Below are 124,781 nucleotides of genomic sequence, written 5' to 3' on the forward strand. Positions count from 1 at the left end.
TAATTAAAAAGCGTTAATTATATGTACTACAATAATTTAATCTAAAGTTATTAATAATAGGACTTTAATTATAGTATATTTATTATTTACCTACTACTAGTTTATAATCACATAATTAGTAAAGGTATAGAAATTATACATCATATTATTTCTATACTTAGGTTTTCCAAATAAAACATAATAATTATTAAAAGAATTCAATAATAGTTATAGCATGAAATATTGAAAATATATCTGTCCAAATAACTTTGTTTTTAATTGAATTATTTAAAATAAGTAAACATAAGTAATTTTTTAAAAGTCAAATAAAAATGATCATTGATATCACTGTATTTGTATTAACCCTATAAATAGGTTACTAATTTATATACAGTGAAAACTTCGTACATATATATTACTAGTGAAAATATTAAAATTATCACTTAAATTTATGTGTCGCAAATTTTCTCTCTTTGTGTATTGTTTTATTAAAACATTAGTTCACTTGACAAATTTGTAAAAATTATCATGATATTTCAACAATGTCCAGCTCTACTGTGATATTTCATGAACTCTTTGCCTATTAATACATTGAGATACAAGATTCAGCTTTTCCCTGTCCAGACTTTGATACCAACACACAGGTTATATATAGATACCATAGCTTGGTTTGTTGCCAAGATGCCAAACTCCATAAATCTACAAATATAATTCCATTTAGTCAGGTTTTTATTTATTGAGATGCAGTAACTTTGTTGAAGTTGAGGAGCAGAAGAGGTTCACTAGCCTCCCATATCGATCATTGATCAATTCCGACTTAGATTATTAAATTGTCACGTTCGCCTCAACTAGTATGCTGTATATAATACTTCTTATATTAGCTTCGGAATTGGTATATTCATCGTCTTCCACATAGAAAAGATGTGGAATGCGCGTAAAATTGAGAACACGTGTTAGGACCGGCATAGAAATCGATACTGTTGGTCGAAGACTTTCTTGATTCATGTCCTTCCATGCTTTTGTGACTTGTTCTTGGAGTTCAGCAAAAGCTTCCTCCTTTGAGGCACCATTTTCATTCATGTAACATTCAACTGCGGTGGGTTTCTTTTCAAACTATACGTGGAAATTAATAGAACCAAAATTTTGTAAGAAAGATATTAATTGTCATAATATGTCCAAGAAATCAAGTGTCAATTGATCGTGGAATTTGTGTTAGTTAATTTCTTACCCCATATCCTACCAAGTCGTTGGTTAATCTGCAAATTGTTGAGAATGCAAGAAGAAGCAGTGGCTCACTTGTAATCCAGTCAAAATCTTTTTTAGTTACTAGGTTTCCCATACCGACCAAGGATGTTGTTAACAACATCATATAAGCAGAAGTTACGCTGGCCACCTTCATATATTCCTCCATCCTCGGCATATCCTTATTGTAAGACCATTTTGCCTCTTCTAAGTATGCCCTCACCAATTTTTTCATCTGCAAAATCAAAATAGAAATGGACAAAGAAATAAATGTAAATTAAAATGATTTATTCATTCAATTCGCTAATATATATATATATACCTCTTCTTTTGCATATTGGATACGATATGATCCGTCTGTTTTTTTCAATTCATTTTCCATTTCAATATACACATCTGAAAGGGCTTCATAACATATTCTCATGTATGACGGCAACTGCTCCAAGGCATGGACATCCCATCTACATAGCGGCGGTAAAAGAAGGAAAATTTTATTGTCATATCAAGATATTCACAAGTTCTATTAGCTAAGTAAAATAGTATAGTTTTGAAGAAAGACTCAGAATGTGACCTTTGAATGAGATCTGTAAAAAGCTGAAGATCATCTAATGTTCCATAAACATCATAAATGTCGTCAAGAATGGAAGTCATGTTGATGATTTTGGTTAGCATTTTTCTTGCAATATGGTAATGAGGCTCAAAGTAGACTTCCACTGCCCAAAAGTAGCATTCCACCACCCTATCTCTTGCAAAAGGCAATTTATTTGCAAAATCTAAATCCTTCCACCACCTACAATATTTACACATTTCATTGTTGTATAGTATCGTATCTATGAATTTGCTTATGTTAAGACAAGTATAGCAGTACCTTGTAATATCGCTGAGCTCTTTCTGATGCGTCTTTTGTATAATGTTAAAGTCCAATTTTGCAAAATTCAATAGTATCTCAGAATGTGATACATTTTGTTGGTATATGGAAATGAATTTCTTAGCTCCCACTCTGTTAGAACTCTTGAGAATTGGGATCTTGAGGGCTTCTTTAACTTGTGTCGAAAGAGAACTGTTCATGTTTGAGAGTGAAGACTCAAGATTGGAGGAGGAGAACTCCAATGCTTTCTCAAGAATTTTCTCCCCAGCTATTCTGAATTGTGCTGCCTCAAATAACTCTAACATCCCTTCGACATTTTTTATCAGTGATACCTTGAAATTCCCTTCACCGTCTATGAATTTGTTGAAAATGTCTGATATAAAAAGTCAAAACACCAATTTAGAATAGAGAATCCATACTAGAAAATTCCAGTTTCAAAAAATCATTATACTCGTGAATGTCCTAGAGTTAATGCTTACCACATGAGACAGGATAGCCATGTTGTCTGAGTAAACGAAATCGAAGAGCAACAATACGAAGATCATTGGCTTTGCTACTATACTCTAAGTAAGTGTCGTGTGTGAACTGTAAGAATTTGTCGATTTCTTCTTCAAAATGATAACCAACGCCAAGGCGTTGAATTGCATCAATGAGTTCTAATTTGTGATACAAATGATCTGGCGTCCGGGCCAACACCTTCCGCACCATTTCCTTTTGTCTTCGAAGTTCTTCCTCTTCGGTAGCAGAAATTTCCTGTACAGAACATAGTTTCTGTTTATAACAATCTATTTAATTCGTGCTTCTCAAATTAACGTAGAAACAAAAGCTAATTTTGTACCATAGAAACATAAGCCAAGAAATAATCTCCCCAAACGCTAGGATGATATTTGACTGATCGACGAACATCGTCTTGATCAACTTTCTTAATCAAAATTGAAGAATGTGTAGAATCAAATTCCATTTTACTTATGTTTTTGTTAATTTTCTTTTGTGTTGTGCTCTTGTGTCAAGTTAAAATAGTGTATATATAAGGAGTTGCGGTGACCGACTTGGACAAGATTGATAACTAGTGAAGAAACTTTTGTCACGTGTTTGAACTTTAGATGGGCGGGTAACAACATTCTTTATGATGTGAGTACATAAATTGATGTGAATAAAGATCACATCAATTTATTGTAAATTACAACTATTATTATTGTATAATTTATTTTTATTATCAACATGAAATACTAGATTTATCTTTGAACGCACACGAAATTCCGAATTGAGATTTAACAACAATATTCTATATTGTGTAATTTATTTTTTTGTGTACGATAAAAAATATACAAAGAAAAAAATTATTATATATAATGATTTTACTGGATTCCCTATCGTAACTCTTACAAGAATTTTCTGTTCATGTTCGTTTTCATATTCTTGTTTTTCTTTCTCCTGAATTATTATCAAATAAAATTACTGAATTATAACAATAGATAGACAAAACTTCTTACGATGATTTATCGAATTTAAATTTAAAATGGCAGAATCAAGACTAAACCAAAAAAATACCTTTTAATTTTAGCCCATCATGTGAAGAAAATTGTTGTACCTTAAATAAAGCTAAAAAATAAGAAAAATTGTGCTAAAAAACGAAAAGAAAAAGGCAAGAGGTATTTTCATTATTTTATATTTTCTCATAGTATTTTTGGTCAATCCTCACAATAAATTGATGTGAAAAAAAATTACACCAATTTATTGTAAATTACTACTACCAAATAGTAGTGTTAGTTCACAATTGCATTCTCTACTATTATTCATTTATTTATATTATGAATATAAAATAATGATGTTTTATCTTTCAACACATAATGGATTTCGAATTGGGAGGCAACGCAAGTTTTGTATATTGTATTATTTATTATTATGTGTACAATTAAAAATACATAATCAAAAAAAATTATTATATATAGTGATTTTACTGGATTGCCTATCGTGATTCTTACAAGAATTAGGAAAATTGGGAACTTATCAAGTTAATTTACGAATGATAGTTATTCCAAGAAACATGACATATTCTCTAATTTTAAAAATAAAATTACTGAATTATAATTATAGATAGATAAAACTTCTTAGTATAAATGTCTTCATATACATAACATCGAAGGAAAAAAGCGCAACAACCAACAATACAAAACTTTAAACACTAACTCGGCAAAGACTAATATATTTAATAGCTACTCTTCCAAAAGTCCCGATTTTAAATGTTACGGCTGACCCACCAAATAAGAGCAACTGCACGACTCAAAGTCCAGGTGACTAGTCAGTGTAACTTATCTCCTGAAAAGTACGTAGCATTGAATGAGCTGCGTACTCGGTAAGTATAGCTAACCAGACTATATATATGTGCACACAGGCAACAAGTCACGTGCAATTCAATCACATCATCTAACTAATATTCATCATATAGCAAAAACAGATGTAATGAATAATACATCTCCACAACAGTAAATCAATCCGCGACATAGTATTTGACGTTATTATTTATATTAAAGCCCACATGAGGAATTTCATAATGTCGCAATAGCCGTCAAAATTCATTATTTTCCTCAGAAACTTCCATTAGGACGGCTGATCACATTGATAAATGTAGCCCCCCCAATTTACCACATTTAATTTTATCTTGTCAATGTAATATATAAATATCACAAGAGATAATAAATATGATCAAAAATTAAAATTCATTTAATGTTCCACAGACATCGTAATTGTCGTCAAGAATGGAAGTAATTTTTGAGAATTTTGGTTAGCATTCTTCTTGCAATATGGGTAATGGGGCTTAAAGTAGACTTCAACTACCCAAAAGTAGCATTCCCCACTTTATCTCTTGCGAAAGGCAATTTATTTGCAAGTCTAAATCCTTCCGACACCTACAATATTTATACATTTCATTGCTGCTTAGTATAGTATGTATGAATTTGCTTATGTTAAGACTAGTATAGCAGTACCTCGTAATATGGCTGAGCTCTTTCTGATGCATTATAATGCTAAAGTTCAATTTTGTAAAATTCAGTAATATCTCGTTATGTGATTCATCTTATTTGTATATGGAAATGAATTTCTTAGCTCCCACTCTGTTGGAACTCTTGAGAATTCGAATTTTCAGGACTTCTTTTTAACTTGTCGAAATAGAACTGTTCATGTTTGGGAGTAAAGAATCCAGATTAGAGGAGGAGAAATGCTTTCTCAAGAATTTCCTCCCCAACTATTCTGAACTGTGTTACCTCAAATAAATCTAACATCCCTTCGGCATTTTTGATCAATGATAAGTTGAATTTCTTCACTGTCTATGAATTTGTTGAAAATATTTGATATGAATTTATTTGCGAAGTCAATTTCTTCTTCAAAATGATATCCAATGCCAAGGCGTTGAACTACATCAATGGATTCTAATTTCTGAGGTGAATCATCAACCGTCTGAGCTAGCATAGTCCTCACCATATTTTTTTGTCTTTGCAGTTCTTCCTCTTGGACAAAAGAGATTTCCTACACACAGACATGAAACAACGTGGCACATAACATGTTTTGTTCCCATGTAACAAAATTAAAGTTTTCATACAATATTAATGCATGATGTGAAGCTATTTATGTACAAAAACGCAGTTTTGTACCCTAGAAGCATATGTTAGGAAATACTCTCCCCAGACGCTTGGATGATACTTGATTGCTCGACGGACCTCATCTACATCAACGTCCTTAGTGAAAATTGGAACATTTGATGACTCAAATTCCATTCTAATTGTCTTTTATTTTATTTTCTTTTGTAGCAAGAACTTGTCCTCCTCATGCGAAGTTCATTAAAACATAAAAAGTAGTCGTGAAGAATCGCCACAAAGAAATTGTGTACCTTCACTCTTAGTAGCCACAAAAATGTAATCCATGAGCATTACACTCGACAACGATGTGGTCTTTTTCTACTACCAAGAAAATTATGTGCTTCACCCTTCAGCAAACACATACACAGCTAGTGCATGTGAAGTAATTTTGTCAACAATGACAAAATTTAATTGATGAAGCTGACAATTACCTATAGACGGAGAAAGCAAAGTTAATAAGGGAACAAAAATAATGTTGCCGATGGAAAAATAACAATAACATAAAAATAATTATTGAGAGAATATTGTTGAATTTTTATAGTAGCTAGCTAGCATTATCTCATATATACAAATACTCAGACAAATAAACAAAAAAGCGATTGGATTATGATTTCAATTTTTGGTTTATTGAATTGATATCATAGTCCTGGATTGGCAGAATTCTGCTATCGCAACCTGAAATAGCTCACATGTCATTTGGTTTTGTCTAGCGATTAAGGTCAAGTCATTATCTTTACTGCGGGAACCAATAAAATGTATGGTATATTACATTAGCGTGCTGCCATATAATATCTTATTTCATCAAATGTTTTTCTATTTATTTTAAAAAATATTTAAATTGTCGAGAAAATTATTTCATATTAATTTTAATCATAGATCGTGTAATGAATAATTTAATACTTTATAAGATCTAAACAATATATATATTGATAATATATATAAAAATATAATATTAAATTTTAGAGAAATTTGACTACTTGTTGCAATATTTTTTCAATTTTTTAATATTTTTCATGATAAAAAAAATTCCAAATGGTTTTTGTCAACCTCATATGACTTACCTTTTGTACTTAAATAATGTCACGTTCTTTTTAGCCGATGATAATAGCGTTTTCTCACACAAAGTTTCTTTTTCCTCACAAATTTCTGCTATTTCTCTCTAACATTCTCACACAAATAAATAAATACACAATAATTTCTACAGATATATGTATCTTGTAACTTTAGAAGTAACATATATGTTGTTTTTTTATTTATTTTAAATTTTTTGAATGATATTGATGTATTGTATACAGTATTTTGAATAATAGTATGTTGATTAATTTAAAATTGTCGATTATAAAAAAAAAATAAAATAAAATATTTACGTACATAATTTATGAAAATTATTAGTTGTAATTGATAAGCCAATATCTAGAGAAATGTATACACGTAATTGTCCTTTTCTATGAATTTAGTTTGATGTTACTAATATAGATTAAAACCAAAATTCACTTCCTTTTTCACCGAGCTTCCTTCAGTTTATTTTCTCTATAATCTCTTTGATTATGGGATGTCAGAAGATTTAAGGAAATATCGTGTGATTTGTGGACCATGATACACATATATAATAATAAGTATTTTAATTTCAGCCCATTACTAAAACTGAAATTACCATTAGTTTCTACATTTTAAAAAGGCCCACATCCTATCAGATACATTAAGACACAAATTTACTAAAATCGTATTTGATTATTTTATTGGGCCTAAAACTTTGACAGTCCATAATACATAATTATTTTACATAAAAGCCCAATATTGGATTAAGAATCCAACATTATTAAATTAATAAATCCAACAATCGAGGCATAAAAGCAGTTGAACAGTAGTAGGTCCATGGCCAAGATGCCAAGCTTGAAATAATCTTTAAGTATATAGTTCCATTTCATGAATTCTTTGTTTATTAATATGCTGAAATTTTATTAAATTCAGATACAAGATTCAGAACAGTCCCGACTTTGATACCTACACACAGTTTATATATAGATAACATAGTGATGTCAAACTCCATCAATCTTTAACTACACTTCCATTTGGTCAGGTCTTTATTTATTGAGACGCAGTAACTTTAATATATATGATTGGTGAAGTTGACGAGCAGGAGAGGTTCACCAGCCTCCAGCCTCCCACATCATTCAATTCCGACTTGGATCTTTAAACTGACATGATCGGTTCAACTAGCACGCCGTGTATGATGTCTTTTATATTAGCTTCGGACTTGGTATACTCATCGTCTTCCACATAGAAAAGATGTGCAATGCGAGGAAAATTGAGAGCTCGTGTTACGACCGGCATAGAGACTGGTATTGTTGGTCGAAGACTTTCCTGATTCATGTCCTTCCATGCTTTCGTGACTTGTTCTTGGAGTTCAGCAAAAGCTTCCTCCTTTGAGGCACCGTTTTCATTCATGTAACATTCCACTGCTGTGGGTTTCTTTTCAAACTATAAATGAAAATTAATAGAACCAAAAAATCTTGTAAGAAAGATAATAATTGGCATAATATGTCCAAGAAATTAAGTATAAATTGAGTGTGAAATTTGTGTTAATTAATTTCTTACCCCGTATCCTACCAAGTCGTTGGTTAACCTACAAATTGTTGCGGATGCAAGAAGAAGCAGTGGCTCACTTGTAATCCAGTCAAAGTCTTTCTTAGTTACTAGGTTTCCCATACCGACCAAGGATGTTGTTAACAACATCATATAAGCAGAAGTTACGATGGCTACCTTCATATATTCCTCCATCCTCGGCATATCCTTATTGTAAGACCATTTTGCCTCTTCTAAGTATGCCCTCACCAATTTTTTCATCTGCAAAATCGAAATAGAAATGATCGTACGAATATAAATGTAAATGAAAACGATTCATTTGTTTGCTAGATAAATTATATATATACCTCTTCTTTTGCATATTTGATATGATACGATCCACCTGTCTTTTCAAGTTCATTTTCCATTTCAATATACACATCAGAAAGGGCTTCATAACATATTTTCATGTATGATGGCAACTGTTCCAAAGCATTAACATCCCATCTACATAGCGGCCGTAAAAGAAGGAAGATATAATAGTCATATCAAAATATTCACAAGGTATATTTTACCAAGTAAAATAGTATAGTTTTGAAAAAGATTCAGAATGTGACCTTTGAATGAGGTCTGTAAAAAGCTGAAGATCATCTAATGTTCCATAAACATCGTAAATGTCATCAAGAATGGAAGTAATGTTGATGATTTTAGTTAGCATTCTTCTTGCAATATGGTAATGGGGCTCAAAGTAGACTCCCACTATCCAAAAGTAGCATTCCACCACTCTATCTCTTGCAAAAGGCAATCTATTTGCAAAGTCTAAATCCTTCCACCACCTACAGTATTTACACATTTCATTGTCGTATAGTATAGTATGTATGAATTTGCTTATGTTAAGACAAGTATAGCAGTACCTTGTAATATGGCTGAGCTCTTTTTGATGCATCTTCTGTATAATGCTAAAGTCCAATTTTGCAAAATTCAGTAATATCTCATTATGTGATTCATCTTGTTTGTATATGGAAATGAACTTTTTAGCTCCCGCTCTGTTAGAACTCTTTAGAATTGGGATCTTTAGGGCGTCTTTAACTTGTGTTGAAATAGAACTGTTCATGTTTGGGAGTAAAGATTCAAGATTAGAGGTGGAGAACTCCAATGCTTTCTCAAGAATTTCCTCCCCAGCTATTCTAAATTGTGCTGCCTCAAATAACTCTAACATCCCTTCCACATTTTTTATCAGTGATACCTTGAAATTCTCTTCATCATCTATGAATTTGTTGAAAATATCTGATATGAAAAGGGCGAAACACCACTTCAGAATAGAGAATCCATACTAGAGAAAGTCCAGTTTTCAAAAAATCATTATACTCATTAATACTTACCACACGAGACAGGATAATCATGTTGTCTGAGTAAACGAAACCGAAGAGCAACAGTACGAAGATCATTGTCTTTGCTATTGTACTCTAAATAAGTGTCGTCTATGAATTATAAGAATTTGTCGATTTCTTCTTCAAAATGATAACCAACGCCAAGACATTGAATTGCATCAATGAGTTCTAATTTGTGATAGGAATGATCTGGTGTCTGGGCCAACACCTTCCGCACCATTTCCTTTTGTCTTCGAAGTTCTTCCTCTTCGGAAGCAGAAATTTCCTATACATAACATAGTTTTGTTTATAACAATCTGTTTAATTCGTGCATCTCAAATTAACATTTGCATACAATACTAAAGTTAGAGTAACAAAAGCTAATTTTGTACCGTAGAAACATAAGCCAGGAAATAATCTCCCCAAACGCTTGAATGATATTTGACTGATCGACGAACATCATCTTGATCAACTTTCTTAATCAAAATTGAAGAATGTGAGGAATCGAATTCCATTTTGCTTAAGTTTTTGTTAATTTTCTTTTGCGTTGTGCTCTTGTATGAAGTTAAAATAGTATATATATATAGGGAGTTGCGGTGATCGGCTTCGACAAAATTGATAACTAGTGAAAAAGTTTCTGTGCCACATGTTTGAACTAATTTAGACAGTCCGTAACCACCTCTTTTATGATGTGAGTGCATACAAAATGCGAAATGTATAGTAATTATTATTCATCATTCTACATACATAGGGAAAATTATACTTATAATCTTGTAATTTAGGGTTTGATATTTTTTACATGTACAAATTGATTTTTGTAATTTAATAATATATCTTTAAAATTTGATAATTTTAGTCATTTTTTCGACAACTTTCGCTAGAAAATTGCATGTGACTTGCTAATGAACAAATTACATTGTAATTTTAATTAGTCCTATAACTTCATAAGGATTGGTATTTTTTGTCCTGTATAAATTAATTTATTTAAAAAATATCAGTTAACAAAAAAACTAAATATATAAAATTTTGCATGGAAAAATCTAATTGATTGGTTTAATTTTATAACAAATTCTGATTTTCTTTTTAAAAGTTCAACTCTCAAATTAAAAATTAAAGCCCACGTGAGGAATTTCAAAATGTTGCAATAGCCGTCAAAATTCATTATTTTCCTTAGCAACTTTCATTTGGACGGCTGATCACATTGCTAAATGTAGCACCCTCTAGTTCACTACATTTAATTATCACTATTTCACCCTCTTCTTAATTACAACTCATTCTATAAGCAATTTCTTTTTAATCCATAGATATCTCAAGATATAATAAATATGGCCAAAAGTTGATATTTACTCTTTCTCCAGATGTCGTCATATACATAAACTCGAAGGAAAATAGCGGAACGACCAACAATACAAAATGTTAAACACAAACTCAGCAAAAGATTAATATATTTAGTAACTACATAATCAAAAGTCCAAGCATCAGATGTTACAGCTCACCCACCTAATAAGAATCACAGCACGACTCAAAGTCTAGTATGTCAAGTTAGTATAACCTATCTCCTAAAAAGTACGTGGCAAGGAAAGAGCTGCCTACTAAGTAAGTATAGCTAACCAGTGTTTATATATATATACACACACACACATGCTGTAAGTCACGTTCAATGCAATCACATCAACTAACAAATATTCGTCATATCGCAACAACCGATGTAAGGAATAACACATGCTCACAACAGTAAATTAATCGACATAGTATTTGATGTTATCGTTTATATTAAAGCCAAGTGAGGAATTTCATAATGTAGCAATAGCCGTCAAAATTGATTATTTTCCTCAGCAACTTCCATTTGGACGGCTGATCACACTGCTAAATGTAATATTCCCTACTTCATTGCATTTAATTATCACTATTTCACCCACTCCTTAATTATAATTCATTCTATAAGCAATTTCTTTTTAATCCATAAAATAAATTTTATTTTATCAATAAAATATAAAAATATCACAAGGGATAATAAATATATCAAAAGTTAAATTTCATCTAATGTTCCATAGACATTGTAAATATCGTCAAGAATGGATCGAAGTCATGTTGAGAATTTTGGTTAGCATTCTTTTTGCAATATGGTAAAGTTAACGGAAATTTCTTTTAAAAAGTAAATTACTGAAAAAAATATTACAGAATTTATAAATATTTATGGATAGCACAGTTTCATGCTAGTAAATATATATGTTAAAATTTCTACGTATGTATATTTATGTGTGTACGTTCGAAATTGCATATGGCGGCGCACCAAACACAAGTACACATATATACGCAGAAAGAGAGAATGAGAGTTCATCTTTAGGTTTCCTAACATCAATTTCTTTCTAGTAGTTGGACCAGTCAAAAAGAGCCGGTGGAGTATTTCATACGGATACGGTTGAATAATTTCCGGCTCAAACTCAGCTTCGAATTAGGCTATTTTAAGCTTGAGCCCGACCAGCTTGCCACAAATGGACTCATACTTGCACTTGAGGAGAGCCTTGAGCATTGTATAAGGACGTGTTGTAGGAGTAATCCATTACCTTTTGGGTGTAATTACCATAATATGGGCGTTTTTCTTAACAAGAATTATTACAGTGGGATAATGGCTAGGAGGATTTTATCACCACCTCGAGTCTCATTGCTCAATTATTATTACTATTTTCAACATTTTACTATATAATTGTAAATTAAAATGTAAAAATTATAATTTTAGTTATGTAATTTACAAATGAGGGTGGTAATTTTTTGTATTGTATGAATTGAGTTTTGTAATTTAGTTCTATAACTTTAAAAAAATGGCAATTTTCATCCTATTCCGACCAATTTAGAGTGGAATTTTATGTGACTTGCACTTAATTCAATTAAATTTTTAGTTTTAATCTTATAACTTAGGGATGTTGACATTTTTGGTCCTATAATTTAGGAGAGTTGATATTTTTGGTCCTGCAAGAATTTATTTGTAGGACAAAATTGCAAGTAATTGCAATTTGACCGGAAACTAATTAGAATAGAAAATTATAAAATTATATGACTAAATTGTGAAAGTCAATTATAATGGGTCTAAAAATGCCACACCCCTTAAATTACAGGACTAAAATTATAATTTTTAAAAAATATATTTTATAAATATATAATATTAAATATTAATTACAAAAGCGTTAATTATATGTACTACAATAATATAATCTGAAGTTATGAATAATATGACTTTAGTTATAGTATATTTATTATATACCTACTACTAGTTTATAGTCACATAATTAGTAAAGGTATAGAAATTATACATCAAAATATTTCTATACTTACACATAATTTTATATAGTTATAGGTTTTCCAAATAAAACATAATCATTATTAAAAGAATTCAATAATAGTTATAGCATGAAATTTCGAAAATATATTTATCCAAATAACTTTTTCTTAATTGAATTATATAAAATAAATAAACATAAGTAATTTTTTAAAAGTCAAACAAAAATGATCATTGATATCACTGTATTTGTATTGACCCTATAAATAGGTTACTGATTTATATACAGTGAAAACTTCGTACATATATATTACTAGAGAAAATATTAAAATTATCACTTAAAATTTATCTGCCGCAAATTTTCTGTCTTTGTGTATTGTTTTATTAAAACACTAGTTCACTTGACAAATTTGTAAAAATTATCATGATATTTCAACAATGTCCAGCTCTACTGTGATATTTCATGAACTCTTTGCCTATTAATACATTGAGATACAAGATTCATCTTCTCCCTGTCCAGACTTTGATATCAACACATAGCTAGATTTGCTGCCAAGATGCCAAACTCCATAAATCTATATCCATTTGGCCAGGTCTTTATTTATTGAGATGCAGTAACTTTGGTGAAGTTGAGGAGCAGAAGAGGTTCACCAGCTTACCATATCGATCATTGATCAATTCCGACTTGGAATTTTAAATTGTCAAGTTCGGCTCAACTAGCACGCCGTGTATAATACTTCTTATATTAGCTTCGGAATTGCTATACTCATCGTCTTTCAGATAGAAAAGATGTGTACCGCAAGCTAAATTGAGAGCACGCATAAGGACAGGCATAGGGATTGGTACCATTGGTCGAAGGCATTCTTGATTTATATTCATCCATGCTTTGGTGACTTGGTTTCCGAGTTCAGCAAAAGCTTCCTCCTTTGAGGCACCATTTTCATTCATATAACATTCCACTGCCGTGGGTTTCTTTTCAAACTGCATATTAGAGGTTGATAAAATTAGGATTTAAATATAGGGGTGATAAATACATAGTACTCAAGAATTAAATTTTTTTTTGGCAATTGCAATCACTAAATTTTTAAAAATGGCCAAAATTTGTTGATGTGTACAAATCTAGAATATCTTTTTGAAAATCAAGAAAAAACTCATGGAGCAAGTTTTAAAAACAACCTACTGCATAAGAACTAACATTGAAAAAAAATTGTCTAAAATAAAATTTGAATTTATATTATGTAAATTGAAAAAAAAATTATATAATTTAAATTAAAAAAAATAGTTAACCCCCCCCCCCCCCCGATGGGGGCGACACTGCTCAGCCCCTTCTGCTGGTCGTCGTCGCCATCACCCCTTTCTGGTGGGTCAATTTTTTGGCTAAGTTATATTACATAAAATAATAATTTATTTTTCATAATTATAATCATATATAAAACACTAAATTTATGTACTTATATTTTTATGTATCGATAATACATTTAAATTGATATTCTTTTCTTTTATTTCTTGCTTTTTTTTAAACTCATGTATACATTATATATTTTATTTTAATTTATAATACATTTTAAAATGTGTAAGATTATTTATTATAATAATGCATGGACGTCATGTCACGACAGGTAGTATAAAATATAAACTCAAAATTTATTTTTGTGGCAGAGGAGAGACAAAAAATGTCTAGTAAGTAAAAAGAATCCCACATGAAAATATTTTTTCCCTTTTTTCCCCATATCATTACTTGGCAGGAATTTTTTCATATAAGCTCTTGTGGCAGAATAGAAAAAGAAAATATCTTAGTGGGCAGTTGATTTTTCATTAAATTTTCATGCCAAAAAAAAAAAAAAAAACTCTTATATTTGTCCATATAATCAATTTTTGTTCACATTTAAAAATTCGCAGGCTAGTGTCATGCATTTGAAAGAAAAAAATTAATTTTGAAATACTATTTACCACCCCTATATTTTAGGATCCTTATTTTGACAACCCCAAATATGGGGCGTATATATAATTAACCCTTAATTGGCATAATATGTCCAAGAAATTAAGTGTAAATTGAGTGTGGAATTTGTGTTAATTAATCTCTTACCCCGTGTCCTGCCAAGTCATTGGCTAATCTACCAATTATTGAAGATGCACGTACAAGCACTGGCTCACTTGTAATCCAATCAAAGTCTTTCTTTGTTACTAGATTTCCCATACCAACCAAGGATGTTGTTAACAACATCATATAAGTAGAACTTACGATGGCCACCTTCATATATTCCTCCATCCTCGGCATATACCTATTGTAAGACCATTTTGCCTCTTCTATGTATGTCTTCACCAATTTTTTCATCTGCAAAATTGAAATAGAAATCGACAACGAATATAAATGTAAATGGTTCAATTAGTTAGATATTATATATATATATGTATATATACCTCTTCTTTTGCATATTGGATACGATAAGATTCGTCTGTCTTTTTCAGTTCATTTTCCATTTCAATATACACATCTGAAAGGGCTTCATAACATATTCTCATGTATGACGGCAACTGCTCCAAGGCATGAACATCCCATCTACATAGCGGCGGTAAAAGAAGGAAAATTTAATTGTCATATCAAAATATTCACAGTTCTATTATGCCAAGTAAAATAGTATAGTTTTTAAGAAAGACTCAGAATGTGACCTTTGAATGAGATCTGTAAAAAGCTGAAGATCATCTAATGTTCCATAAACATCATAAATATCGTCAAGAATGGAAGTCATGTTGAGGATTTTGGTTAGCATTCTTCTGGCAATATGGTAATGAGGCTCAAAGTAGACTTCCATTGCCCAAAAGTAGCATTCCACCACCCTATCTCTTGCAAAAGGCAATTTATTTGCAAAATCTAAATCCTTCCACCACCTACAATATTTACACATTTCATTGTTGTATAGTATAGTATCTATGAATTTGCTTATGTTAAGACAAGTATAGCAGTACCTTGTAATATCGCTGAGCTCTTTCTGATGCGTCTTTTGTATAATGTTAAAGTCCAATTTTGCAAAATTCAGTAGTATCTCAGAATGTGATACATTTTGTTGGTATATGGAAATGAATTTCTTAGCTCCCACTCTGTTAGAACTCTTGAGAATTGGGATCTTGAGGGATTCTTTAACTTGTGTAGAAAGAGAACTGTTCATGTTTGAGAGTGAAGACTCAAGATTGGAGGAGGAGAACTCCAATGCTTTCTCAAGAATTTTCTCCCCAGCTATTCTGAACTGTGCTGCCTCAAATAACTCTAACATCCCTTCGACATTTTTTATCAGTGATACCTTGAAATTTCCTTCACCGTCTATGAATTTGTTGAAAATGTCTGATATAAAAAGGCAAAACACAATTTTAGAATAGAGAATCCATACTAGAAAATTCCAGTTTCAAAAAATCATTATACTCGTGAATGTCTTAGAGTTAATGCTTACCACATGAGACAGGATAACCATGTTGTCTGAGTAAACGAAATCGAAGAGCAACAATACGAAGATCATTGTCTTTGCTACTATACTCTAAGTAAGTGTCGTGTGTGAACTGTAAGAATTTGTCGATTTCTTCTTCAAAATGATAACCAACGCCAAGGCGTTGAATTGCATCAATGAGTTCTAATTTGTGATACAAATGATCTGGCGTCCAGGCCAACACCTTCCGCACCATTTCCTTTTGTCTTCGAAGTTCTTCCTCTTCGGTAGCAGAAATTTCCTGTACAAAACATAGTTTTGTTTATAACAATCTATTTAATTCGTGCTTCTCAAATTAACGTAGAAACAAAAGCTAATTTTGTACCATAGAAACATAAGCCAAGAAATAATCTCCCCAAACGCTAGGATGATATTTGACTGATCGACGAACATCGTCTTGATCAACTTTCTCAATCAAAATTGAAGAATGTGAAGAATCAAATTCCATTTTACTTATGTTTTTGTTAATTTTCTTTTGTGTTGTGCTCTTGTGTCAATTTAAAATAGTGTATATATAAGGAGTTGCGGTGACCGACTTGGACAAAATTTATAACTAGTGAAAAAACTTTTGTCACGTGTTTGAACTTTAGACGGGCGGGTAACAACATTCTTTATGATGTGCATACATAAATTGATGTGAATAAAGATCACATCAATTTATTGTAAATTACAACTATTATTATTGTATAATTTATTTTTATTATCAACATAAAATACTAGGTTTATCTTTGAACGCACACGAAATTCCGAATTGAGATTTAACAACAATATTCTATATTGTATAATTTATTTTTTTGTGTACGATAAAAAATATACAAAGAAAAAAATTATTATATATAGTGATTTTACTGGATTCCCTATCATAACTCTTACAAGAATTTTCTGTTCATGTTCGTTTTCATATTCTTGTTTTTCTTTCTCCTGAATTATTATCAAATAAAATTACTGAATTATAATAATAGATAGACAAAACTTCTTAATATGATTTATCGAATTTATATTAAAAATGACAGAATCAAGACTAAACAAAAAAAATACCTTTTAATTTTAGCCCATCATGTGAAGAAAATTGTTGTACCTTAAATAAAGCTAAAAAATAAGAAAAATTGTGCTGAAAAACGAAAAGAAAATGGCAAGAGGTATTTTCATTTTTTATAATTTCTCATAATATTTTTGGTCAATCCTCACAATAAATTGATGTGAAAAAAACTTACACTAATTTATTGTAAATTACTACCACCAAATAGTGTTAGTTCACAATTGCGTTCTCTACTATTATTCATTTATTTATATTATGAATATAAAATAATGATGTTTTATCTTTCAACACATAATGGATTTCGAATTGGGAGACAACGAGCAAGTTTAGTATATTGTATTATTTATTCTTATGTGTACAAGTAAAAATACATAACGAAAACAATTTATTATATGTAGTGATTTTACTGGATTGCCTATCGTGATTCTTACAAGAATTAGGAAAATTGGGAACTTATCAAGTTAATTTATGAATGATAGTTATTCCAAGAAACATGACATATTCTCTAAATTTAAAAATAAAATTACTGAATTATAATTATAGATAGATAAAACTTCTTAGTACAAATGTCTTCATATACATAACATCGAAGGAAAAAAGCGCAACAACCAACAATACAAAATTTTAAACACTAACTCGACAAAGACTAATATATTTAATAGCTACTCTTCCGAAAGTCTCGATTTTAAATGTTACGGCTGACCCACCTAATAAGAACAACGGTACGACTCAAAGTCCAGTGTGGCTAGTCAGTGTAACCTATCTCCTGAAAAGTACGTGGCATTGAATGAGCTATGTACTCAGTAAGTATATCTAACCGACTATATATATGTGCACACAGGCAACAAGTCACGTGCAATTCAATCACATCATCTAACTAATATTCATCATATAGCAAAAACAGATGTAATGAATAATACATGTCCACAACAGTAAATCAATCCGCGATATAGTATTTGACGTTATTATTTATATTAAAGCCCACGTGAGGAATTTCATAATGTCGCAATAGCCGTCAAAATTCATTATTTTCCTCAGAAACTTCCAATAGGACGGCTGATCACATTGATAAATGTAGCCCCCCCAATTTACCACATTTAATTTTATCTTGTCAATATAATATATAAATATCACAAGAGATAATAAATATGATCAAAAATTAAAATTCATTTAATGTTCCATAGACATCGTAATTGTCGTCAAGAATGGAAGTAATTTTGAGAATTTTGGTTAGCATTCTTCTTGCAATATGGGTAATGGGGCTCAAAATAGACTTCAACTACCCAAAAGTAGCATTCCCCGCTTTATCTCTTGCAAAAGGCAATCTATTTGCAAGTCTAAATCCTTCCGACACCTACAATATTTATACATTTCATTGCTGTATAGTATAGTATGTATGAATTTGCTTATGTTAAGACTAATATAGCAGTACCTCGTAATATGGCTGAGCTCTTTCTGATGCATCTTTTATATAATGCTAAAGTCCAATTTTGTAAAATTCAGTAATATCTCGTTATGTGATTCATCTTATTTGTATATGGAAATGAATTTCTTAGCTCCCACTCTGTTGGAACTCTTAAGAATTCGGATTTTCAGGACTTTCTTTAACTTGTCGAAATAGAACTGTTCATGTTTGGGAATAAAGAATCCAGATTAGAGGAGGAGAAATGCTTTCTCAAGAATTTCTTCCCCAGCTATTCTGAACTGTGTTGCCTCAAATAAATCTAACATCCCTTCGGCATTTTTGATCAATGATAAGTTGAATTCCTTCACTGTCTATGAATTTGTTGAAAATATCTGATATGAATTTATTTGCGAAGTCAATTTCTTCTTCAAAATGATAACCAATGCCAAGGCGTTGAACTACGTCAACGAATTCTAATTTCTGAGGTGAATCATCAACTGTCTGAGCCAGCATAGTTCTCACCATGTTTTTTTGTCTTTGTAGTTCTTCCTCTTGGACAAAAGAGTTTTCCTACACACAGACATGAAACAACGTGGCACATAACATGTTTTGTTCCCATGTAACAAAATTAAAGTTTTCATACAATATTAATGCATGATTTGAAGCTAATTATGTACAAAAATGCAAAAGCATATGTTAGGAAATACTCTCCCCAGATGCTTCGATGATACTTGATTGCTCGATGGACCTCATCTACATCAACGTCCTTAGTGAAAATTGGAACATTTAATGACTCAAATTCCATTCTAATTGTCTTTTATTTTATTTTCTTTTGTAGCAAGAACTTGTCCTCCTCATGCGAAGTTCATTAAAACATAAAAAGTAGTCGTGAAGAATCGCCACAAAGAAATTGTGTACCTTCACTCTTAGTTGCCACAAAAATGTAATCCATGAGCATTACACTCGACAACGATGTGGTCTTTTTCTACTACCAAGAAAATTATGTGCTTCACCCTTCAACAAACACATACACAGCTAGTGCATGTGAAGTAATTTTGTCAACAATGACAAAATTTAATTGATGAAGCTGACAATTACCTATAGACGGAGAAAGCAAAGTTAATAAGGGAACAAAAATAATGTTGCCGATGGAAAAATAACAATAACATAAAAATAATTATTGAGAGAATATTGTTGAATTTTTATAGTAGATAGCTAGCATTATCTCATATATACAAATACTTAGACAAATAAACAAAAAAGCGATTGGATTATGATTTCAATTTTTGGTTAAAATATTGAATCGATATCATAGTCCTGGATTGGCAGAATTCTGCTACCACAACCTGAAATAGCTCACGTGTCATTTGGTTTTGTCTAGCGATTAAGGTCAAGTCATTATCTTTACTGCGGGGACCAATAAAATGTGTGGTATATTACATTTGCTTGCTGCCATATCATATCTTATTTCATCAAATGTTTTTCTATTTATTTTAAAAAATATTTAAATTGTCGAGAAAATTATTTCATATTAATTTTAATCATAGATCGTGTAATGAATAATTTAATACTTTATAAGATCTAAACAATATATATATTGCTACTATATACAAAAATATAATATTAAATTTTAGAGAAATTTGACTACTTGTTGCAATATTTTTTCAATTTTTTAATATTTTTCATGATAAAAAAAATTCCAAATGGTTTTTGTCAACCTCATATGTCTTACCTTTTGTACTTAAATAATGTCACGTTCTTTTTAGCTGATGATAACAGCGTTTTCTCACACAAAGTTTCTTTTTCCTCACAAATTTCTGCTATTTCTCTCTAACATTCTCACACAAATAAATAAATACACAATAATTTCTACAGATATATGTATCTTGTAACTTTAGAAGTAACATATATGTTGTTTTTTTATTTATTTTAAATTTTTTGAATGATATTGATGTATTGTATACAGTATTTTGAATAATAGTATGTTGATTAATTTAAAATTGTCGATTATAAAAAAAAAATAAAATAAAATATTTACGTACATAATTTATGAAAATTATTAGTTGTAATTGATAAGCCAATATCTAGAGAAATGTATACACGTAATTGTCCTTTTCTATGAATTTAGTTTGATGTTACTAATATAGATTAAAACCAAAATTCACTTCCTTTTTCACCGAGCTTCCTTCAGTTTATTTTCTCTATAATCTCTATGATTATGGGATGTCAGAAGATTTAAGGAAATATCGTGTGATTTGTGGACCATGATACACATATATAATAATAAGTATTTTAATTTCAGCCCATTACTAAAACTGAAATTACCATTAGTTTCTACATTTTAAAAAGGCCCACATCCTATCAGATACATTAAGACACAAATTTACTAAAATCGTATTTGATTATTTTATTGGGCCTAAAACTTTGACAGTCCATAATACATAATTATTTTACATAAAAGCCCAATATTGGATTAAGAATCCAACATTATTAAATTAATAAATCCAACAATCGAGGCATAAAAGCAGTTGAACAGTAGTAGGTCCATGGCCAAGATGCCAAGCTTGAAATAATCTTTAAGTATATAGTTCCATTTCATGAATTCTTTGTTTATTAATATGCTGAAATTTTATTAAATTCAGATACAAGATTCAGAACAGTCCCGACTTTGATACCTACACACAGTTTATATATAGATAACATAGTGATGTCAAACTCCATCAATCTTTAACTACACTTCCATTTGGTCAGGTCTTTATTTATTGAGACGCAGTAACTTTAATATATATGATTGGTGAAGTTGACGAGCAGGAGAGGTTCACCAGCCTCCAGCCTCCCACATCATTCAATTCCGACTTGGATCTTTAAACTGACATGATCGGTTCAACTAGCACGCCGTGTATGATGTCTTTTATATTAGCTTCGGACTTGGTATACTCATCGTCTTCCACATAGAAAAGATGTGCAATGCGAGGAAAATTGAGAGCTCGTGTTACGACCGGCATAGAGACTGGTATTGTTGGTCGAAGACTTTCCTGATTCATGTCCTTCCATGCTTTCGTGACTTGTTCTTGGAGTTCAGCAAAAGCTTCCTCCTTTGAGGCACCGTTTTCATTCATGTAACATTCCACTGCTGTGGGTTTCTTTTCAAACTATAAATGAAAATTAATAGAACCAAAAAATCTTGTAAGAAAGATAATAATTGGCATAATATGTCCAAGAAATTAAGTATAAATTGAGTGTGAAATTTGTGTTAATTAATTTCTTACCCCGTATCCTACCAAGTCGTTGGTTAACCTACAAATTGTTGCGGATGCAAGAAGAAGCAGTGGCTCACTTGTAATCCAGTCAAAGTCTTTCTTAGTTACTAGGTTTCCCATACCGACCAAGGATGTTGTTAACAACATCATATAAGCAGAAGTTACGATGGCTACCTTCATATATTCCTCCATCCTCGGCATATCCTTATTGTAAGACCATTTTGCCTCTTCTAAGTATGCCGTCACCAATTTTTTCATCTGCAAAATCGAAATAGAAATGGACGTACGAATATAAGTATAAATGAAAATGATTCATTCGTTTGCTAGATAAATTATATATATACCTCTTCTTTTGCATATTTGATACGATACGATCCGCTTGTCTTTTCAAGTTCATTTTCCATTTCCATTTACACATCACAAAGGGTTTCATAACATATTTTCATGTATGATGGCAACTGCTCCAAAGCATTAACATCCCATCTACATAGCGGCCGTAAAAGAAGGAAGATATAATAGTCATATCAAAATATTCACAAGTTATATTGTACCAAGTAAAATAGTATTGTTTTGAAAAAAGACTCAAAATGTGACCTTTGAATGAGGTCTGTAAAAAGCTGAAGATCATCTAATGTTCCATAAACATCGTAAATGTCGTCAAGAATGGAAGTAATGTTGATGATTTTGGTTAGCATTCTTCTTGCAATATGGTAATGGGGCTCAAAGTAGACTCCCACTATCCAAAAATAGCATTCCACCACTCTATCTTTTGCAAAAGGCAATCTATTTGCAAAGTCTAAATCCTTCCACCACCTACAATATTCACACATTTCGTTGTTGTAAGATTTAAGTTAGCATCTATGGATTTGCTTATGTTAAGACAAGTATAGCAGTACCCCGTAATATAGCTGAGCTCTTTCTGATGCATCTTTTGTATAATGTTAAAGTCCAATTTTGCAAAATTCAGTAGTATCTCATAATGTGATACATTTTGTTGGTATATGGAAATGAATTTCTTAGCTCCCACTCTGTTAGAACTCTTGAGAATTGGGATCTTCAGGGCTTCTTTAACTTGTGTCGAAAGAGAATTGTTCATGTTTGAGAGTGAAGACTCAAGATTGGAGGAGGAGAACTCCAATGCTTTCTCAAGAATTTCCTCCCCAACTATTCTGAACTGTGCTGCCTCAAATAACTCTAACATCTCTTCGAAGTTTTTTATCAGTGATGCCTTGAAATTCCCTTCACCATCTATGAATTTGTTGAAAATGTCTGATATAAAAAGGCGAAACACCAAATCAGAATAGAGAATCCATACTAGAGAAAGTCCAACTTCAAGAATTCATTATACTTGTTAATACTTACCACACGAGACAGGATAACCATGTTGTCTGAGCAAATGAAATCGAAGAGCAACAAGTCACGTGCAATTCACGTGCAATTCAATCACATCATCTAACTAATATTCATCATATAGCAAAAACAGATGTAATGAATAATACATGTCCACAACAGTAAATCAATCCGCGATATAGTATTTGACGTTATTATTTATATTAAAGCCCACGTGAGGAATTTCATAATGTCGCAATAGCCGTCAAAATTCATTATTTTCCTCAGAAACTTCCAATAGGACGGCTGATCACATTGATAAATGTAGCACCCCCTATTTTACCACATTTAATTTTATCTTGTCAATATAATATATAAATATCACAAGAGATAATAAATATGCCATAAGTTGAAATTCATTTAATGTTCCATAGACATCGTAATTGTCATCGAGAATTGAAGTAACTTTGAGAATTTTGGTTAGCATTCTTCTTGCAATATGGGTAATGGAGCTCAAAGTAGACTTCAACTACCCAAAGTAGCAATCTATTTGCAAAGTCTAAATCCTTCCACCACCTACAATATTTACACATTTCATTGTTGTATAGTATAGTATCTATGAATTTGCTTATGTTAAGACAAGTATAGCAGTACCTCGTAATATGACTAAGCTCTTTCTGATGCATCTTTTGTATAATGCTAAAGTCCAATTTGGCAAAATTCAGTAATATCTCATTATGTGATTCATCTTGTTTGTATATGGAAATGAATTTCTTAGCTCCCACTCTGTTGGAACTCTGGAGAATTGGGATTTTCAGGACTTCTTTAAGTTGTCGAAATAGAATTGTTCATGTTTGGGAGTAAAGACTCAAGATTAGAGGAGGAGAACTCTAATGCTTTCTCAAGAATTTCCTCCCTAGCTATTTTGAACTGTGCTGAATAAATCTAACATCCCTTCGACGTTTTTTATCAATGATAAGTTGAATTCCTTCACTGTCTATGAATTTGTTGAACAACTCTGGTGAACCACAAATTCAGAATAGAGAATCCATACTAGAGAAAGTGCAATTTCAAAGAATCATTATGCTCGCGAATGAGTAAAAGTTATTACTTACAATACGAGGCAGGATATCATTGTTGTCTGAGTAAACGAAAACAAAGAGCAATCGTGCAAATATCATTGTCTTCGCTACTGTACTTCAAGTAACTGTCATCTATGTATTGTAAGGATTTGTCGATTTCTTCTTCAAAATGATAACCAAAACCAAGACGTTGAATTGCATCAATGAGTTCTAATTTGTGATATGAATGATCTGGCGTTTGGACGAATGCCTTCCTCACCATTTCCTTTTGTCTTTGATGTTCTTCCTCTTCCGCAGCAAAATTTCCTGTACATAACATAGTTTTGCTCATAACAATCTGTTTATTTCATTCAATATCTCAAATTAACGTTTGCATACAATATTAAAGATGTGGAGTAACAAAAGGGAGAAATTATTTTAATAATGTAAAAAGAAATTACAGAATTGGGGTCATTTTGGCAGAACTATCAAGATTATATTGAACCGATTTGGCAAAACTATCAATATATTATCCCATAAAATAATAGAATCAAGACACGAAAGACTTAGAGAAATCAAATAAATGCAAGACCTTTTAAATATTTTTCGTAAATTAAAAGAGAGAATTAGTTACCGGTCATGAGGTATATAAAAACCTTAAATTCTACAGAAAAAAATAAATTATGGGGGGGGAAAAAAGGAAGATGATAGAAGCTAAGAGAATGACGGAAATCATGATAAACTCATGCTTTCTGCCTCAAGAACCCTCTTTTACAGACAAAAATATGGGGCAAAATAATTTTTAATCCCATAAAATAAGAGTAGAATTTTTTTTGGTACTACAATTATGGCATGTGATGCTTTTAGTCCCATAAAACTTAAAATCACGTCTTTTTAGTTCTAAAAAATGTTATGGGCTTTTTTAGTCCAAACAACGTCTTTTTGGTCTCAAAATCACAGCGCACGTGATTTTTGAGATAAAAAATATGTGATTATGAGTTTTATGGGACTAAAAGCAACACTTGCCACAGTTGTGGTACCAAAATAAATTCTATCTTTATTTTATGGAACTAAAAAACTATTTTGCCCCAAAAACATCCAATCCCTTTCCTTCTAGTAATAAAAGGAAGTTAATCTCTGCCACAATCCTGCAAAATATTCTTTAGCTCACAGACAAACCCGATCACTGAAGAGGGCAAGTAATACGTCCTTATGGAGAATTTAGTTTTGCTCTATTATTTATCCCCTTTTACTATCATTTGAGTCAAATTAGACCCTTTTAAGGTTATTTTAATTGAAACTTGACACAACCACTCTTATATAAATAATTAAACCAATTTATGCAGTAAAATCATTTTGAAATACGCAAGATAAATGCGAATAAAAGTGAAATATCGTATCTTGTCATATAAATGTATAAATAGAAACTTCAATGTATGTATACATGTGTATTCATTTATGTGTTTAGGTGCGTGTTTGCATCTGCGGCGCACCAAACACAAGTACACAAAACCTCAATTTCTTTCCAGTAGTTGGAATAGTTCAAAAAGAGCTACTGGAGTAGGTGTGTAAATGAATCGAACTTGACCATATTTTATGAGTTTGAGCTTGAGCTTGATTTTGTGTATTATGGCTCGAGCTCGAGCCCGAATCTTACATAATAAGCTTGAACTCGAGCTCGTAATACCCTGCTTTAAATTATAATTCTAAACACAATTATGTACAATTTATTATTAATCAACTAACTATTTGCAAAAACAAACAACTCTTACCAAATCCATAAAATCAAATTGATTAAGCCTTTTGATCTCATTATATATATATAATAAAATAACAATAAAATACAAAAAATAGTTCAACCATTATTATTATTATCACCAGTTTTAGATTAATTCATAAGATTCACTAAATTTTGACATAAATTTATAAGTAATATAATTCATACTATGTATCTTGATATAAATATAAAATTAAGAAATGAATATAAAATCATTAGTGAATCACTTGTTAATTTAAAAAAGTATAAGATAATACAATTATATACTAAAATATAACATAAATTTATATGTATCATATTAAATAATTATTTCATAAAAGAATATTATAATTTACTAAGTTGTTGATTAAGCTTATTTTTATATAAAAATTAAATGTATAAATAAAAGTATCATAATTTATTATTATCCAAGATAAAATATATAATATTGATTAATAATTATAATGTATGGTCAATTTTTTAGTATAAAATTGATAAAGTATTGAATATGTAATTAAATATATAAAAATTTGAAAAATAAAGATATATATAAAAAAATTAAAAATATTAAAAAAACTTGCAAACTAATGAACAAAGAAAAATGAGCTCGAACTCGAGTCGAGCTCAAAATCGTGTCGTCTGCCGCCCCTGTGCTGGTTTGTATTTCATATGGTTGGATGAGTATATATTTGACACACCTGAACCGAAACAAGCAGAGCTCAAGCGCAGCTCCTTCACAGTTAAAGGCTCAAACTCAACTTCGAATAGGCTATTTTAAGCTTTTCTACAAATGGACTCACACTCGAGCTTCAGCTCACCACCTCGAGTCTTGTTGCTCAATTATTATTTATTTATTTATTTATTTTTTAACATTTTACTATTTAATTTTTAAATAAAAATATACAGAAAAATACAATTTTAATCCTATAACTTAAGGTGGGTGGTATATTTAGTCCTACACGAATTGATTTTCACAATTTATTCCTATAATTTTATAAATTTTGGCAATTTTCATCCTTTCCCTGCTTCTTAAATTTTTATAAACTTGCTATGGGAATTCGGGTATATATAGATAGATATAGGTATACATTTGTGAGAGATCCTTAAATTTTGTGTTATTGTCAATTATAAATTAAAATGTCGGGCAAAAGTATTTTTTTTAGTCCCATAAAATAACTGGCAAAATTTTTTTAGTACCATAACTATGGCAAGTGTCGTTTTTAGCCCTGTAAAACATAAAATCACATCTTTTAGATCCCAAACTCACAACGCCTTTCAATTAGTCCCAAACAATGCATTTTTAGTTCCAAAAAACCAAATCACAAAGTCTTTTTAGTTCTAAACAATGCATTTTTAGTTCCAAAACCACAACGCACATGATCTTTTGGAACTAAAAAAACGTAATTTTAAATTTTATGTACGAGACACTAGTGTCACCTGCTATAGTTGAAGATCTTGTGGTACCAAAATATTTTTGCCTTTGTTTTATGAGACTGAAAAAATTAAAATGTTACATAATAAATATATTATTATTATTATTATTAATAACAACAATTATAATAGTAAAAATGATTGATGGCAACGCAACAGGTACAACCACCAGACCGTGATTCCCATGCAAGGAGGAAACCCTTGAGTCACCCTTTTAGCTCTCTCACTGAATTGCGTTCCCATAACATTTCGATGATTGCTTGCAAGAAAAATCTCATTTCATCTCATCTTTCAAAATAATTTTTTGGATATGCAATTATTAGTGAGAGATCTTTTAAAATATATTTCAAACACATTTGTTGTTTTTTAAGGAAAAAAAGAGACATAAAATTAACCATAATCATTAACATTCATATTAAAAGAAGTATAATTTTTCGTCATGTTTAATTACTACATTGGAAAGGAAAAAAAAAAGTAAAGAATACAAATTAACCGTGACTGAGCAACAATTAATAGACTTTATTTCTAAAAGTGGGGCCAAACACTAGCTTTAGCAAAACATTGCGCGTGGCAAATATTTTAGTATGTCTAAAATCCTGACAAATTTAGAATAACTATGGCCACAATTAAACTTTTGAATTAATTTTCTTTTACCGTGGAAGATTAAGTTTTTTAAATTATAGTCATTTATAGTGTCAGGAAAAACTAATTTCTTTGCTAGAGATATTTCGTTCTTACATATTATTTTTTACACAATATGACATCACGTATGCATTATTTATTTTCTCTCTCTCTTTTTTTTTTAATCTTATATCCAATCACACAACCAGAAAGAAAATTTATCTCAATCAAACACATTTAATCGCGTTTTTTATGATTGAATGAATAAAAATAATCTATCTGAGTGTCGCACCCTTGAATTTTTGCCAAGTCGTGCACACATTTGGTCACTTCGAGGTGTATTACTCAACAGACAGACGTTATAGACACAACTGAGAGCAGCAAACTTTTAGATATGCAATATAATTTACAGACAACAATTCCGTTAAATCATGAGTACACAGACAACGTCGCCAAGATGCCAAACTCGACCAATATTCTTTAAGTACATATGATATAGTTCAATTTCATCAAGTCCTTACATTTATTGATGATCATATGTATATGCTGTAATATTGTACATCAGATGAGTAACACAAGAACTTCACCAGCCTCCCACACCATCCCGACTTGGATCTTCAAACTGTCACAAGGGCTCAACGAGCACGTCGTATATCACGTCTTTTATATTAATTTTGGAATTGCTATACTCATCGGCATAGTCATAGAAAAGATGTACGATGCGAGCAAGATTGACAACACGCGTCAGGACTGGCACAGAGACTGGTGTCGGTTGAAGACATTCCTGATTCATATCCTTCCACGCTTTCTTGGTCAGTTTCCTAATTTCGACAACAGCTTCTTCCTTTGAAACACCGTATTGGTTCATGTAACAATGCACTGCTGCGCGTTTTTGTTCAAACTGTGCGGAAATTAGAACCAAAATCTTGTAAGAAACTGACATGATATATATATGTCCAAAAATATAAGTGCAAATTGAGTATAGTGGAATTTGTGTTAATTTAATTTCTTACCCCATATCCAACCACGTCGTTGGTTAATCTACAAACAGCTGAGGATGCTATTACAAGCAGTGGCTCGCTTGTTACCCAGTCAAAGTCTTTTTTGGTTACTAGGTTTCCCATACCAACCAAGGAAGTTGTTGACAACATCATATAAGTAGCAGTTACGATGGCCACCTTCATGTATTCCTCCATCGTCGGTGTATCCTTACTGTAAGACCATTTTGTCTCTTCTAAATATGCTCGCACCAACTTTTTCATCTGTAGAAAAGAAATTGAAAATGGACCAATCATCGATAGAGGTAATAAATTTGATGTACACTACTAAAACCCGTTTCGGTATAAATTAAAATGATCTACTCGCTCTGCAAGAATAAATATGGAAAATTATAATTTTCATCCAAGATGTAACAATTTTGGTTCTATACGAATTTTCATAATTTAATTCTATAATTTTGATTTCATTTTGCTGGAAAACCCCAATTCTAAGGGTCGTGTGCTTAACACGATACAATTTGATTAAAATTATTAATTTTTTTTTTTGTAAAAATTAATTCGTACAAAATTACAATTACCATCTTGTACAATGGAAATTGCAATTTTCAAAAATAAATATATACCTCTTCTTTCGCATATTGAACACGGTACAATTCGCCTATTTCTTTGACTTCATTTTCCATTTCAATATACACATCTGAAAGGGCTTCATAACATATTTTCAAGTACGCTGGCACCTGCTCTAAAGCATTAGCATCCCATCTGCAGGCAGTAAAATCAAACCAAAATGTATTTAAAAATTATACATATCTTACTTGCAAAAATATATTTTATACTAAGTAATATAGTGTTCTTGAAAAAGACTTGAATAATGCAACCTTTGAACGAGATCTGTAAAAACTTGAAGATCATCTAATGTTCCATAGACATCATAAATGTCGTCAAGAATGGAAGTCATGTTGAGAATTTTGGTTAGCATTATTCTTGCTTTATGGTAACGGGGCTCAAAATAAACTTCCACTATCCAAAAGTAGCACTCCGCCACTCTATCCCTTGCAAAAGACAATTTATTTGCGAAGTCTAAAGCCCTCCACCACCTACAACATACATCAACACTTTAATCAATCCTGTACAAGATTTCAATTAATTAAACATTTATTAGACAAATTATATTTTTAGTCTCATACAATAGAGGTTCAACTTTATTAGTCGTCTATTTAGCAGAAATTTTAAAATAGTTTCAAAATTGAAAAAGCTCAATATGTTTAGTCTCATAAATACCGTAAAGCAAAAAATTAAATGTATCGAATTTTTACAATTTTATGACTACTTTGAAAATCTCCTAAAACAGAGCACTAAATGTGTTGAGCTTTTTCAATTTAAAATCATTTTAAAAATCCCAATAAAAAGAATTAAAAATATAATTTTTTCTATTAAAATAGCGCACTTATATATATATATATATATATATATATATATATAGTATCGGTAAAGTTGTATGTTAGAACAAGTACAATACCTTGTAATCTCACTTAGCTCTTTTTGATGAAGTTTTTGGACAATGTTGTAGTCCAATTTCGCAAAATTCAGCAGTATCTCATTACATGATTTGTCGTGCTGGTACATAGGAATGAATTTCTTGGGTCCCAACCTACTCAAACTCTTGCGAATTGAGGTCTCCAGGGCAGCTTTAACTCGTGTGGAGAGAGAACAGTTCATGTTTGGAAGTAAATACTTAAGTTTAGAGGAGGAAAACTCCATTGCTTTGTCAAGTATTTCCTCCCCATGTACTCCAAAATGTGCTGCTTCGTATAACTCTAACAGTCCTTCAACATTTTCGACCAATGACTCCTCAAAATTTCCTTCACCGTCTAGAAATTTGTCAAACACGTCTGGTCGGACAAAATCAATCGATCAAAACAAACACCAAGTCAGAACAAACGATCCATGCCAGACAATAGTTCAATTTCAAAACATCCAAATGTCCTTACCACATGAGAGGGGATAACCTTGTTGTCTGAGTAAACGGAAACGAAGAGCAGTAGTACGAAGATCATTGTCTTTACTAGTGTACTCTAAGTAAGTGTCATGTATGTACCGTAACGATTTGTCAATTTCTTCTTCAAAATGATAACCAGAGCCAAGGCGTTGAACTACGTCAATAAGTTCTAATTTCTGAAGCGAATCATCAGGCGTCTGAGCCAGCATTGTCCTCACCATGTTTTTTTGTCTTTGCAGTTCTTCCTCTTCTGCAGAAGAGATTTCCTACACACATACATGAAAGAACATACCACATAACATGTTTTGTTCCCATGTAACGAAATTAAAGTTTTCATACAATATTAATGAATGAAGTGAAGCTAATTATGTACAAAAACGCAATTTTGTACCGTAGAAGCATATGTCAAGAAATATTTTCCCCAGACGCTTGGATGATACTTGATTGCTCGACGGATCTCATCTATATCAACTTCCTTAGTGAAAATTGGAACATTTAATGACTCAAATTCCATTCTAATTGTCTTTTATTTTTTTTCTTTGGTAGCAAGAACTTGTCCTCCTCTAGCGGAAATGGTGTATATATAGGGAACAGTGAGAGAAGGAGAGGATAAAATTGACAATTGGAAATTGATGGTTAAATGCACTTTGTCTCTCTGAATTGTAATTTATGCTGCATTCAAATCCCTAAATTACTAAATAGGTTTACTTGTATTTTTTGTTTTGGAATTTAGGTAATTTAACATTTTCGTCCGCTAATTTTTTAGAATATCATTTTGTTTTACATCTTTTTAATTTTTTAAATTTTACTCATTTTTTTTCATTAGAGTTGACCTTTTTTCTCTGCAAAAGTGCATGTTCATCTAACGTGACCTTTTAAAATAGAGGTTATTATTTATATTGGCTCATTTTTTTTAATATTTTTATTCTTTAACTTTTCAAAGTTGTAACTTTTTCCAACACTTTTATATTATTATTTATTTATTTATTTATTTTTTTAAATTATTTCAGTACTCGTCATGCACGTCTCTTACCCGTGCGATACATATATAGTAGTAAAAACAATAAATTACCTATGTTACAGAACGCAAAATGCATTTAACTCCTAACAAATATATACTAATATATATGTAATCATATTTGGACACTTCTAAAAGAAATAAATAAATATACTTTTGATCAATTTTTCAAAACTAGTTATCTAAAAACAAAAATATTATTCATCTTTATTAGAAAAACTCAATTCTTTAAAGTTAAATAGTTAACAACTTAATTTTAAAATTTGAAAAAATTATACATTGAATACTTTTGTGTATGTATTTAATTTTAATCCATATTTTACTTAGTCGACTTTAGTCTTTTAAGGGTATGTTCTATGCAAACAATATTGTATTTAATTATTGTTGCTGTCTTATTTTTTTGGGGTAAATAACTAAGAATTTTCTTGTAATTTTTCATAATTATTAATATTTTCTCATTATTTAATAAATTAAGAATACCCTTTAAAATTAACATTCATCTAACAAATACTCACTTATAACAGATTATTGCAGAAGGATACTTAGATGATCATTAATTTTAAGAAAATATTTATAATTTTTTTATATTTATAATTATAATAATTTTAAATAAGTCTATTATAATTTATTTATTTATTTATTTAAAATTGATTTACTTAACGGGGTTGAGGATGGGATGTTTCTTGTTTGGACATATAATACCCATCACGAGTCAGTCTTATCCTGATAAGATTATATTTATTGATTGATCTCTTGTTGGCTTTTTGTATATAGGTAGATTTTCTTCCTAAATTACATAATTCTTGATTGAAGAAAAGTATTATTGTGCCGAATGATAATTAAAAATGGTATAATGCAATTTACGCCTTATAATATTACAAATAAGTAAATTATCTTTTTATAAAAAATTAATAGCAATTTATCCACTTATATTTTTTTAAAATGAAGCGATTTATAAGGAGGTAAGTTGCTTAATTTTAAAAAATACAAGTGGGTAAATTCCTGAAATTTAAAAAATACAGAGGGATAAATGCTAAATTTTTTTTCTATGGGGATAATTTGTATATTTGCGATATCATAAGGGGGCTAAATTGCATTTTTCCCAAACTAAAAAATGAGAAATTTACTTTAGTGCACTTTAATATTTTTTAAGAAAATTTTCTGTAATAGTTTATGACAAAACAAAAAAAAAAAAAACAAAATTAGGGCGTTCTCATTTATTATCAAATTAGTAAACTCGATTATTGCTTTTCAACAACAGTAACAAAATAAATAAATATGTATATTGTTGCTTGTGATGAGCAAGGGGAATTGTTTAAATGGTGATTAGCTATCGTACAAGTATAATTATATTGACGAAATAAAAATTGAACATAAAAAAGTCAACTAGAGAGTTTATGACATATCAAAGAATCGACACAAAACTATTCTAATCGACTTATTTTTTACCAAGAAGCACGAAACAAATAACAAAACAAGAATCCTACTTACTTCGTAATTTCCTTACCAAACATATCAAAGTGGATGTTGGACAATATTTTGCTTCAATTATTAAAAACATCTTTGATCGATCCTATATTGACTACACAACTGAATAAAATATCTTTATTATTTATATATTCTTAATTAGTTTGCGTGAATCATGTGATCGCCCACAATATCTTCCTGTCTTTTTTTTTTGCAATAGCTTCTACGGATATATTATATTTATTAACTTTTAATAGTAACATATATGTTGTTTTTTTATTTATTTTAAATTTGTTGAATGGTATTGTATGTTCAAATAATTGAATGTTTATTAATTTAAAATTATCGATGTAACTTTTTTTTTTAAAAAAAAGGTATATAGGTAATTGACCATTTTTATGAATTAATATAGATTAAAACAAATATTCATGTCCTTTTCTAATTAGAGTACAGACAAATCCTATACGTAAGTTTTCTTGCAGTTTATACAACTGTTGATTAGAGGAAATGACATTGATCTTGATCAAGAGTATTAATAACTCAACCATACAAAATATATAAATTATTATTCTTCCTTAAAAATATAAAAGTATGATCAGACAAGTGTTAGTGGGTTCAATTATTATTTGTGCCGAAAGATGAAAAGAATATCAAGTGTTAGTGATTAAAATTATTTTGTATTTGTGCCTAAAGATGAAAAGAATATCAGATAAGTATCAGTGGATTAAATTATTATTTGTGCATAAAGATATAAAATTATCAGATAAATATCAGTGTATATGGAAGGGAAAAATATTATTTTAGTCCGCTAGTATGCCTAATTTTAATTTTAGTTCGATAACTATGTTCATTTTTGTTTAGGTCTAGTAACTTACGAAATTGCTTACTTTTAGTCCTCTGGCAGATTTCCGGACAATTTTACCCCTATGCAATTTTTGAAAGGCAGTTTTCGTCCATATGCACTCATAGGGGTAAAATTATCCGAAAATCTGCCAGAGGACTAAAAATAAGCAATTTCGTAAGTTATTGGACCTAAAAAAAAATGAATATAGTTATCAGACTAAAATAAAAATTAGGCATACTTAGCAGACTAAAATAATATTTTTCCCGTATATGGAATGATTTTGAATTCAACTTATTTTTCACCAAAAGAAAAAACAAGAAAGACTTTCAACTTTCATAAGCGATCAAACAAGAACTTAATTTCTGAAAAAAATTGAGAAAGTGATTACTAAAATGTACATGGTTAAAATGAATTGTGGAGATATTGGGATATATGTCTAAGGCCAAAAATTCAAAATTTATTATTTCTTTTTTATTAGATGTTAGTTAAATTTATTATTTCTTATATTTTTACTTGATTAAATATATTTTGGAAAGATTGCAATTTCAATCCTATAATTATAGGATGGTCACTATTTTTGTCCTGTTAAAAATCAAATTTAGCAATTTAATCCTATAATTTAAAAACTGGCAACATTAGGACAATTCCAACCAATTTTGCCGAAAAATTGCACACGACCTAATTAAATTGGGGATTCTGGCGAAATTGGTCGGAGATCTCCTAAAAATGCACCCAAAAAAAAATGCATGAAATGTGAATTCAGTGGAACCAAAATTACCATCCCCCATAATTATAGGACTAAAGCTGCATTTTTTGGGATAAATTACCATTTTCTAAAACAACAAAAATTCCCATCAAAACATCACAATGAACCTTTTGGAAAAAAAACATCAGCAACTCATACAATAAAAAGAAAAAGAAAATGAAAAGAAGAAAGTGGAAATGGAAGGAGACCATTGTCGAAAACAACAAAATCCCAAACAAAACATTAGAATGAACTCTTTGGGGAACAATATCATCAACTCATACAACAAAAAGAATAAGAAAGTGAAAAGAAAAGTTACCATAATCTGGGACACCCACAGCCACCAGCCAAGCGGGTCGAAGAAGAGGCGTTAACGCCTTTCTTCCAATCTACCTCCAAACGAACTTTGGATAAGTAGGATTTAGTAACTATGCAAGAGAAAACAAAAATTTAGGGTTGAATTGTTCAATTTTTGCCTAGGGATTCCGATTTTAAAAGGGAAAAAATGTGGAAGGATATTTGATTTGCTTTGCCCGTTCTTTTTTTCAAAGTCTGAAGTGAAAATGAGAACCCCCCTCGTGACTCAAACAAACCTTAACACCCATACCGGCCATGTATATGGCACATGTCATTTGCCGTTATCTTGGGACTAAGAAGCATGGTTTTGTGTCTTATAGTACTAAAAATGACACCTGCCAAAGTTATGGTATCAACAGATTCAGCTCTAGTTTTATGGGACTAAAAAAATATTTTTCCTGATTTAGTAACTTTAAAAATCACATCTTGAGATAAAGGACATAGGAAAAAATACAAACAACCCCCTTGTGATATTTGCAAATGATCAAATTACTATTCTATGAAAGAAAAAATAACAATTTACTTCCCTATATTTTTAAAAATACAGCTATTTATCTCAACATATTTTTCAAAGTGAAGTAATTTATCTCTTTAGATAGGGAGGTAAATTGCTTCATTTTAAGAAATACAAGGGATGAATTGTTATTATTTTCTTAAACCGAATAATTTCTTCATTTACAATATTATAGGGAGTTAATTACTTCATTTATTATATACAGGGAGTTAAATTGCACAAACCCCAAAGGACATATTTGGTAGCTTTTACTTTTTTCTGAAAATTTTACAACTCTATCGTTGACATCAAAATTTTTGAAAAGAAAAATAGTCTTATAACTATAGAAGGGTAGTAATTTTGGTCTTGTTGAAAAAAAAAATTTCAATTTGGTCTTATAATTAAAAAAAAAATACAATTATTGGAACTGAGACCAATTTTGATAGAAAATCGCATGTGACTGATACATGAGCCAATAAAATTGGAGATTCCAGCAAAAACTATTCTTGAGATAGCATTTATCCTCTTGAAGTAGTAAATACAACACGTACCCCTTTTAAATTGCAGAATTAGACAAATTACCCTCTATCATGAATATATAATTAACTATATAGTTTTAAGAGAAAAGTATTATTTGTCCGCTAAGTATGTCTAATTTTAATTTTAGTTCGATAACTATGTCCATTTTGATTTAGGTCCAGTAACTTACAAAATTGCTTACTTTTAGTCCTCTGGCAGATTTTCGGACAATTTTATCCCTATGAGTGCATATGGACTAAAACTGCCTTTCAAAAGTTGCATAGGAGTAAAATTGTCCGAAAATCTGCCAGAGGACTAAAAGTAAGCAATTTCGTAAGTTATTCGACCTAAAAAAAATGGACATAGTTATCGTACTAAAATTAAAATTAGGCATACTTAGCGGACTAAAATAATACTTTTTCCTAGTTTTAAATATATTTAGTATAGTAACTTTGCACATTAATTAAATCATCATCAATTTTTCTAACTAAAATAAATATTTTTAAAGCAAGATATAAAAGTATTTAATAAATAAATATTTTATATTAAAAGTAAAAATAATAAATTAATATAATTGATGCACAATAAACATAATATTCCTAATTAGGGGTGTAGATGATTCAAGTCGAGCTGAACACATTATTGTTCAAGTTTGTTTGAATTATTATCGAGCTTCAAAAATTGTGTTTGAATTTAGTTTGGTTATTATTCTAGACGAGCTCAAACGAGCTTTAATTGAATCAAACTCGAGTCGAGTTTGAGTAATTTGATATTTTGAAGTATATTTTACTATTTTTTCACTAATCGAATCAAGTTCGAGCAGAGCTCAAAAGTTATCGAATAAAATTTTTTGTTCAAGTTTGATTTGTTAAATTTGATAAATCAAATTCAAACGAGTTTTTATTGATCGATTTCAATTGAGTATTGAATAATTTAATTATTTTTTGAGTACTTTTGCTAATGGCTCATATGTAGCGAAGCAGTTGAACAAAATCACAGCCAAGATGTGCCAAACTTGATTAATCCTTAACTATCTATATATATACATATATATATAGCTGCACTTCTTTGGTCATCTTTATTTATTACTATGCTATAATTTTACTGGCAAATTAGTTGAGGATCACATGAGTTCAGCCTCCGACACTGTCCTGACTTCAAACTGCAATGGGCTCAACGAGGACAAATACTTACCACATGAGACACGATAACCTTATTGTTTGAGTAAACGAAGACGAAGAGCAACAATAAAAAGATCATTGTCTTTGTTATTGCACTCTTAAGTGTCGTGCATGCATCGTAAGGATTTGTCAATTTTCTTGCAAGTTTATACAACTGTTGATTAGAGGAAATGACATTGATCTTGACCAAAAGTATTAATAACTCAACCATATAAAATATATAAATTATTATTCGTCCTTAAAAATATAAAAGTATGATCAGACAAGTGTTAGTGGGTTCAATTATTATTTGTGTCGAAAGATGAAAAGAATATCAAGTGTTAGTGATTAAAATTATTTTGTATTTGTGCCTAAAGATGAAAAGAATATCAGATAAGGGGTGAATAGCAATTTATCCCCCTGTGATATTAAAAATGAGCACATTACCCCCCTATAAAAAAAATATAGCAATTTATCTCCCTATACTTTTTAAAATGAAGCAATTTACCTCCTTATATAGGGAGGTAGACTGCTTCATTTTAAAAATCATAGGGGGGTAAATTGTTGTATTTTAAAAAATATAGGGAGGTAAATCGCTATTTATTTTTTCACAAGGGGGTAATTTGCTCATTTGCGATATCACAAGGGGGTTGCTTGCATTTTTCCCATCAGATAAGTATCAGTGGATTAAATTATTATTTGTGCATAAAGATATAAAATTATCAGATAAATATCAGTGTATATGGAATGCTTTTGAAATCAACTTATTTTTCACCAAAAGAAAAAACAAGAAAGACTTTCAACTTTCATAAACGATCAAACAAGAACTTAATTTCTGACAACGGTTGATTAGAAATGAATAACATTGATCTTGACAAAAAGTATTAATAATTACTCAACCATATAAAATATATAAAAAATATATAAATGCAAAAGCGTACTTGAATCCATATCCATAGAAAACTCAATGGAATCATGTCAACATCCTACAGATCAACATGTTTTCGCTAGCTTCCTTTAGTTTCTTTTCTCTCTAATCTCTCTAATTATGGGATATTAGAAGATATAATGAAATATCGTGTGATATGGGGACCATGAGACACATATATATAGTAATAAATATTTTAATTTCAGCCCATCACTAAAATTGAAATTATAATTAGTTTCTACACATTAAAGACCCACATTCTATATATCAGATACATTAAGATCCAAATTACTGAAATTGTATTTGATCACTTTATTAAGCTTAAAACTTTGACAATCTATAATACATAATTAAGGATCTAACATTATTGAATTAATAAACCCAACAATCGGGGCAACATAAAATATAAAAAATACAGTAACGCCCACAGTCTCAATAGTCAGTATAGAAGAAGATTTACTATTATCTAAAGTTTTATTAGTTGTGAACTAAAATTATGATAAATAATTATATTAATCATGGCTAATTAAATCAAATTTGATGTTAAAATTTAGTTTATTCATCATGACAAATGCTTTAGCTATAATTGTAAAAATAATTGTTAATAAACGTCGTATCGTCGTGGTCAATAACTAATTGCAATGACTATTTATTTTTAATTATATTAATTAGCAATAATTAAATATTATAATTTTTTTTCTAGATGGGGGAATTTGTATTCTTTTCCACGTTAGTGGGTTTGAGGAAAAATTACAATTTTAGTTTTGTAAAGGATATGGAGTGAAAAGTTTAGTCCAGTACGAATTTATTTTGGTATTATTATCCAATAATTTTAAAAAGTTAGCATACTAAGACCAAAAATTCCCAGAATTTGCTACGATAGTTGAAAAAATGTGTACAATAAGCTGGTCATATGTGTGTACTTTTCCTGCTTTAATAACAAAGTTCGATCATTTTATTCTTAATGTGCAAAATTTTTTAAATTACAACATATAATTATCAAAAATAATTTATACAGAATTAAAATTATCACAAGGCTAAAATTATAATTTTCTAGAGGGTTTTATGCATTAGCGTATTCAGTCTGTGTGAAGTTACTATAATTTTGTTTAAAATATTTTCCATAAAGGAATATTCTTTTCCAAATATATTAACGAAAAGATTATGCAATATTAATTTGTCCATGCCAAACTATGCTAAGTTTCGTATGAAAATTTATGCGCAAGAAACTAAATTGCAAATGATATTTTAGATGATGGAATAAAATGATTTATGCTAATAGGTAAAACTTTTGAAAGAATAAATTTAGAAAAATCACATAATTTAATTGAAAATTAATATCGCAAATTCATTGAAGGAACTAGTTCCTATGTCTCTATTTAGTGAAATAGCAATTGTAGTCCCATAAGTTATCATTTATTATGAAATTAGCATTTTTAGTTCATAACTTATAAAATTAACACTTTTAGTGCTCATACACTTCTCCATCTACAATTTAAGGATGCAGATCACGTGCCTTGCACATTGCCATTAAGTATTTTTTATTAGAGAAAAAATTGACCCTTTTTCAAATAGTAGCATATGAATGTTTCATTTGACCTACTTGATTCACTTGTGGAAGACATGATTTTTTGTGTTGCTTCTACTTGCTTCAACTTATAAAAATATAGGAAGGATATGATTCAATTTTTGTGAGAGAAGAGGAGGAAATTGCTATATTTCTTGCCCTAATTTTCTTTAAAATTTATTTTTTTCCACTCAAATGCAATTATATTTTCCCCCAAAATTGGTCCCAAACTAGAAAACAAATCAATTTTCCCTCCAACCAAAAATGCTTAACGATCACATGTTAGGCACGTGTGTTACACCGTTAATTGTAGACAAAAAAGTGAATGAGGACAAAAAGTGCTAATTATTAAGTTACGGGACTAAAAATATTAATCCCCGACTGAATAGAATAAAAAATAAAACGGGCTACCATATAAGATTAAAATTGTTATTTTCCCTCTCTATTTGTATGAATATGTGTGTGTGTATGTGTGTTTATGGGTTTTTTTTTATAAAAATATAATTTTACCGAATTTATGGAAAAAATATTTTGAGATATATTTTTATATATTGCGTGATTTACTTAATTTTCATGTTCCATATTAAATTTTATTATTTTTCATTAAAATATAATCAAATATATACAAATAAAAAAGTATACGGATAAAAGATTATCTAAATGTTTAATATATGTCATTTGTATATATCAAATTCCTGCTAATATTTGAAATCGTCTTTATTCCTAAAGTTTATCCCTCTCAGTTTTCAAAACTTTCTAATATTTTTTAGTATTTTTTATTTAATTAATTGATATATACTTTTCAAAATTATAATATTGTTGTAAAATCCATACTTTATTAAGCACACATATTCGAGTGTGCCATATATACTTAGTACTAGTTATAATTGAAGAACACTTCTTTTTGGTATGTCAATTTTTTTGGTCCGTCGTTATTTCATTTTTTAAATTATTTCAAGGGTTTCTTTTGTTCTTTTCTGAACCTCCAATTCTCTCTCTCATCTCCCGCTCTTTTCTCAATAACTTCCCACAACTTTTATCTTTTTACTAATTTTTTATTTATTTAACTAAAAAATATATTTTTAAAGAGCAAATAATATATTATTTAAATTTTAAATTAATTGCAAACACATTCGAATTTGTCACACACACTAGTACGATATAATTGACGGGGGGAACGGGGGGAAAATTATATCATAACCCCTTTACAGATTTCTTGGATAAATCAGTGACATGCAGAGGAGAGGGAGAAGCAAACATGCTCTTATTTCATTCAACAATACGTAGGAAATTTGTCTTGTACGAGAAGCAGACATCAAGTCTTTATTTTTATCGATTAATTTGCTTTAACTTTATCTGCAAATTAAGTCCGAGGAGCAAAGGAATGAGCTCCAGCCTCGCGACATGCATTGTCCGATCTTCAGGTCGTCAGAGGCTCGACCAGCACGCAGCTTATATAGTCTCTCGTATTAGTTTGGGAATTGGTGTAGTCATCATTATCCGCGTACAAGAGATGTATGACACGAGCAAGATCGACAACAGGTTTAAGGATCGACATGGAGACTGGTGTCGGTTCAAGGCATTCTTGATTCATATCTTTCCATGCTTTCTTCACTTGTTCCCTAAGTTGAGCAAAAGTGTCCATCTTTGAAGCACCATTTTGGTTCATGTAACAATGCACTGCTGTGTATTTTTTCTCAATCTGTGTCAACCAAAATCTTGTAAGGATCACTTTAGGATAATTCATATATTCAAGAATTTAGTACCAATTTCCTGTTTAATATTTTCTTAATTACCCCAAATCCCACGATGTCGTCCATGAATCGACAAACGATTGCCGATGCTTGTACTATTAGGGGTTTACTTGTAATCCATTCAAGGTCTTTCTTCGTCACTGTGTTTCTCACACCAATCAGGGAAAGTGTTGCCATCATCGCATGACCAGTAGTTACAAGAGCCACCTCTGTATATTCCTCCATCGTTGGCATATACTTACTGTAAACCCATTCTGCCTCTTGTAAAAATGCCCTCGTCAATTTTTTCATCTGTACAGAAAAAATTTGAAATGGACGAATCATCAAAAGCAATTGGAAACAATTGATATATTATGTAGTACTAGGAAACAATATACATAAAGATTGATCATTAAAATGATTATGTTTGTGTTAGATTGGAGTGAAAGGGCGTCTCATTGGAAGACGGGCCCTTCAGACTTATCAAACTCCTCTTCAATCAATATGGGCTGGACGCTTTCAGCCCCCAAACAAGGAGCTAGGATGGGCACATGCTCTGGTCCTTAGGGATGAGGGCGCAAAATGATGCAACTTGATTAATATTTTCTTACGCAACGTATAAACATCTTTTTTAAGAGCCTCACGAGGTGGTGCAGAAAAAGCACCTCAATAGAAATATGAGATGTAAAAGTTTATAAGTTGCTCAATTTTTTTATTTGCAATCAATGTAGGATGATTGTTAAATATATGTATATATATATATTACATATATATACCTCTTCTTTTGTATATTGAACAAGATATGATTCCCCTCCATTCTCCACTTCAGCTTCCATCTCAAGGTACACATCTAAAAAGGCTTTGTAACATATTCCCATGTACGGTGGCAATTGGTCCAGGTCATTAACATCCCACCTACCCATCATGTTAAAGAAAAGAAATTAAACTTATAATTGTCAAATGAAATATATATATACTCAAAAATTATATATATTAATTAAATTAAGTGATCATATGCTGACTAAAATAGCTAGTGAACTGTCTCGAACAAAAACTTGGTGCAACCTCTGAACAATTCTCGTAAAGAGTTGGAGATCCTCTAACGTGCCATAGATGTCGTAAATGTCATCCATAATGGAAATCAGAGCAAGGACTTTGGTGAGTATTCTTCTTTCAAATTGGTATTGGGGCTCGAAGTACACTCCCAATATCCAAAAGTAGCATTCTGCCACTCTATCTCTTGCAAAAGATAATTTATTTGTAAAATTTAAATCCTTCCACCACCTGCAATATCATTTCACTTAGCGCTAAAGATTTAAATTCAACAAACACATATGCAGAAAATTCTTATCCAAATTAGGTTCGATTGAACCAAATCAGTCATGGAGTAAGTGTGAGACACTTGTTAAGTGATTGGTAACTTTTTTCTGAATTATACATCAATCACATGATAAGTGCATCGCACTTGCCATATAATTGGTTCAGATCCGAACAAACCTTATCCGGATTAGAATTTTCTTGCCACATAGTATGTATAATTAAATTTGTACGTTAAGTACCTTGTAATAAGACTGAGCTCTTTCTGATGCATCTTTTGTACAATATTGAAATCCAACTTTGCGAAATTCAATAGTATCTCATTATGTGATTTATGTTGTTGGTAGGCAGCAATGAATTTCCAGGCTCCCAACCTCGTCAAACTCTTGAGTATTGGGATCTTCAAGGCTTCTTTTACTTGTTTGGAAAGAGAAGTGGTCATGATTGGGAGTAAAAACTGAAGTTTAGAGGAGGAAAACTCTAATGCTTTATCAAGAATTTCATCCCCATCTACTCCAAAATGTGCCGCCTCATATAAATCTAATAAGTCTTCAACATTTTCGAACATCATCTCATTAAAATTTCCTTCCTTGTCCGTGAATTTGCTGAACACATCTGATATGGGAAATTAACAATCATGTTATTGGTGAGCAATATCTCTAACTAATCACATTAATTATGAGAGAAATTCACTGCCTTTATTTAGTCTAAGAAGATAAACACCACATGATTTTTAATCCAAATCGTGTACTCTTTTTGCAATTTAGTCTTATAAATTTAAAATTTTGTCAAATTTAGATCTTTTTCATCCAACTCTTTCAGAATTGTGATTTTTCAGCCAGCATATGACACGGCAGTCCAATTAGGTTTGAATATTTATGATGATGTGGCGGCCGACTGGACTGCCCTGTAATCATAACTGTCCAAAAGCCCCAATTTTAAAGGCCGTGCAAATCACATGCAATTTTACAATCATATGCAAGTCACATGTTGATGAAAAATGATTAAACTTATCAAAATTTTAAAGTTACAGAACTAAATTGCAAAAAATAATTCGTGCAGGACAAAAAAAGCCACTACCTAATTACATGACTAAAATTACATTTCCCCCCATATATTTATGCACATTTATAAAATATTTTTATAAAAGTATATACATCGTATGTATGTATAAAAAGAAACGAAAGATAAAATATCAAATATACACGTAAGTATCTAGATTGGAGAGTAGTCCAACTTTGAAGAATAAAAAATTTACAAATACTAATCATGTAGAAGATCCATTTAGAAAAGGCACTATCATCTACTCGAAAGTCGAAAATAACTAAGGCTCAATACGTACCAGGCGAGATAGCATAACCTTGTTGTCTGAGTAAACGAAAACGCAGAGCAACACTACGGACATTGTTGTCTTTGTTACTGCACTCCGAGTAAATGTCATAAATGCATTTTAAGGATTTTCCAATTTCTTCTTCAAAATGATAGCTTACTCCAAGGCGTTGGATTGCGTCAATAAGTTCTAATTTGTGAGATGAATCATCTGGCGTTTGGTTCAGTACCTTCCTCATCATTTTTTTTTGCTTTTGGAGTTCGTCCTTTTCAACACTAGATATTTCCTACACATATATATGAAATAATATTGTGCATAATATGTTTTTATTCTTTTTCATTAACTAAAAGCAACCAACTATTATTTTTTTAATAAATCGATTATAATTAGCATGATCGAATATATATATCTAACAACTACCGACAACTATAGGAATCACATACTAATATCAATATTAGATAATTATATCTAATCAATAACTACTATTTAATGTAGAATGACACACACATTACCAAAAATGCAACTGTTAACCATGGCTAATTGCCATGATTAAAAATAAAATAACTATAGCAAATATCATTGACCACAACCATGCAATTGTGGTCATAGCCATGGTATCTGCGAGGGTGACTAAAACATTTGTCTGGCTTTTAGCCATGAAAAATATTTTTATTGGTAGAAAATTTATATGTTTGGATTGGTTTTATTTAACCATAGTCAATAAAAACTATTACTACAATTTTTAATCCATAACTATTAAATTGTAACTGATAGTTATTTTTTTTCTATTCACATTATTGAAATAAAATAACTTCTCCAACAATATTGATGGAGTTCTCAATAATAATATGCACGATTCAACGTATGTGAAATTATGACTTTCATAAAATAATAATTATACAAAAAACATATAAGCATAGAATTAATTTCGTACCGTAGAGGCATACGCCAAGAAATATTCTCCCCAAATGGTGGGATGAAATTTGACTGAGCGACGAACATCATCTAAATCGTCATTTTTAGTGAAAATAGGAAAATTTGATGAACCAAATTCCATTTTTGATTTATCTCCCGTGTTTGTTTTCTTTTGCTAGCAAGCACTTCTACTTGTTCCTCTTGCGTCCACCCAAAATGGTGTACGTATATATAGGGAGTCGAGGGGTGGAAAAGAAGTCTAATTATTTATTTATTTGGTAAATTATATTTTATCATTAGAATTATATTTTTTTTTATTTTGTTATAAAAACTTTTTTTTGTGTCAACTTACCATTTCAACTTTGCGTAATTGCACTTTGTCATATATAACAAATTTTCTTATTAATTTTTCTACCTAAAAAATATCACATGTGCACTTCATGTGATTTTTCTTATTGATTTTTCTACCTAAATAATGTCACATTCTTTTTAGCCGACGATGACAAAGTTAAGTCATTATCGTTGCTCTATATTATTGGTGATAAGATTCGCCTGCTTCATCATATTTATTATTCTCATCACATCTTATTTTGCAAAAGAATTGTCAGTATTGTATATTTATGAGATACTTTTTAAGATTTTTACTTTACAATAAAAATGCACCACGCTCATCATCATGCATGTATTCTTTCCTAAATTAAGATGGTAATCGACACAAAAAAAAAAAAAAGTTTAGATGTCAAAGTGTAAAATTATCATAGTTCGGATGGCAAAATATAATTCACCCTTATTTGCCACAAAGTGAGAAATTTGTGAACCTTAACTCTTAGTTGCCACAAAAATATAATTCATGAGCGTTACGCTCGACAACGATGTGGCCTTTTTCTGCTACCAAGAAAATTGTGTGCTTCACCCTTCAGCAAAGACATACACAGCTAGTGCATGTGAAGCAATTTTATCAACAAGACATAGTTTAATTGACGAAGCTGACAATTACCAATGAATGGAGAAATCGAAGTTAATAAGGGATACAAAAAATAATTTTGCAGATGGAAAAATAACAATAACATAAGAATAATTATTGAGAGAATATTGTTGAATTTTTATAATAGCTAACCAGTACTATCTCATATATACAAATACTCAGACACATAAATGTAAAAGCGACTGAATTATGATTTCAACTTTTTGTTAAAACATTCTATCAGTATCATAGTCCTCCTGGATTGGCATAACTTTGGTACCACAAACTGAAATAGCTCACATGTCATTTGGTTTTATCTAACCAGGGTCAAGTCATTATCTACTGCAGGGACCAATAGAATGTGTGATTACATTAGCTTTCTTCTATATCATGAATCTTATTTTGCAATATGTTTTTCATATATTTTAAAAATATATCATAGTAGTCGAGAAAAATATTTCATATTAATTTTAATCATTACACATCTATACTAAGTATATAATTGTAACAATATTTTTGTAAAGGATCTAGTATATCAAATTTCGAATCAAATGGTATATTTATTTAATTTAATCAAACAACAATATAATTATAGAATAAATTGAAAATTTTAAAGATATATATGTATATATATATATATATGAATTTAACATCCAACTGTTATCTATATCTTTATATGAATAATCAAATGAGGCTGGAAAAAACAGCAAAAGTTTTTGTGAGAAAATGTGTCATGATTGGTCGTGCGGGTTTGTATAAAGAATGTGGTTTTCAAGAAATGTTTTGCAAAATTATAATCTCGTCCACTCGTAATTCATGGTATTGTTCAATAACAGTTTCATATTCACAATATATTATTATGCATTGTATTTTTAATTTTTTTCTATTTATATTAGTAAAAGGTGAATCTCTCGCAAGGCAAGTACAACTATAAATTGAATCAATTTGCAAAACTAAAGATTTAATTTATGAAATTTTTTTACTTTAATTAGTTCTTAGAACTCTACTGTCTTTCATCTCATAAGCACTATTTTCGTAAGAACTACTATTTTATAGAAATATTTTTGCTCCCGATTGTTATTGATGTGTATTAAAATTTCTTATCATTTTAAAAAATATGAATAATTCTAAAAATTATATATGGGAGCCACGTGGAACCAGTCGCTAGTACAATTGAAAAGCAATCTATTGGTGTTTTTAATTTTATAATTTTTTAAGTATAACAATAACACGAAAAGGATTATTGAGAGAATAAAATTGAAATTTTATACTGGGTAGCACTATCTCTTATGTCCAAGTACTAGCTGTTGCTCCAAAAGATAAGATGTTCCCAAAAAAATAAGACAACGTGCAATAAGGTATTTTTAAGTGATGGGTTTAATTGTGTATGTGCTACTACAAAATACACAACGCATTAGAAACATATGGAGATGTTTCTGGCGATAGTCTTTGAACGCTCAAATTAGTGATAGGAATAAGATTCTCAAATGAGTATATAGAGAATGGGTAGCAAAAATTATACTTGATTGGAGGAGGGTTGATATTTATAAGAGAAAGACTAATTGTAATATGCACTCTTAATATGAGATATGATCTAAGAGTTGCAGTGGTTTGCACATATTCGAGTTTTGTAGACCTTAAAGGTTAATTATTTGGAATGTAACTGTGCGCTAGACTTTTCGAACTTTGATCTTGATTTATACCGAGAAGGTCTGCTTATGAAGCTATTTATTTTATTCTGGACCTCCAAAATTTATTCGATGATGTGAGTGCTGACGGAAGAACATCTTAGAAGACCACAATAAAATATTCCCACATTACTCTTAATATAAATATAAAAGCGACTGAATTATTAATTCAAAATTTTTAGAAATGTGTCGAATATTGTGTCATTATCATACTCCTAAATTGGCAGAATTCTGCTACCGCAACTTGAAATAGCTCACATGTCATTTGATTTTGTCTAGCGATTAAGGTCAAGTCATTATCTTTACTGCGGGGACCAATAAAATGTGTGGTCTATTACATTAGCTTGCTGCCATAGCATATCTTATTTCGTCAAATGTTTTTTTATATATTTTAAAAAATATTTAAATTGTCGAGAAAAAATATTTTAGAATAATTTTAATTATAGATCGTGTAACGAATAATTTAATATTTTATAGATCTAAGCAATATAAATATTGATACTATATATAAAAATATAATATTAAATTTTAGAGAAAAATTTGACAACTTGTTACAATATTTTAAATTTTTAAGATTTTTCATGATAAAAGAAATTCCAAATGATTTTTGTCAACCTCATGCAATCGACTTACCTTTTGTACCTAAATAATGTCATGTTCTTTTTAGCTGACGATGACAAAGTTAAGTCATTATCGTTGCTCTAGGACCAATAATATTGTGTGATAAGATTCGCTTGCTTCATCATATTTCTTATTTTCATCACATCTTATTTTTAAAAAAATTGTATGTACTTTATATTTATGAAATACTTTTTAAAATTTTATTTTACAATAAAAATGCACCACATTAATTTTAATTGTGTCATTTATCATATATATATAAATATATATTATCATCACAATAAGTATTAGTATTACACTTTTATCTCGAATACAAATCTATAGTCCCAAAAAATTAATAATATCTTACTTTTTTTATTGAAATGAAATATAAAAAATAAATATATTAAATAGTCACAGTTTAATTGTACACTTGGCACACGCTCATCATCATGCATGTATTCTTTCCTAAATATTGCCGCTCCAGCTATTAGGTACAATTTTTTCAATTTATATACTTTATACTATTTTCAGTAACCTCATTTCGATTACTGAATTAAAGATCGGAGGGCCATTCCCTAAACCACCCCTCAAATAATTCTAATCGTGTGCACGTTTACAGTCATACAGTTAGATTCTGGAGATCATCCATTGCTTTTGGAGTAGCAATCATCTTTAAACTCACTAAAAACAAGTACAATTATAAGATAAAATAACAAAATACGATTCTCGTTATTCTATTAATATTTCAAGCAATTCTACTGTAATAAGAGTGATCTAATTATTATAATAATTGATTATTTTTTAACTCCTCCATTTGTTATACTTTTCATAATTATTTTTGGTAGTTTTTTTATGTATTTTTTTATTTCTGTAATATTATTAATTTTCTTTGTTTGTCAATATATTTATATAAATCAAAATATTTTATTAGCTTTATTATCTTAATATATATTTTTAGGCACTTTTTTCTATACAAAAAAATTAAGAGTTTAGTACAATTTATCTCTATGATATTAATGAGCAAATTCCCTTCCTCTTGTTAAAAAAATAGCAATTTATCAATCTCTATTTTTTTTAAAAAAGCAATTACCTCCCTATCTAAGGGGATAAATTGCTTCTTTAAAAAAAAAAAAACAAATAGAGAGGTAGTTTGTTATTTTTTTTTTTTTCATAAGAGGTGTTTTGCACATACTACACATCACAGGGTTGCTTGCATTTTTTGTTTCAAAGATTGATGATACAATTAATTGTGGTATAATCAAAATATAACAATACCAAAAACATAATCATTGAGAGAACAAAATTGAATTTTTATACTAGCTAGCACTATCTTTGATTATGTATAAAAGTGATTGAAGTATAATTTTACTATAATTACAAATACCTCAATTTTTTTAAAAAATTAAAAATACCCCTTAAAATTAAAAAATCCAAATAAACATCCCTTTGTAATGGACTGTCACAAGAGGATATTTATCAGGGTTGATGCGGACAAAAACCGCAGAGGTCCAAAGTCTTGGACTGGTGTATAGGGCTTGGACCGGAACGTAAGAGGATCTTGAAAAGGAAGCATGCAAAAAAAAATATTAGCAGTCCGCGCCCAAATTAATATTGGATTCGAAATGCAATAAGCGAGAAAAGTAAATAATTTCGAAGAGAAATTATAGTATGGCGAAAAAGTAAAAACAAAAGCAAGAAAATATGATAATATCCTTGTGGAGTGCGTAAAGAAGCTTTTGGGAGCAAGAGAGTCGTCCCCCACCCAAGAGGATCAAACCTGTATTTATATAGAGGTATCCTCTTCAAGCGAGGGTCTATCCTTCCTCCTGGAACCTCGACAGAATTGGTTAGGATGTTGGGATAAGATTTCGGTAATCTTTATTCGCTGGCTAGTAGTGTTTCAGTAGGAGCCATCTAATCCTAGGAATCCCTTAGTTAGCAAGAAGTCCTACTAACTTAGGAGTCTCATCTGTTAGGAATTCCTTGAACTAGATGCCACGTGGGTGAACCTTTTGGAACCAAACACCTCATCGGGCTTCAATTATGGACCAAATCCATTGGGCTCCTCCTTATTGGGATAATGATTCACTTGGTCTGTTTGGGCCTAGCAAGTCCATCAGGAGGCTGCGCTACCAAGCCCCCTATGTTGCATTAGATTGAGCCGTGGTGAGTCTAAGCCCACAAGCCTCCTCCCTGGGTCACCTAGGCTATTGGGTTGAGCAAAAGCCTGGGCCATTTCAGCCGCATACATTAAGGATATTCGTAATTATATCAAATTTTAAAATAGTTGGTTATAATTTATATTTTAAAAATTTATAACTGGTGTTCAATATTGTATAGTATCATACTTCTCCACTGACATAATTTTGCTACCACAAGATGAAATAGCCGGCATGTCATTTGGTTTTATCTAATAATTAAGGTCCAAGTCATTATCTTTGCTGCGGGGACCAATAAAATGTAGATTACATTAGCTTGTTTCAATATCAAATCTTATTTTGTACTATTTTAAGAAGTATTTTACGAGTCGAGAAAAATATTTCATATTAATTTTAATCGCAGAGTAATATGTACTTACTAATTTAATACTTTATAGATCTAAAAAATATAATTATTTATACTATATATATAAATATAAATAGGGTTTAATGTAATTTACACCATGTGATATTGTAAACGAACAAATTACCCCCATATGAAAAAAACTAGCAATTTATCCTCTTATATTTTTTAAAATGAAGTAATTTACTTCCTATTTAGGAAGGTAAAATACTTAATTTTAAAAAACACAAGAAGATAAATTGCTAAAAATATTTTCATAAAGGAATAATTTATACATTTAAAATATCACTAGGATTAAATTGTATTTTTTCTAATATAAATACAAAGTTTTATAGAAACTTTACTACGTGTTACAATATTTTCTCATTTTTTTGATATTTTTCTCTATACAGAAAATTCCAAATGATTGTTGTCAACCTCGTACGCCTTACCTGTGCCTAAATAATGTCACATTTTTTTCCTGTGACAATGACAATGTAAGTCTTATCATCTTTGCTCTAGGACCAATAAAATTATGTGTGATAAGATTCACTTGCTTCATCATATTCATTGTTTTCATCATATCTTATTTTGTAAAATAATTTTCGTTACTATATATTTATGAGATACTTTTAAGGTATATTTTAATTTTTGAGAAAAATATGCCACACTTATTTTAATTAATTGTTACATTTATTATATATATATTATAATAGTAATAATTATTATTAGTATTACACTTTTATATCGAGCATAAATTTTTAATCGGCATCTCAAAATTAATAATATCTTACTCTCTCTATTTAATCCGTCATCCCAAAATTAAATAGTATTGCACTATATAACATATTAAATGTCACAACTTGAGGATCGTTTATTTTGTCAATTAAAGCGTGAATTATAGTGCACGGACACTTTAATAATTACTTGATGCAGTGTTGGACACGGTTCGAACACACTTCGAATGCGTGTTAGATACGGCATCGGCATGTCTGAAAATAAGAGAGAGAGAGAGAGAGAGAGAGAGAGAGACGGCGTCAGACAAGCCAACACACGTTTTGGAGGCGTGTTCGATACATTTTGGACATATTTTAATTTTTTTTAATAATTTCAAAAAAATTGGGGTTTTTTTTTTCAAAACAAAATTATAAGCTTAATTAAACGAAAAAAGAATCAAGCACTCCTCTCAAACTAAAAGTATTAGAATGAAATCACTAAAAAATTTAGAGATATTCATGATAATTTAACTAATTTAAATTAGTAAAAAGTCATTGCATTCTTTTTAAAATAACTAATATTTTTATTATTTTTTGTATTAACTAATATAAGTCTTGACTAACATATAAAATTTGTAAGATTTTTCTATAAATGGTCAAATTTTAAAATTCATCCAAGTAAATTTTGCCAGTCTGTCTCATAGTTATTCTTCATCTTGATTTTAAAAAGTCTTACATCTATTTATTCAACTAAATTTTGTTTAATATATTTTTATATATGTTAATCAACACCTTTAGCACTCTATATAAAATACTCAAATTCATGTAGTAAATATAATCTTACAAAATTCATAGAATAAGATTGTGAGTTGGTATCACCCTATTAATCGTCTAGTCTAATTTCTTTATTTGATTTTGAACGATTAAGGAATAATCGAGTGATTAGGATTCATATTGATCTAAGTATTATTTATTTACTCTGGGTATTAATTTTTATAAGGCGAACTTTGTATCGAATTAGGAATTTGAATTCGTAAGGACATTAGGTTTGAATTAAGTTAAAAGTTTCTCATAGTTTATTCTCTAGGATTAAATAGGTTGAAGATGTATTTTTATGGGATGATGTGACTTAATTAGGTACTGATTTAAAGGATGATAATCAATTTACTCATAGGATTCTACTCGGAACAAGTAACCAGATAAATGGAGTCGAGTTCAGAGTATTTGGTATGTAGCACTTTTTAACGGCACTATGACTATATCTCGCCTAAGTATCATACTTAAAGACCCGGTTCATACGTGTTATTCCACACAATCCAATCCTTGCTAAATATGCATAACAAGCTCCATAAAGTAAATTATTATAATTAATTTATAGTTCATCCATAATCTTAACTCGTATTTAGAAGTTTTCAAAATGTAACTTCTGTTGTACTAACGGGTGAAGAGAAAAATTGCATACTGACACGACCTGCCTGAAATATAAGATTTTGACCTAGGCTTCCATAGGTAGGGATCGATACCTAAAAAAATATTAGCAGATGAGTGAGCCTGCAACTCAATAAACAAATAACTAGTGTTACCTATACATGTACATCAAAATAGTCCAAATTTTTACATTATCTAATATGTTTTTGACATCTTTAAACATTGAGACACATATGACAAATGTTATGTTAAAGTTTTTAGTATAAATAAAGCATGTTCAAGTTTATCGATTGATAGACAGAGCCTGCTCAACCGTTAACTAAACCACTGTTAACTCGACAAAAATTAGAGTTTTGAACCCTTTTAGTGGGGTTAAAAACTGAGTATTCATTACTCATCCTCTCAGTTGGTGTATAAACTGAGAACTTATGTATGATCCTCACAGTTGGGATTATAAGCTGAGAAGTTATTTATAACCCTCTCAATCGGGGTTAAAAATTGAGGTCCGGACTATAGGTTGTAATAATAGCCACAAATAAATACGATGTCTGTTATGTTGCTAGTGAACGAGAGCATGCGCATTTATTTAACATGGCTGATTTACGAAACTTCTTGTACTATTTAACCAAAATTGTGACTGTCATACGTAGATATTTTATACGCCTCTGTTTTGATTCAAAAGTTTAGAAATACCATTCTGCTAGCAAATGTTGTGTAGTGATAGGATGCATTTTATCACTCAATTACATGTTTAATTCAAGTATTTTAGAACTAGTTCATAGCATTGGTAATTGAATTATGCATCTTTTGAGTGAATGACTGACATCAACCCCTTTTGAAGGAAAGAAAGCCAACACGCCCCAAATTGAGCTAAAAAAATCGATCAAGAAAAGTAGGAGCAGAAACAGACTTCAACATCCGTTAGGAAGTGAGGCGTTATCACGCCCTATTCTGACTTCAAAGTTGTTTGATGGGAGAAACCATTTTGAAAAGTTGTTAGAGGAGATTTCTTTTCTTATAAAACCGTGTAGGGAAAGAAATTACCCCAAAATTGCTGCAGATATAAAAGACTAAAAGAGAAAGGAAGGAGAAAGAGGCGACTCATTGTTTTGAAGCGTGGGAGAAAGGAATCAAAGGATGCCAGCCTCATCAATCAGTTTTTCTATCTCTCTAGCTTATGTTTTCTTTTAGGATTTTTGATTTTGCTAAGAACGTGTTGTGTAGCTAAATTCCTTTTTTTGATTCAAGAGAAATGTTAAACCCAATTGTTATGTTTTGAGATCTTGAGTTTTATCTGATTTCATCGAGTATTTCTTATTTTGATTTTCATCTTCTCGAATGATAATCATGGATAGATCTAACAATTCGATTCGATATTAATTGTTCTAACGCTATCCAAGAGTTTAGTGATCCGTAATTGTCATTAATGAGTGGTACAAGTAGCAAGCAAATTAATTATGTGCTTCGCATAATTTATTTGTAGGGACAAGAAAACTGGGTTAGATAATTGCCGCTATTTCAATTGTTTAATCTATGTTCAACTGTTATCACTGATGCAAATGCTATTGTTGAATTGATATGGAACAGTATCGTGCCCAGTCATGTGATAATATAAGTTTCGATTTAGATGCTTGAGTCAAATCAATTACAATAGGAAAACAGGAATTTATTATGACTATCCTAATAAATTTAAAAGTTGAATGTTTGATTATAAAATTAATCTTACATGATCAATAATTAACATAACGATTGAGTAATACATTCCTTCGGGTTAAAATTCTTACCTCTTGATTTATTCCAATAATTTATCTTTGCTTTCTATTACTTTTTATTAATTCGTAGTTATAAAGAAAAAGAAAAGGTTCCAACTATACCTTAAATTAGGGTACAGTTGCAAAAATGGTGTCAGTTGTTACCCCACGCTAATTGATTGTAGCTAAACCTGCTGATGTATAAACTTTTGGGGTGCCAATATTAATAGATTGTACTAAGTCAAATAAGTCACTTTTATACGAAATCAGGTTATATTTAGATGGGTAGATTTGAGTCAAGTTTATAAAGAATTTATTATTAGGAACTCAAATTTCTACCATCAATTTCATTAATTCAAACACAATATCATAGAAAGCACGAACAATGAAGAGTATGTATCTTTATTGTCACAAGTTTGGAGTTTCACAATACAAATTAAAGTAAATACGAAAAATGACTCATAGGATTACATTTATTCTCACAAGCTCATAGTATCCCGATACAAATTTAAATATACGAACGGCGAACTCTAGAAGTACATTTATTTTCATAAGCTTGGAATTTTTCAACATAAATTCAAGTAAAGGATGGATAAAACAAGATCATTAATATTAATTATCTTATATGAAACTTTAAATTGCCACTGGTTGGATGAGCACTGATTTTATAAGATTTTTTATCATAGTATTTGTATTTGTATATCCATCTCCATCTCGATAGAGAAGATGTATGACACGAGCTAGGTTCAAGATACGAACGAGAATCGGCTCTGAAACTGCGGTTGGACGAAGGCATTCTTCATTTATATCCTTCCATGCTTTCGAAACTTGTTTCTGAAATTCCTCGAACGCCTCCTCTCTCGATGCACCATTTTCGTTCATGTAGCATCCCACCGCTGAGATTTTTGTTTCAAGCTGTGATCAAAACATAAGTCGGATACTCATTAATTCAAAAGTATTAAATTAAATATAAAATACACACACACACACACTAGATAACGTAGCGATGAATTGGTATAGTTTTGGTACCCCATGTCCGGCCATATCGTCCATTAGTCTAGCAATTATTGAGGACGCCTCAACTATTCTCGGTTTACCAGAAACCCAATTGAAATCTTCCTTCGTTACTGAATTCCCCATGCCAATTAAGGAAGTCGACGCCACCATTATATAACCGGAGGACACAATTGCGACTTTCATATATTCTTCCAAGGTTGGAATATGCGTGTTGTACAACCATTTCGCCTCCTCAAAGTAAGCCCCGATCATTTTTTGAATCTTCAATAATTTGTGTATAAAATTCACATCGTTATATATTATTCAAATGAATATTTTATACATGCATGTAAAGTATATATATATATATATATATATATATATGTTAACTGTAATTATGCTATGTACCTCTTGTTTTGCATATTTTGTTTTGTCTGGCATTTCAATTCCTTCCAGCTCTTCCATTTCGATATAAGCATCTAAAAGCGCTTTGTAACAAATTCTCATGTATTGAGGTAGTTCTGCCAAGGCGTCAATATTCCACCTAGACAAGATAATCACAATTTTCTATATAATTATGCATATACATATATATATGAATGTATATATAGAAGGTACCTTTGGATGGCATGTGTGAAAATTTTGAGTTCATGTAAGGTTCCGTAAACATCATAAATATCATCAACTGTGGAGGCCAAGACAATTACTTTTGCCAGTATTTTCCTAGCAACTTGGTACTGCGGTTCGAAATATACGCCCAATGCCCAGAAGTAACATTCCACCATCCTATCTCTTACAAACGGTAATTCGTTCTTGAAGTCTAAATCCTTCCACCACCTGCACTAATTTATTAGATTTTTTTGAGTAGAGATTCAAGGAAGAAAAAAATTATAGTTTATATAATTCATATCGAAACATAAAACCTGACCTTGTTAGATCACTTAGCTCCTTCTGATGTATTTTCTGTACTATATTGAAGTCCATTTTCGCAAAATTCAATAGTATTTCGTTGTGTGATTCATCTTCTTGATACGCAGAAATGAATTTTCTGGCTCCCAGTCTGGTCAAATTCTTGCGAACTGGGAACTTGAGGGCTTCGTCAACTAGTGCAGAATGAGAGCTGGTCATGTGGGGCGCCAATGACTCGAGATGAGAGGAAGAGAAGTGCAGTGCTTTGTCAAGAATGTCCTCCTCGTGTACTCCAAGATGTGCTGCTTCATATAACTCTAACATTCCTTCAACATCTTCCATTATCGACTCTTTAAAATTTCCTTGATCATCTATGAATTTGTTGAACACGTCTGGTATCATAAAAACAGTCAATCAAGCATGTCAGAACAGTGTAATTTGTTTCAATTAATGAACACTGATCCCAAATGATTAGGACATAATACTTACCACAAGACACACGGTAACCTTGTTGTCTAAGTAAACGAAAACGAAGAGCAACAGTACGAAGATCATTGTCCTTGTTACAGCACTCTAAGTAAGTGTCATGCATGTACTGTAAGGATTTGCCGATTTCTTCTTCAAAATGATAGCTCACACCAAGGCGTTGAATTGAGTCAATTAGTTCTAATTTGTGAGATGAATGATGAGGCACTCGGACCAGCACTCTCTTCACCAGTTCTTTTTGTCTTTGAAGTTCTTTCTCTTCATCAACACAGATTTCCTACACATTACATATACATTAAAACTAATTAATGACACATAAAGCACACGCATATATATATATATATATATAATGGAAATAAAAACAAATTTTGTACCGTAGATGCATATGTCAAGAAATGGTCTCCCCAAATGCTCGGATGATATTTTACTGATCGACGAACATCATCTAAATTGAGTTTTTCAGGAGAATTCGATGAACCAAACTCCATTTTACTTCTGATGGTCTTTTGTGTTTGTGCTAATATTCTTTTGCTATTGAGCACTTGTAGTCCTCTTGTGTAGCGGAAATGGGGTATATATAGCACTTAGCCAGGGTGGAAAATGTGCCAAGTAAAGAATATTCTATATGCATGGTTCCGACCAAATTGTCGTACGATGAGGAAATTTTAGTTTGAATTTGACTTGAACAAACTTAAATCAATCATATTACAAGTACAATACACTTGACGTGTAATTGATATACAGTTCAAAAAAAGTGACCAAACAAGTATATTACACTTGCTGTATAATAAATTTAATTCACTCAAACTTAATCCAAACTAATTTTTTTCCTTACCATCCCATTATTTCCAAATTCCTCTTTAAATTATATGTAAGTTTTTTTTAAAATTAAAAAATACTTTATACACGTAATACATATATTAAGTGCAATGTAATGTATAATAAGAATTTGTAATAAAAAAAGAATTTGGGTGACATGGTGGTCGAAGTACAGCTGTTGTCGATTTGTAATTGGGCACATGTTTGGAATTTAAAAGGTGGCTGTAAAAGAATCAATTCATCTGAGCCCACTAAGACCTCCCGAATCGATAAAATTGGAACCATACAAAGAAGATTGGCATGGCTGTTGCACAAAATTAACACGCATAAATCGAGAAATGTCCCACAAAAAAAGATAAATAAAATGTCTGATCGTGGGGTATAGGAGACTGTATTGACACACGTCTGAAATTTGAAAATTTGCAGTGGAAGTAACGTATATAGAGAGAATAGTGAGGGACGAAAAGGGAACAAATTCACAATTGTAGATAAATTTACGTATTATGAGTTCTTTTTTTTAATTTTATACTTCATTATATTATTCAATATATGTAAATTTAAAAATTAATTTATCTCAATAATTAAAATTAATAAATATATTCAAGCCACACCAGAAATAAAGTCGGTTCTCTTAACTATAACCCTATGAACAATTGAATTAATTTTCTCAGGTGTCTAGATTTTTTATCCCTCAAAATATAAAAGTATTACAAGATAATTTCGTCAGGAAAAAATTATTAAAACATATAAAATAGTCATGAAGCAGTTCAGACTATAATGACAGGCATGGCCACTTAATCGCCAAGAAAATTATGAACCTTTGCTCTTTTCTTTTTGAGATAACTATACAATTTTCTCTTGAAATTTAATGTAATTATACATAAATTCTTTATAATTTAAAAAATTACATCAAACACTTTTAAGGTTTGCTTTCGTCTAATAAATAAATCCCTCCATTAATCGAAATTCGCCGAAATTTATTAATTGAAAACAAACTTCAAATATACTAAATATAATTTCTCAATTTATAAAGAATTTACGTATAATTACAATAAATTCTTAAAAAAGAGAATGTAATTTTCCCTTCCTTTTTTAGACCATGTGAATCTTCACTGTAAATAGGCCGTCGGTTTTGTTTCTATTAATGGGATAAAAACAATTTATTAATTTTTATGTAAGAAATAAAAATATATTTAAATTATATATTTTCAAATCTAAATTTATAAATGTGATAAATACCTATATAAACGTGATAAACTGAAAATATCTAGTTTGGCAATAAATATATAATCCAAACATAGCTGGGTTTTGAGCTCATAAGAGTAGGGCATGGGATGCAGCACTGCAGTCTGCTTGGTCCAATTTTTTACCCAGCCTAATGATTTAAGTTTTTGTTTGGTTTGAAACTCCTAACATCTTATTTTTATTGTCATAAAATATTAAATTTTTCGTAATAAAATTAAATTTACAAGAGCATATACACCATGCTACATTACTATTCGGCTACATTTGATGGATGTAATAAAAATTAACAAATAGAATAATAATATTTGAAGTGCTTAATTGTAACCACAAAAACTGTCTGCCCCACACACGTAACTATAAGTGCATATGTAACATGTGAAGCAACTTTAAAGCTTCTACAGTAGTTTCTCTTGTATTTGTGCTAATTTTCTTTTGCTAATGAGCACTTGTAGACCTCTTGGCTCTTGTGTAGCGGAAATGGGGTATATATAGCAATTAGCCAAGGTGGAAAATGAGGTAATAAAGAAAAATCTATGTGCATAGATGCTACCAAACTGTCGTACGATGACATTACTTCCAAACTCCTTTTTACTAGTGCAACAGCCAGGTTCATTAAGGACTTTTCCTTACCAATTACACTTTTTGAGAAATTTTGAAAAAAGAGTAAATTTTGTTGGTAATTATTATTTTTTTTAAGTTGAAATGATGAATTTTTTTTTTAATAAGTCGATCATAGTTATCAATATCAAATATTTGTATCTATAACAGTCTTAATTATACTAATATTAATTGTAGTTCCTCTACTCCTATTCCAATAAATAATTTTCAATTCAGGTTGTTCATAGTTTTTATCTAAAGAATCTGCAGCAAAAGTCAAAAACTGCTGCTACACAGTATCTAAATAGTACATATGCAGTGCAGTGTATGCTAAATTTAGTCATCTAATTATTGCACAATTTAATTTAAATTTACGATTGGTTCAATTTTTGAATTTTCGGCCAAACATAATGACATGGACTTTTGAAAATCCAAGTTGGGACGTCTCATGCGCACCCAAAAATCCATCTTGACAAAACATAAAAAATATTATTTATTATTGTATTTGGATTTAAATTTGAATTTAAGAGAATAGTTTTGGAGAAATAATTTTCAATAACTATATATCAAATAATTTAAAATCTACCAATATTCTCACAAAAATATAGTTTGGAAATGAGAGCGGAAGGATTTGGATTCTTTGTACTATTCAAATAATTTCAAAATATTTGTTACTAGGTATTTGAAATTTTTAATTTCAAATCAGCCAATTCAAATGTAACATATGGGAATTTGAATTTTTTTTTTTTTTTGAATATATGGAAGTTGAAATTATATAATTATATCAATATTCATAAATTGAGCAAAATATTGAGTCGATCAATAAAAATCAGTCGAATACCCACATATCAACGGAATTTGTTTTATTCTTTACTTATATGTAATATATAATTATTTTGAGAAAAATACAAACAACCCCCTTCTGATATCGCAAATGAGCGAATTACCCCCTTTAAGAAAAAATAAAGTGATTTATCTCCCTATATTTTTTAAAATACAATAATTTACCCCCTATATTTTTTAAAATGGAGCAATTTACCTCCATATGTAAGGAGGCATTTTAAAAAGTAAAAGGAGGTAAATTGCTATATTTTTTTCATACGAAAGTAATGTACTTATTTTCAATATCACAGGAGGGTAAATTACTATTCACCCTAATTATTTTACTCTGATACCAATGTTACTTTGGTGTACTAAAGTAACAAATTATTAAAATAAAACATATATATATATATATGTATATGTGTGTGTGTTTATGATGTTTGTTGAATCTTATATAAAAGTATCTTTTACAAGTACCAAAATTATATAGAATTATGTATTTATGATATTCATAAAAAAAGTTAGATGTTTGTATATTTTAGAATATAAAATTTAATTATATGGATTACTTATACCTGATACATCGATATTTTTCTGCAATGTCAATGTTATTTCAGTGCACTTAGATAAAAAATATTTCTTTCTTTGAAGTAAAAGCGATAAAATATTATTAATTGAAATAAATTTATTACAATTATTTCGAATATCAATATCTAACAAACTATTACAATATTTACATTTTAACCAATACCACATACATTAAATTTAATCATCACCTACTATTATAATAAAAATACCACCTACTATTCAACAAAAATAAATACACCCATAAAAAATACTTTTTAAAAAAGCAGCTCGAGTGAAATGTATAACTACCTTTTCTTCACCAGATTTATCAATTGTGTGGGCTTTTACCCTACCCGATCTATCCACCATATGGGCTTTTACCCAACCCTGCATTGGAAGTCCGTATTTGGGATCCAAATGGGCTTCCACTATCCAATCTCATTTAAACAATATTAGAACTGCAGATTTCAAAGGTAAATTACAACAGACCCTTTCAAAATTTCTTACAATTATAACTTTCCCTAGTTGGTTGAAAAAGATAAATACTTCCTGAAATCATTGACAGTCGAATAAATATACCCTCATGACAACTTATTATTGAGGGTTATTTGTTGGACGGTCATTAATTGCAGATGAGTATTTATAATTTTTTAAATAATTGAGACATATTTGTAATTATGGCAAATTTTAGAAGAAGTCTTTGTGATTGAACCTAATAATAAACTGAAATCCCAATATGTACTTCTCCGTTACTTGAAATCGACAGTGAAAGATCTTTTATCACACATTGATGTCACACAAACAAACATAATGTGAAACAAAACACATGTCAAATAGTTATTTGTACGACTCAAAAGTGTGGCAGAACACGTGCTGCCTTAGTATTTCTTGTTTTATTTCATCTCTCCCTATCTCTCTCTTCATTGAACCATACATCATTAACTAGAGAAATTTTTTACCTAAATTAGGTTCAAGCTAATTAAATTAATCACATTTGTCGAATAATTGATCTCTCTTTGAACTATATACCAATCACACAACAAATGTATTACACTTATCAAATAATTAATTTAATCCGACCAAATTCGATCTGAATTAAAATTTTGCCAACAATGAGTCAGCTTTGTGCGTCATTGTACCATACCATTGTGAAACATTCACTCTGAGGACACAAATGTGAAACTGTATTTTCTTTTTCCAGTATCAAAATTGAAACTACATTATTCTTCTAAGTTCTATATATAGAAAAACTATTAGATCATGGGATTATAACATCATGCAAGCCTAGAAAAGAAACTAGGTTTTCTACAACATCATCTACATGTGTCCTCAATACTCCCGTCTCTTCAGTGCCAAGCAGATGCCGACACAAGATTCCTGTCCTTCCATCCCAACAGCATAGCTCCATCCTTCTCCACCAAGGTGTAATGCTCAGAGTAGCATCTCAACAATCCTCGGATAACTGAATTCACATAAGAACTTAAAGGGAATTGTCGAAAACCTGCCATCATGAATCTCAATCTCCACTTCCCAAACAGCTCGTGACGTTCCACTCTCTCCTTCCCTTCACAGGCTATGATGTTCACGATGTCCCTGGCCAAACAGTGTTGCTCCACGTTGATCCGTTCCTTCCTGTCCCTTGGCATGGTAACATCTATCGACTCGAACATAGCTGAGTAGTAATCGAGAGCTTCTATGAATCTTGGGAGAAATGGTGCTGTATTCGTGTTTGATTCTTGCTCGACCAGAGTGACCACCTTGGGAGAAAGTGATTTTACCATCCTCAGAAGTCCATCCCTTGGATTGGACACATCGACGCTCTCATCTGGGGTATGGTGGAGCTGCAATGGAAAATTCACCGCCAGGGCCTCACCAGGCCTAACATCTAGCATCTCCCTTGTAATTTCTGGAGCGAAAACTGGAACAGCATGAAACTCAACAGGGATGCTAAATTTCTCTGAAATTGCAGCTAACCGTCTTGCCACTGCTGCTAGACCATCTCCTCGAGCATATTTTGAGACTGGATCATCAATCCCAGTAATACGCACATGAGGAGCGCCACTAGGTCTAGCAGCAAGGGCTTGTAACAGAGTCATCCACTGGGTTCCTTGTGCAATCTGGAAATCTATTATATGGATGCGATCCTCATTTTTGCATGCTTCCGCAATTGCCCCATTTGCAGCCATATAACCGAATTTTAAATAAGGGCAAATCTCATACAGAATGTGCATGTAGGATAGCAAGTCCTTGCTATCTGGCTCGTTGCACCTCAGGGCTCGGTAAATGTTGGTACCAGAGAACTCTTTCCTTGCTATTAGTCCTTCCACCATGTAGGCACCTAGACGTTGAATCGGCTCTCCACTGATAGACACAGCAGCACGACCATGTTCTACCAGTTTCTCAAATTCGTCTAGTTTATTCTCAGAAAGAGCTCTAGCACATGCAATCAGCAGCTGCTTGAGATTATTAGGAGGAACACCGTGTAAAGCAAAGTCCTCCATTCCTTTGCGGCGTTTCTCAATATGAACTTGATTGCTTGAGCTTCCAAATGGGGAATCGCGAGGCGACTCAGATTGACGTGAATGAGATGCCTGAGCTTCCTGGTTCCAAGACCTTGACCTCTGGCCAGGTGTTTGAGACCGCGTATTTTCCCCTAAGGCAGGCTCTGATGTTGTGACTTCCTCATCATCATCTGGAGCCATAAGAGCACTCTCTAGTTCCAGCAATGCGTGCCTTATGTTATGATTGTTATTTGCATTCGGAAGAAAAGAAGGTAGACCAGAACGAATCAACAGACTATCCTGACGGCAGAAGGGAGAGGGCCTTGATTGCTGAAGGTAGCTGTTGTAATCCAGTGAAGAATTAGAAGAAGGGGTGGCTTCAGAAAGATTATCACTCGAACTATGCTGCTCTTGACTTTCACTGAATACGGTGAGGCTCTCCGTCTCAAAAGGTGTAGAGAAAGGCGAATTAGGTGAGTTTCTTGAATCAAACCTCAAGGACTCAAACAGTCTCTTTGGAATAGAGGAAACAGTAGGATAAGAAGAGTAGGGTAAATCTGCACCAGTGACACTATATCCAAGATAATGAGAGTCCATTCTATATAACTAACATCAGCTCTTCTGTCAGGAACCTTCAGCAAAGATCTTGTGGTTCCAAGAAGCGTCCCTCAGGTCCGTAAGCAGAGAAAGTTGGACAATCTTATTCACAAACCAATTTTGCGACTCTCTTGCAGAAAAATACCAAACCTGCAAAACCAGAAAAACGTCGAAGATAAATAACTTCACTCTTTCCACAGTAAGAAGGAACCAGACATTCTGGGACTCAACTTAAGACAACATAATGAAAAAGCAATGAGAATTACTAGTTATTTCATCACAAAATCAATTACCATTTGTAAGATATCCAATACCAAGACACATCACCAGCTCGCAATAACTATGCACAGTCTATGCCAGATTTCAATTCTCAATTCAGACAAGAAACAAATTCTGAAGAATTCGGACCAACTACTACTAAAGAATTTGAGTTGTTGAAATACTTAAAGTGGATAGATAATTGTAGTATCTCAACCTGTTTATGTAATGAGAAAATCTCAACAAAATCATTTCTTAAGTGCATGTTTAAATCAAGTAACACATCAGAACAAGGCCCATAAGAGAAGAAGAAAAAGCAGAGTTCCAATCACATCCATCAGAGAGAAACAATGTTCTTGATTCCTACCTCTTTGAATAAAGAAAACAAGGAAACTGATCTCATACCAAGAAATCAAAAGCTAATACAAGAAATATCATTTATTTCTATCACCATGATTTCTATCGTGGAGCAGTTTCTAAACAGCAAAAGCGGAAAGTAAAGCACAAAGAAAACATACTTATACAGATTCGATTCACGGACAAGCATTTATAATCCCTATTGCTAATGCAAAGTCAAACCTCAAAAGAAAGAAGAAGATATATCTTGGACATTTTCCATTCCCTTGTAAAACTCGAGGAAAGTTACAAGGAGCCCTCCTCGTCATATAAATCTATTGAACTATTATAACCTAAGAAAGTACAAATTCTCACCAACTTTAGAAAAGAAGATCAACCCCTTGACCACCTTAAAGTCTCCTAATTTTTTATTAGGAAAAATCACTGCAGATTGATAACAATAGTCAATGAACATGAAATCAAGCACCCTTCTTTTCTTGTTTCCAACGAAACATAAACGCCCACAAAAATCAAACAGCACAAAAAGATCAAACCTTTTGAGCAAAACACAGAAACCAAGAAATGCGGATGCGAAAGAAATTGAAGTACCTCCTGATGTTGATTGCAGATGGTAATGAAAATTCCCGAAGTCTCAGGTTATGGGAGAAGACAGAACTGATTGTTTAAGTAAAAGGGTTTGAGTAGTGAATGAAGACGAGAATAAATTTTGAACGCTGGGTCGAAAAATTAAGCGAATGGAAGCTGGAGATTATGTATATAGGAAGGCGGAAGGTGGAGCAAGAGGATGGTGAGTGGAAACTCTGATGCAGTTAACGGTGACGGTAACAGTTGTGATGTACGGATCGTGTCGAGTGGGTTGACAGCGTTGCTGACGATTTATGGAACTGTGAGCATCCTCGCCGACCACACGCTCGACGCACCAAGGAACTTTCTCGGCTCTGTCAAGCTTATAATTGTTTACGAACGCGCTGATGTTTTGTGTGGTGGGCACGTGACAGAACGTGGTCTCAGTGTGAATAAAGCGCACACATGTAAAATTTATGAATTCCTCGTTAAATTAATTACTACACAGTATCAAAGGGGTAATTCATTTTGTAAATAATTACTAAATTGATGAATTTAAATATGAATTAGCATGCAGAGCAGTAGATTCTTAATTCAATTTTGCTTAATAATTTTGATACATTTTATAATTTATAGACCCGTATTAATTATGATCTAAATTAAATATTTTATAGACTCTTATCCCAACATAAATAATACATTAATTGTCCTTCTTTTCCTCTATTTACTAAAAAATGAGAACAGTTAAATTTGAGGTAGTAATATTTGAATTTTTTATGTGGATATAAACATGTGGTAGTTTTTGAAGAATCAAAGTAAAATCGAATTTAGGACAAGAGCACGCGCTTGGGGTGGGGAAGTACTTACGAATGGGATGATGTAATGTAAGAGATTAGCCAGCTTGGCGGCTGAAGCCGAGCCCGGGGGGGGAGTGACGACGCACGTGACTCCAACGTGACGTAGGGAGTTGGCATACGCAGTGGTTGACGGGTGTAACAGTCTGACCAATTATATAAATGTCATCCCATTGAAATTTGACCAGTTTGACCTGGCGTGGCAACGCGGTATGGCTGACTGTCCCTCACAACAGTCACAGGCACACGCTCGAAATCCATTAATTTGTAACAATATAATATTATTTTAATTCGGAAGAAATTAGTTATCATATGGGAAAAAGCGTTCACATTCATTATTATTTTAATACTTAATAAAAGAATTGAAAGGAATGAGCGTTCACATTACAACCATGGAGCATGTGTATACTATTATTTATATTTAACTATATATGAAATTTATTATTAATTAGAATGATTAATATAAAAAATTGATATTTAGGACAAAGACATATAATTGTTGGCTATAAATATTTAATTATTATAGCTACACCATATGATTTATGAATTAAGATATGATTATCTATTGATTAATTCAATTAGATTATGAATGTAAGTTGTAGTCAAAGTTAATTTGGTTACGAATTAACAAAGATTAGATCGTGGTTGCAACTTTTTCTAAAAGTATATTTGAAGAATCTAATAAAGAAAGTATAATTATTTCAAATAAATCAGAGTAATCTATAATATACTTTAATTATGATAATTGCTGAGTAAAGTATAATCAATTAGCTACCCCACATAAGCTATTTTATTGAAATATATATTTAATTTTTCTCTATATGTGAATAATTTATAAGTATTCTTATAAATAATATATAGACTCAAATTCACCAATTTTCTAGTACAGAAAAGAAAAATAATTAGCTACATGGATTTTTTTTTAAATAAAAATCAGTTACATCAATAGGTAAAATTTATATTCAACGTAATTGATATTTTTCTATAATTTTTACATTCAATTCATATGCTTTTTCAAAAAAAATAATCACATTCACACTAGAAAGAAAATGACGAGTGGAAATATATATGTATATATATATGCAATATGTGATGGATGGCGTGGTGGCGATGGGACATGAGTAGAGAGAGGCGAGAACCCTAAAGGAATCTCATAAAGAACAAACACATATTAGTCCAGATGCAAATTACTTAATTATGAATCATGACTGCTTTTTCCTATGTATATATATATATATATATGAATTTAGTGAAACATGTCTCTCTCTCTCTCTCTCACTCTCTCTCTCTCTCTCTCTCCAACTTTTCCTTCAGTCATTTGGTTTCTTTCCTAGGTTGATCAATTTAAGTCTAGCTATACATATAAAGATTCATATATGTCTTAAACTCCAAGTGAGGCGCATTAATTTGTGGTTAACATGTGGAAATGTGTTTGGAAATGGGAGTGTCGTGAACCTCGGGTTCATTGATGTAAATGTCTAAAAATCAATGATGAGGAGTGGAAAATAGGGGTTTACATATACATTCATAAGGAAAAATGGCAACACTTAATTGGGATATTGATTATTTCACTATAGTCATTGGCTTTGAACTCATCTACAATCAATTACTTCGACGCTTTTAATCCAGGTTGAATTGCAAGTTATGAATTCCACTTTACTTTTTTTCATTTATTTTATATATTAACAAATAATGTGTTGGGTATATATTATCAGTGATGAGCTCAAAGAATACAAGCCTTAATCATCTATTAGAGAAGATCGTGGGTTTTGAAAATTTCTTGATATTACAGTTCAAATTTACAATAATATTAACATATAATTACAATCTACAAATAACAGTAAATGAAGAACAAGAACAGAAAAGGAGATAAATGGCTCAAGGAGCCAGATCCGGAGGAGGGTAGCCCACAGCCACCAAGGTTGGCAACCACTTCACCGGTTGCAATACCCAAATCACGCCACCAACTTTCAGTCACACGAACCACTAAAACCATTCAAATTTCTCACTTAGAACTGCAGAGAACCACTCAGAAAACCATTTATGGAAATCTAGTTCATGAAGAACTGTTAATCAGAAGACAAGGGGGAAGACAATTTCTGTTTTTGGTTCTGCTCTGGTTGTTCTATTCACCTTCGCCAGAAAAACTAACGGCTTAAATAAGGAGGATGACATTGATGTTGGAGAGAGAGGGAAACGACAGGCAAGAAAACCACGAACAGATCAGAGAGAGAAGAGGCCAAGGAGAAAAAGAGACGGGGAGAAAATTAGGGTTAGGAATTCATTCATCACACCTGGTCGGGTCAAGTGGGTCGGGTGGCATAGGTCGGCTGAACCAAAGAATGGGCCAGGGCACCAAAATGGGCAGCCATCCAGGTGGGTGATTTTAGTGCTGTTGGGTTGGGTCTATCCAATTAAATCATGGGCCATATTTTTTTCAACATTATGGAATTTAATAAAACAAAATATACTTTTATCATATAACAAAATAATCTTAGAACAGAACTACATACGAAGGAAAAATTGATGGACTAATTATTCTTTTGATATATATGTATATAGATTATTTATTTTAAAATACTATCATATTTTACGTTTCATTTTTTAACATATTCAAGATTCATGTTATCAATATACATACATATATATATGTATCCAAAAAACCAAATATTATACAAATGGATATAATTTATGAGATGAAAATTGAATATTATTTTATAATAAAATATTGAAAGTAATAATGAAGAAGAAAATATCAAGTGGTATGGTAGTCGTAATTTCGACCAAATTTCTGTCTTTCAAAAGTGTGGGAACTTGATTTTGACCAAAACACCAACTCTGCTCTTCAGTGCTTCGTAGTTACCCCCATAATAGAATCTGTTGTCGGATTGGATATTGGTTAACTCATCTCTATATATATAGATAGATAACTGGACCTCATATTTTATTAATTGAAGTCGTGCTTTCTTGCTAGAAATTTCCTTGAGAGTTTCCACGAATATCGCCGTGATATCCTTTCTGATGAAAAGTCGTGCTAAAAATTAGAACATGAAATATACACTATACAAATGGCGGAGCCAAGGTTAATAATCCCATTGTAAATATTGACTTGAGCATCATATGATTAACGTTGCACTCCACTCAACATCATATTCATGATAATAAATTTCATCCAATCAAAGTTGAACAAACTCCACGGAATCAACCTATTTACATTAAGCTCCGATGGCCAAGGTTTCAAGATTTTAAAATAATAATAATAATAATAATTTCATCACAAAACAGCATATGAAAATGCCCTACACCCTCCCTGAATCTAAAGGCTCAGCAACAAACACAACAAGAATCCTAAACCACCAGTTAAGACAACGTGGGAAGATGAGCACTAATTGTTGATTACATAATTATAAATATGTAAATCATGATTAAGTAGATAATCCCATGCCACTCTCAACCAGATTACATCATTAATTAATTAGTTCAAACAAGTATTATATATCTCCCGTCCACTAAGCGCGTCGGCAACAACACTTAATTACGGTCAACCCCAAGAACAAGAAAGAAAACCCCAGTTTCATAAACTATTAATTTTGTGTTCCCGCTCTATCTTATCGCATGCAACCAGTAACAATATCTATAATCGTGTTTTCTGCTCAATTTATGTCACTTGATCATAGACTTGAAAGTGATGCAACACCTAAAGTGCATTTTTATTTATAACTGCTACAGTTTAAATTTCAGACCAAAATTGCCAGGAATTTTCTGACAATCAAATCCTTAACAAGATTTTAGTTATGGGTCAAAGTATTGGGGCCAACTACATAGGTTGTAATGAATGAATGAAGGAAATCAACTTTGGAAACTGGGCTCAACTTTTTATTATCTTTATCAACGTACAATATTAGGCCCAATACTTAGAAATTATGTATATATGCCTACCATTTGGGTCTGGAGATGTTTGTTTTAATTTGTTTGGATGTTGTAGGAACCCACGTCCAGTTGTGAACGTTAATACGTCAACATTTATCTAAGTCTAATCATTACCCATTATTTTTTCGCTGGCCCGACCCAACCCAACACAAGATCTCGATAGGCCTAAAAAATGAATCTAGCCATTCATGTCCAAAAATTTGGGTTATGTTTGGACCCCGACTCTGTTTTTTTTTTAAGGGTGCACAGAAAAAAGTAAAATAGAGAACTACTTGGTAGAAATTTACTCTACCTTAAGTCATTCGATCCTGTAATTTACTTTGTGTAAAGGCATTAACTCGTCGTTCCACTTGAACCGTCGCCATCATTTTTTATAATGATTTCTGTATCTAAATTCATATTAGGATTTGAATAATCAAATTTTGATTTTCTCAATTAAAATGCCTTCTAAATTTCTTTTTCAAGTTAAACATTGCATTGTATGATAAACTAATTAACACAAACAATTTGATTTAAATAAAGAAAAGTATTAAATAATTCCACGTGAATTGAACAGCCCAAAAGGGGTTGAATTGGAGTTTTGGACAAGTATTCGGAACCCACTTATATCCATCCTTGTGTACATGACACCCTGTCTGTCCAAGATGCAGCACGCTGCACGTGCAAACATGTGTTCCTAACATGTACTGCCATCCAACTTTCTTAATATTCACACACACATTGTAATAAGATTGATAGTCTTTTTTGAAAGAAAATGAATTGCGATTAATGGGTGCATGTGTGAGTACAAACGGACTCTATCATAACACCATCACTCCACACTTTTAAACTCTCGGATCTCGCTCGAAATATATAACCTCGACTAGTTGGATCGAACACGGCCACATACTCTTCTAAAATCAAGTGATTGGGTCATGGGGATAAAAATACGAATGTAAGACTCGTCGGGTTCGTCCCCGACAATGACCCTCCGACACTCAAATTAGAGTTGATCGAGGTAAAAATATGCGAACTGGAGATAGTAGATCAAAAATATCAAGTAGGCCTCAATAAGTAATGCGTCGAGTATTTATAGGCTCATGTGGATACTGTTGCTTGGACCACGTGTTATAATCAAGATGATGGGCGTCTTCAATCTGATGACCCTCTTTGAGTCGGGTATTGTACTATAAAATGGGCCTATCCGACTCGCTTCCACTGGGGCGCGGATCCTAGGCTCGCAAATGATGGAAATACCCTTCATTGAGGGTATTTGCGGTACTCTATCTGAAATTTGGGGTTTTCCCCATCACTCTCCAATATTCACTGCATCATGGTGTTTATATATTGTCATTATTAGGTGAGATTTAAATTCAATTTTTGTTATATATTCCAATTTTTTCTCTTGATATGCACAGTATCAGAATTTTTTTACATAATTTCAAATGACGTAAAGTATTTTGTTCAACACCATTCTCGTAAAAATTTAAAATTATGAATATCTATCTCAATTTATTTATTTATTTAATTTATTAAAATATTAATTTAATTATGTATGTAATTATGAGTGGGGTGCGTAGAACAAGAAGTGAGTAAACTCCGAAAATGCCGTATCCGCACTTGGGGGTTTTGTATGTGAACTCCGTCCCGTTTCATTACAAGCATGTAATAAGGCAGGGGCAGATTGTCCCCTGTTTTGGCAGCAAACCCCTCAGCTTCGTTAATCCCGTCAAAACATTCCCCCCTTCTTTAATTAATTAAAACTCACCAATCCACCTCAACTCCCAATGACAACACGACAAATCCAAAATATGCCAAATTTACCCTTTGCCAAGCAAAACCCCCTTTTATTAATTTATCATTTTCTTGAATTTTTAATTTGAAATGTGAGTTGGGTTTCATGACGTTTCTGCACGTCCTAGACTAGTTTCCATGAATCTCCTTTGATTTATCAGATCCATATCATTTTTATTTTATATATGTATATATACACACTCTTCATTCGACGTGCCATATGTTTCTGCATGACTACAACTATGAATTGGTATTCATTTCTAATTAATCATATCACTCTATGTTTCTTTTCTCTCTTTTCGTTCTAAACATTCTTAAAATTGATATTTCTAAACAACGAGGGAGTAATATATAAAACCAATTATTTATGCATGCTATGAGTCATATTAAATAAATTATCGATAACATGAGATTGAAAAATTAAGTCGATCAGGATCAACAATATACCCCCCATAATAGTTATAATATAGATCACTCATAATGATCTCAGTTCTAAAAATTACAAGTACACATCGTACACATTATAACATGAATTACACACAGTCTTCAAATTCATTATCTTTCTTTTTAATATTTCAATATTATTTCGCCCTTACGATTATATTTAACTTCTGAATGCTATCATTTTTTCTTTTATTAATAATTATAAATGCTATTAGATACAAGTTAGGAATAACTTTGCCGCTCTTTCTTAAAATTTAATATAATTATACATAAACATTCTATAGTGTGAAAATTATATTTAATACTCCTGATATTTATTTTCGTCTAATAAAAAGATCCATCTATTAGTCAAAATATGCAAAATTTTTAGATGAAAATTCATGCTTACCCTAATTTAACTTATTACATGTCAAATAAATATTTTATGACCAACTATCTTCGTAAGGGTGAAAATGTACCTCCGTACATGCATTAGTATGTGAAAATATATAAGGGTAGTTTGATCAGAAAATATTTGTTCAAAATACAATAAATTAGTAATAACTCAATCAGAACTAAATAATAATTTTTATTCATTTTATTTTTTTTTACTAATATCAATGAATTCGTTGAATTTTAATTAATATAGAGATCTATTTATTGGATGACTACAAATTTGAAAATATTAGATATAATTAATTAAAAATCATGATAAATCCACGATTAATTAACAACAGATTTAAAGGAATAACGATGTAATCATCCCTACAAGTTATACAAGCCCGGTAATATCGATGCTGCAATATTTTAATTTTTTTTATTTCTACTAATCAAGAGCTTGTTGCTCATAGTCAACTTATGAGTTGAGAAAAGTTTGGAGTAGAAAGCACCTAATTAACATGGGTGACGTTTACGTTGTCAGTAGATGAATGAATTTTTCTTGTGTCACAATTTTTAATTTAATTATGCCAAATAATTAGATTAGGTTAAGAGTTGATTAGAGCTATTACTGTCATTCAAAACTAATTTAACCATAACATCCACCAATTTTGCATTAATGATTCGAAAATATCTACTAATGTTTGGGTCCAATAGCTAAAAAGTTAAGGTCTCGACAATAAGTTCGAGATCATAAATTTGAGTTCCAATAGACGTGTGGGTATTTATCTCACTTAGTTTGAGTTTATTAAGTTTATTAATCGAATCAATATATTTCTCGATTTATTAGTATTTTATGTAAATTAGGAGAATTACCCTCAAATAAACCTAACCCTACTCTCCACCCGACTGATGTACAAGATGGAAATGCCAATAATGCTTAATTTAATTGGTGAAGTTGATGTCCAGTAACTATAAATTCTGAAATGACAATGTGATTGCAATCAATTTACTGAGAAAAAAAATTGTAGCACAATGAAGCTTAGTTTAACTGGTGAAGTTGATTAGCCATAACTATAAGATTCTGAAATGAAAAAGAAAATTGAGACACAACTGATGTTTAATTTAATTTGTGAAGTTGATGCCCCATAATTTTAGAATTCTAACATGAATATGATGTGGGAAAATGAAAAAATACGAGGAAGTATGAATAGTTGTGGTTGAATATTAAAATAATGTAATTTTCAAAATATTAAATTAAAATTAAAAAAATCAGTTGAGAGTTCGCATCACATTAATTAGAGAATCATGGAAATACAGCCACAAAAAGATAAAATCTACAGTTAATACGTATCATTACATATTTTCCACTTATTTCAATGAAATAACGCTAATTTTACTCAATTATCACTTACGACCCAAACAATGCCTTCATCTGTATGGATGAAATCCAACTGCTTTTAATGAGAAATTGATGCATGTGTTGTACCAAAATGACCAAAATTTCCTGCACACTTAACCCATATTTGTGGCCCTTTTCAAGTAATTAATTTTTTTTTTACCTCAACTTAATTTGATTGTACAACCACATCCCAATTATTGTTGTATTTTTTTTTTTTTATAATTAACAACTCATTTGGGCTTAAAGAAAATAAAAGACTGGCTCACGGAATCGGCTTATAACTCAGAGTTGTTCAATGGGGTAAGGTTGAGATTTCATGAATAATTTTAAAATAATATTTTTTTTAATTTTATATTTTATTTTATATGAATTTATTGTTTTATTTTGTTACGCATAATATATTATAAACTGATATAATACTAAGTTTATTAAGAATATTGATGTAATTATTATAAAAAAAGATAGTGTATAGATATCATTATTTTGTGAGGAAGGCAACAGGGCACATTCTGGCTTTTAACATGAGTACGAAACGTGAGTGATGGATGGATGGGAGATCCCGAGGAGGGCATTATGGGAAAGCAGCAGTTCCACATTGCATACTCCACTCCACGCGCAGTGTCGTTTCATCTCTCACTACCCACGTTACTCGATTTAAAATTCCACAAGAAAACAAAGCAAACTTTCGCTGCCTCCCTTCGCCACTTGCTGCCCCTTAATTTTCAGTCTTAGAACTCCAATATGGAAAAATTCCCATCCGGCCTTTCCTGATTTTATCTTCACATCCACTCTCGCTTCTGGTTTCTTCCTCTTCGTTGCATTGTCGACGCACCCGGAAAAGCATCTGAATGCCAACTCTCGTATGCAGATTTTATTAAGGCAACGTTCATAGAGAAATTGGGAAAAGGTAAGAGGTAGTAATGTCAGTCAGTGCGTTACATTCTTCTCTTTGAAATCCTGCTTCTGTACCTCTTATTATGTGTGTGTGTTTTTTCTTTTTTTTGGAATGTTTTTGCTATTTTTAGTAACTTCTTTTTTCTCCATTTTTGTTGGGGGATATGTTGGTTTCTGTTTTTTCTTTTTCTCTATCCCAAGTTGATTAAAGCTCGATCTGGGCTCTTCTCCTCTGCTTCCGATTCTTTGTTTGCTTGATCTGGAGCTGTTCATTGGTCTTGTGTTTTATGTGGTTTGACAAATTTTGTGGGGCAAATTCAAACTTGTGTTTGTTTTGGCAACTCGCTGGAAAGTCTAACTAAAGCTTAGGAATCTTCGCGTCTCTGCATTCAGCTGTTTTTTGCTGAAATTTTGCTGCGAGTTTGACTGTCAAATTGTCAGAACTTTAGACCCAAGTTTGTGGTCTCTGTCTATTGCTTGCTGTTATGTTTAGAGGAAAGGTTTGTTCATGGGCTTGCGTCTTTACCTCTATTTCATTCTTATTGCATGAAATGAAGTAAATATTTTATGCGACGTTTCTATGTCTACAGTGCTCACGTTGACATTCATGTCTTAAAAAAGAAATCCTCTCTGTTTGAGGTACTTATGTGAACATTGGATAAAGCTATAAGAGAATTTCGTGGCTAGATGTTTTCTTGTCCTCAAGCTTTTAAGGTATTGATCTGATTAAATTACGTTTTGTTTTGCAGGTTTATGGATGGATGATTTATTGACAGGTGACACAGACTGAACTGGGAGGACAGAGATGAGAGAGGAGTCGTCAGGCTTAATAGTTGGTATATCAATAGGAGTGGTGATCGGGGTGGCTTTGGCTGTAGCTGCGTTCTTTTGCATTAGGTACCATAGGAAACGGTCCCAGATAGGGAATAGCAGTTCTAGGAGGGCCGCAACCATCCCTATTCGTGCGAATGGAGCTGATTCTTGTTCGGTATTGTCAGACTCATCGATCGGGACTGAGTCACCAAAGTCAACCTTACAGAACGGCATCTCATTCTGGCTCAGTGGACTTAAAAAGGCCAATGTGATTCCTGCGTCAGGGATATTAGAATACTCTTACAAGTATGTATTTGTTGTTTTTTGCCACTTTTGGGTGTAAATATATGAAATTTGGATGACCCATAGTGTGAGCTATTTACGGAGGATGAGGAAACTTAAGTCTTGGTGGCATTTCCATCCATGGTTTCAATACTGATCTGCATGGAAAACCTGTGAAATTGAAAACACACATGTTAATTGATGTTGTGTGTGAGTTAGGAAGGCTTATTGTTTTGTTTACAACAGGACAAATTACATTAATTGGGAAGTAGAAGGATAGGATGACTGAAAATTAGCCTAAGTATTTTACATTACCTCATAGGGTTGAACGACAGTATATGCCTAAAAAAAATGGTCTCCACTGATATGTAAGAAAGCTTGAAAGATATAGTGCTCTCTAGTGGTTGATGTCGTCATTTTATTGATTGTGATTGATACCAGATATTATTTCTACATATGTTCTTTTTGCATATAAAATCAGGTGGTAAACGCACATAATAGTGTGCTCTGTTGAATTATTTTGCAACAAAATAAATTTTGTTGATACACAATCAGGGACCTGCAGAAAGCGACCTGTAATTTTACCACATTAATTGGTCAAGGGGCATATGGACCTGTTTACAAAGCTCAGATGTCAACTGGTGAGACTGTTGCGGTTAAAATGCTTGCTAGTGACTCTAAGCAAGGGGAGAAAGAGTTTCAAACTGAGGTATTTGTTTTGAGAAGTAACATATAGCTGCTTTCCTATACTGTACATACTTTTCCAAACAGAAAATGGTCCATTACATTGTCAAGAATGGCAGTTGACTCCATCAGTGGCATAAGTTAACTTTTCCACTAATTTAATTCTCAGGTTACGTTATTAGGGAGGTTACATCACAGAAACCTTGTGAATTTGGTCGGCTACTGTGCAGAGAAGAACCAGCACATGCTAATTTATGTGTACATGAGTAGAGGAAGTTTGGCTTCTCATCTGTATAGTAAGTTCCCTAAGCCTATCCTTGTATGTCTGATAGAAGAAGAGTCATTCTTTTGAAACTAGTACTGCTCCATCTTCTGCTAAGTGCTAACCCTGTTGTTAGTTGAGTGGCTACTAAGCAAAATGGTTTTTTGGTGTCTTCAGGTGAGAAATTTGAACCATTGAACTGGGAATTAAGGGTCCAAATAGCTCTTGATGTGGCCAGGGGCTTGGAGTATCTTCATGATGGTGTAAGTTGAATTAGTCGTTCTTGTGCAGTAGGTGGCTAGGAGTTGTCTTTCTTGCACTTGCAGTTGTTCTAAGCTTTTTTATTCTCCTTTCTTCTTATCTATCTTGTAATCACATGGTATTACATGTCTACCGTTCCTTCACCGGATGCTTATATAATTGACTTCAGGCAGTTCCTCCTGTGATACATCGAGACATCAAATCATCCAATATTTTATTGGATCAGTCCATGAGAGCTAGGGTACGGTTCTGTTGGTTGTTCATACTTTTCCTGTGGAATACATATCATAACGTAACCAAATTACAATCTATAAACTAATCAATGCATTTGCTAAGGTTTTGATGCGCGACATGTCTATTACGTAGGTGGCTGACTTTGGACTGTCAAGGGAAGAGATGGTTAGCAAGCATGCATCCCATATTCGAGGGACTTTTGGATATCTTGATCCTGAATATATATCAACACGTTCATTTACAAAAAAAAGTGATGTTTATAGCTATGGGGTTTTGCTATTTGAACTTATTGCTGGAAGAAATCCTCTCCAGGGTCTTATGGAGCATGTTGAGCTCGTAAGTTCTCTTCCCGATCTGAATTTGCATTTGCTATATTTTGGAAGTGCGGAGGAACTTTGCGTAGGATCTAAACTTTGACTGATGTAGATTGAACTTCCCCTCTGTTTGTTAGTGCATTACTAGTTATTTACCTATGGAGTATTAGGCATGCATGGTCGCATATTCACTAATTATGAATACTCGACTGTTTTTTTTTTTAATATTTATTTAATTATGGTAGGCTGCCATGAATACTGAAGGCAAAGTCGGATGGGAAGAAATAGGTGATCCTCGTCTCAAGGGGAACTTTGATGTTGAGGAACTCAATCAAGTGGCTGCCCTTGCACACAAATGCGTGAGTCCCGTCCCAAGGAGAAGGCCATCGACGCGGGACATTGTTCAGGTTCTCTCGAGGATTCTCAAATACAGACACAGTAGGAAGCGCGACATGGAAGACTTAACTCCTAGAGCACATGAGGTGATCATCAACACGAGTCAATCAGAAAGTCGGACTCCAATACCTGAACACCACCGAGTAGAATCATTGGACAGCACGACTGACTCAGTTGATGTTTAAACGACGGATTTTTTCCTTTTTTTTCTTTGTGGTGGTGGGGGTTTCATCAATCATCTTTCACATATGAAAGATCTTTGTTTTTACTTATTTTGGCTTTGATCTGTAACATATCTTCAGCTGTATAGGATTTAGAATCACATCATAGCTTGAAGTTGAGGTCAAGCTAGGCTTGAATCCAGTTTCTCCAATCCTTGGTAATCTCGTTGTAATATGGTAATCCTTTTTGACATCTTGTCTTTGATTTCCATCAAGTTTGTGTATATGAATTGTGGAATTCAAATGAAGCTGAAGTATCTGCTCATAGTACTCTTATTCTCAAGAGCACCAACCAGCTATCCAACTTGTCCAGGAGCCAAGTCAAGTATCTGTCAATCATTTAACTAAACATCTATTGCATATCGAGCATAGCATCTACAATATCAATTAACGAAATTGGAGAGACGATGCGGCAAAACTGTTTGCCGGGACCAATTTTGTCTTTTTTTTTCCGGTTATAAGTTAGGGTTGCATCTTACGTTGCACTCCAAATAAATCTTTTTTATAGTGTGAAAATATGATTGTTTATAAATGTTTTTATTGAGAATATATTAATTTGCTACAATATGAAACACATTTTCATTAATTAATTCATATACATTCTCAATTTCATATGATAATTCATACAAAATTGAAAACCATATTTAACACTCAAAACTAAACATCAACAGTTAAAACACAATCAACAGGCTGTATTTACAAACACTTCTTTTGGAGCATGTGCTCATACCAACTCAAATGTTCGAGAAGGTAGAACGATTTTAGCTTAAACTGGAGAAAACCGGACCCGAATACAAATTGTGGTTCTCCAATTATCTATTCCGTCTCATAGTGGTGTAACAGTAGTGTAGTTAACTTAGAAGCTATCAACCCAATAACTAAACAAGGAGAAGAATGTGCGGAAAACAGTGGCAATGGCGGCTCCCATGAGCTCCTTTGCTCGAAGTACGCCTCTAATTTCCTCTATGTTTTCTTTTCTTAATTATATTATGTTCAAAATGCCTGAAATTCTCAAACGGATCGTCGTGTGGTTTGTTTGGTTTGGTATTTGGGCGTCATTTTGGGCTCCAATTTCATGAGTCTTCGATCCTTTCGATTTCCAATTAAGCAGCCGGAAAGGTGCTGTGTTTTGGGCTTCCGAGCAACGAGAATTACTTCCAGTGCTTCTAAATAATCTCCGTAAATTGAATGCTTGAAGGCTTGCTAAGGAATTATAAACGGCATTTTATGTCTTCCTAGAAAAGAGTGAAATGGCAAAGGGAAGATTCAAGAATGAGACAGAAATTTATATATTTCTAATTTGAAATGTTAGTGGAAATCTGTATCTCTTTTGGGTTTGATGAATTAGAATTTATCTTAATCCTCTAGGGATCAGGGTGGGAGAGAAGTTCTTGTTTGTTCTGTTTTGGTTTATGCTACTTAAGTCTGTATCTTAGTTAAAGGTACTCTGCTTCAAATGTAGGTGTATGTTGCTTTATATACCGGAAACAAAGAAGGCATAAGCAAGTTATAAGGAATCTGCTAACATCTTCTACTACACCGTGCAGGTTAAATCAATAGAACCTCCATGTCAAGTTGATGCTTTGAACTGCATTTTGTGCTCATTGTTTTCGTGCCTGATTGGTAAATTTATACTGCATTTGTATGGAAGAGAGAAGAGAAAGGAAGGGGAAGACATACTGTGTGACAGGGGGGACAGGTTACATAGGATCATGGCTCGTGAAGTCTCTCCTGGAAAGAGGCTACACTGTTCATGCCACTCTCCGGAGTCCTGGTTAGACATTCGTTTGAGGTTCTCTGACGCTTCCTTTCAGTTGACTATACCAGCATTTTCTTTCAAGCACCTAGCAAGGAAAAACAATGTGTTTTTTCATTTGTTTGTCTATTCATTCTTTTTTTCTGAAAAATTATGCCTCATGAGAAAAAATATCAATTTGTCTTTTGAGACTTATGCTTTTTTCTGCCCAAAACTGAGATAGTGGTATTTGTGGTTTTTAAATAAACATTCTAATCAGAATTTGTGAACAAAAAGGGTAATAAAAGAGACATCTTTCACCAAAAATGAAAATTTCATAATAAATGGATGTTGAAAGTCAAAAACCTCATTGGGCGGGCGAGAATCACTTTTTAATATGATAGATAGCATAGCTCAAATGAAAATGGGGAAAAGGATTGTTCGCGAATAACTGCCATGGCACCTTTCCTTGGATTAGGAGCTTGGGTTTCCAGTGTTTATTTCCATTTATTTTCTTAAATTTCCATTTCAATTACAGTTTTATATTTAACTTGAAATCGGTATAACGTAAAAGAATTTTGTTATTGAAGTGAATTAAATTGACTAACAATGTTAGTATATGAGTAAGAAATGGTTGGTTGACCAGGAAAAACAAACCAAACAGTTGTTTTTGTTTTTGGAAATTCTTTTTCTTGAGTTGCATTTTCTTTTTGACTAATTTAGATGGAAACTTGGATCTTAATACTAATTAATTGAAGCCAATAGGAAATGGAACATTCTAATAAAAGATTAAAACTCAGAAGAACGGACAATAATTTGGGTAAGCCTATACTAGTTCCAAAATTCATACTTATCAGTCTGTCTTAATTTTGGGAAAATATTGGACCACCCATCTTATTTCCATCTGGTAAAGCCTGATTCGGTCCTCTCATATTTTACAAGGCACTATACCATAGTTTTCATTATCCATAAACATATTGTAACCTTACTAGCAGGATAAATTGTGAAAACTTTAATATATGCTTACAAGAAGGTTCGACTTGAGCATAACTTTTCTGTCTTGTAAGCAAACTGCCTCAGATTGATTTATTTTTGTGGAGAAAATGAAATTCTTAAATACACGTTAATACTACCTTGGGAAAATATATTGCTGTTCTTTTCTTTCGTTAGACAAAAGTTGTGGTCCCTTTGATGTTATAGTCGGACCTGTAATAATCTTTCATTGAACAAAGTCGTGGTCCCATTGATGTTATAATCAAACACGTAATAAGTAAAGCCACTTCTCACACTGTCTTAAATACTGAAGGCCCTTCCAATTATAGTAAAGTTTTCTGATTGTCTTGGACACGGCCATTTTGGAGGAACCACGTAAGTCCTTGTAATGATTTCTGATTTTATATTCTTTATTGGTTTCTTCTGTTTTAATAAAACATAATGTGATTTTATTTTCCAGAGAAGGCATCTCATTTGTTCAAGTCGTGGCAAGGCGGGGATAGGTTGCGTCTATTCAGGGCTGATTTACTGGAAGATGGAAGTTTCGATGAGGCAGTAATAGGCTGTGATGGTGTATTCCATGTTGCAGCTTCAATGGAATTTGGGGTGCCAGCTGTAGAAGATCTTGGTAACTCTCCCTACCTTAGCCTCTCTGTTCGTGTTGTAGGTCACCTGAATCCAATAATTATAATACTTTTAGGAGACCAACTTGAAAATCTCACATTCATCGACTTCTTTTCTCTTAAAGAAAGCTACGTTAAAACCGAAGTCATAAATCCAGCAATAAGAGGGACGCGTAACGTTCTCAAGGCTTGTTTAAGATCAAATACTGCTAGGAGGATTGTTTTTACATCATCAATAAGCACATTGACTGCCAAAAACAGCTCCGGAGGATGGATACCAATAGTTGATGAGGCTTGCCAGACACATGTTCATCATGTTTTAAAGACAAAAGCAAGTGGCTGGGTATCATTTCGCCTTCAAATATTTGGAATACACAATTATTGAATTTTCATTTTAACTTTGAAGTTCACATAAAAGTCTTGATTAGGTCTATGCGCTCGCGAAGCTTTTGACAGAAGAGGCAGCTTTCCAGTATGCAGAAGAGAACGGCATTGATCTGATATCAGTGATAACAACCACTGTAGGTGGTCCCTTCCTCACTCCAACAGTTCCATCAAGCATTCAAGTTCTCCTCTCCCCAATTACAGGTTACTTTGTTATCTTTGAAATTTACATTTCATATTCAACATGTGGATTTGACATACATTCTAGGATGGTGAAGATATAATAACGATGTGATTGCTTTAGGTGATCCTAAGATGCTCTCAATTATGGACTCTGTGAACTCAAGAATGGGGTCAATCGCGTTAGTTCACATTGAAGATATATGTAATGCACATGTGTTCCTTATGGAGCATCCGAAGGCTGAAGGTCGATACATATGCTGCATCCAGAGTTGTGTGATGTCTGAACTGGTTGGGCTTCTTAGAAAAGAGTACCCTTGTTCCACTGCACAGAGGTTGTCAGAGTTATAAATTCTGTCTTTTATAGAATATAGCCTAAGAAATAATAGTCAGACATTTGAATCTAAGTCTCATGTTTCCAATTTTTTCTGTGTAATTGTAGGTCTTCCAGCATGGAGCATGATTCGATCCCAGCTGAGATTTCTTCTAAGAAGATTAGAGACATGGGATTTGAGTTCAAGTATGGTATTCAAGATATTATTCATCAGACTATCAGAAAGTGTGTGGATTGTGGCTTTCTACCACCCACTCGTAACAAGTAAGCCAATGCGTTATACATATGATTGCACGAGTTTAACTCTAATCAAAGATTTAGCCAACCCTTTAGTTTATGCTGCAGTCATTGAAAAAGTATGTGAGAGCCCACCAAAGTAATACTTAAGAGTATCAATGTTCGCCTATTTGACTGATTTCTGATTCAAGATATAGAGCTCTCTCGTTTCACTTTCTTTTCTCAAAGAATACTTATACCATGAACCTAAAGTTGAGTTAGAATTAAAGTTTCATGTGCAATAGCATTATTTATTCAATTCAACTCCAGCTTTGGAGATAGCCATATAAGCACCAAGTGGTAGCTTCTGCCCGAAAATTGAGCGACTATTTAGTGAAAATTCTTTATGTTTTTCTTGGGAACATTGTTTCCTGACGGCCCTAGACATTTTCAAGACTTGCCCAGATCCCGTCAGGAATCAAGGGCCATAAGAGAAAGTGCTCAGCAGCATCTTCATAAGTTTCAAAACAGATGGAAAAGTGTGCAAGTGTAGAAACAAGGCTGGTCCCTTCTCAAGAGTCTAAATCAGCATTAAATGCCCTGTTTATATTCTCTCACCACTTTCAAACTTTCAAATATCAAATGCGGGTTTCAATTCAAATTAATACCTGAAGTCAGACAAAGTTATGGGGGATGGATGTGTTCATAAATTGGCTTGTAGGGCAGCGTATTTAAAGCCACGCAGTGCTGCAGATATTGCTCCACAGCATGTACTTTTTAAAAACTCAATGTCCTTCAAAAAATTGGACCCAATTTGAATTTTTTCATGAAAGACATCCAGATTTGGATTTGTTTACGAGTACATAAATCGACGGGCTCTATATCCTGGATAAAATTCAAAAAAACATTCAAGTAGAATAACAAGAGAAGATAACCATGTTGGATCCCAACTCTACACCTAATTTCCTTCTCCAAATGAATAGATTCTGTCTGAAATTCCACCGAATACAGCCCATTGTTCTAACAATCTCGTTGTCTGGCATGAAATTACCGTATAAAACTAGAAAAGGACCTGACCTTTATCTCCAGGATTTCATGTCCCTACAGGAGAAGAGTATCTAATAAGAGTTGCTTTATGAAGGAAAACACAACTTTTCAAATGGGAATAGTGAGACAAACAAAACATTGCCTGGACAGCATGACCTGTTATTTACTTGATTCTTGTTCTTTATTTCTGAACTTACAATCTTATGAACCGTAACCATACTACATAGGACCACATGCCTTTCCTAAACCAGTTTCACCATAAATGAGACATGCAACTTGCCTGCTTTTGTTTCCCTCTAATGTGTTATTGTGTCTACCACTTAATGGAAACATGCAAGTTTTCTTTGAGAATTAATTTTTAAAATTTCAAGATTCTCTATAAATAAATTAATATACATAAAAAAACTCAACCCCCCACCCCCAAAAAGAAAAAAGGATTCCCATGTAAGATAGTTGCCAAATCAAATACATTGTAATCTGACTGCAAGAGAACTCAATTTCCAGCAAGAAACAATCACCATAAGGATAGCGCTAAAATTACATGAAGTATAACCAACAAGGTTACAGATTATCCACGGATTGTGCAAGATTCTACAGTTTTCTGATACAAAATTCAGGAATCTCCTGTACCTTTACTAATCTTCATGGTCCGAATATCAACACTTGATTCCTCAGGTTTTGCAAATAACCACAAAACAAGGAAGCAGTGCTTTAGGATTGAGCAAGTAAAGTTCCTCAATGTTGGAATAGAGACCAACTTTACCGGCTAAGGAATCGAACCCCGTCTGGCCGGAAATTTCCTGGATGTTCTCCAGAGGTCGATGCACCCTCCCTGCGATAACTCTGCAAACGATCAATGCTTTCCTTAACGAAGCATCGTCTTCACACATTGCAATGGATTCAAAAGCCCTTCCGCTAGTGGAAGTTGTGAAAACTCCAACTCCATCTTTTAGTTCTCTTTTTGTGGAGAATCCGTCCCTGATAATTCGACATACACAGCATTTGTCAGATACGCAAAGGCTGGAGGATCCATTGATGCCGAGCGAGCATGCTAGCGTCGTACCGTAAAACCTCAAGAGTTCATTCCCATCAGCTAGGCAGCGAGGATGCTTCTTCGGGAGTTTACTTGCCTTGATTTTCACTGTCTCCCTATAATCCTCGAATCGTGCCAGCGTCTTCTGCATATTATGAACTTTCAAAACCCTGTCAATTCTAACGCAGTGGTTTTCAGACTTCAACCAACTTGATCGACAGATGATCTCGACAATTTTCCTAGATGAGTCGCCCTCCACTAGTTCAGTTACTGTGCAAGAACAGAGTGAGTAATATCAGATTAAAACAAGAGAAATCAGGTTTATCATGAAACCTTCATATAAAACAGATAATGTTTGTTCTTTCGTTCTTCCTGTATCATGAAACCTTCATATATAAACAGATAATGTTTGTTCTTCCTTCTTCCTTTTCCTATGAATAAAGTCCAGTTAACATACTTTAGGGTCACAATCTAACACTACAGAGATAGAATAGAGGTATTCTTTCAAGGGCACTAGCTTGAATTCCTGCAAAAGTGTTAGAAATCTCAGCATATGATTCCCTGAATTGAGATCGCAACTTAGGATTGTACAGTACTAGATACAAAGGTTTCTGGTTCCGAGGATTCAACTATATCTGCTTTTCCAGGCTTCAAACATGAAAATAATAAAGACAGCAGTATCAAAGACAAAAACTTTTTCCTTAAAGCCCAAAGGTAAAAGTGTTCAAAAAAGAAACTACCAAGTGCCAGACAAGAATCCAGAAAGTGATTCAAACTTAAGAAACCAAGAAAATGCAAACGGCAAAAGGAATAAATATGAGAATTCTTACCAGCATGCTTGGAGAGGTGATGAGATTCAAGAGCTTCCCACTTTACAAACTGTTCTCCACATTTGTGGCATGTAACTCCACTAGACCCATTACTATCTTTTTCAAAGGATGCCCTTTTTTGGGTGGGAACGCCGTTTCCGAGCCCTTCCCTTTCTGTTAAAAGAGAGGCATTCTTTCTAGGTGGAGTTGCGGAATTCCTGAAAGAAGGATTGAAGTAATGCATTGTGGGGTGCCCTCCGGGACCAGGTGTCCCAGGCCTTAAAGTGCCGACAAAAGTTGAACCGCCGCCTCCGCCTCCGCCTCCACTATCACCGCCGCTGCTATTGTATCCTTCATGAAATCCACCAAAACCAGTGATTTTGAGCTCACATCTTGAGTTGCTCAAAATGACTTCATGGGCTATCGGGTTGAGAAATTCACTGCTCCCAATGGATCTTGGGCTGCAACTTGGGGGCCTCTCCAGGTGCCTCTTGCTTCCATGAATCACGTCTTTCAGATTTGCAATAGACCTGGAACAACCTGACCTGCCTGTTTTCCTGGTCAAGATTGCGCTCAATTGCTTCCTGGTCTTTGGGCTATGTACATCTGATGGCTCTGATTTGCAGTGCAAGGATTTCTTCAAAGAAAACCAAACTGTTGGCGCGTCTCTCTTCTTCTCCCCCATTTGCTCACTACCCACAAAACGCTTCAAAGCTGCTTCTCCATCCTGTTCAAAGCAAGAAACTTTCCCCACCACAGTTGAACAAATGCTTAAAAGCTAATCCCTTCTCAAGACTACTACTATATTTGCTCTCTAACTCCATGAGCCAGAAAAAGCGCTTGATATCAAGACGACACAACTTTCCACTCTTGCCTAACATTAACACTTTGCTGTTGCCTTTTGCTTTTCATTTCCAGCAAAAAGACTGCTACATGATGTGCACAGCAAAAGATAGCTCTTTTACCCTTTATTGGGTGTCTGAAAACAATGAGTAGAGCGAAAGATATTGAACTCAGAGCCAGGAAATAGAAGAGCCCAACATGAAAAAGCCGAAGGATATTGAAGTAAGCATGAGAATCTTGGGTCTAAGAAGAAGATGACAAGGAAGGTGAACTGATGGATAAAAGGACTGCTGCTATGCTTCCAGTGATACTTGAAAAGTAACTGAGTGCAAAAAGACGGAGGCTGTAAGGTAGAGAATTCAGAAGAGTGCAGAGACAGCCTTCCCCTTGAAATTCACTGACATTCTCTTTAATGCTCACCTCAATTTGAATTGAATTTCTTCACGGGATTCAATTCTCCTCTTTCATCAAGACCCATCAAGAATTTATTATGGACTTTTAAAAAAAGATGTTGGCTAATTTATAATAATAATATTTATTTAATAAAATAAATAAATTTAATAAACTTTTCTAAAATTTGTTCCAAACACTCCAATTTTAATTTTTTTTTATTTTTAAATACTTTCAACTTTTATTACTGATTAAACTACGATTTCACTGCAACTTACTGTCATTACAAAAACTAGAAACTATTACAAATACACCTTCTAACAATTAAATCCATCATGTTTTCCTCTAATCAGGAGCATGGGATTGAAGCTTAATATGTGTAATGCAGCTTCAAGTCCGGAAGGAAGACTCAAATTTTTAATTATGAATTGACTTAATTATTAAAGGTCAAATTGAAATCTTTAGCGGCGTGCAATATAATCACTCTTCTACTTAATAATTTACCATCATTCATACATTGCTATCTACTTTACGTTTCTCCCTCCCATACAAAAATTAAAATGTTATACATCCTATAAATTAATGATGTTTCTTTTAACTTTCACTTCTAAAATCGTCCTGAAAAAAGGGAATTCTATTGATATTTTATTCATTTTATTAGTAAATTTGTGTCATTTTTTTTATTATATTGGATTCTCATAAAAGATACATAATTTGCAAATACTCGATTTTTATCTCCCAACCCTTTGAATTGTCGTTATCACAACTAAAACGGGTTGGATTTGTTTATATATGTTGTATTTTTTAGTGTACTTAATATATAGATGTTATTGGTGTAATATCTTTAAAATATAATAAATGATAATATGTTATAGACTTTGCAGTTTTTTGAGTTATCGAATCTTCAGAATTTTGTTTGTGTCCAGTAAATAAATTAATCTGTTAATCAGAATTCGTCAAATTTATTTATATTAACAAAAGAAAATGAATGAGACTTTATATTTAGATTCGATTGATGTATTCTTGATTTATTGCAACAAATATTTTCAAACCAAATGATGTAATTTCACTAACTGGTGGAACGAAAACAAGTATCAAAAATATTAAATGTAATTGTTCAAACTATATAAAATTTAGGGTTAAATCCATTTTGCCCCCCTGTGATATAACAAAATATCAAAAACCCCCTTATGAAATTTTTAATATCAAAAATCACCCCTAGGTTACCAATAAATAATCACACAACCCCCTGGTCAATTTGAATCTATTTTTTTAGAAACAATGACTAAAATACCCTTCTAGTCAAACCGATCAACTAGGCTTATTAATATATAATTATTTTTATTTATAATTTTTAACATATCCTTATAATACATATAATTATAATTTATAAAAAAAATTAAAAAATAACAATTATACCCCATTCCCCCCACCCCCACCCCCACCCCCCAAACCCCCAACCCCCACCGGGCCCACCCCCACCTCCATCTTCTTCCCCACCTCCATCTTCCTTCCCCCTCCCCCACCCCTTCCACCTCCAAACCCCCCCTTCCCTCCCCTCTCCCCTATCCTCCCCCTCCCCTTCCCTCCCCGGCGCCCATTTGGGCGACACCGGCCGCCCAGATCTGGGCGGCCGGCGTCGCCCTCGCTGGATGGGCGACCGCGTCGCCCAGATGATGGGCGACGGCCGTCGCCCATGGTGAGGAGGGCGCCGGCCCTCCTCTTCAGCAGTGGCGGCGACGACGCCGCCGCTACTTTTTTTTTTAAAAAAATTATATATAAAATTACTTTTAATTTAATTAAAATAATATTTTATTATATAAATAATTAAGTAATTATATATAAAAAAATATTTTATTATTAATAGAAATATATCATATTTTAATTAAATAATTATTATATAAAATAATATTTAATTCTTAAATACATATATATAATATTATATGTTAAATGTGAGAGAAGGGCAAAAATGTCAAAAAAAATATATTTTTATAAAAAAATCGCAGTCAAAGCGCGTGTGGCCCAATTTTTGTACGAAGGGGGTTTTTTGAACTTTATTTTATATCATAGGGGGTGTATTTGATACTTTAATTTTCATAGGGGGGTTTTTAAACATTCCTATTATCACAGGGGGGGTCTCTGGATTTTTCCCATAAAATTTATGTGTAATCGAATAGTTAAATTGTCGGTAACATGTAATGTAATAGAAATAGAACAAAAAATCCACTGAGCTATGAGGTCAGATGAATGCATACGACAACGCAAAGGGTGTTGTTGTACGAATTTGCAATTCACGAGTGAAAAAAACAATAATGTAAGACCAAAAACTGCAAAGACAAGTGGTGAAGCTGTAAAAGAAAAGGCTTTATTATATTAGCTTTGAACACCATTCTCTATGCACCTTTTGCATTTAACTTTCTTGTAATAAAAATAGAAGAAATAAAATAAAACGGTGATGAAATAGAGGCATGAATCAATGTAATAAGGGTCCCAGTCATTGATAGCAGTAGTTCTTTGAATTGGGATTTACCATTTATTGCAATGGGCAACCAACCAAGATTGATGAAAGCTGATAAAATACAAGGCACCAACCCCCACCCTCCTTCATTCTTGTATATTAATGTTAGGTAGATTGTTTGTCGTATTTTGATGAAATCTTTCTGTATTAATTTTATAGGCAAAACGCTTATGTATTTTGTAAAATATAGTAAAAGATTCTCTTTATGTTAGAAATTAAAAGAAATTGCCCGACACTCGCCTATATGTAAGTGGACTTCGTTTTTAATCTTTTCTGGAGTTACTGTAAGTGTATAAATGTCTATTTTGCTCATTTTTATATTAAAAAATATTTTAATAATTGATTTATTTAAATATATTTTACTATATATTTGATTAATTTAAATTATTTATTGCTTTCAAAAATATTATAATAAATTATATTCATTTATGAAATATGTTAATTTAAATATAAAAACACCTTAAAAGTATATAAAGATTTTAAAAAACACAATAGAAATTTAAATATACTAAAATCCACTTTTCAGATTAAAATTTATATGAAATATAAAAGTCACTTATAATAATTATATATTATTGACTACATTTAAATTATTATTTAACTTAAATATATTTCAATAAATTTTATTTATTTGTAAAATATCTAATTAAATATAAAAAAATAGATTAATTATTTTAAGTTATATTATTACTAAAAATAATAATTAAATTATTTAATATTTAAATTTTGGAAAAATAAATTTTATGTAAAAGATGCCGACATTACTTAAATTTTAAAACAATACATTAACATAAAAATATATCAAACGGAAAGAGAAGGAAGATGTGCACAAAAGTTAGAGGTATTGATGGTTTTGTTGTTTAGGGAATGTTATGAGATGGAGATGGGATCAAATCATAAATGTATGCCACCTTTAATACAATAGCTGATGTTATTTATATGAATGTGCAGTTATGAGCAACCAAGTGAAACATATTTTATGCTACAACCACTCCCGTCTACAATTTAATCAGACTTAGGCTCCTAAAATATCTACCACTATGAATATCGGTATGGGTAAAAATATTATATCTCAAATATATATTAAATTCAAAATTATTGAATTCGTAAATTTTTCATAGACTGGTCGATTAGATTCACTTAATATCTAAAAAAAATTTAAATTCTTTACATGTTTCACTGAATACCTCTTTTACATATATCAACTTCGACAAACTTTACTGAAAAATTTTAAATTCATGCTGACTGTGATTTTATTTATAGTTAATGACTGAAATTGGCTCCTCAAGACAAATTTAAAATCTTTTGACTACTATAAAAATAAAATAACAACTCACAAATTAATAGAATTCAAATCGATTAATTTTATAGTCACGAGCCCTCAGTTCCCACTAAGATAGGTTTCATTGGCAACAACATTTTGATAAACATAAAGACTCATGTTCATTAAGGAAAGAAATTTGTATACAAGTCCAGACGTGATCCGACCAGCCAAGCCCGTTACTATTATAAGCCGAACCGGAGTGGGCTTGTCCTAACAAGTACAGCCCATTACCCTAGCCCAACGGACATTCCTTGTAATAGAAATTGGACCGAACCCCCTCTTACTTGCTTTCATCAGGTTGAAGGAGATGCTGAAATTGACAAACTCATCACGCCTTCAACGTAAATTGATCCAACTGTGTTGAAACATCATAATTGGAGTTTGCAATTCAGATTTGCACATGACATAAAACACAGTTCAACCTACTAAAAGCCCACGATTCTAATTAGAGGTGGCAATTAGATTCGTATCCAATAGCACTTGCCTCGGATTAGGAGCGGGTTTCGGTCCAAAAAATATTTGTTGGGGTGGATAATGAGTCCTAAAAATTAGGACCCAACCGGATAATATATATAATATATATATTTTATTTTAAAAATATTAATGTGTTCTCGTAGTTGATTAGAGAATGAAGAGAGGTCAGCCTTTTATAGGTACCCCATAACAACACCATAATTACAACATTAAAATTGGGACATAAATATGCAGGTGAAACCACCCCGCTAAAACGACCAATTAAATATTTTAAATGTAATTTTTGAAAAGTTTTGATAAAAATCTATTTGTATTAATGTTCAGTTAAGTGTAAATGTTTGTATTTTAAAAAGATATATCCTAAAACTTTTGCCCAAAAGCCCGTCGCTCGAACCTGGAGCCGAGCCAAGCGGGTCGGGGTGGGCAAGCGCCGTGCTATGGGGCACCCCCATATTTATTCTAGTTTCTATAACACTTCAAACTCAAATTTGGGGATTAAAAAATATGAGTGTACCACACTCATTCCCACAACATCGTATATATTTATCAATTCCCATTATTTTCCTATATGGGACAAACACTTATTTTTTCTCAACCTAATCTATGAATTTTTTCATGTAATTAATTAAAATTACAACATGTGTATACCTTAATACTGATTTTTCTTTATTTCAAATTCGTTGTTTTTTCTATTTTATTTAATATATACATACCACATCTATAAAAATTGTACCATCTATTTTATTTAAGGAAATATTTTATAAATATAACAAATATATATTAATGAAACATAAGATGCAATATAATTTGAAATAAAAAATCCAATCCGCGCTCCACCCAACAATTCAAAACTCCAAAATGCCTAAATTTCCGGCATTGTACATGTTTTAATTATAGTAGGAGGTCAAGATTTTCCTGATATTCCGCCAACATTTATTGCTTTCTTGTCAGTAAAACAACGCTAGCACTCTTTATAATGTACAAACGCGGTATACATAATACAGACGTCTTCGTCTTTCTTTCTTCAGGGTATCAAAGCGTTCTCTTTTATTACTTTCATCAGATCTCATTGAGAAACAAAAATTTATTACTCAAATATTTCGACTAGGAAAACATACAAACTCAAGATCCTTCGAGTTTGTAAAATGCTTCATAGCAACAACTTTGATTTTTTTTATTTTTTTTTCCATCTACAAATTTTGAGAAGATGATTCAAGTACTCTAAATGTTCATCTTCTTCAACTCATCATGGCCCTCAGGTGTTCCGCGAACAAGGTATGCAATTTTGCTACTAAAAATTTCAATTGGTCATCAAAGCCACGAGATATAGACTTCTAAAACTCAGATCGACAAAAATTGACATGAATTTATTTTTGGGTTTGGGTCCTAAAACAAAGTTGGAGAATTTTGATTCGTCATCAAAACTAGGACATGTAGATCTATAAAACTCAGATCTATGAAATTGATATGAATTTATTTCTGAGTTCGAATTCTAAAGTGAAGTTGGAGAACCAACTTTGATCCTCCTATTAAAAATAAACAATTTTATTATTATTTACTTGTAACATTTAAACTAATAAGTTATTTTTTTATAGATTTGTCAAAATAAAAAAATAAATTCATCTATTTAAGTTTTCTATTTTATGAGATCTCTTGCTTGGAATCTTATATGCATTTGTTGGTTATTCTGAATTTTTTCCTCATTTCTACTTTCATTTGACCCCATTTAAATCTTTTTTTTTTCCCAAAAAAATCATGCCTTTCGACGAGTATCTTATTATTAAAATTTTATTTTATTCAAAATTCGATTGATTAATTGTCGGGATATATATTTCTATCATTTATTTGAAAAAGGGACCCCAAATTGTAAACTTAAAAATTTCATTTGACTGATTTCGCGACTTTACACTTCTTCCTCTTTTAGTATTTAGCACTTTCTAGTTGAGGTTTATGAATATGAGATTTGATTTCAGATTTTAAGAAGTGTTGTCCCACTTTATGTAATTTAACAATATTTATCATTATATTGAATATTTATAATTTGATTATTATTGATGAATGTATCAAAAATTCGAATGATATATTGACATAATAATATAATTATTTTTCCACAAAAGAAAATCATAGTGTGTAAATAATACTGATTTGATTCTCTTTTATAAGATTCGATTTATTATTGTATCATTCAGTAAATTTAAATTCAAAAAATAATAAAAGTGGATCATATATCCACATTTGCTTTTTCGATTTATTTAAAAATAAAAATTTACCAATGATGTCTGAATCTAGTGGTTTAGATTTTATGAACAAGTTCAAGGTTATGAATTCGAGTCCCACTGAATGTGTAGGTATTTATCTCACTTTGTAATTTGTCATTGTGATTTGGTTGAATTATTATGTAGTTATTATAATTTGTTTACAGTTATATTGATGTATTAATGAATATTATGTAATTTATTAATTATTATTTATATCATAGTTGATATATTGATTGAATCGATGTAATTAATGATAAAAAAAACAAAAATTGTAAATCCCAAGAGTGAATGAACTTTGACTTATACGCTATTGCTGGTGGATGTTCGTAATATTGCACCAATTCTGCAGATTTTATGTAACGCGTTTGACTCGCGGGGGCAAACAGAAAAGGCAAAGAAATGTGTGGGGGGAAAAATAATAAGGAAAAGTTTAGGGACTGAAACGTGAAATTCGTCATCAGAGTTGGAAAAAACTCTAGCACCAAAACAAAAGGTTCTTAGGCGGTTAAAATCCGCACCTCCAATCTGTCCGTCCATTGGTTCTCTTATCAACGGTGAGAATCGAGGATCCTCTCACTGCCACGCTATTGGTTCATTGTCAAACCCCTACTACTATATAATCCACTCCACAAACCCCTCTCTCTCTATCAATTCATCCTTCTCTTCTGTGTTGCTCGCAAGCAGAAACACAATCCCCTTCCGTGTTTTCAAGTTTTTGGGAGATTGAGATGGCGGGTCGTGGCAAGACACTCGGATCGGGAGCGGCGAAGAAAGCTCAATCGAGAAGCAGCAAGGCGGGCCTCCAATTTCCGGTTGGTCGTATAGCCCGTTTCCTGAAGGCCGGCAAATATGCTGAGCGTGTTGGTGCCGGAGCTCCGGTGTACCTTGCAGCCGTCCTTGAGTACCTCGCAGCAGAGGTAATTATTGTGTATTACGTTTCACGACTTATGTCATACTCGATTTCAAGGTTTTCGAATCTAGGGTTTCGGAATTTTGATTCGTTTCTCGAATTCAGTCCGTTGTAGTTTTTGTGCGTTGTTATTTGCGGTTTTTGGTTATCAATCGGAGTATTTGGTTGCTCTCATCTTATTTTACCTAATTCATCGTCTATAATTGCAAAATCCTCTTTTATTGAGTCTTTCTTCTATTTTCTGCAACCTTTTCCGGAATTTTATTTTCAATTTTTCAAAATTAGTTTTAGCCTAATTACCGTGGTTTTCTTCATCGGAGTTAATTAGCTTCCATCTATATCTCGGTTCACATTAGAACTCTCTTGCATCTGGGATTTTGATATATTTGTTATGGACAACTTTTCAATTTGCAAAATTTCCAAGATTTGCTTTCGAGTTGAGTTAAATATTTCCCCCGATTTCTAGGGTTAAATATAATTCAAATGTCACAATTCGTGTTTACCACAGGTTCTTGAATTGGCTGGAAACGCAGCAAGGGACAACAAGAAGACAAGGATTGTGCCTCGACACATTCAGTTGGCGGTGAGGAACGATGAGGAACTGAGCAAGCTTCTTGGGGATGTGACTATTGCCAATGGTGGAGTTATGCCCAACATTCACAACCTTTTGCTTCCCAAGAAGGCTGGCGGTTCCTCAAAGCCTTCTGTGGATGAGGATTAAACTGGTGTAGAATTGAAAGATACATGACTTTGGAAAAGAAGCAGCGACTGTTTTCTGGTGCTGCAATTAGGTTATGGGAGTGTTAGTTCAATTAGTATTTTAAAATTTTCCCCCTATGTTTCTAGTTCATTTTTGCTGTCCTTTTTAAGGTTTTAGGTGTAGTTGGTGGTAGGGATTGGTTCTGTCAGATTTGTGCTTGTAAATGAATGAAGGGAACTCATGTTTCTGTTTTACTGTAATGAAAAACTAGATTTATGAGATATTGAGGTAATGGGACCTTGTTAATTTGCTAATCTTCCGTTTTCGATACTGAATGCGCTTCTTATTTCTCCATCTGGACGGTGTTTATATGATGCAATATAACTGTGGAAATTCTGCGCATGTAAATTTGTTTATAATTAGTACATTCTGCTCCTTCTTTGGCAAATGGATCGATGAAAGACTAACTGGGGCAATTGTCGATTTATGGCTCAGTTTGTTTTCGTATCCATGGGATTGGTAATGATCCACTCTATGAAAATTTGTTGGTTATCTTCCCTTGAAATGTACCAGCGGAGAAGAGTAGGTGCAGCATAATTCATGATTTTGGTTTCGAGATCGGGCTGCAGTGCGTAGTGAGGAGCTGCTTCATTCTCTATGGATTGTTAAAACAGTCATTCAGGAAAATGAATTTGGTTTACTCACTTGGAACCACATTCTAGTATTCTACCGGATGGTTTCACCATGTGCAAATACAATACAATGAAGAAGAAATTGACAACTGATTCTACTGAATTTGGTGTCAGTTTTTGTACAATGACACTGGGCAGGATATTTTCGAATAATTTACTGGTTAATTCTGGATAATCAAGCTGGAGAAGCATAAGAAGACAAAGAATAACAAAGAACAAAATTGCTAAAGGAAGTTAAAGAACTAAGAAATGAAAATTTCAACGACCGGATTTTTTATGTCCATTTGAAGCTCCAACCTTCAGGAAAACTTGAAGTGGAGGCATCTTTCTGTCTTCACTAAAGTCCGCCCATGGAAGAGACACGGCCAAAAGAGCACTCGAAACAAAGAATAGATATCATTACTGCTTTCTTCGTCTTCCCTAAAACTCTGCAGAGCCAGAAAAATTTACGAACGAGACTACCGAAAGTTAGTTTCACATCCGTAGCGCCTCTAGTTAAACTGATATTGGTGCGAAAAGCTGCAGTGAGTCGCTTACTTGCTCTGAACAGTTTACTACGATTCCTCGTCTGAACTTGATGTATCTATTCGCCTATCAGTGATTGCTGGGAACAGCAGCTGTCGCGGATCCGAGGAAAGAGTTTTCCGTGGATCAGGAGTCACTGCTGTATCTTCGCTCCTAGAGGTCCTACTCGGCTTTCGTGGTGCATTTTTGACTTCTTTACACACTTTATCTAAAATTATAAGGAAATCTCGGACAATGATAAATAATCTCAGACCCTCATCCTTCCCAGAATTTCCATGGAAGTAATCTGCTGTGCTCTTCACCATTGCCATTATCCGCTTCTCTTCTTCGAGCGACCACCTGACATCAACCTCCACATTTTGCACAAAGCTCCTTAATGTTTGGTGAAATCCATTTTCCTCAGGTACATTTTTCATATCTGAGTTCAGGAAATTCCGGGCTTTTACAAGGGCATGACCAAGCTTGGCAACTGTTCCTGTTAAGCTATCAGTGTCTAAAATGGCAGCTCTCTTGACATTCTCAAGCTCGTTGCTCAGACCGGATACCACCTGGAGACCAACGCTCCTTAAGTGCTCATCTGACTCTTCTGTGGGCTCCTCAAGTTGATCATCGGACTTATGGATGGAGATGCTCGGGATCTCTTTGGCTGCTCGAGCAGCTCTTTTGCCTTCTGAACGGATAATCTCCTGGACAACAAAGTGCAACAATGTAGTTTTTCCATCTGTTCCTTTAACATCTGACAACTTCAGAAGTGTATCAAGCTTAAATGCTTGTGCGCCGCCGCGGAATGTTCCATCATTCATACGATTTCCAGTTTTAAGAACGGCCTCCAGGAGTTTGAGAAACAACCTGCTCTTTCGCAACTCTGTGCAGGCAGCCTGAGATGCAGACAACCAGAAGGCATATGATTTTTAGAAAGATTAATCTGACGGAACTTCAGATTTAATGCAGATTATGCTCAAAGAGATGGAAAGTTAATTGCCTGTTACAAAAGGTGTTGAATTCTTTGTTCATGAGTTTTAGAACATGAACTAAAATAACATATCCACGTGGCATGGTTGGATTTAAGAGGGCTAGCAGTTAGCAACTCCAATATGATCAAACTATTTCTGCTACTACTGCATAGATGTTCGTCTATGTTTGGCAGCAAAGCAGCTAGAGTCCAATAAACTAATAGAACAGTTTAAGCAAAGCACGAAAATATCTCAAAATTCTAATGGACAACCAAATTCTCTGCAAGAGTTTATGTGAGGAACCCTGAAGGAAGTTAACCTTATACGAGGACCTGAGCAACCTAAGTAGTGCTTCAATAAGGGTGAAAAGGATAAACTAATTATCAACAAAAGGTTAAAAAAGTTCAGTACGCCTGAGCCTATATCATCAGCAATTCATTGTTAGTTAAGTTGCTCCCCACTCAGTAAGAGTAAGATGCAAAGGGAGAAGGGGCCAGTATAGATCCTGGACCCAACTAGGTTGTCTAGTTTAATAATGTTGAAATTTTTGGTTGCACGAAGTTCATTCAGTACTATAATTTACTTCTCGAAACAGTAGTAAAAGTTCATGCTCAGAAATGTATATGAATTCCTGATGCAATTAGCACTTTAGCAGGTGGGTATCTCACCTCCAACACTGCAAAGGACTCTTTTAATGTTAACATCTCCTCTTGAAGAGTGCACATGAATAGCAACGATTCCAGCCTCTTAAACGCAAATGGAATATCAACCAAGACTTTCAGAAAGCGCTCAGCAGGACCCAGTTGAGAGAGTGGGCCACTATAGAGTCTCAGCTTCAATTCTTCTTCAGCTGTAGGCGCCATTTTTAATAAAGTTTGAATAAGTTCTGAAGGAAGCTCATTACCTGATTCAGCAAAAATGGTTAGCTGTGTTTAGACAAGACAGGATCTACACAAAGAAATAGCATAATTCAACTCCAAGAAACATCATCTCAATGATGAGCATATACCACTATATCACAAATGTTATTGATTACAACCAAACAAATTGGTCCATTCATACATTGCAAAACAATTTCATATTTTTTAAGCAGAGCATTCACCCATTCATGTTTTATTCAAAAACTTTGGATTAGTCCATGTTTTAGCAGCTTTTCTTTCAAGTGTATGTAGGTGAATTAACAGTAATTTGAGGGGGGAATATTCTAGTTAGGTTCATTTGTTATTAAGTTCCATTGCAATACCATGTGAAATGTCATAGATGAAGAAGCATGTTACATAGACCAATGAAGGATGCAACCCAAGAGACCTACTTCCTAACAGGCCATCCTCCTATGAGCAGACCAAGATGAGACAGATTACAAACAGTTGGTCAACATTACATCACAAAACAAAAAACGCAGATATAGTCAAAGAAACATGGCACTTGAGTCATTTGTGTTGTTCCGTTATATCCATACTGCAATGTGGCCAAAAGATAAAAAGGATCGCACAGGTCAAGGCTAAAAGAGAAAAGTATCAGAATACCAGCGGCACTCAGGAGCTCACAATTTTTTATTATTGTGTAGTTTGCCATATTTCAAAGAAGCCAATCGTATAAACAATAAGTGGCAACTCTACAGAATGCATAAAGAGCAAACATCTCAGCTTTTACTCCCCTATGCATATCGGTGTCTTCATTCGTGAGGATAAGCATCACAGAGAACCACAAGGACATTCAAGAAACATCTGATAAGACACGTAGAACGTTAAGCAACAATGGCAGGGGCGGCTGGGTTGGAGTTTGGCTTGCTGGTTTTCTTTGAGGCCACATATACATAATATATTTTTCTCTTGATATCTATTTCTTCATAAAATTGATTTTGTCTTTACTTAAAGTATAAAGCTACACAAAATATTCACTTCTATTTATGCTTTTCATCAAAACTACTTATCTACTCGTTTTGGAAGTTAGTTTCGTAATGAGGCATGAAAGCACCTGTATTCACAGTTTCCTCTGTTCTACAACATTTCACCTTTTATGCGCCTAAGTTAGATCAATTGATCATTCTTTGACTCAATATATCCTTCTCTACAGCAAATAAGATGCCTCTTTGGATAATTGCCACCTCATAAGTGATCTTATAACTTATCTTCCAGAAACTGATATGTGCTGCATAGAATAATTCTACATGTTGCTCATCCTTACTTCTGAAAATTACGAATCCAACGCAAAAAAAAGATTTACCATCTTGTAGGGCATCACAGACTTCCTCTGTAGTCACATTTAAAGCTTTGAGTAGAATTGATAGATTTTGTGACTTTTTGGGATCAATTATTTGAATATATTGGGGTGGAACATCTTGGGATGTAGACTCTTTCTTCGCCTCACTCTTGTTCTTCTCAGTAGGGGCATAGCCAAATAGAGTTTCTATCATCTCTTCATTGAACCTGTTAACAAGAGCGTACTGTATCTATAAGAAGGTTTAACATACGAAATAATTAAGGAAAATAAATAATCAGGGGGAAAATGGACTTACTGGAACGACCCGGATTTAATCTGATGCCAAACCATTGATTGATCAGGGTTGGCCAATACCTTGTCCCAGAAGAATGGCTTCAATTTAGTTTTAGCAGTACCAGCCTCACTCTCTTCAACTGAAGTAGAAGTTGAAGGATGACGTGGTCCAGGAGGTGCAGGTCGAGGGGGTTTCAAGCCAATAGGGGGTGGCCGAGGTGGAGCAACACCAGTACCTGGAGGTGGTGGCGGAAGAGGACCACCTTTAATACCAGAGGGTATAGGAGGTGGAGGAGGTGGTCCAGGTGGCAGAGGGCGTGCGCCACCAGAAGAAGGCCTTATAGGTGGTGGCGGTGGTGGTACAGGAGCTGCGGGAGGGGGTGGTGGAGGAGCTGAATTGCCCAGAGGTGGTTTAGGGGGATCCACCCTTCCAGGAGGTGGCTTCAATGGAGGCAATCCAGGTGCACCCAACATTCCAGGTGGCATCTGTAAAGAATTTCCTGAGTTGGTGGCAGCAATAGCTGTGGTTCCCGTTGGAATATCATTTTTTGAATTGCTCAGAGAATGTGATTCCACATAGAAGTTTCCGCTGACTTTGCTGTGGTTCAATTTGTTCTGCAATGACTGATTGCCAAGCTTTTCTTCATTCAGTGAAGTCCCATGACTGAAGGACTTGTGTGAAGAGGCTAAGAAAATGAGAAACAATAAACAGAAACAATGAGAAAATGCAAAATGGAACTTCAAGATAAAAATCATCAGGAACAAGATAATGTACCAATAGAATAGTCACTTAAGCTTAAGCTGAGAAGAGGACTCTCATCATTTCTACCCCGTCCAGAACCAGTCCCACAGCATCTCCGGCAGAAAAGGAAGAGCAGTACAGCAATAACAAAGGTCACAGAAGCAGTCACGGTGACAGCAATAACAACAGTTTTCTTGCTGGTTTTCTGATTGCCTGACTGTACATCAGAAGCATTAGCAGAAGCATTTCCACTAGATGTAGGCTGCAAGTTTGAGGGGTCCAAATCTCTTGGGAAAAATGGAGGTAATGGAGGACTAGCTGGAACCTCAGTAGGAGATGGTGGAAGTGAAGGTGCTGGAGTAGGTGATGAAACTGTTGGGGATGGAGCAGGTGCTTCTCCAGATGCCTGAGCTAGCATACGTCGTGTAGAAGACCAGTGCCGGTTAAATAGAAACCCGAAATACCTGGTGTACCAAGAATCTAAACCCTTCTCTTCTCCACTATTCACAGGTCGGTAATGATTTTTTCCCCTTACACAATCTATAAGGATTTGATTAACCTGAGGGAGCAATACAGTGACTGTATCATGAATTTTTGTACTGGATGTCCAGCCAATCAAAAGCTTACTACCATCACTTGCCCTCTCCTCCATGAAATGCAATTCAACATCTTGTAATCTTTTCTTGGCATTCAACAACTCAGCCATACAGTTAACCCGTAATAATTCAGCCTGCAATAAGAAATTCCATCAGATTATGCATCGCATTCTAGATCGCAGTATGCGTTATGGACATGTATGCTATATAGAAATAACAAGCATTCAAAAGTGTGCTCAAGCTTTCTCGTGAAGTGCAGGGAAGGCATAGGACACAGTGGAGAACCTTACAATGTCACGAAAAGTGCTCCTAGAGAGGTACAAAATATTTAGGCATGCATCAAAATTTCCATCAGAATTTTCACCTTTAACTTTTCCTCGACATTTCTGCAAAATGATAAAATCCATTCTCCCAGCACATTATTCCCGAAGTACAACAAAGGGATTTTAGAGAAGATAGGACTAGCGCAAGAATTTCTGATTTGTTCAGTTTTCCTTGATACAATAAGTCTAATATCTGTTTAAAAAAAACACTAGGAAAAGGATTACTAAATAATGGAATCATCACATAACAATTATGATCATATCGTTCAACCTGATGTGAAGACAACTATGATCAATTATTGATCATATCCATCATAAAACCCTTAAAACCTCTTTAACTTCAACACTTGCGGAGAAAATACTCCCCATTCCCAGATAAGCGTTCATAAAACCAAGTGACAATGAGAGGAACGGCCAGCATCATCAGAGAAGTTATGCTAGAAAAGTGATGCATATTATGCAAAGAGCTTTCAGAAGCAGAAACACTAACTTATACTGAGCCGTCGCTTGACTACAATTCAAACTACATTATAGGATAAAAAGCAAATAAAACTAGTGTCTTTCCAACAGCAGAAGGCAACTTTACATGTGAACTCATGAACAAGATCAGCAATCATCTTCTACAATATATACATCCAAAAAACAGTAGAAGCATCTGAAGCTCAGCCAATATATCAGGAAGAAATCTCTCAATGCACATAAAGTAGACTCAAACAAGAGTAAGAGCTATATACCATCTCCTGATTTATCACGCCTGACTCCAACAGATAAGCCAGCAAGGGTTCATGTCCCTCCCTCTTGCTTTCCACACCGGTTGCCAGCACAGCAAAACTCAGAAAAACAAAAGCCAAACAATAAAGAACTCCTCCCTTTTCTTGAATCCTCATCTTTCCAATTGTATAGAATACTTCTCATAGCATTAGATCAACTATGAAACTAAACTGGCACCAATGCCCTTTACTTTCCAATTGCCCAACTCCTAAAATAACATGAAAAGTTCAAATCTTTGCAAGATTTTTATACCAAACTGCACTCAAATAGTCTCCAAGAACAGCTTCCCAATGACCCAAACGCTGACTTCAACCAAAAATGTTGATGGCCCTCCTCAAAGTTTCCACCAAAAAGCTCAAAAGTTCGTTCAAATCTCACTTCAGAAGAGGCAAAAAACTGCACAAACCAAAAATGCGGACAAAAACCCAAGAAATGGGATGCTGAAGCACTCAAAAGACGATAAATTCTTGAATCGAAGAAGAGGGATGGATTCCTTAACTTGAGGGGTTTTGATTGCGTGAGAAACAGATCCACCAATGGGCGTCAAATGTGAAAAAGTAGAAATGGGCAGAAACAGCACAGCGCGTGAGTTGACCAGGAAAATTCTTCAGTAAATGCATTTCCATTTTCCTGTGTGCTGAGGTTTACACGAAAGCTGACAAGTTTTTTCATCACTATTTTTATACCCTTTTCTTGTTTCTTTTATTTGTGAGTTTCTAGCAGCACCGAATTTCCAGCTAATCAGAAATTTCCCCCCTTTTGATTTCTTTTTTTTCTTCGGTTTTCTTACAGCTACGAGAGAGGGGCACGCGAAGAGGTAAGAGGACCGTTATTTCAGACAAAAATCTTGAATTCAGGATAATGTTTTCAAAACTTCAGCTTGTTTAATCAGATAATATTTCTAAATTATTTGGAGTAAATCGATTATATTATAAATTTTAATTTATCAGTATTTATTATTAATTCTGACATCATCATCGTATAAACTCAATTGCTCCAATTGCAATGAGCTTCATTGGCCAAAAGTTTTTCAACTGTCCATTCAAAGATTCAGTATCCCACAAATAAAAGAATCGAAAAATATATTTTACAAATTTTATTATGAAATGACGGTAACATATTAATTTACTTTGGTGGTCAGTACAATTAAAACTTCGTAATTAGATATTATAAATTCGAGCCCCACACCAGTGTTTTCTATCATTTTTTTACTTGTTTTGATTGAATAAATATTTCAATTTAAAATTATTAATATATTTAATCAGTTAAATTCAAATGATACAATAAACTAATCTTAAAAACAACAAATTGCGCATAGGCCTAAACAAAAATTGGTGCTTCCAAATTTGACCACCATGGTGGAAGGGGTCCAAGTGAGTTATCTAATTCGGGTGGGAAATTGAACATAACAATATTATTACAATCATTCCATCCCTGCTAATTCTTTATGTAATAAATAGGGAACCGTCAGTAAGATCTCGTTTAATTAATAAGATTGATGTTTCATAATTTAAAATTTATGAATTGAAGTAATTATTTATTTATTTATTTCATTAATTGTCATTAATATATATATATATAGGGAGTAGGTATGTGATATGTGTGGTAGTGTTGCAGCTTCATCCCACTACTGGTCATTAGCTATTGATTAAACAACATTAATGATAGATGGATGGAAAAGCATATGGGCAGTATAAAATTATTCTCTGGCTTGGCTGCTTTTTGGCTCTCATTACAATAATTGAAATGAAGCAGTGACGGGCTTTATTGCGCTAGTGCTTCCACTTCCCCACCCAATAATTGTTGCACTGTGATTGTCTTGTTCATTAATCCATTTAGGACAGATTAATATATTATTTACTAATTTCAATTTTTTTTTATTATAAGGCTGACTATTTTTTATTTTTATTTTTGGTTGACTCTTCCACATGTGTGTTTATTTAGATTGGATGAAATTATTGATTATTTGTAAAAATTACTGTATTGGCTCGAGAAAAAACAAAATCTCGTGTCTTGTTACGCTAGTGAATTTTTGAGGTTGCGTACAATTCTATCTTCATTTCAATGAAAGAATTCATATGTCTCTCCCAACAAAACCTTGCCCTTGTGTTTGTTTGTTTTTGTGGAAGATCGACAAGTTTAATGATAGCAATATAGTGGCTGAAGAACTAAATGATCGAAGATCTCGAAACTGCAAATGAAACACAAAAAAAGATTTTTGAGTTATGAAAATATTCATTTAATTATTTTAATTATTAAAAAATAATAAATAAAAGAAAAAAATGGAAAAAATATGAAGACACATTGGACAAGTGAGAGAAATATATGGAATAATATTTTTATTTTTTATGCATATTTATTTTATTATCAATCAGTAATATTATACGTTCCAAAAGTTTGAGAAAGCATCTTGAAAAATTGGAGGGTTCACGTTCAAATTCCTTATTTTCCAACAAAAATATTATATAGACATGAGCATTGCGTCTTTATGAGCACTTCCGTGCGAGTTATAAGATGGAGGGACGTTGATGTTTTTCAGTAACGCCCTGTGAATTGTCTTCCCACAAGCATCAAAATCGGACAAATGAACTTTGGGACAATGCACTCTCTCCTGTCCTGTTATCGCTCTTATTTCAATAAACTCTTTCATATCAGATAAACAAAAATGAGAATACACATTTATGCAAGCACACAAAAATATTACAAAGGACATAAATAGACCACAAAGACGCACAATACCCATAATGAGCATAAAATATTGCGAAACTATGGTGACATCCTGCACGAGAAAAAAACTTGTGTAGATAGAAATGAAAACTTAAAAATTGAAGGAGAATGGCAAATGTAATAAGGCGGAGATGACATTCATCGGCGCAGAAGATAAAATCAACACCTCACTTCTTCTATGTTCAAAATAGAAGTATGACATGTCCTACCGTGACACACACACACACACCTCATACACACACACACACACCTCATACACACACGCGTGCACCCCCCCCCCACACACCCCACACGCACACACACATATACACATACCCATCGCACAAACACACCCACACACACACACCCCACACACACACCCCACACACACATACCCACACACCACACACACAAAAAAAATACGGAAACTGAATAATATTAATGACAAAATCATTGCCCCTAATACAATTATATATATAAAACACACTGAAAAAATGTTGCAATCTTCTTTGCTCCAATAATAGCACTGGGTTCAAAAGACACGCAATAGTTAAGCTCTTCTTGACGTCCCCAGGCAGGCTACCCACAAAGCATCGAATAGCAACCAACAAGTAAAACAACTCTAAACTCACAAATGCACTAAACAAATGCATTGTCCACTAAGCTAAAGTGGTTTTCATCAAGAAGCTCATCAATCACCAGATTAAAGATTGAATAGGGCATAAACTACTGCGAAACTATAGTGACATCCTGCACGAAAAAAAAGGTTGTATAGATAGAAATGAAGACTTAGAAATTGAAGGAGAATGACAAATGTAACAAGACACAATGGCATTCGTTGGCGCAGAAGATTAAAATAACACATCACTTCTTCTATGTTCAAAATTGAAGTAAAACATGTTCTATAGACACACACACACACACACCTCATACACACACGCGCGCACCTCCCCACACACACACCCCCACACACACACCCCCCCACACACACACATATACACATACCTATCGCAAAAACACACCCACACGCACACACCCATCCCACACACACACCCACACGCACACACACACACATCCCACACACACACACACACACACACCCACACACACACACACACATATACACACCCACCCACACACACACATACACACACCCACACATACACACACCCCACACACATATACCCACACACCACACACAAAAAAAAATACGGACATACAAGAAAATGGCAAAGCTGGAACAAGGAGTGAGCATCATTAAGCAAAACTTCTACCGTCACACACACACCACACACCAAACATGTTCTACCGTCACACCACACACACACACACCTCATACACACACGCGCGCACCCCCCCACACACACACCGCACACGCACACACACACCCACACACCACACACACACACACACACACACACACCCATCCCCCACACACACCCACACGCACACACACATACACAAACACCCACACGCATACACACACACACATCCCACACACACACACACATACACACACCCACACACACACACACATACACACACCCACACACACACACACACACCCCACACATATACCCACACACCACACACAAAAAAAATATGGACATACAAGAAAATAGAAAAGCTGGAAAAAGGAGTGGACATCATTAAGCAAAACTTCTCAAGTTTGTGGTCGATAGAATTGAAAAAAAAATGCTGTAGCTGATTACAACATATAAAATACATTCATTGATATCATGATCTCAATAGAAAAACTGCTACACCAGATCTTGATTTTTAGAGAGATTGATCCAGAAATTGGATAATATTAATGACAAAATCATTGCCCCTATTACAATTATATATATAAAACATACTGGGAAATGCTACAACCTTCTTTGCTCCAATAATAGCACTGGGTTCAAAAGAGACGCAATAGTTAAGCTTTTCCTGACGTCCACAGGCAGGCTACTCACAAAGCATCGAATAGCAACCAACAAGTAAAACAACTCTAAACTCACAAATGCACCAAACTAATGCATTGTCCACTAAGCTAAAGTGATTTTCATCAAGAAGCTCATCAATCACCAGATTAAAGATTGAATAGGGCATAAACTACTGCGAAACTATAGTGACATCCTGCACGAGAAAAAGGTTGTATAGATAGAAATGAAGACGTAGAAATTGAATGAGAATGACAAATGTAACAAGACACAATGACATTCGTTGGCGCAGAAGAAAAAAATAACACCTCACTTCTTCTATGTTCAAAATTGAAGTAAAACATGTTCTATAGACACACACACACACACACATATACACATACCTATCGCACAAACACACCCACACGCACACACGCACACACCCATCCCACACACACACCCACACGCACACACACACACACACATCCCACATACACACACCCACACACACACACACACACACCCACCCACACACACACACACATACACACACCGACACATACACACAACCCACACACATATACCCACACACCACACACAAAAAAAAATACGGACATACAAGAAAATGGCAAAGCTGGAACAAAGAGTGAGCATCATTAAGCTAAACTTCTACCGTCACACACACACACACACACACACCAAACATGTTCTACCGTCATACCACACACACACACACCTCATACACACACGCGTGCACCCCCCCACACACACACCCCACACGCACACACACACCCACACACCACACACACACACACACACACACCCATCCCACACACACACCCACACGCACACACACATACACAAACACCCACACGCATACACACACACACACACACATACACACACCCACACACCCACACCCACACACACACACACCCCACATATATACCCACACACCACACACAAAAAAAAATATGGACATACAAGAAAATAGAAAAGCTGGAACAAGGAGTAGACATCATTAAGCAAAACTTCTCAAGTTTGTGGTCTATAGAATTGAAAAAAAAATGCTGTAGCTGATTAGAACATATAAAATACATTCATTGATATCATGATCTCAATAGAAAAACTGCTACACCAGATCTTGATTTTTAGAGTGATTGATCCAGAAACTGGATAATATTAATGACAAAATCATTGCCCCTAATACAATTATATATATAAAAAACACTGGGAAATGCTGCAAACTTCTTTGCTCCAATAATAGCACTGGGTTCAAAAGAGACGCAATAGTTAAGCTTTTCTTGACGTCCACAAGCAGGCTACCCACAAAGCATCGAATAGCAACCAACAAGTAAAACAACTCTAAACTCACAAATACACCAAATTAATGTATTGTCCACTAAGCTAAAGTGGTTTTCATCAAGAAGCTCATCAATCACCAGATTAAAGATTGAATAGGGCATAAACTACTGCGAAACTATAGTGACATCCTACACGAAAAAAAAGGTTGTACAGATAGAAATGAAGAGTTAGAAATTGAAGGAGAATGACAAATGTAACAAGACACAATGGCATTCGTTGGCGCAGACAAATGTAACAAGACACGATGGCATTCGTTGGCGCAGAAGATAAAAACAACACCTCACTTCTTCTATGTTCAAAATTAAAGTAAAACATGTTCTATAGACACACACCTCATACACACACGCGCGCACCTCCCCACACACACACACACTCACACACACACACACACACACACACACACACACCCATCCCACACACACACCCACACGCACACACACATACACACACACCCACACGCATACACACACACACATACACACACCCACACACACACACACACACACACCTCACACACATATACCCACACACCACACACAAAAAAAAATATGGACTTACAAGAAAATAGAAAAGCTGGAACAAGGAGTGGACATCATTAATCAAAACTTCTCAAGTTTGTGGTCGATAGAATTGAAAAAAAAAATGCTGTAGCTGATTAGAACATATAAAATACATTCATTGATATCATGATCTCAATAGAAAAACTGCTACACCAGATCTTGATTTTTAGAGAGATTGATCCAGAAATTGGGTATTATTAATGACAAAATCATTGCCCATAATACAATTATATATATAAAACACACTGGGAAGTGCTGCAACCTTTTTTGCTCCAATAATAGCACTGGGTTCAAAAGAGACGCAATAGTTAAGCTTTTCTTGACGTCCACAGGCATGCTACCCACGCGCGCACCTCCCCACACACACACCCCACACGCGCACACACACCCCCACACACACACACATATACACATACCCATCGCACAAACACACCCACACGCACACACGCACACACCCATCCCACACACACACCCACACGCACACACACACACACACACATCCCACACACACACACACACACCCACACACAGACACACACACACATACACACACCCACACATATACACACCCCACACACATATACCCACACACCACACACAAAAAAAAATACGGACAAACAAGAAAATGGCAAAGCTGGAACAAGGAGTGAGCATTATTAAGTAAAACTTCTACCGTCACACACACACACACACACCAAACATGTTCTACCGTCACACCACACACACACACACCTCATACACACACGCGCGCACCCCCCCACACGCACACACACACCCACACACCACACACACACACACACACCCATCCCACACACACCCACACGCACACACACATACACACACACCCACACACACACATACACACACCCACACACACACACACATACACACACCCACACACACACACACACACACACACACACCCCACACATATACCCACACACCACACACAAAAAAAAATATGGACATACAAGAAAATAGAAAAGATGGAACAAGGAGTGGACATCATTAAGCAAAACTTCTCAAGTTTGTGGTCGATAGAATTGAAAAAAAAAATACTGTAGCTGATTAGAACATATAAAATACATTCATTGATATCATGATCTCAATAGAAAAACTGCTACACCAGATCTTGATTTTTAGAGAGATTGATCCAGAAATTGGGTATTATTAATGACAAAATCATTGCCCCTAATACAATTATATATATAAAACACACTGAAAAAATGTTGCAATCTTCTTTGCTCCAATAATAGCACTGGGTTCAAAAGACACGCAATAGTTAAGCTCTTCTTGACGTCCCCAGGCAGGCTACCCACAAAGCATCGAATAGCAACCAACAAGTAAAACAACTCTAAACTCACAAATGCACTAAACAAATGCATTGTCCACTAAGCTAAAGTGGTTTTAATCAAGAAGCTCATCAATCACCAGATTAAAGATTGAATAGGGCATAAACTACTGCGAAACTATAGTGACATCCTGCACGAAAAAAAAGGTTGTATAGATAGAAATGAAGACTTACAAATTGAATGAGAATGACAAATGTAACAAGACATAATGGCATTCGTTGGCGCAGAAGATAAAAATAACACCTCACTTCTTCTATGTTAAAAATTGAAGTAAAACATGTTCTATAGACACACACACACACCTCATACACACACACGCGCACCTCCCCACACACACACCCCCACACACACACACATATACACATACCTATCGCACAAACACACCCACACGCACACACCCATCCCACACACACACCCACACGCACACACACACACACATCCAACACACACACACACATACACACACCCACCCACACACACACACATACACACACCCACCCACACACACACACACATACACACACCCACACATACACACAACCCACACACATATACCCACACACCACACATAAAAAAAAAATACGGACATACAAGAAAATGGCAAAGCTGGAACAAGGAGTGAGTATCATTAAGCAAAACTTCTACCGTCACACACACACACACACACACCAAAAACATGTTCTACCGTCACACCACACACACACACACCTCATACACACACGCGCGCACCCCCCCACACACACACCCCACACGCACACACACACCCACACACCACACACACACACACACACACACACCCATCCCACACACACACCCACACGCGCACACACATACACAAACACCCACACGCATACACACACACACATCCCACACACACACACACATACACACACCCACACACCCACACACACACACCCCACACATATACCCACACACCACACACAAAAAAAAATATGGACATACAAGAAAATAGAAATGCTGGAACAAGGAGTGGACATCATTAAGCAAAACTTCTCAAGTTTGTGGTCGATAGAATTGAAAAAAAAAATGTTGTAGCTGATTAGAACATATAAAATACATTCATTGATATCATGATCTCAATAGAAAAACTGCTACACCAGATCTTGATTTTTAGAGAGATTGATCCAGAAATTGTGTATTATTAATGACAAAATCATTGCCCCTAATACAATTATATATATAAAACACACTGGGAAATTCTGCAACCTTCTTTGCTCCAATAATAGCATTGGGTTCAAAAGAGACGCAATAGTTAAGCTTTTCTTGACGTCCACAGGCAGGCTACCCACAAAGCATCGAATAGCAACCAACAAGTAAAACAACTCTAAACTCACAAATGCACCAAACTAATGCATTGTCCACTTAGCTAAAGTGGTTTTAATCAAGAAGCTCATCAATCACCAGATTAAAGATTGAATAGGGCATAAACTACTGCGAAACTATAGTGAGATCCTACACCAAAGAAAAGGTTGTATAGATAGAAACGAAGACTTAGAAATTGAAGGAGAATGACAAATGTAACAAGACACGATGGCATTCGTTGGCGCAGAAAAAAAAAACAACACCTCACTTCTTCTATGTTCAAAATTAAAGTAAAACATGTTCTATAGACACACACCTCATACACACACGCGCGCACCTCCCCACACACACACCCCACACGCGCACACACACCCCCACAGACACACACACACATACACATACCCATCGCACACACACACCCACACGCACACACACACACACACGCACATGCACACACACACACACACATCCCACACACACACACACATACACACACCCACACACACACACACATACACACACCCACACACACACACACACATATACCCACACACCACACACAAAAAAAGAATACGGACATACAAGAAAATGGCAAAGCTGGAACAAGGAGTGAGTATCATTAAGCAAAACTTCTACCGTCACACACACACACTCACCAAAAACATGTTCTACCATCACACCACACACACACACACCTCATACACACACGCGCGCACCCCCCCACACACACACCCCACACGCACACACACACCCACACACCACACACACACACACACACACACACCCATCCCACACACACACCCACACGCGCACACACATACACAAACACCCACACGCATACACACACACACATCCCACACACACACACACATACACACACCCACACACCCACACACACACACCCCACACATATACCCACACACCACACACAAAAAAAAATATGGACATACAAGAAAATAGAAATGCTGGAACAAGGAGTGGACATCATTAAGCAAAACTTCTCAAGTTTGTGGTCGATAGAATTGAAAAAAAAATGTTGTAGCTGATTAGAACATATAAAATACATTCATTGATATCATGATCTCAATAGAAAAACTGCTACACCAGATCTTGATTTTTAGAGAGATTGATCCAGAAATTGTGTATTATTAATGACAAAATCATTGCCCCTAATACAATTATATATATAAAACACACTGGGAAATTCTGCAACCTTCTTTGCTCCAATAATAGCATTGGGTTCAAAAGAGACGCAATAGTTAAGCTTTTCTTGACGTCCACAGGCAGGCTACCCACAAAGCATCGAATAGCAACCAACAAGTAAAACAACTCTAAACTCACAAATGCACCAAACTAATGCATTGTCCACTTAGCTAAAGTGGTTTTCATCAAGAAGCTCATCAATCACCAGATTAAAGATTGAATAGGGCATAAACTACTGCGAAACTATAGTGACATCCTACACCAAAGAAAAGGTTGTATAGATAGAAACGAAGACTTAGAAATTGAAGGAGAATGACAAATGTAACAAGACACGATGGCATTCGTTGGCGCAGAAAAAAAAAACAACACCTCACTTCTTCTATGTTCAAAATTAAAGTAAAACATGTTCTATAGACACACACCTCATACACACACGCGCGCACCTCCCCACACACACACCCCACACGCGCACACACACCCCCACACACACACACACACATACACATACCCATCGCACACACACACCCACACGCACACACACACACACACGCACATGCACACACACACACACACATCCCACACACACACACACATACACACACCCACACACACACACACATACACACACCCACACACACACACACACATATACCCACACACCACACACAAAAAAAGAATACGGACATACAAGAAAATGGCAAAGCTGGAACAAGGAGTGAGTATCATTAAGCAAAACTTCTACCGTCACACACACACACTCACCAAAAACATGTTCTACCATCACACCACACACACACACACCTCATACACACACGCGCGCACCCCCCCACACACACACCCCACACGCACACACACACCCACACACCACACACACACACACACACACACACACACACACACCCATCCCACACACACACCCACACGCACACACACATACACACACACCCACATGCATACACACACACACACATACACACACCCACACACACACACACACACACCCCACACATATACCCACACACCACACACAAAAAAAAATATGGACATACAAGAAAATAGAAAAGCTGGAACAAGGAGTGGACATCATTAAGCAAAACTTCTCAAGTTTGTGGTCGATAGAATTGAAAAAAAAAATGCTGTAGCTGATTAGAACATATAAATTACATTCATTGATATCATGATCTCAATAGAAAAACTGCTACACCAGATCTTGATTTTTAGAGAGATTGATCCAGAAATTGGGTATTATTAATGACAAAATCATTGCCCATAATACAATTATATATATAAAACACACTGGGAAATGCTGCAACCTTCTTTGTTCCAATAATAGCACTGGGTTCAAAAGAGACGCAATTGTTAAGCTTTTCTTGACGTCCACAGGTAGGCTACCCACAAGCATCGAATAGCAACCAACAAGTAAAACAACTCTAAACTCACAAATGCACCAAACTAATGCATTGTCCACTAAGCTAAAGTGGTTTTCATCAAGAAGCTCATCAATCACCAGATTAAAGATTGAATAGGGCATAAACTACTGCGAAACTACAGTGACATCCTGTACGAAAAAAAAGGTTGTATAGATAGAAATGAAGACTTAGAAATTGAAGGAAAATGACAAATGTAACAAGACACGATGGCATTCGTTGGCGCAGAAGATAAAAACAACACCTCACTTCTTCTATGTTCAAAATTAAAGTAAAACATGTTCTATAGACACACACACACACACACACACACACCTCATACACACACGCGCGCACCTCCCCACACACACACCCCACACGCGCACACACACCCCCACACACACACACATATACACATACCCATCGCACAAACACACCCACACGCACACACCCATCCCACACACACACCCACACGCACACACACACACACACATACACACACCCACACACACATACACACACATACACACACCCACCCACACACACACACCCACACATACACACACCCCACACACATATACCCACACACCACACACAAAAAATGAATACGGACATACAAGAAAATGGCAAAGCTGGAACAAGGAGTGAGTATCATTAAGCAAAACTTCTACCGTCACACACACACACACACACACCAAAAACATGTTCTACCGTCACACCACACACACACACACCTCATACACACACGCGCGCACCCCCCCACACACACACCCCACACGCACACACACACCCACACACCACACACACACAACCACACGCACACACACATACCCACACACCCACACGCATACACACACACACATACACACACCCACACACACACACACCCACACACCCACACACACACACCCCACACATATACCCACACACCACACACAAAAAAAAATATGGACATAAAAGAAAATAGAAAAGCTGGAACAAGGAGTGGACATCATTAAGCAAAACTTCTCAAGTTTGTGGTCGATAGAATTGAAAAAAAAATGCTGTAGCTGATTAGAACATATAAAATACATTCATTGATATCATGATCTCAATAGAAAAACTGCTACACCAGATCTTGATTTTTAGAGAGATTGATCCAGAAATTGGGTATTGTTAATGACAAAATCATTGCCCCTAATACAATTATATATAACACACTGGGAAATGCTGCAACCTTCTTTGCTCCAATAATAGCACTGGGTTCAAAAGAGACGCAATTGTTAAGCTTTTCTTGACGTCCACAGGTAGGCTACCCACAAGCATCGAATAGCAACCAACAAGTAAAACAACTCTAAACTCACAAATGCACCAAACTAATGCATTGTCCACTAAGCTAAAGTGGTTTTCATCAAGAAGCTCATCAATCACCAGATTAAAGATTGAATAGGGCATAAACTACTGCGAAACTACAGTGACATCCTGTACGAAAAAAAAGGTTGTATAGATAGAAATGAAGACTTAGAAATTGAAGGAGAATGACAAATGTAACAAGACACGATGGCATTCGTTGGCGCAGAAGATAAAAACAACACCTCACTTCTTCTATGTTCAAAATTAAAGTAAAACATGTTCTATAGACACACACACACACACACACACCTCATACACACACGCGCGCACCTCCCCACACACACACCCCACACGCGCACACACACCCCCACACACACACACATATACACATACCCATCGCACAAACACACCCACACGCACACACCCATCCCACACACACACCCACACGCACACACACACACACATACACACACCCACACACACATACACACACCCACCCACACACACACACCCACACATACACACACCCCACACACATATACCCACACACCACACACAAAAAATGAATACGGACATACAAGAAAATGGCAAAGCTGGAACAAGGAGTGAGTATCATTAAGCAAAACTTCTACCGTCACACACACACACACACACACCAAAAACATGTTCTACCGTCACACCACACACACACACACCTCATACACACGCGCGCGCACCCCCCCACACACACACCCCACACGCACACACACACCCACACACCACACACACACAACCACACGCACACACACATACCCACACACCCACACGCATACACACACACACATACACACACCCACACACACACACACCCACACACCCACACACACACACCCCACACATATACCCACACACCACACACAAAAAAAAATATGGACATAAAAGAAAATAGAAAAGCTGGAACAAGGAGTGGACATCATTAAGCAAAACTTCTCAAGTTTGTGGTCGATAGAATTGAAAAAAAAATGCTGTAGCTGATTAGAACATATAAAATACATTCATTGATATCATGATCTCAATAGAAAAACTGCTACACCAGATCTTGATTTTTAGAGAGATTGATCCGGAAATTGGGTATTGTTAATGACAAAATCATTGCCCCTAATACAATTATATATAACACACTGGGAAATGCTGCAACCTTCTTTGCTCCAATAATAGCACTGGGTTCAAAAGAGACGCAATAGTTAAGCTTTTCTTTTCGTCTACAGGCAGGCTACCCACAAGCATCGAATGGCAACCAACAAGTAAAACAACTCTAAACTCACAAATGCACCAAACTAATGCATTGTCCACTAAGCTAAAGTGGTTTTCATCATGAAGCTCATCAATCACCAGATTAAAGATTGAATAGGGCACACTTAGCAGCAGTTTAGAGGAACCTTAAAAGCACAGGCCATATCAACCACTGTAAAAGCTAGTCCTCTTGATGGCGATGTTTCCTGCTCTTATTCTTAGACCGCTTATTGCCCCTACCCACTCGCGAATACCCATAATGAGCATAAAATATTGCGAAACTATAGTGACATCCAGCACGAGAAAAAAAGTTGTATAGATAAAAATGAAGACTTAGAAATTGAACGAGAATGACAAATGTAACAAGACACGATGGCATTCGTTGGCGCAGAAGATAAAAGCAACACCTCACTTCTTCTATATTCAAAATTGAAGTAAAACATGTTCTACCGTCACACACACACCTCATACACACACGCGCGCACCCCCACCACACACACCCCACACGCACACACACATATACACACACCAATCCCACACACACACCCACACGCACACACACACACACCAATCCCACACACACACACACACCCCACACACACACACCTGCACACCACACACAAAAAAAAAATACGGACATACAAGAAAATGGAAAAGCTGGAACAAGGAGTGGGCATCATTAAGCAAAACTTCTCAAATTTGTGGTTGATAAAATTGAAAAAAAAAATGTTGTAGCTGATTAGAACATTTAAAATACATTCATTCACATCATGATCTCAACAGAAACCTGCTACACCAGATCTTCATTTTCAGAGTGATTGATTCAGAAACTGGATAATATTAATGACAAAATCATTGCCCCTAATAAAATTATATATAAAACACACTGGGAAATGCTGCAACCTTCTTTGCTCCAATAATAGCACTGGGTTCAAAAGAAACGCAATAGTTAAGCTTTTTTGACGTCCACAGGCAGGCTACCCACAAAGCATCGAATAGCAACCAACAAGTAAAACAACTCTAAACTCACAAATGCACCAAACTAATGCATTGTCCACTTAGCTAAAGTGGTTTTCATCAAAAAGCTCATCAATCACTAGATTAAAGATTGAATAGGGCATAAACTACTGCGAAACTATAGTGACATCCTGCACTAAAAAAAAGATTGTATAGATAGAAATGAAGACTTAAAATTGAAGGAGAATGACAAATGTAACAAGACACGATGGCATTCGTTGGCGCAGAAGATAAAAACAACACCTCACTTCTTCTATGTTCAAAATTGAAGTAAAACATGTTCTATAGACACACACCTCATACACACACGCGCGCAGCTCCCCACACACACACCGCACACGCGCACACACACCCCCACACACACACACATATACACATACCCATCGCACAAACACACCCACACGCATACACGCACACACCCATCCCACACACACACCCACACGCACACACACACACACATCCCACACACACACACACACACATACACACACACACACACACACACACCCACCCACACACACACACACACATACACACACCCACACATACACACACCCCACACAAATATACCCACACACCACACACAAAAAAAAAATACGGACATACAAGAAAATGGCAAAGCTAGAACAAGGAGTGAGCATCATTAAGCAAAACTTCTACCGTCACACCCACACACACACACCAAACATGTTCTACCGTCACACCACACACAAAAAAAAATATGGACATACAAGAAAATAGAAAAGCTGGAACAAGGAGTGGACATCATTAAGCAAAACTTCTCAAGTTTGTGGTCGATAGAATTGAAAAAAAAAATGCTGTAGCTGATTAGAACATATAAAATACATTCATTGATATCATGATCTCAATAGAAAAACTGCTACACCAGATCTTGATTTTTAGAGAGATTGATCCAAAAATTGGGTATTATTAATGACAAAATCATTGCCCCTAATACAATTATATATATAAAACACATTGGGAAATGCTGCAACCTTCTTTGCTCCAATAATAGCACTGGGTTCAAAAGAGACGCAATTGTTAAGCTTTTCTTGACGTCCACAGGTAGGCTACCCACAAGCATCGAATAGCAACCAACAAGTAAAACAACTCTAAACTCACAAATGCACCAAACTAATGCATTGTCCACTAAGCTAAAGTGGTTTTCATCAAGAAGCTCATCAATCACCAGATTAAAGATTGAATAGGGCATAAACTACTGCGAAACTACAGTGACATCCTGTACGAAAAAAAAGGTTGTATAGATAGAAATGAAGACTTAGAAATTGAAGGAGAATGACAAATGTAACAAGACAAGATGGCATTCGTTAGCGCAGAAGATAAAAACAACACCTCACTTCTTCTATATTCAAAATTAAAGTAAAACATGTTCTATAGACACACACCTCATACACACACACGCGCACCTCCCCACACACACACCCCACACGCGCACACACACCCCCACACACACACACATATACACATACCCATCGCACAAACACATCCACACGCACACACGCACACACACATCCCACACACACACCCACACGCACACACACACACACATCCCACACACACACACACATACACACACCCACCCACACACACACCCCCACACATACACACACCCCACACACATATACCCACACACCACACACAAAAAAAGAATACGGACATACAAGAAAATGGCAAAGCTGGAACAAGGAGTGAGTATCATTAAGCAAAACTTCTACCGTCACACACACACACACACACACCAAAAACATGTTCTACCGTCACACCACACACACACACACCTCATACACACACACCCACACACCACACACACACACACACACACACACACACCCCCCCACACACACACCCCACACGCACACACACACCCACACACCACACACACACACACACACAACCACACGCACACACACATACACACACACCCACACGCATACACACACACACATACACACACCCACGCACACACACACATACACACACCCACACACACACACACACACACCTCATACACACACGCGCGCACCCCCCCACACACACACCCCACACGCACACACACACCCACACACCACACACACACACACACACACCCATCCCACACACACACCCACACGCACACACACATAAACACACACCCACACGCATACACACACACACACATACACACACCCACACACACACACACACACACACCCCACACATATACCCACACACCACACACAAAAAAAAATATGGACATACAAGAAAATAGAAAAGCTGGAACAAGGAGTGGACATCATTAAGCAAAACTTCTCAAGTTTGTGGTCGATAGAATTGAAAAAAAAAATGCTGTAGCTGATTAGAACATATAAAATACATTCATTGATATCATGATCTCAATAGAAAAACTGCTACACCAGATCTTGATTTTTAGAGAGATTGATCCAGAAATTGTGTATTATTAATGACAAAATCATTGCCCCTAATACAATTATATATATAAAACACACTGGGAAATTCTGCAACCTTCTTTGCTCCAATAATAGCATTGGGTTCAAAAGAGACGCAATAGTTAAGCTTTTCTTGACGTCCACAGGCAGGCTACCCACAAAGCATCGAATAGCAACCAACAAGTAAAACAACTCTAAACTCACAAATGCACCAAACTAATGCATTATCCACTTAGCTAAAGTGGTTTTCATCAAGAAGCTCATCAATCACCAGATTAAAGATTGAATAGGGCATAAACTACTGCGAAACTATAGTGACATCCTACACGAAAAAAAAGGTTGTATAGATAGAAACGAAAACTTAGAAATTGAAGGAGAATGACAAATGTAACAAGACACGATGGCATTCGTAGGCGCAGAAAAAAAAAACAACACCTCACTTCTTCTATGTTCAAAATTAAAGTAAAACATGTTCTATAGACACACACCTCATACACACACGCGCGCACCTCCCCACACACACACCCCACACGCGCACACACACCCCCATACACACACACATATACACATACCCATCGCACAAACACACCCACACGCACACACGCACACACCCATCCCACATACACACCCACACGCACACACACACACACATCCCACACACACACACACACATACACACACCCACCCACACACACACACCTACACATACACACACCCCACACACATATACCCACACACCACACACAAAAAAAGAATACGGACATACAAGAAAATGGCAAAGCTGGAACAAGGAGTGACTATCATTAAGCAAAACTTCTACCGTCACACACACACACACACACCAAAAACATGTTCTACCGTCACACAACACACACACACACCTCATACACACACGCGCGCACCCCCCCACACACACACCCCACATGCACACACACACCCACACACCACACACACACACACACCCATCCCACAAACACACCCACACGCACACACACATACACACACACCCACACGCATACACAAACCCACACACACACACACATACAAACACCCACACACACACACACACCCCCCACACATATACCCACACACCACACACAAAAAAAAATATGGACATACAAGAAAATAGAAAAGCTGGAACAAGGAGGAGTGGACATCATTAAGCAAAACTTCTCAAGTTTGTGGTCGATAGAATTGAAAAAAAAAATGCTGTAGCTGATTAGAACATATAAAATACATTCATTGATATCATGATCTCAATAGAAAAACTGCTACACCAGATCTTGATTTTTAGAGAGATTGATCCAAAAATTGGGTATTATTAATGACAAAATCATTGCCCCTAATACAATTATATATATAAAACACACTGGAAAATGCTGCAACCTTATTTGCTCCAATAATGGCACTGGGTTCAAAAGAGACGCAATAGTTAAGCTTTTCTTGACGTCCACAGGCAGGCTATCCACAAAGCATCGAATAGCAAACAAAAAGTAAAACGACTCTAAACTCACAAATGCAACAAACTAATGCATTGTCCACTTAGCTAAAGTGGTTTTAATCAAGAAGCTCATCAATCACCAGATTAAAGATTGAATAGGGCATAAACTACTGCGAAACTACAGTGACATCCTGTACAAAAAAAACGGTTGTATAGATAGAAATGAAGACTTAGAAATTGAAGGAGAATGACAAATGTAACAAGACACGATGGCATTCGTTGGCGTAGAAGATAAAAACAACACCTCACTTCTTCTATGTTCAAAATTAAAGTAAAACATGTTCTATAGACACACACCTCATACACACAAGCGCGCACCTCCCCACACACACACCCCACACGCGCACACACACCCCCACACACACACACATATACACATACCCATCGCACAAACACACCCACACGCACACACGCACACACCCATCCCACACACACACCCACACGCACACACACACACACATCCCACACACACACACACACATACACACACCCACCCACACACACACACCCACACATACACACACCCCACACACATATACCCACACACCACACACAAAAAAAGAATACGGACATACAAGAAAATGGCAAAGCTGGAACAAGGAGTGAGTATCATTAAGCAAAACTTCTACCGTCACACACACACACACACCAAAAACATGTTCTACCGTCACACCACACACACACACACCTCATACACACACACCCACACACCACACACACACACACACACACACACACACCCATCCCACACACACACCCACACGCACACACACATACACACACACCCACATGCATACACACACACACATACACACACCCACACACACACACACACACACCCCACACATATACCCACACACCACACACAAAAAAAAATATGGACATACAAGAAAATAGAAAAGCTGGAACAAGGAGTGGACATCATTAAGCAAAACTTCTCAAGTTTGTGGTCGATAGAATTGAAAAAAAAAATGCTGTAGCTGATTAGAACATATAAAATACATTCATTGATATCATGATCTCAATAGAAAAACTGCTACACCAGATCTTGATTTTTAGAGAGATTGATCCAGAAATTGGGTATTATTAATGACAAAATCATTGCCCATAATACAATTATATATATAAAACACACTGGGAAATGCTGCAACCTTCTTTGCTCCAATAATAGCACTGGGTTCAAAAGAGACGCAATTGTTAAGCTTTTCTTGACGTCCACAGGCAGGCTACCCACAAAGCATCGAATAGCAACCAACAAGTAAAACAACTCTAAACTCAGAAATGCACCAAACTAATGCATTGTCCACTAAACTAAAGTGGTTTTCATCAAGAAGCTCATCAATCACCAGATTAAAGATTGAATAGGGCACACTTAGCAGCAGTTTAGAGGAACCTTAAAAGCACAGGCCATATCAACCATTGTAAAAGCTAGTCCTCTTGATGGCGATGTTTCCTGCTCTTCTTCTTAGACCGCTTATTGCCCCTACCCACTCGCGAATACCCGTAATGAGCATAAAATATTGCGAAACTATAGTGACATCCAGCACGAGAAAAAAGGTTGTATAGATAAAAATGAAGACTTAGAAATTGAACGAGAATGACAAATGTAACAAGACACGATGGCATTCGTTGGCGCAGAAGATAAAATCAATACCTCATTTCTTTTATGTTTAAAATGGAAGTAGAACATGTTCTACCATCACATACACACACACACCTCATACACATACACGCGCACCCCCCCACACACACCCCACATGCACACACACACCCACACACCACACACACACCCACACGCACACACACACACACACACCCATCGCACCAAACACCCACACGCACACACACACAATTTATAGGCTTAATATCCTGATTTTTGCAATACTAAAACCACATTATTAGGAAACTGTTACCATTTAAATATATATGAATCTGCCCATAAGTACCTGAAGGCTGAAAAATAACAGAAACTTTGGCAGGTGAATGATTAGTTCTTTATCTGATAAACAGTATGCCACATGTAAGCACAAGCATGAGTAAAGCATCAGCTGCAACATATATAACTGATTAATTGTTCCTGAGCAAAAACACCATTCTTCCTCTTCCATGCGAGTACCCGAAACTCAAGGTGATGCTACAGAAACTACCATGTGATTCAAGGGTGAAAATTATAGAGACCTCTTTAGCAATAGAAAATCAAAATGGCTAAACACACCAAAGTGAGGGTTCAAAACTACTACATTTTGTAGTGGTCGCTGGCAACCAATTCAAGAATTGGTTAGCATAT

The 124,781-nt window shown here is 33.9% G+C and overlaps 12 protein-coding genes and 1 pseudogene across 19 annotated transcripts; 4 read left to right on the forward strand and 9 right to left on the reverse strand.

Moving 5' to 3' along the window:
- Positions 1-679: 679 nt before the first annotated feature.
- LOC105175135 (germacrene-D synthase) lies at positions 680-3,093 on the reverse strand. The gene is made up of 7 exons (XM_020698485.2): positions 2,928-3,093; positions 2,569-2,842; positions 2,090-2,462; positions 1,793-2,011; positions 1,544-1,682; positions 1,208-1,456; positions 680-1,092 (listed from the first exon to the last, which is right to left on the reverse strand). Exons 1-7 carry the CDS (start codon positions 3,048-3,050, stop codon positions 805-807), a joined length of 1,665 nt encoding a protein of 554 aa, XP_020554144.1. The 5' UTR covers positions 3,051-3,093; the 3' UTR covers positions 680-804.
- Positions 3,094-7,646: 4,553 nt separating this feature from the next.
- On the reverse strand, positions 7,647-9,811 carry LOC105175136 ((-)-germacrene D synthase-like). 2 transcript variants are annotated; one of them, XM_088876454.1, is made up of 5 exons: positions 9,672-9,811; positions 8,907-9,576; positions 8,658-8,796; positions 8,323-8,571; positions 7,647-8,205 (listed from the first exon to the last, which is right to left on the reverse strand). In XM_088876454.1, the coding sequence occupies exons 2-5, from the start codon at positions 9,506-9,508 to the stop codon at positions 7,918-7,920; spliced, it is 1,278 nt and encodes a 425-aa protein (XP_088732580.1). In that variant the 5' UTR covers positions 9,509-9,576; positions 9,672-9,811; the 3' UTR covers positions 7,647-7,917. The 2 variants fall into 2 exon arrangements, with proteins under 2 accessions (XP_088732580.1, XP_088732579.1); XM_088876453.1 differs by lacking the exon at positions 9,672-9,811 and having other exon boundaries at positions 8,907-9,125; positions 9,204-9,576.
- Positions 9,812-13,337: 3,526 nt separating this feature from the next.
- On the reverse strand, positions 13,338-16,906 carry LOC105174803 (germacrene-D synthase). 2 transcript variants are annotated; one of them, XM_088875995.1, is made up of 7 exons: positions 16,741-16,906; positions 16,383-16,656; positions 15,904-16,276; positions 15,607-15,825; positions 15,358-15,496; positions 15,179-15,271; positions 13,338-13,917 (listed from the first exon to the last, which is right to left on the reverse strand). In XM_088875995.1, exons 1-7 carry the CDS (start codon positions 16,861-16,863, stop codon positions 13,630-13,632), a joined length of 1,509 nt encoding a protein of 502 aa, XP_088732121.1. In that variant the 5' UTR covers positions 16,864-16,906; the 3' UTR covers positions 13,338-13,629. The 2 variants fall into 2 exon arrangements, with proteins under 2 accessions (XP_088732121.1, XP_011095304.1); XM_011097002.3 differs by having other exon boundaries at positions 15,023-15,271.
- Positions 16,907-21,723: 4,817 nt separating this feature from the next.
- Positions 21,724-31,901, reverse strand: LOC105175138 (germacrene-D synthase). Its single transcript, XM_011097484.3, is given in 13 exon segments — positions 21,724-22,011; positions 22,129-22,377; positions 22,464-22,602; positions 22,714-22,932; positions 23,016-23,388; positions 23,482-23,536; positions 28,946-29,218; positions 29,331-29,579; positions 29,939-30,077; positions 30,194-30,412; positions 30,835-31,207; positions 31,307-31,580; positions 31,706-31,901. Coding segments are annotated over 13 exon segments (2,973 nt in total). The 5' UTR covers positions 31,829-31,901.
- Positions 31,902-41,656: 9,755 nt separating this feature from the next.
- LOC105175139 ((-)-germacrene D synthase) lies at positions 41,657-45,916 on the reverse strand. The gene is made up of 7 exons (XM_011097485.3): positions 45,727-45,916; positions 44,805-45,078; positions 43,705-44,077; positions 43,211-43,429; positions 42,922-43,060; positions 42,209-42,457; positions 41,657-42,114 (listed from the first exon to the last, which is right to left on the reverse strand). Exons 1-7 carry the CDS (start codon positions 45,847-45,849, stop codon positions 41,833-41,835), a joined length of 1,659 nt encoding a protein of 552 aa, XP_011095787.1. The 5' UTR covers positions 45,850-45,916; the 3' UTR covers positions 41,657-41,832.
- A 9,854-nt stretch (positions 45,917-55,770) lies between these two features.
- On the reverse strand, positions 55,771-58,329 carry LOC105174804 (beta-caryophyllene synthase). The gene is made up of 7 exons (XM_011097003.3): positions 58,164-58,329; positions 57,793-58,066; positions 57,323-57,695; positions 57,013-57,231; positions 56,803-56,938; positions 56,428-56,676; positions 55,771-56,313 (listed from the first exon to the last, which is right to left on the reverse strand). The coding sequence occupies exons 1-7, from the start codon at positions 58,275-58,277 to the stop codon at positions 56,032-56,034; spliced, it is 1,647 nt and encodes a 548-aa protein (XP_011095305.2). The 5' UTR covers positions 58,278-58,329; the 3' UTR covers positions 55,771-56,031.
- A 521-nt stretch (positions 58,330-58,850) lies between these two features.
- LOC148784867 (U6 spliceosomal RNA) lies at positions 58,851-58,961 on the forward strand (annotated as a pseudogene).
- A 4,041-nt stretch (positions 58,962-63,002) lies between these two features.
- On the reverse strand, positions 63,003-66,279 carry LOC105174806 (scarecrow-like protein 21). Its single transcript, XM_011097004.3, has 2 exons — positions 66,141-66,279; positions 63,003-65,087 (listed from the first exon to the last, which is right to left on the reverse strand). Exon 2 carries the CDS (start codon positions 64,935-64,937, stop codon positions 63,186-63,188), a length of 1,752 nt encoding a protein of 583 aa, XP_011095306.1. The 5' UTR covers positions 64,938-65,087; positions 66,141-66,279; the 3' UTR covers positions 63,003-63,185.
- Positions 66,280-75,429: 9,150 nt separating this feature from the next.
- LOC105174807 (calcium/calmodulin-regulated receptor-like kinase 1) lies at positions 75,430-79,485 on the forward strand. The gene is made up of 8 exons (XM_011097005.3): positions 75,430-75,783; positions 76,520-76,889; positions 77,421-77,574; positions 77,719-77,845; positions 77,989-78,074; positions 78,242-78,313; positions 78,439-78,642; positions 78,866-79,485. The coding sequence occupies exons 2-8, from the start codon at positions 76,576-76,578 to the stop codon at positions 79,199-79,201; spliced, it is 1,293 nt and encodes a 430-aa protein (XP_011095307.2). The 5' UTR covers positions 75,430-75,783; positions 76,520-76,575; the 3' UTR covers positions 79,202-79,485.
- Positions 79,486-79,990: 505 nt separating this feature from the next.
- Positions 79,991-83,953, forward strand: LOC105174808 (NAD(P)-binding Rossmann-fold superfamily protein). 4 transcript variants are annotated; one of them, XM_088876446.1, is made up of 7 exons: positions 79,991-80,182; positions 80,785-81,011; positions 82,426-82,593; positions 82,666-82,919; positions 83,017-83,176; positions 83,277-83,487; positions 83,595-83,953. In XM_088876446.1, the coding sequence occupies exons 2-7, from the start codon at positions 80,882-80,884 to the stop codon at positions 83,752-83,754; spliced, it is 1,083 nt and encodes a 360-aa protein (XP_088732572.1). In that variant the 5' UTR covers positions 79,991-80,182; positions 80,785-80,881; the 3' UTR covers positions 83,755-83,953. The 4 variants fall into 4 exon arrangements, with proteins under 4 accessions (XP_088732572.1, XP_020554052.2, XP_011095308.2 ...); XM_020698393.2 differs by having other exon boundaries at positions 79,998-80,182; positions 82,666-82,931; XM_011097006.3 differs by having other exon boundaries at positions 80,007-80,182; positions 82,714-82,931.
- Positions 83,954-85,227: 1,274 nt separating this feature from the next.
- On the reverse strand, positions 85,228-87,910 carry LOC105174809 (uncharacterized). Its single transcript, XM_088876443.1, has 2 exons — positions 86,613-87,910; positions 85,228-86,052 (listed from the first exon to the last, which is right to left on the reverse strand). Exons 1-2 carry the CDS (start codon positions 87,274-87,276, stop codon positions 85,421-85,423), a joined length of 1,296 nt encoding a protein of 431 aa, XP_088732569.1. The 5' UTR covers positions 87,277-87,910; the 3' UTR covers positions 85,228-85,420.
- A 7,127-nt stretch (positions 87,911-95,037) lies between these two features.
- On the forward strand, positions 95,038-96,322 carry LOC105174810 (histone H2A.6). Its single transcript, XM_011097009.3, has 2 exons — positions 95,038-95,315; positions 95,817-96,322. The coding sequence occupies exons 1-2, from the start codon at positions 95,127-95,129 to the stop codon at positions 96,027-96,029; spliced, it is 402 nt and encodes a 133-aa protein (XP_011095311.1). The 5' UTR covers positions 95,038-95,126; the 3' UTR covers positions 96,030-96,322.
- Positions 96,323-96,771: 449 nt separating this feature from the next.
- On the reverse strand, positions 96,772-103,780 carry LOC105175140 (formin-like protein 5). Of its 3 annotated transcripts, XM_020698199.2 has the most exons (7): positions 103,070-103,780; positions 101,450-102,146; positions 100,697-101,360; positions 100,405-100,607; positions 98,847-99,082; positions 97,238-98,103; positions 96,772-97,128 (listed from the first exon to the last, which is right to left on the reverse strand). In XM_020698199.2, the coding sequence occupies exons 1-6, from the start codon at positions 103,220-103,222 to the stop codon at positions 97,255-97,257; spliced, it is 2,802 nt and encodes a 933-aa protein (XP_020553858.2). In that variant the 5' UTR covers positions 103,223-103,780; the 3' UTR covers positions 96,772-97,128; positions 97,238-97,254. The 3 variants fall into 3 exon arrangements, with proteins under 3 accessions (XP_020553858.2, XP_011095788.2, XP_020553859.2); XM_011097486.3 differs by having other exon boundaries at positions 96,772-98,103; positions 103,070-103,779; XM_020698200.2 differs by lacking the exon at positions 103,070-103,780 and adding an exon at positions 102,377-102,549 and having other exon boundaries at positions 96,772-98,103.
- Positions 103,781-124,781: the final 21,001 nt, after the last annotated feature.

This window comes from Sesamum indicum, linkage group LG12 (genome assembly GCF_026168435.1).
Source record: "Sesamum indicum cultivar Baizhima isolate 11 linkage group LG12, ASM2616843v1, whole genome shotgun sequence".
Lineage (NCBI taxonomy): Eukaryota > Viridiplantae > Streptophyta > Magnoliopsida > Lamiales > Pedaliaceae > Sesamum > Sesamum indicum.

What these genes read in the sequence shown, in the direction of transcription:
- LOC105175135 (XM_020698485.2), bottom strand. Translation starts at nt 3,050, where the DNA reads ATGGAATTTGATTCTACACATTCTTCAATTTTGATTAAGAAAGTTGAT. An exon ending in TGGCTATCCTGTCTCATGTG is followed by an intron (nt 2,463 to 2,568) that starts GTAAGCATTAAC and finishes TTTTTATATCAG; the next exon opens with ACATTTTCAACAAATTCATA. An exon ending in ACGACTTGGTAGGATATGGG is followed by an intron (nt 1,093 to 1,207) that starts GTAAGAAATTAA and finishes TTCCACGTATAG; the next exon opens with TTTGAAAAGAAACCCACCGC.
- LOC105175136 (XM_088876454.1), bottom strand. Translation starts at nt 9,508, where the DNA reads ATGTTAGAGTTATTTGAGGCAGCACAATTTAGAATAGCTGGGGAGGAA. An exon ending in TCAAATATGCAAAAGAAGAG is followed by an intron (nt 8,572 to 8,657) that starts GTATATATATAA and finishes TCGATTTTGCAG; the next exon opens with ATGAAAAAATTGGTGAGGGC. An exon ending in ACGACTTGGTAGGATACGGG is followed by an intron (nt 8,206 to 8,322) that starts GTAAGAAATTAA and finishes TTTCATTTATAG; the next exon opens with TTTGAAAAGAAACCCACAGC.
- LOC105174803 (XM_011097002.3), bottom strand. Translation starts at nt 16,863, where the DNA reads ATGGAATTTGATTCTTCACATTCTTCAATTTTGATTGAGAAAGTTGAT. An exon ending in TCTTGGCTTATGTTTCTATG is followed by an intron (nt 16,657 to 16,740) that starts GTACAAAATTAG and finishes TGTTTTGTACAG; the next exon opens with GAAATTTCTGCTACCGAAGA. An exon ending in TTTACAGATCTCATTCAAAG is followed by an intron (nt 15,497 to 15,606) that starts GTCACATTCTGA and finishes GCCGCTATGTAG; the next exon opens with ATGGGATGTTCATGCCTTGG.
- LOC105175139 (XM_011097485.3), bottom strand. Translation starts at nt 45,849, where the DNA reads ATGGAATTTGGTTCATCAAATTTTCCTATTTTCACTAAAAATGACGAT. An exon ending in TCTTGGCGTATGCCTCTACG is followed by an intron (nt 45,079 to 45,726) that starts GTACGAAATTAA and finishes ATATATGTGTAG; the next exon opens with GAAATATCTAGTGTTGAAAA. An exon ending in ACGACATCGTGGGATTTGGG is followed by an intron (nt 42,115 to 42,208) that starts GTAATTAAGAAA and finishes TGGTTGACACAG; the next exon opens with ATTGAGAAAAAATACACAGC.
- LOC105174804 (XM_011097003.3), bottom strand. Translation starts at nt 58,277, where the DNA reads ATGGAGTTTGGTTCATCGAATTCTCCTGAAAAACTCAATTTAGATGAT. An exon ending in AGGTTACCGTGTGTCTTGTG is followed by an intron (nt 57,696 to 57,792) that starts GTAAGTATTATG and finishes TTATGATACCAG; the next exon opens with ACGTGTTCAACAAATTCATA. An exon ending in ACGATATGGCCGGACATGGG is followed by an intron (nt 56,314 to 56,427) that starts GTACCAAAACTA and finishes TTTTGATCACAG; the next exon opens with CTTGAAACAAAAATCTCAGC.
- LOC105174806 (XM_011097004.3), bottom strand. Translation starts at nt 64,937, where the DNA reads ATGGACTCTCATTATCTTGGATATAGTGTCACTGGTGCAGATTTACCC.
- LOC105174807 (XM_011097005.3), top strand. Translation starts at nt 76,576, where the DNA reads ATGAGAGAGGAGTCGTCAGGCTTAATAGTTGGTATATCAATAGGAGTG. An exon ending in ATATTAGAATACTCTTACAA is followed by an intron (nt 76,890 to 77,420) that starts GTATGTATTTGT and finishes ATACACAATCAG; the next exon opens with GGACCTGCAGAAAGCGACCT. An exon ending in AGAAAGAGTTTCAAACTGAG is followed by an intron (nt 77,575 to 77,718) that starts GTATTTGTTTTG and finishes TTTAATTCTCAG; the next exon opens with GTTACGTTATTAGGGAGGTT.
- LOC105174808 (XM_020698393.2), top strand. Translation starts at nt 80,882, where the DNA reads ATGGAAGAGAGAAGAGAAAGGAAGGGGAAGACATACTGTGTGACAGGG. An exon ending in TGCCACTCTCCGGAGTCCTG is followed by an intron (nt 81,012 to 82,425) that starts GTTAGACATTCG and finishes TTTATTTTCCAG; the next exon opens with AGAAGGCATCTCATTTGTTC. An exon ending in AGACAAAAGCAAGTGGCTGG is followed by an intron (nt 82,932 to 83,016) that starts GTATCATTTCGC and finishes AGTCTTGATTAG; the next exon opens with GTCTATGCGCTCGCGAAGCT.
- LOC105174809 (XM_088876443.1), bottom strand. Translation starts at nt 87,276, where the DNA reads ATGGGGGAGAAGAAGAGAGACGCGCCAACAGTTTGGTTTTCTTTGAAG. An exon ending in TCACCTCTCCAAGCATGCTG is followed by an intron (nt 86,053 to 86,612) that starts GTAAGAATTCTC and finishes GTTCTTGCACAG; the next exon opens with TAACTGAACTAGTGGAGGGC.
- LOC105174810 (XM_011097009.3), top strand. Translation starts at nt 95,127, where the DNA reads ATGGCGGGTCGTGGCAAGACACTCGGATCGGGAGCGGCGAAGAAAGCT. An exon ending in TTGAGTACCTCGCAGCAGAG is followed by an intron (nt 95,316 to 95,816) that starts GTAATTATTGTG and finishes TGTTTACCACAG; the next exon opens with GTTCTTGAATTGGCTGGAAA.
- LOC105175140 (XM_020698199.2), bottom strand. Translation starts at nt 103,222, where the DNA reads ATGAGGATTCAAGAAAAGGGAGGAGTTCTTTATTGTTTGGCTTTTGTT. An exon ending in CTGTGATGCCCTACAAGATG is followed by an intron (nt 99,083 to 100,404) that starts GTAAATCTTTTT and finishes TTGCTGAATCAG; the next exon opens with GTAATGAGCTTCCTTCAGAA. An exon ending in AGTCCTTTGCAGTGTTGGAG is followed by an intron (nt 98,104 to 98,846) that starts GTGAGATACCCA and finishes TCTGCATCTCAG; the next exon opens with GCTGCCTGCACAGAGTTGCG.